Source organism: Phocoena phocoena, chromosome 15 (assembly GCF_963924675.1).
Source record: "Phocoena phocoena chromosome 15, mPhoPho1.1, whole genome shotgun sequence".
NCBI lineage: Eukaryota > Metazoa > Chordata > Mammalia > Artiodactyla > Phocoenidae > Phocoena > Phocoena phocoena.
This window is the reverse complement of record NC_089233.1, coordinates 56,276,026-56,420,204: the sequence shown is the minus strand read 5'-3', so window position 1 is coordinate 56,420,204 and position 144,179 is coordinate 56,276,026. Positions and strand designations below refer to the sequence as shown.

General features: G+C 43.9%; 3 protein-coding genes across 4 annotated transcripts; 2 read left to right on the top strand and 1 right to left on the bottom strand.

The window, feature by feature from the left end:
• The first annotated feature begins 12,622 nt into the window (after positions 1 to 12,622).
• On the top strand, positions 12,623 to 27,804 carry PRNP (prion protein (Kanno blood group)). Of its 2 annotated transcripts, XM_065893698.1 has the most exons (3): positions 12,623 to 12,633; positions 15,430 to 15,434; positions 26,966 to 27,804. In XM_065893698.1, the coding sequence occupies exon 3, from the start codon at positions 27,007 to 27,009 to the stop codon at positions 27,718 to 27,720; it is 714 nt and encodes a 237-aa protein (XP_065749770.1). In that variant the 5' UTR covers positions 12,623 to 12,633; positions 15,430 to 15,434; positions 26,966 to 27,006; the 3' UTR covers positions 27,721 to 27,804. The 2 variants fall into 2 exon arrangements, with proteins under 2 accessions (XP_065749770.1, XP_065749769.1); XM_065893697.1 differs by lacking the exons at positions 12,623 to 12,633; positions 15,430 to 15,434 and adding an exon at positions 20,039 to 20,104 and having other exon boundaries at positions 26,937 to 27,804.
• Positions 27,805 to 45,287: 17,483 nt separating this feature from the next.
• Positions 45,288 to 45,824, top strand: PRND (prion like protein doppel). Its single transcript, XM_065891873.1, has one exon. The coding sequence runs from the start codon at positions 45,288 to 45,290 to the stop codon at positions 45,822 to 45,824; it is 537 nt and encodes a 178-aa protein (XP_065747945.1).
• Positions 45,825 to 90,127: 44,303 nt separating this feature from the next.
• RASSF2 (Ras association domain family member 2) lies at positions 90,128 to 135,572 on the bottom strand. The gene is made up of 11 exons (XM_065892405.1): positions 135,293 to 135,572; positions 114,657 to 114,746; positions 112,355 to 112,430; positions 109,617 to 109,768; positions 106,442 to 106,530; positions 96,785 to 96,945; positions 95,432 to 95,533; positions 93,905 to 93,956; positions 93,298 to 93,419; positions 91,991 to 92,088; positions 90,128 to 90,599 (listed from the first exon to the last, which is right to left on the bottom strand). The coding sequence occupies exons 2-11, from the start codon at positions 114,713 to 114,715 to the stop codon at positions 90,530 to 90,532; spliced, it is 981 nt and encodes a 326-aa protein (XP_065748477.1). The 5' UTR covers positions 114,716 to 114,746; positions 135,293 to 135,572; the 3' UTR covers positions 90,128 to 90,529.
• Positions 135,573 to 144,179: the final 8,607 nt, after the last annotated feature.

Sequence of the window (144,179 nt, the reverse complement as noted above, 5' to 3'; positions counted from 1 at the left end):
TAAGGTGATGAGGGGGGAGCCACAGGGTGAAGGGAATTATACTGCACGGGAATAAATGGAATAGATATAAAACAAGATTTAACCCAACTTAAAATGTATTTGTTGCAAGAGGAAAGTCATTGGAAAACCACACATTTATTTTTATTCTTTTCCCAATTTATCTGTTTCCCTATACCTGCCTTCCTCTCTTCATTGAAATATGAAGTGAGCCACCTCCAATCCCATCTCTAGCCTTTCTTAGGTTCTAGCTCTAAGTGTGGGGGTCACCATAGATACCAGAGTTACCAACAATAGAAAATACAGTGTCCATGACAACAAGAAAACCCAAGGCAGTGGCTGATTTTAACCATTTGGTTGTAAGCTTGTTTTTCCTCTTTTCCTTAAAGGCTTACTGCTTCATACTGAGAGCAGGCACACTGCCTCACAGATAGGAGAATATCCATGTTGTCTGCTGGAAAAGGTGAGACAAGTTTATGGGTGTGACAGATGCTGTATGAACAGTTCAGAGGAGAGGGGACAACTTCCTGCTAAAGAAATCAGAAAAGTTTCTTGGAGTCGTCATTTGAACTCAGGATGGCATGTGAGTTTTACTGGGGGAAGGCACACAGGTAGGCATTCCAGGGAGAATATCACCAGCGTGCTAATGTGTTACTGAACGCAAGTCCTGTGCTTGACGCACAGTGAGGCCAAACAATACCAAAACATCGGAATTCGAAACAGAGAAAGGTTTATTGAAGGGCCATGCAAAAGATGGGTGATTCATGCCTTAAAAATGCCAAACTCGGGCTTCCCTGGGGGCGCAGTGGTTGAGAGTCCCCCTGCCGATGCAGCGGACATGGGTTCGTGCCCCAGTCTGGGAAGATCCCACATGCCGCGCAGTGGCTGGGCCCGTGAGCCATGGCCGCTAAGCCTGTGCATCCGGAGTCTGTGCTCCACAACGAGAGGAGCCACAACAGTGAGAGGCCCGCGTACTGGAAAATAAAAGAAAATAAATAAATTAAAAAAAAATCCAAACTCCCTGAAATATTTCAGCAAAGCCCTTTTATAGGAATGGTGAGGGAGGGGCGAGGTTAGTTGTTGCATAATTCTTGGTGTCAGATTCTTTGTTCTTGAGGTCAGGTCACAGTCAGGTAATGATGTTCCTGTTAAATCCCCACCAAACAAATGTTATTCTCTGTTCTGACAAGATACGGCAAGGTCCCAAGGCACAAGTTTCACCCTCCAAGGTCCAGGTCCTGGCTAAGAGGAGGGGGTCCCTGTGGGGGTCAGTTACCCTGCCCAGGAGCATTCATCCGGCACCCAGTCTGGTTCCTCCTGCCAGTGCCCAGGCCCAGCTGAAGAAGCAGATCTCAGCTGGTGATGCCCTCAGGGTCAGGTCCCCAGACCCTGACCAGCCATCATCACTGAGGGAACCAGGTACCCAGGACCCAACTGGCCCTTAGGCTCCTCCAGTTGCCCAAACAGCAGGGGCCAGGTCCCGCAGACTGCGTCCCATGAGTCACGGAGTCAGGGATGGGGGAGAGGTTCACTGCTGCCTCAAGGCTTGGGCCCGGCCAGTGGACAGCCTTGGCAAGGGCTCTGGAGCCCTACAGGACACAGCCCCCAGCCTGTTCCCTGGGCCCCCCAGTTCACCCACCAGTCCAAGGCCGGAGGGCCTGGAGAGCCCTGGGGAGAAGGCCAGGATCTGCCTCATACCTCACTCTCTGCCGGACAACCACGACCGGCCTGAACTTTGGCCAGATGGAACCTCCGACCGCTGGGCTAGCAGTCTTGCTCTAACAGTCTCCAGGTAACAGTTGCCTGGTAATGGTAGTGGTAATGGCCGCCTGCCAAAGGCTACCCAGACACTAATGGAGAAATGCAAATCCTCCTGCTTGGGCACTGGCAGGAGGAACCAGACGGGGTGCCTGTCCCTATTACAAAGGTGCAGAGGAGGAAGAAAGGGAAAGCAAGTTCAAGGAATAATGATGGACTCACACTAGAATTGTTCAGGGAAGTGGGGGTGATAAAACCAAAAAATGGCTTATCATCCCATTGTGGAGACTTTTGAATGGTCAACTGAAGAGTCTAGACTCATTCTCAAATCAATTCTCCTTGAGTTACATGTCTACTTCCCCTGGATGGCACACATATATTTTTTGTGCCACATCAACTAACACAGTGCTCTGCCTAGTGATGGTCCCAAAATAGTTGTTCATTTCAATTGAAATTATTAAATAAAGAAGTCATTAATAAGTTCTGAGAAAAGAAATAACTACATAAGTGAAACCAGGACCTACAACAGGTTCTATTGCTTTTTCACCAACCCTCACTCTCCTACTTACTTACCAAGCATGGATTTTATGATTTACCATTACACTTGCTCCCTTGCATACACCATCAACTCTCTGCCCCTCTCTCACACGGCAAAACCTCAGCCCTGGTTTAATCCAACTCTCACCTTACATGAGAGAAGGAAGAAGATAGAATCCGTGGCTGAACAAACTGGGGTTAAGGCTTGAATTTTAACTCACACCCACTGGGGTTTCAGTCTGAGAAGCATACACACAAAGTTCTTATAGTAAGCAATTAGTCCCTGTTCAAGCAACTTTAAGAAACAAACAAACAAACACCAAGCTCCAACCTGTAAAGAGCCTAGAAATCATCAAACCCATCTATACAGGAAAAAGCTGGACAAAGGGAACATAACTGACTCTTCTTGGAACCATCAGATAACTGAGGTCACATGACAAGCCACTATACTGAACTTTGGAGAGAGAGATGCATCCCAAGATTTGCTTTCCGGGAGTAAAAGCCATTAGAATCAGTGAGCTGGTAGAAGCACTTAAATCATCAGTTTGATGAACTAGAGTAATCTGAGTGCAGACTTGTGTGAGAGTGAGACACTCTGCTGGCCCCCTCAGCCATGGGCAGGGAACGTGTGGACCATGATTATATGGACTGTCACTCCAGGCACCTCACCAGGTTCCCACAGGGATAATCTGAGGAAGATCCTTGTCTAGCCTGGATGGGAGAAGAAAAGAGTAGGCATCTTCAAACCTATCCAGACTCTTATTATCCCTAACAGTAGCATAGTCTCCAGGGGAAAGGAACACCTCACTATACAACAAAGATTAGAGCAGACTTCTCATCAGAAACCATACAAGCAAAAAGAAATTAAGACTGAAACATTCAAAGTGTTGAAAGAAATTGTCAATATATAATTTTATGTTCAGAGAAATCATCCTTCAAAAGTGAAGGAGAAATAAATATTTCCTCAGACAAACAAAAACTGAGGAAATTTGGGAAAGCAGTGAAGATGGTGGAGTAGAAAGACTCTGAGCTCACAGGGACACCAAAATCACAACTATCTGCAGAACAATCATTGATGAAAATGACTAGAACCTACCAGAAAAATCTTCTGCAACTACAGACATAAAGAAGGAACCACAATGAGACAGGCAGGAGGGGCAGAACTGTGATAAAATCACATATCCCTGAGTGCGTGACCCACAAATGGGAGAATAATTATATTGCAGAGGTTCTTCCACAGGAGTGAGAGTTTTGAGACCCATGTCAGTCTCCCCAGCCTCGTGGTCCAGCACCATGAAGAAAAGCCCCAAAACATTTTGTTTTGAAGGCCAGTGAGGCTAAATTGCAGGAGCCCCACAGGACTGTGGGAAATAGAGACTTCATTCTTTTTTTTTTTTCCTTTCTTTAATAGATCTTTATTGGAGTATAATTGCTTCAAAATAGTGTGTTAGTTTCTGTTGCGCAACAAAGTGAATCAGCCATATGCATACACATGTCCCCATATCCCCTCCCTCTTGAGACTCCCTCCCACCCTCCCTATCTCACCCCTCTAGGTCACTGCAAGGCACCGAGCTGATCTCCCTGTGCTGTGCTGCTGCTTCCCACAAGCCAACTATTTTACATTTGGTAGTGTATATATGTCGATGCTACTCTCCCTTCACCCCAGCTACTCCCTCCCACCTCATGTCCTCAAGTCTATTTTCTATGTCTACCTCTTTATTCTTGCCCTGCAACTAGGTTCATCAGTACTATTTTTTTTTCAGAATCCATATATATGCATTAGCATACGGTATTTGTTTTTCTCTTTCTGACTTACTTCACTCTGTATGACAGACTCCAGGTCCATCCACCTCATTACAAATAACTCAATTTCATTTCTTTTTATGGCTGAGTAATATTCCATTGTATATATGTGCCACATCTTCTTTATCCATTTGTCTGTCAATGGACATTTAGGTTGGTTCTATGTCCTGGCTATTGTAAATAGTGCTGCAAAGAACACTGTGGTACATGTCTCTTTTTGAATTATGGTTTTCTCAGGGTATATGTCCAGTAGTGGGATTGCTGGGTCATATGGTAGTTCTATTTTTAGTTTTTTAAGGAAACTCCATACTGTTTTCCATAGTGGTTATATCAATTTACATTCCCACCAACAGTGCAGGAGGGTTCATTTTTCACCACACCCTTTCCAGCATTTATTGTTTCTAGATTTTTTGATAATGGCCATTCTGACCAGCGTGAGGTGATACCTCATTGTAGTTTTGATTTGCATTTCTCCATTAGTGATGTTGAGCATCTTTTCATGTGTCTCTTGGCCATCTGTATGTCTTCCTTGGTGGAATGTCTATTTAGGTCTTCCACCCATTTTTTAACTGGATCGTTTGTTTTGTTTTTGATATTGAGCTCCATGAGCTGTTTGTATATTTTGGAGATTAAACCCTTGTCTGTTGTTTCATTTGCAAATATTTTCTTCCATTCTGAGGGTTGTCTTTTTGTCTTGTTTATGGTTTCCTTTGCTGTGCAAAAGCATTTACGTATAACTAAGTCTCATTTTCTTATGTTTCTTTTTATTTCTGTTACTCTAGGAGGTAGGTCAAAAAAGATCTTGCTGTGGTTTATGTTCAAAGGGTGCTTTCCCTATGTTTTCCTCTAAGAGTTTTATAGTGTCTGTTCTTCCATGTAAGTCTTTAATCCATTTGGAGTTTACTTCTGTGTATGGTGTTAGGGAATGTTCTAATTTCATTCTTTTACATACAGCTGTCCAGTTTTCCCAGCACCACATATTGAAGAGGGTGTCTTTTCTCCATTGTATGTTCTTGCCTCCTTTGTCATAAATTAGGTGCCCATATGTGCATGGGTTTATCTCTGGGCATTCTATCCTGTACCATGGATCTATATTTCTGTTTTTGTGCCAGTACTATACTGTCTTGATTACTGTAACTTTTTGGTATAGTTTGAAGTTGAAGAGCCTGTTTCCTCCAGCTCCATTTTTCTTTCTCAAGATTACTTTGGCTATTCAGGGTCTTTTGTGTTTCCATACAAATTGTAAAAATTTTTGTTCTAATTCTGTGAAGAATGCCATTGGTAGTTTGATAGGGATTGCATTGAATCTGTAGATTGTTTTGGGTAGTATAGTCATTCTCACAATATTGTTTCTTCCAATCCAAGAACATGATATATTTCTCTATCTGTTTATGTCATCTTTGATTTCTTTCATCAGTGTTTTATAGTTTTCTGAGTACAAGTCTTTCGCCTCCTTAGGCAGGTTTATTCCTAGGTATTTTATTCTTTTTGTTGCAATGGTAAATGGAAGTGTTTCCTTAATTTCTCTTTTTGACTTTTCGTTGTTGGTGTATAGGAATGCCAGAAATTTCTGTGCATTAATTTTGTATCCTGCAACCTTACCAAATTCACTGATTAGTTCTAGTAGTTTTCTGGTGGCATCATATCATCTGCAAACAGTGACAGTTTTACTTCTTCTTTTCCAATTTGGATTCCTTTCACTTGTTTTTCTTCTCTGATTGCTGTGGCTAGGACTTCCAAAACTATGTTGAATAAGAGTGGTAAGAGTGGACATTCTTGTCTTCTTCCCGATCTTAGTGGAAATGCTTTCAGTTTTTCATCACTGAGTATGATGCTTGCTGTGGGTTTGTCATATATGACCTTTATTATGTTGAGGTAGGTTCCCTCTGTGCCCATTTTCTGGAGAGTTTTTATCATAAATGCGTAAAGCTTTTGAATTCATAAAGCTTTTGAATTTTGTCAAAAGCTTTTTCTGCATCTATTGAGATGATCATATGGCTTTTATTCCTCAATTTGTTAGTGTGGTATATCACATTGATTTGTGTGTATTGAAGAATCCTTGCATCCCTGGGATAAATCCCACTTGATCATGGTGTATGATCCTTTAAATGAGACATCATTCTTAAAGGCTGCACACAAAGCCCCATGCACACCAGTACCCAGGTCAAAAAAGGTAATCTCATAGGAGCCTGGGCCAGACCTATCTGCTGGTCTTGGAGAGTCTCCGGGAGAGGCAGGGGGCAACTGTAGCTTACCCTGGGGACATAGACACTGGTGTCAGACATATTAGGGAACATCCAAATCTGTGAACAATGCTGCAGATGGCTGCCATCTTGGCTCATTAGCACCAAGACCTGGCCCCACCCAATGCCTGTAGGCACCAGTGCTAGGATGCCTCAGGCCAAACAACTAACTGGTTGGGGACACAGTCCCACCCATCAGCAGATAGTCTGCCTAAAGACTTCCTGAGACCACAGCTACCTCCAGACACACACTTAGACATGACCGTGCCCACCAGAGGGCCAGGACCCAGCTCCACCCACTAGTGGCAGGAACCAGCCCTTCTTGCCAGGAAATATGCACTGGCCTCTAGACCAGCTTCACCCACCAGGGGCCAGAAAGCTACAATCACACAGCCTGTGGTCCAAGCCCAACAACAGCAAGCCAGACCCTACCCCTGGGACCAGCTGGGCCCTGACCCTGACCAGTAGCAAGCCAACGCAACCTTTAGAACATTCCGGGACCCATATCCAACTGTCCCAGGAGCCGGCCCTCCTGCAATGATCTGAAATGAGCTTTGGGATCCCTAGGCCCTGCAGCCAGATTCCAGGAACCAGCTCTGCCTGCCAGTAAGCTGGCACTGGCCAGGACCTGGCTTCATCTGCCAGTGAGTGGGCAATAGCCCCATAGTCTTTGGGATCATGACTCCACCCACCAGTGAGCCGGCAGTAGCTCTGGGCCCCCCTAGGGTTCTGCAACGAGTGGCCTTGTGGCCAGGCCCCACTAAATAGCAGCCAGCAGTATCCAAGCAACCAACTGGACTAGAGGCCAACCAAACCTACCAGACCACCCACATAGTCAGCCCAACACAACAGAAGGACCCACACTGTCCTCTTGGGGGAACCCCTAGAACATATAGCTTAGGTGAAAAGAGGGGAGTGCACTGCTGAGCCGCATACGATATATTCCACAGAAGGTCACTTCTACAAGGTCAAGAAACATAACTAACCTACCACATACATAAAAAAACAAAAAGTAACTTAGACAGAAATGAGGCAGCAGAGACAAAGGAACAAAATAAAACCCCAGAAGAAGAACTAAGTGGAGATAAGCAATCTATCCAAGAAAGTGTTCAGAGTAATGATCATAAAGATAAACAAAGAACTCAGAAGGAGAATGGATGCACAGAGCAAGAAGTTAGAAGTTTTTAAAAAAGAGTTAGAAAATATAAAGAACAACCAAACAAAGATAAAGAATACAATGACTGGAATGAAAAATACACTACAAGGAATCAATAGTAGACTAAACGATACAGAAGAATGGATCAGTGAGCTGGAAGACAGATGGTGGAAATCACTGTTGCTGAACAGAAAAAAGAATGAAAAGAAATGAGGACAGTTTAAGAGACCTTTGAGACAACACTAAATGCACCAACATTTGCGTTATAGGGGTACCAGAAGGAGAAGAGAGAGAGAAAGGGTATGAGAAAATATTTGAAGAGATAATGGCTGAAAAATTCCCTTACATGGGAAGGAAACAGTCACCCAAGTCCAGGAAGCACAGAGAGCCCCATACAGGATTAACCCAAAGAGGAACACACTAAGATACATGGTAATCAAAATGACAAAAATTAAAGATAAATAGAGAATAATAAAAGCAGCAAGGGAAAAGCAACAAATAACACACAAGGGAACTTCTATAAGGCTATAAGCTGATTTTTCAGCAGAAACTCTGCAGGTCAGAAGGGAATGGCACAATATATTTAAAGTGATGAAAAGGAAAAACCTACAACCAAGAATACCCAGCAAGGCTCTCATTCAAATTTGACAGAGAAATCAAAAGCTTTACAGACAAGCAAAAGCTAAAAGAATTCAGCACCACCAAACCAGCTTTACAACAAATGCTAAAGGAACTTCTCTAGGTGAAAAAGAAAAGGCCACAACTAAAAACAAGAGAACTATGAAATGAAAAGTTCACCAGTAAAGGCAAACATACATTAAAGATAGGAAATCACCCACACACAAAGTTAGTAGGAAGATTAAAAGACAAAAGTAGTAAAATCATCTGTATCCACAATAAGCAAATAACACAAAACAACTAGATGTAAAATATGATATTAAAAACGGCAACTGTGAGGTGAGGAGAGTACAAATGCAGGGGTTTTTTTGTTTTAGTTTTATTCTGCTCTTATCTTTTTGTCATTTCTACCCTGAATTTTAAAAATTATTTTTATTTAATTTTGGCTGTGTTGGGTCTTCATCGCTGCATGTGGGCTTTTTCTCTAGTTGTGGCAGCGGGGGCTACTCTTCATTGCAGTGCATGGGCTTCTCATTGCAGTGGTTTCTCTTGTTGTGGAACACGGACTCTAGGTGTGCAGGCTTCAGTAGCTGTGGCACACAGGCTCAGTAGTTGTGCCTTGCGGGCTCTAGAGCATAGGCTCAGTAGTTGCAGTTCATGGGCTTAGTTGTTCCATGGCATGTGGGATCTTCCTGGACCAGGGATCAAACTCGTGTCCCCTGCATTGGCAGGCAGATTCCTAACCACTGTGCCACCAGGGAAGTCCAAATGCAGGGTTTTAAAAATGCATTTGAAATTAAGAGATCAGCAACTCAAAACAACTTATATAAAAACCTCATGGTAACTGCAAAACAAAAATCTACAATACATATACATACAAAAAGAAAAAGGAATCCAAACATAACACTAAAGATAGTCATCAAATCACAGGAGAAGAGAAAAAAAGAAGAAAGGGAAGAAAAACCTACGAAAACCAATTTAAAAATTAACAAAATGGCAATAAGAACACACATATGGATAATTACCTTAAATGTAAATGGAATAAGTGCTCCAGCCAAGACAGATTGGCTGAATGGATACAAAAACAAGAACCATTAAAGAAGCAAGAACAATTAGACTAGAACCAATGATCAAAAACATAATTAGGGAAAGCTGTCTCAAGTCAGAAAAAAAAAATAAAGGTGAATATTTAGATTAAAAGAACTCTACATCACAGGGAACGTCAGTGAAAAAGGAACTCCATACCTAGGACATCCTGGAAGAATTTTATTTACTTTATTAAAGAGAAAATTAAATTTTCCATTATGAAAAGAATAAAGAATATACAAATATATTCTTGAAACATACAGATTAGCAAAAGGAAGAGAATAAAAATCATCTATTGTACCACTACCCAAAACTGTTAATATTTTGGTATATTTCTTTACAGTGTTATTAATGTACATACTACTTTTTACATACATGTGATTTATATAGTATATACAAACATATTTTCTATCCTTTTAAAACACTTTTATAACTAATAAATTAATACATATTAATGGTAGTAAAGTTGAAAATTGGAGGGAAATTATGAAGAAGTTGCCCAGAATCTACTTTCCCATAATTAATCACAATTAATATTGGGATGCATGTCCCCATAGGCTTTTTATTTTTTTTGCGGTACACAGGCCTCTCACTGTTGTGGCCTCTCCCATTGCAGAGCACAGGCTCCGGACGCGCAGGCTCAGCGGCCATGGCTCACGGGCCTAGCCGCTCTGCGGCATGTGGGATGTTCCCGGACTGGGGCATGAACCTGTGTCCCCTGCATCGGCAGGCAGACTCTCAACCACTGTGCCACCAGGGAAGCCCCCCTGTAGGCTTTTTATCTATGCTTTTTTTACATAGTTGTACTCTGTACAATTCTTTTTTTTAAAGTTCCAGGTGTACAGCTAATGCTGTAATTCAACATCTGTATACAATACAAAGTGATCCACCACCACAAGGCTAGTTACCATCCATCATCACAGATTGACTGCCTATACCAATTTCACCCACCTCCCAACCCCCTTCCCCCATGGTAACCACTAATCTGATCTCCGTATCTATGAGTTTGTTTTTGTTTTAGTTTGTCTGTTCATTTGCTTTGTTTTTTCACCTTCCACATATGACTGAAATCATATAGTATTTGTCTTTCTCCATCTGACTTATTTTACATAGCATAATACCTTCAAGTTCCCTCCACGTTGTCACAAATGATGGGATTTCATTCTTTTTTTTACGGATGAATAGTATTCCATTATGTATGTGTACCACATCTTCTTTATGCATTCATTCATTGATGGACATTTTGGTTGTTTCCATATCTTAGCTTTTTGTAAATAATGCTGCAACGAACACAGGGGTGCATATATCTTTTCAAATTAATGTTTTTGTATTCTTTAGATAAATACCCAGAAGTGGAATAGTTTGGTCATATGGTAGTTCTAATCTTAAAATTTTGAGGACAATCTAATTCTTTTTTTTTTTTTTAACATCTTTATTGGGGTATGATTGCTTTATAATGGTGTGTTAGTTTCTGCTTTATAACAAAGTGAATCAGTTATACATATACATATGTTCCCATATCTCTTCCCTCTTGTGTCTCCCTCCCTCCCACCCTCCCTATCCCACCCCTCTAGGTGGTCACAAAGCACCGAGCTGATATCCCTGTGCTATGCAGCTGCTTCCCACTAGCTATCTACCTTACGTTTGGTAGTGTATATATGTCCATGCCTCTCTCTCGCTTTGTCACAGCTCACCCTTCCCCCTCCCCATATCCTCAAGTAGGTCTGTGTCTTTATTCCTGTCTTACCCCTAGGTTCTTCATGACATTTTTTTTCATAAATTCCATATATATGTGTTAGCATATGGTATTTGTCTCTCTCTTTCTGACTAACTTCACTCTGTATGACAGACTCTAGGTCTATCCACCTCATTACAAATAGCTCAATTTCGTTTCTCTTTATGGCTGAGTAATATTCCATTGTATATATCTAATTCTTAAATATAGTTAACACAGAACACTTCAGAGATTCCAGATGGCAGATGGTATAGAAGGCTTATAGATGGGATAAAATTTAAGCCACAGAGCGATTCTGTAGTCTTTCCTAACCAATAAAACCCAAATATTCAGATCATTCAGGATGAGTTTTAAAAATGCAAAAGGCCATAAGAAAAATATAGTAACTCTTCTATTAGTCCCTGAGGTTTAAATAGTTTGGTCACTGAAAGCAACACCGGAATACAACAGCACATCCTAGTGTTTTGAGTTCTGTGGAGTAGCAGAACTTGTGTGGCAAAAACATTTTCTGGCTCTGGGAAAGCCACAGAAATAGAAAAGGAAGAAACTGGAGCATTTCTGGTTGGGTCAGACCTGGCCAGCATCACAAATGCCTGGAAGAGACTGAGGGAGGGAAAAAGAGGAGGGGAGGTGGAGAAGGAGGATTCAGGGATTAGGAGCGAGGAGCCCTCCTGCACCACAGAAAAATAACCAGGAGTGGGAATGCTGGATCTTTGAAAATTTCCAGAGACTTGGTGAAGAAAAACTATCAGAAAGACTATAGCACTATTGTACTGATTTGATGTAGCCCAAGATTAAGAGATGTTATTGGGGGTCAAGGACAAGACTGGAGTGTAGAAGGACCTGAGCTCACCTTACCTCACGAAAACCCCAAAATCACAACTAACTGCTGAACAACCACTGACAAAAAAGGACTGGAACCTGCCAAAAAAGATATTTTACTTCCAAAGACAAAGAAGATGCCACAACGAGATGGCAGGAAGGGTGCATTCATGATACAATCAAATTCCATATCTGCCAGGTGGGCAACCCATAAACTGAAAAATAATTATATCACAGATGGACTTCTCTTGTGGCACAGTGGTTAAGAATCCGCCTGCCAAGGCAGGGGACATGGGTTTGAGCCCTGGTCTGGGAAGATCCCACATGCCGCAGAGCAACTAAGCCCGTGCACCACAACTACTGAGCCTGCACTCTTAGAGCCCATGCTCTGCAGAAAAAGCCACCCCAGTGAGTAGCCCACGCACTGCAACAAAGAGTAGTCCCTGCTCTCTGCAGCTAGAGAAAGCTCACACACAGCAACAAAGACCCAATGCAGCCAAAAATAAAATAAATTTATTAAAAAAAAATTATATCACAGATGTTCTCCCACAGATGTGAGAGTTCTGAGTCCCATGTCTGGCTCCTGTCTGGTGGTCTGGCATCAGGAGGAGGAGTCCCCAGAATGTTTGGATTTGAAGGCCAGCGGGGCTTAATCACAGGAAATCCACAGGATGGGGGGAAACAGAAACACTACTCTTGGAGGGTGCACACAAGGTCTCGTGCACACTGGAACCCAGGGGAAAAAGCAGTGACTTCATAGGAACCTGGGACAGACCTACCTGCTGGTCTTGGAGGGTCTCCTGGGGAAGTGGGGGGCAGCTGTGGCTCACTGCAAGGACAAGCACACTCGTGGTGGAGGTACCAGGGAATAATGATTGGTGTAAGCTGTCCAGGAGGCCACCATTTTGACACCAAGACCTGGCCCCACCCAACACCCTGTAGGCTCCAGTGCTGGGATGCCTTAGGCCAAACAGCTAACAGGGCAGGAACACAGTCCTACCCATAAGCAGACAGGCTGCTTAAGGTCTTCCTGAACCCACAGCCACCTCTAAACACACCCTTTGACATGGCCCTGCCCACCAGATGGACAAGACCCAGCTCCACCCACCAGTGGGCAGGCATCAGTCCCTCCCATCAGTTAGCCTGCACAAGCCTCTTAGATCAGCCTCACCCACCAGGGGGCAGCCACCAGAAGCAAGGGGAACTACAATCAAGGGGAACTACAATCCTGCAGTCCATGGGACCGCAAACACAGAAAGTTAGACAAAATGAGATGGCAGAGGAATATGTTCTAGACGAAGGAACAAGATAAAACCCCAGAAGAACAACTAAATGAAATGGAGATAGGCAAAGTACCTGAAAAAGAATTCAGAGTAATGATAGTAGAGATGATACAAGATCTCAGAAAAATAATGGAGGCACAGACAGAGAAGATACAAGAAATATTTAACAAAGAGCTAGAAGATTTAAGGAACAAACAACAGAGTTGAACAATAAAATAACTGAAGTGAAAAATACACTAGAAGGAATCGATAGCAGAATAAATGATACAGAAGAACAGACAAGTGAGCTAGAAGACAGGATGGTGGAAATCACTGCCATGGAACAGAATAAAGAAAAAAGAATGAAAAGAAATGAGGACGGTTTAAGAGACCTCTGGGTCAACACTAAAGGTGCCAACATTTTCATTATAGGGGTACCAGAAGGAGAAGAGAGAGAGAAAGGGTATGAGAAAATATTTGAAGAGATAATGGCTGAAAAATTCCCTTACATGGGAGAGGAAACAGTCACCCAAGTCCAGGAAGCACAGAGTCCCATACAGGATTAACCCAAAGAGGAACACACAAAGACACATGGTAATCAAAATGACGAACAGTAAAGATAAAGAGAGAATAATAAAAGCAGCAAGGAAAAAGCAACAAATCACCTACAAGGGAATCCTCATAAGGTTATCAGCTGATTTTTCAGCAGAAACTCTGCAGGCCAGAAGGGAGCGGCATGATATATTAAAGTGATGAAAAGGAAAAACCTACAACCAAGAATACTCTATCCACAGGCTCTCATTCAGATTTGCTGGAGAAATCAAAAGCTTTACAGACAAACAAAAGCTAAAAGAATTCAGCACCACCAAACCAGCTTTAGAACAAATGCTAAAGGAACTTCTCTAGGTGGAAAAGAAAAAGCCACAACTAGAAACAAGAAAATTATGAATGGGAAAGCTCATTGGTAAAGGCAAACATACCGTAAAGGTAGGAAATCATCCACACACAAATATGATATCAAAACAAACAATTGTGTGAAGAGGAGAGCACAAATGCTGGATATTGGAAATGCACTTGAAATTAAGAGATCAGCAACTTAAAACAATTCTATATATATATAGACTGCTGTATCAAAACCTCATGGTAACCACAAACCAAAAATCTACAATAGATATACACACAAAAAATAAAAAGGAATCCAAACACAACACTAAACATAGTCATCAAATCACAAGAGAAGAGAACAAAAGAGGAAGGGAAGAAAACAAACCCAAAACAATTAACAAAATGGCAGTAAGAACATACATATCAGTGCTTCCCTGGTGGTGCAGTGGTTAAGAATGTGCCTGCCAATACAGGGGACACGGGTTTGAGTTCTGGTCCGGGAAGATCCCACATGTCGTGAAGCAACTAAGCCCATGTGCACAACTACTGAAGCCCTTGTGCCTAGAGCCCATGCTCCACAACAAAAGAAGCCACCCCAATGAGAAGCCCACACACTGTAACGAAGAATAGCCCTCGCTCGCCACAAATAGAAAAAGCCCACGTGCAGCCACGAAGACACAGTGCAGCCAAAAATAAATAAATTAAAATTTTTAAAAATACATATCAGTAATTACCTCAAATGTAAATGGATTAAATGCTCCAACCAAAAGACGTAGACTGGCTAAATGGATACAAAAGCAAAACCCCTATATATGCTGTCTATAAGAGACTCACTTCTGATCTAGTGACACAGACTGACAGTGAAGGAATGAAAAAAGTTATTCCATGCAAATGGAAATCAAAAAAAAGCTGGAGTAACAATACTCATATCAGACAAAATAGACTTTATTTATTTTTATTTTTGGCTGTGTTGGGTCTTCGTTGCTGCACACAGGCTTTCTCTAGTTGTGGCGAGTGGGGGCTGCTCTTTGTTGCAGTGTGCGGGCTTCTCATTGCGGTGGCTTCTCTTGTTGTGGAGCAGGGGCTCTAAGTGCACGGACTTCAGTAGTTGTAGCACGCAGGATCTAGAGCACAGGCTCAGTAGTTGTGGAGCACGGGCTTAGTTGCTCTGCAGCATGTGGGATCTTCCCAGATCAGGACTTGAACCTGGACTTGAAACCGTGTCCCTGCATTGGCAGGAAGGTCCCTAACCACTGCGCCACCAGGGAAGCCCCAAAATAGACTTTAAAATAAAGACTGTTACAAGAGACAAAGAAGGACACTACATAATGATCAATCCAAGAAGAAGATATAACAATTGTAGATATATATGCATCCAACATAGGAGTACCTCAATATATAAGGCAAATGCTAACAGCCACAAAAGGAGAAATCGACAGTAACACAATAACAGTGGGGGACTTTAACACCCCACTTACATCAATGGACAGATCATCCAGACAGAAAATCAATAAGGAAACACAATAGAAAAGGTCAATGAAACTAAAAACCTTTTGTTTTGAAAGATAAACAAAACTGATAAACCTTTAGCCAGACTCATCAATCAGTACACCTGATTTTCAAGTCCTCCCAGCCCAGATGCCAGCCATGCAAGTGACAGAGCCTTCAACTGATTCCAACCCCCAGCTATCAAGCCAGTCTCAGACATTGAGTCTTCCCAACTGCAGCCTCAGACATCCCCACTGTGCCCGTCCAACTCTCTGGCCTACACAATCCATTGGCATAATAAAACGGTGATTGCTTTAAACCTCTAAGCTTTGGAGTAGTTGCTACATAGCAATAATGGCCAGAATAGGTCATAAGGCAATCTCATTCGGTTCCCTCAAACCCCCAAGAAGTATTCTGCCTTTTGAGCATTTTTCTGGTTGGGGGGAGGGAGGAAAGCATTCAGCCAGTAGACATAGGATTCTTTTGAGAAAAAAGCTGAGTTTTGGCATCTTCTAACCAAGCTTTACTGGGCCCCTCCTGGCAGGGGAAAGTCAGCCCCTTGCCCAGTCTGATCTGGTCAGCCACTCCCAGCCCCACCCCAGCTCAAGACTCAAAGAGATGCTTCACTGCCCCCAATTCACCTCACAATAAGCCATCTCTGAGGAAAGAAGGTAAGGCTCTAAAAGCAGTGTCAACCTAATCATTATGTAAGACTGATTGGACAGAAAACTGCCCTGGCACTGCTGCCTAACACTCATTTCTAACTGGCCACAATCCAGTTCTGTTACTGAATCATCTCCATCCCATGGTCATGTTTTACCTCTCATTTCCCCTTCCCAAGCAGACCTTTCAGACCCACATTCATATAAACATCACCAGGACTGTTTCTACCACATTCATATGAACATCACCCCAGTGCTGTTTCACATCGCTCCACTCTACACAATCCTCCGGGCTTCTCCCCTCCCTCACTTGTCCCCTCCCACTTGAGTGAGCTGCCCTGGGATACAAGTATTTAAACCAAATCCTGTTTCCAATGGGTGTCTCAATATTTTTAAACCTCTTTCTTTACAAGCTTAGTGGAGCCTCTTGCCCATAACAAGGGAACTAGATGTCTCATTTTTCCCAGGTTTATGCCTATTGACCCGGCTTAATTAATATTGGTACTCTCAAAAGCGCCCCAATTTGGGTAATAATGTATATGATCCCCCTAACCCTAACGCCTGTCTTCTATCATTTGCCATCCTTCACATGAGACAAACCCCTACCTAATTTCTTGGCAGGAATAATGATCAAGAATACACAATGTTTTATACAAGAAACCTCAGGTAATGTCCAGAGTGGACTTGTTATATGGAGGGCATTTTCCTCATTTGTGAATATCATAATCTAAATCATCTCTTTTGCATATAGTGAGCAGGAACTCTCGAGTAAATGAAGGAACAGGTGATGGCTAATGTCCTTTCTAGGCCTCAAATTTTAAGGATATATGTGTAAATTCACAAACTGGGCTCAATCCAGTGTAGCAGAATTTTCTTCCTCTTTAGAAATTTCTGGTTACCAAAGTTCCAGAAATTGCTTTCTCATTCCCTAATCTTTCAATTTCTCGTGTTCTCCATTACGTAACGTGGAGCTGGGGCTTTGGGCCGAATTTTCCTTTAAAGATGATTTTTATAGTCAATAAGCAACTTCAAGAAGTGACGAAGCCAGCCGGGGAGGCGATATTAGTTGACGCAAGCGTCTAAGCGAATCCCAACTCGTTTTTCCCAGGGACTCACATTCCCGGGTTTGCTTGGCAGGGCTGAGCCTTTGCGCGTAAACCCCGGGCGCGGGCAGCCGCCTCCGGGCCCCGCCCCCGCATCTCCTCCTCTGCCCCGCGCTGACGGCGGCCCTCGCCGCCAGTCGTTGACAGCCGCCGAGCTGCGAGCTTCTTCTCTCCCGCAGAGGTAGGTAAACAGCCGCATCGCCCTTTAACCTCCCAGCTGGGGCCGTGGGCGCAGAGGCCGGCAGTCAGAACCCCTGCCTTGGGGCCGAGGCGCGACAGCGCACGGCCGGGTCCGGGCGGGAGGCCCACCTTGACAGTGAGGAGGGCGGGGAGCTTCCGGAGGGCGCGCAACGCGTCTGGCCTACTCAGCGAGCTCGATGGTTTTCGGACGCCGTGGCTTGGTTTTGCCCTCCTGGTTAGGCGAGCTCCCTTTACTCGGAATAGGGGCGGGGGCCGCGGCTGGCCGGGGCCCCTCTGGAGGGTTGTGGGTAGTGTCGAGGAGTCTGGCCCCCTCCCAGGCAAGTCCACAGCGGGAGTGGGATGGGCGAGTAGCGCCGGCAAGGGGGCCACAGGTCCGGGGAATGGGCGCGCGGAACCCAACGAAGGCCGCAAAGGGGCTCCGCTGGGACGCTCAGCGAGGAGGACCAGGGAGAGGCGCGGGTCCGCGCCCTCCCGATTCCCAGAGGGGACGCGGCCGACCACCCGGGTCCAGGACCTCGGCAGGGAGGAGTCCCGGGGCGTCTGGGGGCCGCCCCCAGCCGCCGCCGCCGACCTCCTCCCCAGAGGAGGCCCCGCCTGCCATCATGCGGCCGGGCGGTGCCTGGGACGCAGCAGCGGGCGGGTCTCTGGCACCCCCGGGGACCGGCACAGGCTGGCGTGAGCTGGGCTTCCGGCCTCGGCGGGCGGAGTCTTGGGGCGACCCCGCCCTCACTCCCGGGCCTGAGACGTCCAGGTGCCGGCGGCAGAGTGTCTCTTGCGAGGTCATGTGTGGTGGACTCACAGGCTTTGCTTTTCGCCGTCTCGACTGTCCCTGTGGAAGGAGAGAACTCGGCCGTCAGGGGGACTCCGAGAGCAGGGATCAGGGCCGGGCAGCGCCCCTCGGAGAACCACATTTCTCCGCTAGTATGGGTGGCACCTTCACGTTTGATTATTGAACAACGGGGAGAAGTCCATTTTCGTTTTTGTCCTTTTCTATTTGTATCAGCAATAGCAAATAGATTTTTTGAAATCATAAGCCCACCACCATCACATCCACCCTCACCATCTCAAAGCCACTGCCTTCTGTTTTTCAGTTTCCTCTTCTACAGTTCGTACACAACACAATGCAGTTTCACCTCGCTGATCATGATTATCCTCATCTCATGGCCGAGTTATTTTCCTGTACTTAGAGCAATCACGGTTTAATAAGCAGTTCCCAGCATGCTGAACATTTGAAGTGTTTCTCTTTTCCTTGCATAAAAAATCCAGGTAGAATAGAATTAAAGATTTTCACAAATCAAATTATCAGAAAAAATAGGAACAGAAAATTGAATAAAAATGTCAGATCTCTGGAAAAATCAACAGCTCTCTCAGATTTGAAGAAGAAAAAAAATATCACCAATGAAAAGGAACAATTTTACCTACCCAAACACTGAGGAGCTCTTACAATGAAAAAGAACTAAACAGAAAGGGAAAGAAAGCAGAGCTAGGATGTGATTTGTATATGGTTTTTATCTGACACAAATTTTTCATACTTGTGAAAGGAGAATATCGAGATTATAAAAGCTAAATGGTGAAATGATGAATCGTTTATAGAATACAATGCAAATTAAAGTAAGTCTGGATTATCATTTTGTAGCTATTAGCAAAAACAACAGTAACAGCAACCACTGCTGGAAGGTTGCCTAGAAATTTGCATATTCAGTTATCCTGGGAGGTGACAGGGCTTTGGGGTTAGAAAGATGGCTCTGCAACTAATCATTTCACAGCTTGGGACCAGTTACCTAATTTCCTCATCCTCCTTTTGTCCATTCATACGCTAGAGGAAATTATACCTATTTCAGGAGTTTGCCAAGGTTAACTCTTTGTGTAAAACTGACCTTTGGTATGTATACCTTTATTCTTTTCCTAGTCACACTGCACTGGGGACATAGTGAATCTGTGTGAAATTTGTGAAAAGCAGTCTGGTGATGCATTTAAGCCAAGACCCAGAAACCCCACTCCTGGGAATTTACTTGCAATGGAAGAAGCAACAGGAAAGGGGAAAAAAAAGCCATATGCACACACATTCAGAATGATATAAAATTAAACCCAACAGAGAAGCAACCTAAGTGTATAACAGCAGGGCAGCAGCTAAGAAAATCATGACACATTAACTGAAAGGAACATTGTGTAACCATCAAGTCATGATTTTGGAGCCTGTCTGCGATATATTGGAAAAAACTGACAAGTCAAAGTACAGATTACTAAACTGCATCTACTTACTCAGATGCAGTTTATTAATGTATATGTGAAAAATCTGAATAAAAATGAAGTTTTAATAGAAATACAGGTTATTTTAATTTTCTTGTTGATATATTGCTTTTCAAAATAACATCTTTAAAATAGTTCATAGTTAATTTTTTTAAGGAAATGGACCCACAGCTTTCTGTGTGTGGGAGAGGGAGAGCTCAATGTCATGTTTGCTGCTGCTTTTTTGAGCTGACCTCATTTCTTTTTTTCAAATATTATCTTGTTCTTTTCCTTGAGTAGATATATAAGTGATTTAGTAATTTATATATTGGGTTTTTCATTTAAAGAATCAGTTCTTAGATTTATTTATCATTCTAGTTTTTTCTTTTCTGTTTTTTTTTTTTTTTTTTTTTTTTTTAGGGACTCCTGAATATATTTGAAAACTGAACAGTTTCAGCCAAGCCGAAGCATTCTGTCTTCCCAGGGACACAAATCCAACTTAGCTGAGCCAAAGCAGATGTACGTATCCTGTGGAATCCCTTTGGTCTTGTGTTGGTTGAAAGTTCCCAACTGTCACAGAAGATAAGGTCCTCGAAAGGCTGTGATCACAAATCCTTGCTCTGGAGGCAACTTGGATCTATATATGTAACCCACACCTATTATATCATCCTTTCTTGTAAAATCATCTTGATTTTGCAGGGAAAGGGCTTTCTCTAGAATCATTCTGAGTTATGTAAGGAAGCAACCATTTTAAAAATAGTATAATAAAAGCAGTAACATTACAAACATTTCTGCACCAAATTAATACTGACAAAAGGTTTTATGAGGTGACAGTTTTTCCAAGCTGTAGTTTTAATTTATCTATTCCAGTCTCTCTTTTCGGATCATATTTCCTCTTCCAAGGCAGCCAGTTTTATCAGTTGTGAACTGCTGCATGTGAAACATTCAAAACACGCCTGTATCTAAAGCTGTGATGGCTGCAGCAAAATAATCCTTGAGTGAATAGCATGTGTAGTAATTCTTACATTTGGGAGAATTTTTTCTGTTTGTTCATCCTTTTTCTTCTAACCATATTCTCCTGGGGTATGGGGTAGGCTCTAGCAATGTTGCTTTTTTATCAAGCTGTTCACATAATTCTGAGGATGGATCAGGTTCAGGCCCTTTGCCCTATTCAGTCCAGGGCTAGGCCTCAGTGCCAGTGAAAAACCCCCACCCCAGAGCGGTTTGTAAAATTTTGAGTAGCTTGCATTAGGCTCTTTAAGGGGCAATGACCTCAAAAGATAAAAATATGACACATGAGTTCCACTTAGCTCAGGAAAGACAGGAAATTTTTCCAGGGCAGTCGGGGGTAGGGGGACTATTTGGTGTGCCAGTTCCCAATTTAACCAATTAAGTGTCAAGGGTGTAACATGTTTTAAGTATCAGAAGTTTGGCCCCTGGCACATGACCACTGGACAAGTTCCTCCTGGCTCTGATTCTCAGTCCCATGTATTCCCCATGGGAATAGGATGAATGGCATAATATATGGATCTTTTTTTTGTTCCTTCTCTCTAGTTCCATCACTCTGCCATTCTGCTCATGCACTAATGCCACATGATCTTATTTATTTTAGTTTTGCAGTGCATTCTGGTACCTGGCAGGCCAAGTATACCCTAGATTTTCTTCCTGTTAAATAATTTCTTTAGTCTTCTTAATTTTGAGTATCATTTCATCATATTCCTTAAAATTCTCTTTAAATTAAGACTGAAATTGCGTTGACTTTATGATTATTTGGAGGTGAATTGGTATCTTTCAGTCTTGATTTTCCCAACCAAAAACATTATCTGTCTTCCTCTTTTTTTCCAGTCTTCCAGCTTTCTTCCTAAAAGGTCTATTTATTTTTAGGTTAAATCTTAGATATTTTGAATATTTTGTTGCCACTATGAGTGGGATTTTTTTTTTTCACACTAAATCTTCTAAATAATTACAACTGATTTGAGTATTCACTCTTTTCTATATGTTGATTTCAAAAACTGCCACCTTAATAAGCTCACTTATTTATTCTAGGACACAATTTTGGATGATTTTCCTGGATTTTCCAGATAGAAAATCATACCTGGGACTTCCCTGGTGGTGCAATGGTTAAGAATCTGCCTGCCAGTGCAGGGGACATGGGTTCGAGCCCTGGTCCAGGAAGCTCCCACGTGCCGCGGAGCAACTAAGCCCGTGCGCCACAACTACTGAGCCTGAGCTCTAGAACCTGCAAGCCACAACTACTGAAGCCCGTGTGCCACAGCTACTGAAGCCTGCACACCTAGAGCCCGTGCTCCGCAGCAAGAGAAGCCACCGCAATGAGAAGCCCACGCACCGCAACGAAGAATAGCCCCTGCTTGCCACAACTAGAGAAAGCCGGCACATAGCAACGAAGACGCAACGCAACCAAAAATAAAATAAATAAATTAAAAAAAAAAAAAAGGGGCTTCCCTGGTGGCGCAGTGGTTGAGAGTCCGCCTGCCGATGCAGGGGACACGGGATCGTGCCCCGGTCTGGGAAGATCCCACATGCCGCGGAGCGGCTGGGCCCGTGAGCCATGGCCGCAGAGCCTGCGCCCCCGTCCGGAGCCTGTGCTCCGCAACAGGAGAGGCCACAACAGTGAGAGGCCCGCGTACGGCAAAAAAAAAAAAAAAAGAAAATCATACCTGGCTAGAACCTTCATAACAGTCTAAAATAGCAGCAATTGCTTGCATTCTTGTCTTGTTCATTATATTAAGGAGAATGCCTTTCCTCTTTCAGTTAAGGTAGGGTGTGGGCTGTGTGTCTGTGATAGCTGTTCTTGATGATGGAAAGGGGTTACTTTCTAGTTCTATGGAAATTTTTTCAACAGCTTAACCTTAAAAAATCAGGATGTATGTAGATTTTAATTGAAAACTTTCAACATCAGAGAATCTTTGAGTTTTTTTCTCCTTAACCTACTAATAGGTTACTTGATTTTGTGATTTTAAGCCATCCTTGTATTCCTAAATAATCCTTATTGGTCACAGTGTATTCTTCTTTTACTAAACTGTCAAAATCAGCTTGGTGGTATTTTCTTTTGGTTTTTGGCACCCATGTTGCTGGAGGTTGGATAGCTAAGAGTGTGAGCCCTTCACTCAGAATACTGGAGTTTGAATCTTGATCCTTTATTCCCTTGGCTGTTAACAGCACTTCTCAGGTGAAGCTGCCCAAGTGTTTATCTCTGCTGAGTTCCAGATTCTTATAACAATTGCCTGAATTGATACTCCCACTTGAATGGCTCATAGACGTAGCAAAGTTAGTATGTCCAAACTAAAACTTTATTTTCTCTCACAAGCATGGCCCTCCATCAGTTTCCTCTATTTCAATAGATGGCATCACCACCATCTGCCTGGCTATGAAAGCCACAAACCTGATCAACTCTCACTCCTCCATCCACTCTATCTGCTTAATTGGTTCTTTCTGCAAAATACATCCCATTTTTTCACAGCTCCTCAACTGCATTGGCACAGTCCCAGGCCACACCACCATCTTCCTTCAATTGTTTTATAAGTGGTCTCACCATTTCCTTTCTTGCCCCCAAAATTTTCTACTTACACAACAGGGTGAACTTTGTTAAAAAAAAGAAAAAGATCCTGTGATGTTATTCTCCTAAGACCCTTTAATGGCTTCCCACTGTCTTTCAGGTTCCAGATACCTATCTTCCTTAGTGCTTGAACCCACAAACTAAACATCTTACCACTGTGTCCTCAGCCACAGCACAATGCTAGACCCTTAGAAGACAACAAATATTTGTTAAACTAATCAATGGCTATTGTACTGTAACTTTTTTCTCCATTTCTCCTATGGTTTATTGTCAAGTTTTCTATTTCTTTAAAAACTGGCACGTACTAGCTGTTCCATAAATATTTGCTTAATGCATTGATTCTAACGTCTGTTTTTATAATTTAATAGGAAGGCAATCCATCCCACAAAGATTTTTAATTCATAAAACTTTTACTTTTCACAGTTAGGTCTCTAGAGTCTGCTTTTGCATGTGGTGTTAGGATCCTAGTTTTATTTTCCTCCAGTTTCCTAGAAGCATCTGCTAAACAAACGTTTCTTTCTTCATTGATTTGTGGTGTCCGATTTATCATTTATCAGGTTTGTACTAAAGAATATATACATGGGTTTATATCTGAACTTGCTATTCTCCTTCCTTTGATCTGTAGGTCTGTTTCTAGACTGTTACCATATTTATTACATATTTATTACTATGACTTTGTAATAGGATTTAATGTCTGATAACAGTAGATGCTCTCCTTTTTTCAGGTTGAGTTTGCTACCTGTGGACATTTCTTACCTCTTGTGCGTTTATTGAATTCCTCAAAAAATCCAGGTGGAATTTTGATTGTCATTTTATTATTATAAGTTCATTTGGGGGTGATTAACATCTTTATAGTACTAAGTTCTTCCAACCAAAACCTTTCCATGTTTACAGATCATCTTCTTTGTTCTTTACTAATGTTCAATTTTTTTTTCCCCAGTCTTAAGTCAATCCTAGATACTTTATAGTTTGGGTTGAAATTATTACTATCTTATTAATTTTTTTCTAGTTGATTATTGCTGGTGTAGAGAAATGCTGATTTTCGTAGGCCAATCTTGTATCCCACAGCCTATCCCTCTAGTTGTCTCTTGTTACCTCTGTTGAGTCTGTTGAATTTTCTATGTTTATGATAACATTAATTCCACATAATGTCAGCTGGAGCTCTTTCCTTGGAGTTCTTGCACCAGTTACTTCTTTGTCTTTGTATATGGCATTGGAAGGACTTCCAGTCCTGTGGCAGTGTACATCCTTGTCTTGTTTCTGATCTTAAAGGGACTACATTCAAAACTTATTGTGTTTGCTGTTTTAGTTATATAATCTTCATTAAGTTAAGGAAGTTACCTCCTATTCCTAGTCTACTAAGAGTATTTTTCTTAGTGATAAATAGGTATTGACTGTTGTCAAATACTTAGTGTCTTGAAATGTGCCAGAGTGTTAGGCCACAACCTGACCGTTCTCTGAGAGCATCTTATATGAAGTGTCGTAGCACAGCCAGACATTCAGAAACCTGGTCTCTATTCCTAGCAATTTCACTAATTAACACTGTAATCACAGATATGTCACTTGACTTTTCTGAATCTTGGTGGCCTAATTTGTAGAGTGAGAAGTTTGGATTAAATAATATAAGATCTTCCTTATTTTATCACAAACAGAAAGATTCTCCAAGGTCTCATTAAGTTTTGAGTCCTTATCCTTAGAAATGATTCTCTGCTTCAAAATGTAGTTGTTAATTTTTATGCTTTTTATAATTAAATGTTGCTATTGTTGTTCTCAACTGATTTTAAAATGATCTTGTCTTAATATAGTTTATGATCATCCAACTTTAATATTCAGTTTTAAAGTACTGATCAGCAACATATGCCCATGGCCCTTATGCCCTATTACCTGTATCTCCAGTCCATGGTCATTCTTCAGCTCCAGACTCACCAAGCTAACTGCCTACTGGTATCTCTTGTCCCAGTAGGCAGCTTGATAATGGCATTGTAGCTTGATAATGGCATTGCCAAAGCCACACACCACATTTGTCTCCCTCCAGACTTGCTCCATCTTCCGTGTTCTGTCCACACAATTGCCCAATCCAGAAATCTGGGTGCCACCTCGATTCTTCCAGTCTTTCATCTTCCACGTCAAACACCAAGCTTTCCAGAATTCCCTGAGGTGTTTGAGCAGAATTGTGAGCAGCCTGGAAGCCAAGAGCTGAGCCCCATTAGCAAATGGAAAATAGATCAGGGAAGCAGACCTGCAGAAGACTGAGTGCCAGGAGATGTGGATGCGAGATTGAGGCCAGTCAGCATATCCCAGGACCCTGTCCCTCTGACCTTACACAAAAGAGCCTCCAAAAATCCTAATTGGCATATTCTGAGCAGTTTAGCTGGGCTTATAACTTTCAAATATATTTTTATTTACACCAAGACATTTCAATAGTGATAGTAGAAACAAACATGATGTTAATTCATTTATTTGTTTAATCAGTCTTCCTCTGAATATTATCCAATTTAGTCTTTAGTTCTGAAGGTTATGAAAAATAATTTTATAATATTAGATGCCATTTTTATTTGAAGGTGTCCCAGTGCTGGGGATAAGACTACTATCAGCATTACAACGTGTGCCATTTTTGGTTTTGTGGCACATGGTATTTTGGAGCATATGGTTTGACATGGGGTACAGTAGAAACTAATGATCATTCTACTATATGTCTTTAATCTCTGCTCTTGGAACCAAGCACCCAGGGTAAATGAGGTCTTCAATCTGAAAGGAGGTTTTTAATTGATGAATGTACATTCTGCAAAGGTTCATAAATTATCATGCAGGATACTTTGTTTATTCCTAAGCCATGCTAGCCCTTTCATATAAGATATGTGTCTTTTCTACCAAAAATTAGGAGAAAATAAGTCACTCACAAACCATTAAATGCTGAACTAAGACTCATTCAGTGAGTGAAAGACTGCAAAGCTTGTGAACACAGCCTTCCTTACCCCATTTTGAACAGCCCCATTTGTTTCTGTCTATAGAGAGAAAAATGAATTTATAGGTGGGCTTGCAGAATCTTGCACATTTCCTGTTTCCAAAAATTTATTGTATTGAGAATTTCTTTGAGGAAATTCTTGTTGGCATTTATATGTTCAGAGGATATTAATTCCTTCACTTAACAGGTATCTATTGTGTATATGCTCTGTGCCAGGCCCCGAGGAGACAGCAGTGAACAAAAGAGACATTTCCAGCTTACATTCCTGTGGGAGGAAAGAGGACATGAGCCAGCTATTTAGAAAATGATTTAATGATTTCAGCACCTACCTGGGGGTGTTCCTAACTGGACATTAGAATCACTTCCATAGGGGCCATGCCAGGGTCTCGGGAGGTTCCAGGAGCTCATATCCCTCATAACAGCCCAAATCACTACTTCAGAGAAGCTCAAAGCTATGGCAAACCCACCAGGTGTTTATAGTTTCTTCCAGTTTAGATACAATGTATCAATCAGAGGTTATTTTTATCATAAGCAATGTTGCTGGCATTCCACCTTTATCAAGTTTCTAGGAAACAGAGCCAGAAATTACCTTAAGGTCAAATTTGTCCTGAGAGAAGGAGAAAGAGCTGTGTTAACCCTTTACCTACAATTACTTTTGCTGTAAGGGTTGCAAAACAGACATGGAATGTGAAGAACGTATATGACCAAGAACATTTATAACTGATGCCACTGCTATGCAGTCATTATGCTGCAGACGTTAAGTGTTTTCAACATAAACACACAATGCTGACACCCTCTTTATTTTGCAGATAAGTCATCATGGTGAAAAGCCACATAGCCAATTGGATCCTCGTTCTCTTTGTGGCCACGTGGAGTGACATGGGCTTCTGCAAGAAGCGACCAAAGCCTGGAGGAGGATGGAACACTGGGGGGAGCCGATACCCAGGACAGGGCAGTCCTGGAGGCAACCGCTATCCACCCCAGGGAGGGGGAGGCTGGGGTCAGCCCCATGGTGGTGGCTGGGGACAGCCCCACGGTGGTGGCTGGGGTCAACCCCACGGTGGTGGCTGGGGACAGCCCCATGGTGGTGGAGGCTGGGGTCAAGGTGGTGGTACCCATAATCAGTGGAAGCCCAGTAAGCCAAAAACCAACATGAAGCATGTGGCAGGAGCTGCTGCAGCTGGGGCGGTGGTAGGGGGCCTTGGCGGCTACATGCTGGGGAGTGCCATGAGCAGGCCCCTTATACATTTTGGCAGTGACTATGAGGACCGTTACTATCGTGAAAACATGTACCGTTACCCCAACCAGGTATACTACAGACCAGTGGATCAGTATAACAACCAGAACAGCTTCGTGCATGACTGTGTCAATATCACGGTCAAGCAGCACACGGTCACTACCACCACCACCAAGGGGGAAAACTTCACTGAGACGGACATCAAGATGATGGAGCGTGTGGTGGAGCAGATGTGCATCACCCAGTACCAGAGAGAATACCAGGCTTATTACCAAAGAGGGGCAAGTGTGATCCTTTTCTCCTCCCCTCCTGTGATCCTCCTCATCTCTTTCCTCATTTTCCTCATAGTGGGATGAGGAAGGCCTTCCTGTTTTCATCATCTTAATCTTCACCAGGTTGGGGGAGGGGGTATCTACCTGCAGCCCTTTAGTGGTGGTGTCTCATTCTTGCTTCTCTGTTCGTCACCTGTAGGTTAATACCCTTAGCACTTACAGCACTGGGAAATGGAAAGTAGATCTGAAATGCTATTTATTCAAGCCCCATTTGATTTAATCCTTCATAGGCCAACGCTAGTGCTGAGCTGGTAAAAGTGTAACAGCAAATAATCATTGGTTGATCTAGGCTTATTTTTTGTCTAGTGCAACAGATTGAGGCTAAAACAATTCTCAAAGCAGTCTTCAAATACCTTTGCCTAAATACCTCCAGCTCCTTCTCCAGCTAGAGCTCAGTACACTAATGCCCCATCTTAGCAGTGATTTTATAGCAATTTCCTCATTTGTTTTAAGAAAACCTGACTGCATTTCCCTGTTCAGACAGCATTTCTGCCAAATCTGGAAGAAGGCTGCATAATATTCATTCAAAAAATAAAACTAGAAATCCTTAGCTTGTGGGCCCAGGCTCAACCCGGTGGAAAGCATGTGTCCTATGTCTGCAGAGAACTGTAAGGATGTTTTGCATTTTGCAGTACAGGTTACACAGCAGCTATTGCATCAAGAATGGATATTCGTGCAACACTAGACTTCAGGGCAGAGGACGTTTTTACAGGGAATGAACATAACTAACATAATATGAAAGGCTTCTGAGACTAAAAATTTCCAACATATGGAAGAGGTGCCCTCGGAGACAGCCTCCCATTTCGGATGTTTAAAGCACCTTTATGTGGTATTCTTTTCTTTAGTAATATAAACTATAGATAATGCAGGTACTTTAATTAAACTACCTTCTGGACACTGAGAGCAAATCTCTTTTGTTTGTTTACCTGGAAAGCAGAATGATTTTAACATTGTTTGGATGAAGCCAGGAGATTTTAACATAGAGGAAACAGCAGCTATAAAAAACACGGTATTCAGGTCCTTAGTTTCTGGAATTGGCTTTTGAATCAAAGAATAGGGAGGCATTCCAAAAAAAAAATAGGTTAGAGATGGTAGGAATATGATCCATTCAAAGTGGAAAAAGAAATTCTGTTACCATTATTTAAGTAAGGTAAAATTATTCCCTGGGTTGTTCAATATTGTCACCTAGCAGATTTACATTACTATTCTGCACTGTTATTACTGGCTTGCACTTTGTGGGTATCCTATGTGTAAAAAAAAATAATTTATATATATATATATATATATATATACATATATATATATATATTGCATATGACAAAATTAGAAATTTTGGTTAGAGCGATTAACATCTGAACTATCTAATGCATTACCTGTTTTTGTAAGGTACTAAATACTTAATAACACTTAAAGGAAACCCTTTTGTGTGGTCCTTAGGCTTACAATGTGCACTGAATAGTTTTGTATAAGAATACAGAGTGGTATTTGAAATATGCATGTGCTTTATATTTTCTATATTTGTAACTTTGCATGTACTTGCTTTGTTGTATTAAAAGTTTATAAGTGTTTAATATCTGACTAATATTAAACAGGAGCTAAAAGGAGCATCTTCCTTGAAGTTTGCAGTTGTGCTTCACCATTGTGCACCCCATGTTGGCAGCTTCATTTTGGGGGTTAATCTGAGCAAAGTGGCGCATTCACTGCTTGTGGTGGCCAATGTTTCACACACCCACTCCTGATCCTCCCTCAGCCTTACTCCCAGTCACATGCCAGCTATTCTCTGCTGCCTTTTCATTTTTGTCCACAAGTACCTGGTGAAGTCACTTCTGTAGCAGAGGAAAACAGTCCTTGAATTCTGGAAGCTTTTTTCTGTTCTGGATTTTGAAATAGAGGATTTTCTTGATTAAGATAAGATTTAACAAACTAAATTATCTACTTGATGCCCATCCCTGCCCTCAACACCAACTCAGGTTATAAACTGTGAGACCTGGTAACAATCACTCTTTGGATTGAAATACAACACCGTAAGGTCAATAGGCCACTTTCCTTTGTCACAGGGTTTCAACTCATTTTTCATGTTTTCTTCTTCACAAGTGTGAAGTACCAGCTCTCAGTTTTCCTTCACAGAGGCTTTCTTCTGCATCTGTAATTTACCAACAGCAGGAAATAATCATAGAAAATGACAGTGGTTGAAATCATAATATTTATTAATACCTTAGCAAATGCCAGTATCCTTCAATATCTAAACAGAGGATCAACTTTGCATTAAAAATGAAAAGATAAAAACATCTTGAAACCCCATCATTCACAAAACTATTAAAACAAATGACATATACAAAGACTCAAAAGCATTACTCAAAGTTAATCATTAACATAAAAATTTCTAGGACTATTTTCATTCAGCCCTTTTGACCATATTTCTAATTATTTAAAAATAAACTATTCATTATCTGCCAATCATACTTTCTCAAAAATAGCCCACTGAGAAGGCTTCAATCATTAAAAGCATAGGTATTTGGAGGGCCAAAGTGAATGATACACATCTGTATCTTTCTCATCCACCATGTTTTCTTCCTGTTACTTCCAACTACTATGAGTTGTGCTAAAGGAATTGTTACTAAAAAAAAATTTTAAATCAATTTTAAATAACTGAGTCTAACCCTCACAGAGGGGTCTTCCAGAGAAGTGTCAGGTGTCAACCTTTGTTTCCCTTCCTTTCTCTCTGGGGTTAAAGCCAAATAAGTGTCACCTGCCTTTGGAAGGGATTTGGGGTCTGTACTGCTTCCCACCCTAGTGGGAGCCTTAATCTGGCAAGAACCTGAGCTTCCCCAGGCTCAGGCCCTGACCTTGCATTGGTCTAAGCATGACTGACCTACACAGTTCATTTCCACCTGAGAAAGGTCAATTCCTCTCTGGCTCTTCAAAACTGGAGGATTCAGCTCCTCCTGCATTAAGCTTACATTTCCATCCTTTGCCCCACTCCTGTGAGGCCTACCCCTGTTCTCCAGGAAGCCACGCCTTCCACTGTGTACACCCAGTCTACAAGATTCACGTCTGCCTTGGTACATCTGTCCTTTCCTCCAGAGCCGGTGCTCTGTTCTTGCCCTGGAGCAATGCTCCTCAAATTTGAATGTGCTCACCAATCTGCAAGTCCCGACTGGGGCCCAAGATTATGCATTTCTCACAAGTTCCTAGATGGTGCCATGCTGGTTCTGTGAAACCTCACTGACACAAGGCCCTCAGGGTTCTCACACTATATCCTGCATTGGCACCTCCTGGAGGCTTGTTCAGCACAGGTTGCTGGGCCCCACTGCCGAGTTTCTGATTCTGGAGTGCAGGGTAGGACCTGAGAATGTACATTTCTAACAAACTGCCTGGCAATGCTGCTGTCGATGTGGAGATTGCACATGGAGCTCCACTGCTCTACAGGAAGATGTGAAGGAAATAGAAGGTGGCCTGGCCCTGAAGTACAGAGCTGTTAGGGAGACTAAAAACCTGACTGGAACTCTCCCTGGGGAGGAGAAAGATGGGCGCTCTAAGGATGAAAGGCCATGGAGGTGTAAGGAGGTGGTTAACACCTGCTACCTGAAAAGCTGGAAGCACAGGTGAGTCCTGAGGCCCACCACTAGTGAGAGACAGCTAAACCTGGAATGGTATCCACCCTGCAAAGGTAGCACTCCTCAAACTCTGATGGGCATGCACATCACCTGAGAACCTTGTCAAAATGCAGTTCTGAGGCCACAAGTTTGATGTGGGCTCGGAGATTTGGTGTTTCTACAAGCTCCCAGGTGATGTGATGCTGCTGGTCCCAGGACCACACCGAGAAACAAGGGCCTAGAGGCCCAAGTCATCTCTTCTAACCCTGGCCAAGACTTTGGAGAAGCACTGAAGGCTCAGGGGGAGTGGGGAGTGGCCAGCAGGGAGTCTACCTTCTCTTGATTTAGCCCTTAGTGCTGCCTCTCCTGCTTTCACAGCACAATCCTCCTGCCTGGCCTGAGTTAAAAGAATCAACCACCTGCAGGCAGCAGTGAAGTCAGCTTCTATCTTATCTCAGAGCCAAACAGAGCTAGTTAACTGCTCCTGCGGGAAGTCTCAGACCCAGAGACATTCTGTCACTTGTCCAAGGTCACACAAATAGTATATTCACAAAAGTACATTGTGGAAACTCTTTGCCTTTGGTTTGTGATGATATTTAAGGGTTTGGCTCAAAGGTGCCAGGCCTCGGGCACTGTGTACAACCCGTGGCCTCTGTGAAGGGTGCCCCCTGGTCTTCTGCAGGGCTCCAGCTTGAGGGGACTCAGTTGACTCCAAGGGGAATCTGAAGGAAGGGTCAGAAATCCTAAAAGCAATCTCAGCCTAAAATGCCTCCTTCCCTAGACAGACCCTCCATCACTGCCATACATGCCTCCCTTGTATTATTTCAGAGGTGACCTGCAGCCAGGACCCACTGGTTGGTGGCCCTCTCTAACCAAACCATGGTCCCCTAAGCCCTAGAGCACGAGTCACCTCCTGCTGGAGCCCCCAAGCTGTAGGCCACCAGGGTGATTGGGGCTGGGAGCTTTTTTCTCTGTAACTGTTCTGGCAAATCTACATCTTTCCTCCCTCCTTCTCTAAAAACAAACAATAAACAAACAAAAGCAAGGTCATAATCTTTATATTGGGTAAAGATAACAGTTTTCAGTAACTCCATCCTTTAACACCCTTACTCAACCCAATCATTTCAGAAAACTTTACAGGACCTTGTTTCATTGCCTTTCTTGTTGAATATACCATCTTGATTAGTTTGCTAGGGCTGCCATAAAAAAATACCACAGGGCTTCCCTGGTGGCGCAGTGGTTGAGAGTCCGCCTGCCGATGCAGGGGACACGGGTTCGTGCCCCGGTCTGGGAAGATCCCACATGCCGCGGAGCGGCTGGGCCCGTGAGCCATGGCCGCTGAGCCTGCGCGTCCGGAGCCTGTCCTCCGCAACGGGAGAGGCCACAACAGTGAGAGGCCCGCGTAACGCATAAAAAAAAAAAAAAAAAAAAAATACCACAAACTGAGGGGCTTAAACAACAGAAATTTATTTTCTCACTGTTCTGGAGGCTGGAAGTCTGAGGTTAAGGTGTCATCAGGGTTGGTTTCTTCTGAGGCCTCTCTCCTTGGCTTGTAGACGGACATCTTCTCCCTGTGTCTTCGCACCGTCTTCCCTGTGTGTGTCTCTGTGTCCTAATCTCTTTTTATAAGGACACCACTCATCAAATGTGATTAGGGCCCACCCTAACGGCGTCATTTTTCCTTTTTTAAAAAATTTTAACATCTTTATTGGAGTATAATTGCTTTACAAAACGGCTTCATTTTAATTTAACTTTAAATTAACTCTTTAAAGGCCCTAACTCCAAATACAGTAATTTTTCGGTATTGGGGACTAGGACTTCAACACCTATCAAGAAATGTCATAGCAGTATGTCAGTGTCACTCTAAATACAGCTCAAAGGCAGTCCCAGGACTAAGAGGGCCTTTTGGGTGCCCCACATTCACACACTACACCATTATCTGGATCACTCTATGCCTTCAAAAGACAGGGCCACTGCCCACCGATCCACTTAGGATTGCCAAGGGTGCTTACCTCCTACTGCCCATTGCAAACAGAAATGCTTCCATTCTGGATACAGCCCCTGAAATCCAGCCACCATGCCCCCATGGCTCACACAAAGTGAAGAGTTTCATAATCAAAGTTGTTTAGTTTGGCTCATACTAATGAAGATCTAAGACTCTAAGCCAGATAATGTTCCTCCCACACACAAATACACTGCAAACACACCTGGCTTAGAGTTATACTGATTATGAGTTAATTAACATAAGATGGAGTGTTAGCTATAATTCAGGGGGTACTACAGAAAGTTGGCAAGATGATATCCCCGCAATGCTGCCAAGTTCTGAATGCTAGGCTTGCCCGTCACCCTGCTCACGGTAGCTGTCCACACATGGAACGGGCCCACTCAGGTTTCTTTATGGCTCCAGCTCATCTTCCCAAGGCCCCAACTCCAAAGTGCAGGGAGAACCCCACAGATTCCAGGCCCACCAGGTGATCTTGCCATTGGCTAGACTCACAGACCAGGAACTCAATGAGAAAGGAGACCATGTTTTCTTTGTCCAGCTTATTTCCCCCATTCCCTTGTATGTCTCTGAATCGCCTTTTTTTTTTTTTTTTTTTTTGCGGTAAGTGGGCCTCTCACTATTGCGGCCTCTCCTGTTGCGGAGCACAGGCTCAGCAGCCATGGCTCATGGGCCCAGCCACTCCACGGCATGCGGGATCTTCCCAGACCAGGGCACGAACCCGTGTCCCCTGCATCGGCAGGTGGACTCTCAACCACTGCGCCACCAGGGAAGCCCTCTGAATCTCCTTTTATTCCAGCCCTCCAAGGAGGCCTTTTCTCTCCAACCACTCTTTTCTCTGTACTGCCTTCCAGGAGGTGATGAGACATCATGGGTTTGTTATTTCCATGGCATCATGCAAATACCAAGGCTATTTTTGTGGACCAGACTAGCCCAGAAGAAGGGTTTCTCACCTCCAGTTAAGGCCATCAGACAGGGCTAATGTTTCCTCAAGAAACATCTCTGGACCTTTGATGAATGATGATATGCTCAGTCAAGCCCAGATTCCCCCTGTAAATATGTCAGAGACCATTCTTAGCTTTGAGAATTTTAGGAGAATGATTTTTCACTGCCACCCATGGAGGAGGCCCACTGTGGCTCTGCTGCTCATTTGATTCCCACAGCTGGGGTGGCCGCATTCCTCAGAACGTGCCAGGAGATGAACTCAATAAATAAACCAGGTTGGGCTGTTTGGCTCTGTCCAGCCAGCTTATGGAAAATGCACGGTGAAAGCCACGACTTGCTTTTGACAAAATCACCTGAAGAGTACTTGAACAACAGAAACATTGTTTTATTCAGCGTCCCCTAGTTTGCAATAGTCAAACCACAATATCAAATGGAAGAGCACTTGTGTTCTCCAGGGTAATGGGTGTAAACCATAAAAAGGCTGATGAACTTCTGATGTATGCTACAATGTAAATGGACTTTGAAAACATGATGCTAAGTGAAATAAGACAGACACAAAAGTATAAATATTGTGTGATTCCATTTATATGAAATATCCAGAATAGGCAAATCCATAGAGACAGAAAGTAGATTATTCGTTGCCAGCAATTGAAGAGAGGGGGTAATGAGAAGTGACTGCAATTGAACGTGGGGTTTCCTTCTGGTGTGATACAAATATTATGGAATAAGATAGTGACAATGAACAACTTTGTGAATGGACAAAATATCACTGAATTGTACAATGTGAAATGATGAATTCCATAGTATTTGAATTATATCTCAATGAAACTTTTTTTAAGCATAGAATTACCTACCTAAGAATATAAGTGATGAGAGGGTAGAGGGAGGCTCGGGCACTTGTTTGAAATGTAATTGTTATAAGAACATTTCAGCCCACTTGTTATTCTCCTAATAGCCTTGGGTCCAAAGCCTTTTCTGGCCACAGAATCAAAGCCTAATCAATGAAAGCTGAAAGATGTAATACAATGTTCTTGGCCTTTAAAAAGGTGAGCACCACAACAGTTAACCACAGAGTGATTGAACCTGCTTGCCTCTCCTGCAATATGTTATTATAGAGGACCTGCCGGTGTCAAGAGTTGAAAGAATTGTTACCAGGTGAAATAAATCTGTTACCTGTGTGTGGAGAAAATTCGACCCCCCTTACTCAGCATTAAATACTAAAATTTCCTCAAGAAAAAGCTATGGTCTTTGAAAAATGAATGAAGGACCTGGAAGTTGTTTCGTGCACCAGTTTTTGTGATGATTGCCTTTTCTACTACATTACAAGTTACTCCTCCTACAAATTGTTTCAACAACTTTCATCCACCTGGTGGAAACTTTACCCTTTTCTCCAAAGATGGCATTCCTCTTGACTTCTCAATCTGCCCAGCAGATGTAGCCCCAGCTGTTTCCTCTCCACCTAGTAGGGAAGTTACACAGATGAATAAGGACACACCCTCTTATGCTATGAGCTAAGTCTTTGGCAAGACTGGGTGGTGTGAATACCAGGCCTTGAGAAATGGAGGCCTTCATATGAGCCTTAGCTTCTGAGCTGCCCACATTACATCCCTGTTTTACTCACCTTGACCTGCTTGCCCTGTTCAGGGGCCTTGCTATATCACTCAAGAACCCATCTGAATAATGCATGTGATATTTTGGCTTTCCCTCCATTGGTTCTCCTTCTATTTGGTTTTGCCTCCCAAGTTTATACCTGATCCTCCTTTCCTGTGTGTCATTTCATACCTATATGTCACTTCCACTTGAGGTCAGGAGATCAGAAAATATAAGAGGAGTATTTGTTCATGTCCAGTTGGAAAATTCTAAATGTTTCCATATGGCAACTAAAGTGAAGGGGTGAGAGGACCTGGTCAACTCTTGGAGTCAAGACATCTGTTGTAGAGCTGGATATGGAGTGTGAACTGCTAGTAGAGACATATCTGTGCTGGGCAGATTGTTCCCCTGGCAGTGACCATCATCCAGGGCTAGAAAAGAGAATGCATTGCTCAGTGCTAGCCCTTCCTACAGACCATAAAGCTGAGTCAGATGAAAAAAATTTGCAGGGCAGAAACAGTTGTGAAAGAAATCCAGAAGAACATCAAAGACATCAACTGTCCCTCTCTGTGTCTTCCTCCCTACAGCCCTCTCAGTGGCAATCTGGTCCTCCATTGGCACACCTGAAATAAGACACTACCCCCTGCCCATCCTCACTTCCCTCCAAAAACTAGTCTCATTGTCTTCCTTCCAGACAGTTTTATCTGCAGACTTCCACTGCAATGATCACCACTTCCTCTGCACTCTGATAACCCTTGCGTGGTACCTATCGTCATACACACTGAACGAAGGGGCTGTTTCATACTGGCAATCACAGCTTACCACCATCACTACCCCAAGAATAATTTTTAAACGTATATTCAAACACATCATGAAGTCTTACCTTATTGTGCCTTAGAGGCACTCTCAAGATGCCTCCATTCCTTTTCTCATGCTGTTCCCTCCACCTGAAATGTCCTCCTTGCCCCCCTCCACCTGACAAACTCCTGTTTATACATCAAGACCCAGCTGAAATGTCTATCCCTGCCAGACCATTTTGTGAGTCTGATGAAGCATACGGACCCTACTCAGAATAATGGCTTTAAATGCATAAAATACAGAGGTTACATAGGAAACCAATTATGCTGAAATAGAGTTATCAAAACATTTTTACACTGATTAAATGTAAATATCTAAAACTCACTAAATAAGATCTACTAGTGGGCCGAATGACTTCACAGTGATAAGTGTAAGGGATATTTTGAGATTTGCTAAACCTGGAATTGGGGTGACCAACTTGTCTTGATTTGCCCCATACTTCCCATTTTAGCACTGAAATTCCCATGTCCTGGGAGCCCCCTCAATCCCTGGTAAACTGAGACAGTTGGCCACCCTACCTGTAATGTGACCTGAAAACATCTGTGATTCTAGTGGGTTATGGTCACAAGTACAATAATGCTACTATGTCTGCTACCTACATTTTTCATGGAGGAAAGCCTACATTTCAGGTAGAGGTTAGTGGAAATAAAGATGTGATAGTTTTTCCTAAGTTCATGTATCTTCCAAATTCTATCCATGGACAGCCCCCTTCCAGGTTAAGAACCCCTGCAACTAGCAGGACGAAGTTAGGCCTAATCTCCCCTAATCTTTATGCCTTGTTCTAAGCTCTACTATAACTTACCAAACTGTTGTTACCGTTTATTTAAACAACACAACAAAATTTCTCCATTGAGCACCTTTCCTACAATGGTGCAAAGAATTAAAAGAAGTCTCCTGTACAGAGGGGCCGGCATGCAGCAGATGCAAGAGGAACCTCGGAGACCTCTTATGCAGATGCATCTAAATTGGTTGAACAACTTTGGCAAATTGCTTGGCAGCTTCTACTAAAACTGAAAAGACACTTATTCGATGACCCAGCCTCTCTGTCACTGAGGATTTGCCCAACAAGAATGAGAGCTATGTTCACCAAGAGATGTACATAAGAATATTCAAAGCAACTGAATTCATAATAGCTCCAAGTGAGGAGCAACCCAAATATCCATCAAGAGGTGAAGAGATAAATAAATTGTGGCCTACTTATATAGCCATATATCATACAGGAATGAGAATTGAAAAATAACACTTCTAGGCAACAACACTGATGAATGTCACAAACATAATGATGAGCAAAAATAAGCAGCAACAAAAGAGCACGTATTGCATGATTCCATTTGTATAAAATACAAAAGCAGGCGAAACTAGCTTGGGCATTGGAAGTCAGAACAGTGGGTACCATTTGGGTGGGTGGTGGGGGTGGGCATAAGGGCTTAGAATGTTCTGCTGGTTACAAAAGTTTGTTCAGTTTGTGAAGATGTTTTGAATCCTGCACTTATGAATGTACATTTTTCTGTACTCATATTATACTTCAGTAAATACTTTTCTTTACAGTGTTGGGTCCCTCATTCCCATCTGCTGGTGAATCTGGTCCCTACAGCCATTAATATCAAGAAGTGACCTCTTCCTGCATTGTCCAGTTTGATAAGCTCTGCAGCTTGACCACTAATTTCCCCACCAAATGTGAACTGTCTTGATAGTGCTTTGATTTTCTCCTGGCTGAAAGCCATCACAGACCCAGCCTTTGGAACCAACCTCTTCAGCCTTTGTTAGTTGCCTTCATAGCAGTAAATCCTTCATTAGTATTTCTAGCAGGCCAATAATTAACACATGCCCATGCACTCAAAGCAGCTCTTAGACCTTAGCTTACTTCCCTTTATAATATTTCAGGCAAAAGATTTATATTGAATTCTGTGATTCCAACAGTGCCAAGCAGTGTCTGATAAGCCCTAGTTGGGGATGGGGGTGGGGTGGTACAGAGTGATACCTCTTGCACAGATGTGAAAACTGATTCTCAGTGTGAACTTCCACCTGCCCCAAAGATGCCATTTGTTTTCTGAGACAAAGTGCTGCTTACATGACAGAGAAGGCTAAGGCCTCCTCTGACAGATGATAACTGAAGCCACCAGAGGCAGAGAATGGCAGCATGGGAATGAGAACCTGGGTCTCGAGTTCACACTCGCTCTCTTTGCAGCATCCCCAGGGTCCCTCCTGAGAATGAAGGGCACTGTGGATAATGAAGGTGTCATTGCCCTGACACAGTACATGGCCCCTCTCACCTGCTCCAGGTAACCTCACTCTGGGGAAGGCCTTTCTCCTTTTGGACATTTTCCTGCATATTAGGGAGAGAAGACAAACCACAGATCAAATTATGCTTTAATTATTATGCTTTACAAAAACATTAGAAAAGTGGTGGGAGGCTGAATGAGGAACTTCAACATGGTGGCTTAGTCTGGCATCCTCTGACTTTCTTAGAATCTTTGGGTGGAAGTTTCAGCCCTTTCCCAGCCCAGTCCTTTCTGGATCAACTTAAAACAAAGCCTTCATGCTGTTACCCCTGCTCTAAATCTTCAGTGGTTCTCTATCTTCTTACTTATGAGCATCCTATTCCACAAACATTTAGTGATGCCCAAGATGAGTAATTGCCTTCAGTGATCCCTGATGTGCCACGAAGGAATTCCTCACTTCTCAACCCTCACTCACTCCCTCCCACTCCTCCCACCTCCCTGCCCTGAATCAATCCCCCACAGCCCAGCTCCGAACACCAGCTGTGGCCTGAGCAGGGAAGGGCAGAGACTGCAGAGGAAATGACCTTTTGATTAGTGCAGCCTATGCTCTGCAAGTGTTTGCTCACCCTGTGCCTCATACTGCTCTTCTAGACAGCTGTCTGCCATGGAGTTTCAACTACCACCATGACAGGTCTTCACCATGCTGCCCTTGATTTTCTTTTTTTTTAAATTATAAAACTGTTGCATTTATCCTTGTTAAATTTCCTCTTGCTGCCTTTATATATCCGGACCTGCTGCAATTTGGAGTGTTGAGCCTGCCCTCTGGTGCACAGCCCACCTTGGCAGCTTTGATCTATGTGCAGCTCTGACAACCGTGTCCTCAACCAGGCCACTGATAAGGAAGAGATAAAGGGAATCTAGATGCATCTGGATTCTAGGCATTGTGCTAGATGTGGGGCAAAGAGGTGCGGATGAAACACAGTCCTTCAACTTCTGTGTGCTCAGCTGAACATATGAACAGCAAGGGAATGCTCCAAATGACTAGCTGGCTATGTGCCAAGTGCTATGAGAACCCACGTGAAGACCCCTAACTGTGCTTGGGAAGAGTGAGCAAGCCATAGAGGAAGGTGATATTTAAGGTTTGCACAAGGCAATAATAGAAATTCTAAGAATATAAAAGCTGATCGTAGGCATATGCTATGACCCAGCAAGTCTACCTATCAGAGTATACATCCAACAGAGAAGTGATCACAGGTCCACCAAAAGACATGTGCAAGAATGTTCATGGCAGTGCTCTTCATGCCAAAACCACCCAAACGCCCACCAACAGGGGAATGGAGAAGTCTCACAATGAAATGAACAAGCTACAACTACACCCAATGTGGGTGAATCTCACATGTAATTTGAGCAAGACAGATGCAAAAGATTGTATTTTATGTAATTCTAGTTATATGAAGTACAAAAGCAGGCAAAACTAATCTGTGGTGTAAGGAGTCAGGACAGTGGTCAGTATAGGGGAGGGGCAGTGACCTGATGGAGAGATAGGAGGCTTTGAGCTTTGTCATGTTCATCTTGTTAATCTTGGTGTGTGTTACATGGGTGTATTCAATTTGTAAAACTACATAATGCTGTATACTTAGAATATGTTCAGCTTTGTGTGTGTATAGTAGACTTCAATAAAAAGAAAATATTGAGTATGGCTGTTTAGACAGCTACACAGCTATCTAGTAAGTATTTTATTCCAAAACACATTTCAATTCTTTCTCTACCACTAGGCCATGAGCTACGTTACCTGCCTTATTCATCTCTATGCTCTCCCACATAACAGACACTTGATAAATCTTCAAGAAGCCAAGATATGGTGGGTGATCTTCCCACACACTAACCTTTCTGGATACAGTTGTTTTGCCATGGCATCTCCTATCTTAACGATCAATTTATTTATTTCTAAATGTTTTCAGAAAGGTCCAAGATCTAATCAAACAAGGATTTGCTATAATAATGATCCATTCATGCATTCTAGAACTCAGTCTTTCCCTGTTGCTTTTTTTTTAATCCACATAATTTTCTATTATTCATGTTGGAGAGAAATATGTCACAGTCCTTTGCGTCATGGAGCACCAAACACTGGAATCAGTCTCATTCTCCCAGTTTTCTCAAAGACCATCTACATTCAGTTATTTTCCTACTATAATTATCGATGCCAGAAGACACAAGTTACTCAGCTCTGGCCTCTCAGCTCATTTGAAGAAACTAATGTTCTCTCACTATTTCCTTGGCTGTTTGTTCATCTTTACAGGTGAGAGCCAGGTGCCAGGCAGGGTTGGAGCAGTTCTGTACTCTCTGCATCTGGTTAACAGTTTTCTTGCTTGTTTGCAGCTTCCAGAGCTCCTCCCATCTTCTCAAACATTTCACAGCCCTCTACACTCTTCTGTGCCTCTGAGAACAGTCTTGTGTTCACTAACAGGAGGAAACTGCAGCCTCATCAGCTCTAAACCAACCTCCCACTACACTGTGGGCAAAGTCCTCCTCTGGAAGGGCATAGAAAGAAGGGGAATGAAGAGGGCCTGAAGGGGAGGGGGCATAAAGGTGATTGCACCAGATGGGGACAGGCAGGGTGGACAGTACACAGAGTACAGAACAGGGCAATGGATCTGCAGGGGCAGCACAGCCTCCTGGCTGTGTGACCTTGGGCCTATCTGGGCCCCATGCCCTTATAGTGTGAAGGAGCTGCACTAGAGGATTCTGAGTCCTTTCCAGCTCTAAACATCCCAAACCTAATTATTACCCTAAGCATCTATTATGTTGAACAAACGTGTACTGATCCTTGTCTCTGGGGGTAGCAAAATATTGAGAGTCTTTTTCTTCCTCTCTTCTGCATTTTGCACATGGTTTCTACTAAGTTTCTACTACTAATAGTGTGTGTATGTGTATGTTCACAAAACCAAAATGTCTATGATTCTAGAAGGAAAATGAAAAAAAAAATTTTTTTTTAAGAGAGGAAAATCAGATAAAATTTAAAAGTAGAGGCAGGGGATAAAGAAAGGCCCATGTGGAGGCCAAAAATCCACCTAGAGCAGAGGAAGCCCTGCAGGGACAGCATTCGATTTGAGGTTTCCCTCCTCCAGGGTGAAAAGTTTTTGTAAACTCTTCTGGCGTCATCTGCTGGTCATCCCAGAAGCAACAACTTAATGTGGTTTAAAAGAGGGCTTTGAAGTGAATTTGAAAACTATCGATAGGGTCATATTCAGGGTAAAGATCATATTCTATTTACAGGTAAATCTCACTCCAATCTCACCTCCAGAATTCACTTTTGATTTGGTGTTGCAGTAATGATTGTAACACGGACACCTTAGTCCCTTCTGTGCATTCACCCGATAACTATGCACAGCTCCTCGTTCCAAGAAAGGCAGATCCTCTGGCTCCCTCCCAGCTAGGCTTGGGCACCACTAGAGAGGGAGGCACTCTGAGGAAATCTGCTCTAAGCCCGCACCATCTTTGAATGGTGTGGGTTTCGTCTTCTTCTGTCTCTGTCCCCTGGGTTTCCATAAATCTTCAACTCGGCCTTTTGAATAATTCATTGTTTCAAGCATTTCTTCATGACCCCAGCAATTCAAAGTCCTGGCGAGTCCTCTCATTTATCTTCCACCCAACATTAGCCCTGCTTTTCCATGGAAGCTCCTCCAAGAAAACTGGTCCCTCACTCCCTGTGGTTCTGGGCTGTGGGTCATGTGGTCCAGCTAGTTTCTCACCCTCTTCCCAGCATGACCCTTCCCACAGAGGCTGCCCAGCAAAGGCGCCTTGGCTTCTGAAACTGGTCTTTAGGTGCAGGATAGTATCCAGAAAGATTTGTTAAAATACCCTCTTGTAGATATTGAAGGAAAAACATTTTCCTTCTAACACTTTTCATTTCATTCTAAAAGACACCTCTCCAAATATCAGTCTTAAAAATAGCCCTAACCAGACTCTTTGGACAGATGCAGCCATTCATCTGTACAGCTGTGACACTGTGATATAATAAGAAATATATATTTGATCTTCATCCCCAGTTCCTGGCACAGAGCTGCTAAAACTTTGTCATTTCCTGAGTGATAGGAGTGAGAGGAGCATTTTTTATTATATTTGGTTTGTTCCCAGTTTCTGGCATGGGGTTCAAAGAGCTTCCAGGTTGGTGAATGCACTCACATTCAGGGAGAGTGTGTACCCCAAATCCATGAGAACTCCTGTACTTGGAATCCTTCCAGATCTGCCCTATGTACCTCTTCATCTGGCTGTTCATTTATATCCTTTATAATCAACCAGAAATAGTAAGTATAAAATATTTTTAATAAATAACTTAGATAAATAAAAGATACCTCTCAAGTCTTTCTGGACTTCATCAAGTTCTTCACATGGTGTTTATTAATAAAGAGTAATGAAAGGGTCCGTCTGTCTCCAGGCAAAGAAGCACTCGGGAACCCCTGATTGGTCATGGCAGGGAGGGAAGGGCTCCCATATTTGGAAAGCAACAGGAATGCACCTCCCCCTGCAGCTCCTACACAGCCGGGCAGGCCCAGGAGTGTGTGCAGGAGGTGTGCAAGACGACAGTGCACCCGTGGCTCCAGAGGTGCACTGCACTCCCAGAGAGATCCCAAGGTATGTGGGGGGCAGAGTTTGCGTGTGCATTCCATTTTTGTGGCCAAGGTTGTTTATTTTTAATCAGACTGTAAACCATGCAGTGATTTCTTTACTCTTGCCTCCTGGGATGGGTCCCACATCTGGGGACACTTGTGAGAATGTTCAGACATCACTGGTGTTCTTGCCTATGTTTTGGTCCTACAATAAAATGCTAGTTTAGGTTTGGCTGGTTGGCATTTTCTTTTGCTTTTAAGTCCTTGCCTCTGAAGACTAATTTCTTTCTCAAGATCTCTATGCTTTTATTTTTTAATTTGATGCACCCATAATTTATATTATTACTGTTAGGTAAGATTTCTCCTACCAAGGGGTATGGGCTGATGACATGGGTGTAGCCCCTGTTTAGGAGATTAATGAATGTTTGCTTCACGCTTGGATCTCTTTGGAAAAAGTTCCTCTGAGCTCACTGTGAATGGCGGAAAGTGAGGGGTGGATGCTGGAAGCCTGGGTGCTCAGGCTGCTGCCTGGCACACTTGTACCCACCCTGGGGCAGTGCCTGCAAGTAAAGAGAAGTCAGCAGAGGTCTCTGCAGGGAGTCCAGAGGAGCCTGGGTGTGCATTTAGGTTGCATTTTGCCTCTTTTTCTGCATAAGAACCAGTGTCACACTAGAGTTGAACATTTTAACAGAGAAGTACTAATCACTTTTAGGAATACTGCAGGGAGGATGTGTTAGGGCCTAAGTAAGCTAACTTTTCAACCTCCACCAGCTCTGGTACTCATGGACACAGTAAATCTTCTAGAAGATAGCCTAAGCGTGCTCTGCTGTAGTAACTCTTCCTGTATCCCTGATCCACATGGACAAAGGTCCAGGTGCTGGAGTGCCTTGAACAGTTGACCTTGAGAGGTGGATTTCCACAATAACTATTGTAAGTTCAGGAACCAGATGTGATGAACTACCAGATTGGGGGGCTTAAGGGGGAGGGATATTTCCTGAGGTCATCAGCAGCCTTTCAGATGCCCTGGGGCCACCTTGACTCTCAGTGTTTCCCCAAGCCCTCTTGTCTTCCCTGTCATCTCATTTCCTCTGAAATTCCTCACAGGCCCTGCTATTCACTTAGCTTAGGGGCTATGGGAGCTGCCCTTCATGCCCAGTGAGTCAAAAGCACAAAATTCGAGCACCATCCCCTCCAGCAGCCCAGAAGGGCAGTGGGGCATGGCAAGTGGGCACATGGGAACAGCATCAGACAGAGCTGGATTCAAATCTGCCACCCACTATTGTGTGGCCTTGGGCAAATTACTTAACTTCTCTGAATCCCAGTACAACTTTTATAAAGTGGGGGTAATAATGTACCTACCCTATGTGAGAATTACGTTAGGCAATGTCAGTGGCTGGCACGTAGTAAGTGCAATAAGAAACTAGTTGAGGGGGGAGGGTGGGGTCACACTGTCCCCAGGGTAAGACTGGAAAGGATATCTATGAATAATCAAGTTGCCTGTTGCAGCTTCTGATCTGTCTGAGAAAACCAAGATCACTGTCCTGAATGGATGTAATTTCAGGCAAAAGCAAGAAACTTGGTATTGAATTGACTTAACCCTGTGCAGCCCAAGCCTGGGAAAACAATTATGTTTCCAGAAAAATGTAAAGGGCGCAAGAATGCCATTCCTCTCATAGAATCTCCTACATGTCGGAGGGCGCAGGGGAGACTGGGAACCCCCCTGGGGAAGTTAACTGCTCCAGCCTTTTCTGTTGCAGATTCTGACACAATGAGGAAGCATCTGGGTGGATGCTGGTTGGCCATTGTCTGCATCCTGCTCTTCAGCCAGCTGTCCTCAGTCAGGGCGAGAGGCATAAAGCACAGAATCAAGTGGAACCGGAAGGCCTTGCCAATTACCTCCCAGGTCACAGAGGCCCACACTGCAGAGATCCGCCCAGGGGCCTTCATCAAGCAAGGCCGAAAGCTGGATATCAACTTCGGAGCTGAGGGCAATAGGTACTATGAGGCCAACTATTGGCAGTTCCCTGATGGGATCCATTACAGTGGCTGCTCTGAGGCCAACGTCACCAAGGAGAAGTTTGTCACCAGCTGCATCAATGCCACCCAGGCGGTGAACCAGGAGGAACTGTCCCGCGAGAAACAAGACAACAATCTTTACCAGCGGGTCCTGTGGCAGCTGATCAGGGAGCTCTGCTCCAACAAACAGTGTGATTTTTGGTTGGAAAGGGGAGCAGGACTTCGGGTCACTCTGGACCAGCCCATGATGCTCTGCCTGCTGGTTTTCATCTGGTTTATTGTGAAGTAAGTTTGCAAGCAGGCTGGTAGCCACAGAGATGAGTGTGGGTGAGCAAACCATGAGGGAGTTATCTCAGTTCTTCTCCCCAAGCCCCAAACCCCCACATGTTCTGAAGGTACCAAAGAGCAGTGATTGATTCTTCAGCACTTCAAATAACATTCCCAAGTATTCACTCAGGTTCTTGTTTGTATTTGATAAATGTGTGGGCATCAATTCTCTCCAGGCTCTACCTTAGGGTGGCTTGTTCATCACTGCATTCTCAGCTCCGGTGGAGCGTCTGGCACACCGTATCATGCAATAAATGTTTGGTAAGCAGATAAAAGAATGCACCAGGGACTGTGCCAAGCACTCCACAATACTTCCCAACAACTCTTAGAGGTAGGTGTTATTCCCTACCTCTAAGGGAATAGATGAGGAAACTGAAACTCCAAGACGTAAAGTAGTAAAGTAGCTAGAAAATGTCATAGCCATAATTCAACCCTGGCTTGTCTAACCCCAGATTTGCTGCTCTGTACAGTCCCACTTTTGGAAATATGAAAAGACTGATGCTGTTGGCCATGTATTTGATACCTTATTACATGGAAGTTGATTAATTAGTTTAATTAAAGTAAGATATAATAAAGGAATTAAACTAAAATAGAAATAAAAGCTAGACAAAAGCCCATATTTCCTTGTAAGCCCATATTTCCTTTCCTTGAAGTACTGCCAAGCTGATTCTGAGTAGACTAGATCTACTTGCAGGATGTGCCTATGGCACAAAGATGTTCTTTCTCAAGAAGGATAAGTATTTTCTATTCCCATCTCTGAAATAGTCCATGTGTTTAAGAAACTATTTCTAAATAACATGTTTGCTTTCTAATGTTCCCCCAACCCTGTGTGCATGTTTTAAGGTACATGCATATGAGCATCTTTAAATATACTCCCTTTATACAGGTACTCGATAAAATCTCTAGCCGTTCTTTTACTGCCACTTTGGCAAGGAGCCATCGTTTCTGTGAATCACTTACAGCTTCAAAAAAAACAATGCCTTGACAGAAAGGTTAAAAAGAAACTATGTCTTTCGGAAGAACAAGAATTCATGCATGCCACAATCAAGAGCAGATACACCTCTACTTATCATTAGTTAAACTATGTATATATGACAAAATATGAATACAGTTTAAATAAGAATAATGAATCTAATGCTCTAACAGATACCCCACAGGCCCTCTGGGATTATGCTCAGAGACCACCCCCAAGAGTTGTTGAACCGTATTTGGAGATAAAAGTTGCTGAATATTATCAATTGTCTGTAAGGGTGAAAAAATGTGCCTTGTCAGACAATCTATCCTAAGTATTTTAAAACGTGAGTGTTGATAATGGTACCTCATGTTCTGAACCTCCACTGCTAATCAGTGCTCTTTGCAAGGATACATTTGGAAGGTTTTAACATAGAAAGTGGGTGGAAGACTTGGGAGCCAGGCAGCCCAGTGGAGCACCTTCCCCAGGGTGTGCAGGGACCTGTCGCACACCCCTGACAGCACATGAGGAATGCCCACCTCCGTGGCTCTCGTGTTGCTAGCACGGTGCCCATCTTCCACAATCCTGGTGAGTTCTAGACCAGAGACCAAGACTAAAGTCCAGAACACATACAGGTTATTTCCTACATGTCAATTTTTTAATAATAACAATAGCAATAAAAACAGAAAGAACAAGTACTTATAGGCTAATGTTGATATTTCAAGTTCCAGCTCTTCTGAGTTTAATTACAAGGGCACACACAGCCTCATAAGCAAAATGGCTTCATTACTTATGTGAAAACACTCAGGCCATGATGTAGTACATTTTCTATAATTCCTGTCTTTTCTCATTTCATTAATAGTTCCAGAAACCAGATTTAAGTGGGCATGTAGTGAATTGGTATATAGTGATTCAAATGCAAAATTTATTTAAGGAACTTTTAATTGACTCCGTATGTGTTTGAACATCCTTGTTCATGTTGATGAATTATGAGATCAAGTCAAAGCTTTGTGAGTCTAGTTTTCACTTTAGCAAAGGGTTGTCTGGTGCCTACTATGGACAAGACTACGAAGGATTTCTGAATTATTCTTGACAGAGTCATTTTAAATGTGAAAAATTTCACCAACCATTGATTTCTTGTCCTTTCTGAGCATTCATTATTTTAATGTAAGTTTATTGTAAAAGTGACACTAAAATTACAGCAGAAATCCGAAACATTGCCCACAGTCCCAGCATCTGATTGTCAGGGTTCTCATTTTGCCCTATAACCTCCTAGTCCTTACCATTGGCATATACAAATGTACATATTTGCAATAATAATGTAAGTGAGCTTGTATATTCTAAATGTTTGCTCAACTTTATTCTATGCTTTTTTCATTTTCTATGATTTGGGGTTTCTTCCCTCCCCCTCTGCCTTCCCCAACCCACCCTCCTTCCTGCCTGAGATGTAGCCTCCACACTTTTCTTGTGCTCAGATATGTAGGACAGAGTTTTTTGTTTGATTACTCCTTTTAAAAATACTGTAATCATACATCTCACATTTAATCCTCTGCAATTTGCCTCTCCAACGCTGAGTCATGACCCTTGCTCCAGTGCAACAGCTATCTAGTTAGTTAACCTGTCCTTTTAGAATGCTGCATAATGTTCCGTCCCATGGAATAGACCAGGATTGATTTAATCATTTCCTTGTTGACGGACCTTCAGGTTGTTTCCAGTTTTTCACCACTGCAAACAATAAACATCCTTGTACAGACAACTTTGCAGTCTGTTACTTTTATTTCCGTGGAATAGATTTACATGTGAAAGTTTCTGGAACAAAGCTGTGTGTAATTTAAATTTTTCTAGACATGACTAGATTATGTTCCTACATAGCTGGAGCATTTCGCATTCCCCCTGCCATGTATGGTGCTAACATGTAAGACTTTCATTTAAGTAAGAGCAACTGCCTTTTCCACAAATGGTGCTTGAGCATCTTCTCTACTTTGCACACGACACATCTAAACCTTCTCAACTAATTTCTGACCATAAAGACCATTTGAAAATTCTAAAGCTGTTAGCAATTTCCATCCTACACCTGGTCCTCGGCCCAAAACATCTGGAAAGCAGGCGGAACGTGTGCAGGCTTCCGGCTCAGAGAGTGGTATGCTTGCACAACTCCACACTCCCCAACAGTCAGGGGAGGCATAGTGTGATGTTTGGTCATGGCCTTTTTATTAATTTGCAGTAAAATAAGAAATGCAAGTATCTGCATTCCAGCAAGAATGCTCTCTAGGTCATAAAAATCAGAAGAAGCAGGAATCGAGCACACAGTGTAAATAGTTCACACTACTCCTTTCCTCTGAGTTGTCTGGGCAGACAATCAGCATCCCCTGGAGCCCCTCACACCCCACCTGGCTTAGGATGTGACTGGCAATCTTCAGAAACCCCACCCTCTGGTCCTAACGAGGTGCGTCCCAGGTAGTGCCATGAGTTTGTCTTGAGCTGCCCACACCCTCTACCTCAAGCTTTCTGATAACAAGTGACTGGCTTTGGGCAGTGGCCCAAAGTGGACCCTTGGCCTTACTTTGCACCTTCGGTTTGGTCACACCTTTCATCTCTACCTTTTCTTCATGTGCTGTATATGGCTGGACAGGGATGCCGTAAGATGCCGATGTGTTGCTCTGTGGCACATTCTGGAGTCTGCCAGGGTCTCACCTGAAATGCTGACAGTGGGGCCTACGTGCCCACATGCAGGCAGTGGTAACACATGAGCAGACCACACATGCCAGGTGAGTAATCAAGAAGGCTTACACAAATGTGGCATCATGACAAGTTTCAGTTTCCCCAGTTGAAAGCTCAGGTGCTGCTCAGTTGAAGAGCAGACCTCTGACAAGCCCAGCTCAGGACAGCACCTGTGTGTTCACATTTTCTGCCCCAAGCCCATGCAGTCAGACACAGCACAGGGCTCGTTCTTCTCTTATCCTCACTGCTGGTAGGAGAGCCTGTTTCAGTTGGGCACCCAGCTTTCCTGGAGGAAGAGAAGGGAGCCAAACTTCCCTGCTACTGGGAACAACAGACACCTGCAAAATGGAAATAAGGTGCTATGTTTCTGAGACATCTCTTAGCCCATCCCATCAAAAGCCTGCTCCAGAAAAACAGACTCAACTGTTTCCCTTGGCAAATGGAAGCCTTCCCCTGGGCCCATGAGAGGCCTCAGACTGACCACCCCACTTCCAAAAGGACCTTCCTGGCAGCTGCACCCAGGCCAGAGCTGACCCCCCAGAAAAGCTCATCCTCCAATACCTAAGTGTCACTGCATCCCCAAGATGCTTCCCTCTATCTGGTCTGAATTTCTTATCTCCATTCATCCACCCTCTCCCTGGTCTTCCCTTGGAATTCCCAAATCTTTCTGTGGGAAAGCACTGCCGTCTTAAACAATACAAATTGTTTTAACTCCAATAGGCTTGGCCTTAAATTATACAAGGAAGTTGGCAGAAGGCCAGAAAGGAACTCAAGGAAGCTGGAAACAGGTCAGGGCCAGAGGACCTAACACAGCTGGTCTCCCTGGATAGATGGAGGTGGGTGAGGGTGAGAGGTTTGGGGGGTTGGGGAGACTGCTAGGAGAAGACCATTGCCAACTAAATATTGTCACTTACTATGTGCCTCTACAAGGATTAAATCACTAGCCACTGCAGTTGCTGACCTTCAACACACCCTGAGGGGAGTTCAGGGTGGAGATCAGGAATGAGGCACTCTGTGCTCTGGGAGAAACTGGCAGAATGGGCCTTCAGATAGTTAGATATCTTCAGGAGAAGATTTTATGAGCCCAAATTCTTCCATCTCCTCATATCTAGAAAAGAACTAAAATCGCTAAAGTGACATCTGCTTCTCGTGACTAACAGCAAACTTCTGCCAAAATGTGTGCTTGATTGCCAAAATCACATGTATACTGACCTCCCTCACTACCTCTTTGGAGCAGTTCCTCAGAGCTCTCTGAGATGCTGTCTCCTGGGCTATAGTCCTCATTTTGTCCCAAATAAAACTTAACTCACAGCTCTCACATTGTACCTTTTTTTTCAGTCGACACCATCTATGGGAAGAATTACTCACTCAGGCTCATCAGAGGTGTCATCAGCATCCAACAGGGCTTTGGGCTCAAGAAACAAGGTTCAACACCAAGGAGAGAGATGTTCAAGGACTAAGCAGAGGGAAGGGTCCAGGGTAAGGTCCTGGTTAGGCAGGACCCATATCAGTCGTGTTCTCCTTGAACACTTGAATTTCTCCTTGAATCTCCAAATCCATAATTCAGGTTTCTAATTTTTTTAACTGGCTCTTTTGACTCTAGTTTACTTAGCAATCAAGAACAAAATGAAGGACCTTATAGCATCTGTAATATTGTGGTTTATAAGAAATATATTGTTAAAAGATAAACTGAGGTATGTTAAAATTTTTGAGTTTATTTGAGCAAAAATTAATTTGAATCAGGCAGCATCCAATCTAGCAGATAGAGAGGAGCTCCAAAGATCTGTACAAAATGGAAGACGTTTATTTACAGAAGGGGGTGGGAAAAGGAAGTTACTAGCAAAGAGTGGATTGTTTGTGGCAAGGTCACCTTCCTTTAGGGGACAGCAGGGGTCTAACAGGCAGATTACCTTACTAGTACTGACCAGGTAATTCCAGACTGACTGGCTTAAGAGTCCACTCCTAGGAGAGGTTGAAATTGTAATTAATTTAGGTACTAAGTCTCAATTTGGTGACATGGGCTTAGTACAGGTGACTCCATTTGGGGCCTGCTGCCTCTTTTGTATCAGTATATTTGGTCATATTCTGGTCATTCAGATGACCAAATCCATTTCTCATATATATTTGGTCTTCATCCATGGTTCCTGGTTCACCAAACCATTGGAATTGCCTAAGGAATTAGAACAATAGGATTAGAACAATTTTGTCATAATACTAGTTCTCTTTCCTCAGTTCCTGAAATCACTTCAAAGCCATAAAGGTGAAATGGGTGTCTTGTTATTAATGACAAGCCCCTTTCCACAACTACTGGATTTATGTTAATGTAGTGACTTTTGGAAAGCACCTAAGAATGGGGGCTGGTTGCCAGGGGAACGAACTTTGAATTGAGGTTTGGAACTTTCAGTCCCAGCCCCTAACTTCTGGGGAAGGGAGAGGCCTGGAGGTTGAATCAATTACCAAATGCCAGTGATTTAATCAACCTTCCCTATGTAATGAATTCTCCATAAAAAGCCCAAAGGATGGGTTTGGAGCTTCCTTGTTGGTGAACATGTGGAGATTTAAGGAGCGTGGTGCACTCAGAGAGGGCATGAAAGCTCTGCACTCTTTCCCCATCCCTTGCCTTGCCCTCTCTTCCGTCTAGATGTCCTTGAGTCATATTGTTTTGTAATAAACTGGTAATCTAGTAAGTAAAATGTTTCTCCAAGCTCTGTGATCCACTTAGGTAAATTAATCGAGCCCAAGGGGGGGGGTGGTTGGAACATCAGATCTATTGTCTCAGGTCTTAGAAGCATAGATGACAGCATGGACTTCAGATTGGTATCTGAGATGAGGGTGGGGAGCAGGCAGTCTTGTAGGACTGAACCCTTAACTTGTGGGATCTGACTCTATCTCCAGGCAGATACTGTCAGAATTGAGTTGAATTATGTATGACACCCAGCTGGTGTCAGAGAATTGCTTGGATGTGCGGGGAAATCTGCCCACCCACAAAAACCCACACTGGAATTGGTTCCAGAACCTTTTTAGAATCTCATAAAAGTCATTTATCCCTCCTCATGCCTAAGCCAAACAACATCATCACCTGTCCTCCTGGAGAAAAAAGTGAAGGCGAGCAGGAGGCAAAGGGTTGGTGGATTTCCCTCAGATTTTGGCCCACATAGCATAGCCAAAGTGGAGAGGGCCCCCAACCACCCAAAGTTAAAGGGCTTTTCTGGGCTTATTGTCACAAGAGCAGATTCTAAAAAGTTCCTTTGGGGATTTCAAACGTAGTGTGGTCTGCGAAACTGCCCCTTCTCAGCTAAGAGGAGACTGACCTGTGCAGATGGAAGTTTCCATAAGTCCAGCTGCCAGACTCTCAGGGTAGGACCTGAGCCTGTCTGTGGGGTCCCCACATTTATATTTCAAGGCCACTGGCCCTCTGCCTTAGCAGATGGCTTTTACTTAGAGTTACAGATAATTTTCCTCTGGGCAATAGCTCAGCTCCTAACTTATGTTCAACAGTGTAGCTAATGTCCTTCTTTGCTTTATCTTGGACATTTTGTGGTTTCATCCATGCCTTCATTCCACAAACATCTGTTGAGTTCCTACTATGTGTCAGTCTACTCTGTGCTGGAGTTATAATGGTTAACAAGTAAGGCAATATCCCTGCTTTTGGGGGTCTTTACTTTCTGGTGGCATAAACACATACACATATAACCACAGGTAAACTGCTACATCAGCTCTCTGGGAGTTGGGGGGAGCACTGGTTTGCACCATTTACCAATAGTGACCTCGTGTTCTGTGCCCAGGTCTTAATTTATAAAAGTGATGAGTGACGGCATGGAAAGGTCAATGTCATGGATCACATTTTCCCTAGAAATGAGAGGCATGGTTTGTCACCACCACAGGGTCACAGAATGAATGCCAGACTTTGGTCAGGAAGCAGAAGCAGGAGAGAAGGGAGAGCCTAGGTCAGAAGCTCTTACTGGGGTTTCCTTGGGAAGGGCAAGGCAGGGTAAACAGTTTAGGACTGGCTAGCTTGAATAATTTCAGTGGACTTTGGGCTATAGTTGAGCTCTCTAGTTTTTTCATACCCAGCCCTTTGAAGCACAGAACTGATAGAGATCAGCTTCCACTGCTCTCAGCTGAGCCTTTTGCTATCTCTAACAACTGGCTGGCCCTGGGAGGGCAGTCTCTCTCCAGCCAGAGAAGTATTTTTATGATGTCAGAACATCACAATATAGAGAAATTTTTAAAAACATGATTAATACACCGAGCTAGTCTCAAGTTAACAGCTAGCTGACTGCAGAGCTGGAAGAGATGTGCACAGTCCCGTGTGACTGGTTCCAGCACAGCTAATTTAACTGTTTACTTTGTAACCTTTACACATGTTAATTCACTCCATATGCCATTTTATAGCCCTCTAAAATCAGGGCTGAAGTCATCTCAAGTTGAGGGCTGTAGATGATTGAAGATTGCCCTCTAGATCTCTCTCCCCACATGCAGATTGACACCCAGTGGTGCGTGGGCTTGGGAAGAGCCAGGCCAGAGCAGAAGAGAGATGGCACATGGGCCTCCACTGGAGTTCAGGATCAGTTAGAAATAAATCTCTATTGACTCTCCATCACATGCCTGACCATCCCTGGGGCTCTGCAGATACCACAATGAATGAATCACCACTGCTGCCTTCCAGGTTTCAGTCTGATGGGGAAGTGGATAATGACTGAGCAGTGTGGGAAAGTGGTATGCTATGCATGGGCACTAGCAAGAAATGTTTCCAGAGAGGGCAAGTCTGAAAAGATGAATGAGAGTACCGAGGTGAAGAAGATAGGAAAGAGGCAGTATTATTGCAAAAACCAAAACCAAAAACACCATGGTACATACAAGGAGCTACAAGTCGTTCAGTCCAGCAGGGATGGTGGGGGCATATGGTGGAGAGTGATGCCATGAGGCTAGAAACCAAGAAGGGCAAGACCAACAAAGTTCCTTTATTCTGCTGGTCCTACAGGGCAGCACTTCTTAAGCTTTACTGGGGATCTTGGTTAAATGCAGACTCTGCTTCAGCAGGTTTGGGGTGGGTGAGCTCAAGATTCTGCAGCTCTATCAGCTCCCAGTGATGCAACACCATGGGTTCATGGACTACGCTTTGAGGAGAGTATAGGTAAGGGGGAGCACTGAAGGGTGTTAGGAATACTGTATCAGGCTTGCATTTAGAAAGATGGCTCTAGGGACTTCCCTGGTAATCCAGTGGTTAAAAATCCATTTTGCAATGAAAGGGACGCCGGTTCAATCCCTGGTTGGGGAACTTAAATCCCAGTTGCCGCGGGGCAACTAAGCCCGCACCACAACTAGACAGAAGCCTGCGCACTGCAATGAAGAGCCCAAATGCTGCAATGAAAGATTCCACATACCACAACTAAGATCTGACACAGCCAAATAAATAAATAAATATTTTAAAAAAAAAAAAGAAAGAAAGAAAGATGGAAAGATGGCTCTAGTTGCTGGGTAGGGAATGGGCTTCAGGCAGCCAGGGCTGCAAAAGGAAGAAGGTTAAGCCTGGCACATGGTGAGTTTGAGGTGTTCCATTTGGATCCTGCCTGTCCTCCCTTGTCTGACTCCCTTGTCCTCACCGCCTTCCTCACATGTTTCTCCTCCCAAGGGGGATGCTGGAGCCCTCAGAAATGCTCTCCGGGACATCTTCTCATGTCTGGGATGCCAGTCTGAACAGATCACTCAACTTTACAGATTCAGACAAATGTGTGCTTAATGTCACTTGGTCCTATTATACAACAGAGTCAGTTCATTTAGGGGCAGAATTTATTTCACTACCTTTATAAATGGCTGTCCCCAGAGTACATATTCAAGACCTAAAGTGTGGTCATTTATGCTTTCTAATTAAACTTTACTGAATTTTATGGGGGAAACATGTGCTATAATGAGATTCCCCAAAATCTTAGGATATATTGCTTTGGAATGTTCACAGTCATATTGGTGGGGAAATATCGTAGGCTCAAAGGGGCCAGGGAGTCTGCTATGGGGCTTAAAGGAGAGCAAATTATCTGCTCCTGGGGACATTAGAAATGAGATTTAGGTAGAGTCCATTAGAAAGTAAGAGAATGGAGCACAGAGGGTGCTCCTCTAAGAAATAATATGTCCAAGGGCTTAAAGGTCTAGAAAGAGGTGACAAGTGTGAACACTACAGACAGCCCGGTATAACTCTAAAATACACTGTGATTGGGGAGAAATGAAACAGGATGATCACCAGAGAACAGAACACAACGAACCTTGTGTGCCAACCAAAAGGAGGGCAGCTAAGCTGCCAAATCACTAAACTCCACCCACTGGCCAACCTGTTAGGAAACAAATATTTACTGAGCTGCTCTTGTGTGCTGGGCATCTGTGCCAGGCCTTGGGGATACAGTGATGGAGACCACAGTTAAGGAGCTTAGAGCAGGTCAATATTGGAGACAGACTTAAACAATGAATATGATTAATTAATTTCACATGTGATGACTGTCATGCATGAGTAAAGGGGACTTGAGTATTAAAACTAAGGGTTGATGTTTGTGCTGAGACCTGCAGAATTACGTGAGTGAGGCACATCAAAACCCATTCCTAGCTTTCTTACCCTGCTGGTGGGAGTGAAAAATGGTTCAACCACTTTGAAAAACTGTTTGGCAGTTTCTAATAGTTCAACATATGGCCCAGCAGGCCCACTCCTAGTATACCTAGGAGAAATGAAAACATATGTTCATAAAAAAGCTTGCGTATTTCAAATGTCCATAGCAGCTCTCTTCAGAATAGCCCAAACCTGGAGAAAACTTAAATGTCCATCAACAAGTGAGTGGATAATCACATAAAAACTAGGGCAAATGTTTGGAGGGAAAGATGTTCTTGTTTAGCAAAAGAATATACATCTAAGCTTTGAATATACATCATCTACTCATATGATGAGTAGCTTCAACTTCTAATTATAGAGATCTTTCAGGAAAGAGGTGCTTTATCAGATCATCTTGAGTGAGTATTAAAGGTAATAAAGACACAGCTATTAGCTCCAGAGTCTTCTGTCTCATACAGCCCAAATTTGCAAGGCTCAAGTGCCTGGAGGTGGAGAGTGAGATGTGCTATAGACTGAATGCTTGTGTCCCCCACAAAATTCATATGTCAAAATCCTAACCCCTCAATGTGATAATATTAGGAAGTGGGGCCTTTGAGAGGTGATTAGGTCATAAGGGCTTCACCCTTATAAAAGAGACCCCTGAGAACTCCCTCCTATCCTCTGCCGTGTGAGGACACAGAGAGAAGACAGCTATCTAGGAACCAGGCATTGACTCTGACACCACCAGACACCAAATCTGCCAGTGCCTTTATCCTGGATTTCTCAGACTCCAGAACTCTGAGAAGTAAATTTCTATTGTTTATAAACCACCCAGTCTGTGGTACTTTGTTTTAGCAGCCCAAACTGACTAAGACAAGACGCAACAGAATTTCTGGGCTTGTGGGTGAGTGTTGGTCTGCTACGCAATTTCTATGCCAGCAAAGATTCTCTGTCTATGGTCTCAGAGTTACTAGATTTGGAGTGCTTATCCTGAATGGCTTCCTACATGAGATCATCCATCTGTACTTGACCCTACCTCAGGCATGGAATTTTCCCCAGTTGCACTCCACACATTTGTGTCTATCACTTCAAAACTAGCAACACTGTGAATCCACAAAGATCTCCTGTATCCCATTGAAATGTCCTTAACACCTCTCTACAGATCAGACCTCACTGTCTTAGTTTGCTGACATTGCCTTCTTCTTCCATGTATTCTCAAGCTGAATATGGATTTCTCAGGGATAAGAACTGGAATTTCTGCTTCTTTTGTATCCCACACAGCACCTAGAACAGAGCTGAGTGCATCAGCTGAATAAATGAATGAATGAATGAATCATGCTGTCTTGCCTGTGGAAGCCCAGTTTCCTCCTTCCTACCATTCCCACACCCACTTAGGAGATTCTATCATGTCTTAAAAGAACTCCATATATGTCTGTCAGTATCATAGCAACAATATATAAGTGGCTCAAAATTATCAGGGATGAATTTCTTTGCCTTCCCACTCACACAAAAAGCCCAAGTACTCAAGAGTTTACAGGCACACGAAAAAGACAAAGTATAAGATTGTTGAAAAGAGATATGGCAGGTTTTTGAGAATATCCTTCAGATGTATCAGAAACAATCCAGGTTGTAAACACTTCAGATTCTTCAAGGAAAGCAGAATGAAGTGATCTCTACAGTCTGTTTTGGATCTACTGTTCTTCGTTTTTGAGAGTCCTTCAGATCTATTCATATCCTTTTGAGGGCATTCTGCCTTGCACAGAAGAAGGTCATGGCACCTCAACAAAGTGCACAAGGTCCTTCATAACCCCGTCCTGCCTTGTTCTCTAAGCTCCCCTTCCATAACCCAAACACGTGCTTTACAATCCAACCATATTGCCCAGCCCTCAGAAGCCCTCCCTTACCCTCTGTAGAATTCCTACTCACATCTCAGAACAGTCTCAGATAAGACCTCCAGAAGACCTGTCCTCAGATTCTGGGTAAGATAACTAATCTCCTTGTCACTTTGTGATGTAATTATTTATTTACATGTGTATCTCTCATAGTGGCCTGTGAGTGCCTCCAAACCCAATCATTAGTTTTCATCACCTTGCGTTCCTCTACACAGCTGCTACCCCAATCTTGTCAGACTATCTGCAGGGACTAGAACCCTCACAATGTGGTCCTCAATGCCTCTCTACCTGTCTGATTCCTGAATTCCACTGCCCTGAATCTCTTTCCTTCCACTAAGATCTATCTGTTTGTATTGAAAGCACCAGAACTTTGACATGCTCTAAAAACCATAACATGCCCATGTTCCTCTGCTGCTGTTCAAACCCACCTCCCAAGCCAGGCTCCCCCTGATGGAAGGGTCTCAGCCAGATCCAGCTGCCTCTAGCCCAACACTTGGTTTGAGGAGCCCCCTGCCTCCCAAGAGCCACAATATGGCATTCTGTTAGGTCTTCCTAGAGCCATAGGAGGAGACAATGTTCCAGCATCAGCCAGCAGGGGGCAGTGCGGAAACACACAAACAAGGCCCTTCCCTGAGAGTTTCTCTCTGACTCTGAAGATGGCTTGAGCCATTCCTCAGTTGCCATGTCCAGATGGATTCTTCTCTTACCAATTATTCCTATTAAATTAGAAAATCCTGATTCACTTCCTGGATTGTTCGGAAAGGCAGTAAACTCTGCCAGTCAGTTCTGGAACCAAATGAGGGCCAGAAATTACAGAACTTTTTCTCAGTGTTACCAGATCTGAGTCAGCAAGATCTTTTTTTTTTTTTTGCCTGTCACATGCAAAAGTTTTTATCCGGCTTGCTTGAGGTATAATTGACATATAAAATTGTAAGCTATTTAAAGGGTACATAGTGGTGACCTTTTTAAAAAATATATTTATTTATTTATTTTTGGCTGTGCTGGGTCTTCGTTGCTGCGTGCGGGCTTTCTCTAGTTGCGGCGAGAGGGGGCTATTCTTCGTTGCGGTGCACGGGCTTCTCATTGTGATGGCTACTCTTTGTTGTGGAGCATGGGCTCTAGGCACGCAGGCTCAGTAGTTGTGGCTCACGGGCTTAGTTGCTCTACAGCATGTGGAATCCTCCCAGACCAGGGCTCGAATCCATGTCCCTGAATTGGCAGGCGGACTCAACCACTGCACCACCAGGGAAGTCCCCATAGTGGTGACTTGATATAAGAATTCATTGTGAAAGGATTCTCCCCATCTAATTAATTAATGCAACCATCACCTCATGTATTTATCTCTTTTTTTTTGGCGAGAACTTAAAATGTTCTACTCTCTTAGCAAATTTCAATTGTATAATACAGTGTTATCAACTATACCCACCATGTTTTATATTAGATCCTTAGACCTTATTCATAATATAACTGAAAATTTGTGCACTTTTACCAACCTCTCCCTAGTTCCCCCACTCCTCAGCCCCAGAAACAAAAGGGTTTCTAATCCTCTCTGATACCTTGAGTTCTAGAAAGTAGTTCTTCATATTCTATTAGAGCATTTGGACTTGTCTTTTAAATATGCTTTTAAATGTACCATAGATTTCTTTCTCTAATGAATAAAAAGAATTGTCTAATGTTGGGAAAGGGTCAAATTCTCCACGTTTAACCATTTGCACCACAGTGCAGTTTTCTTAAGAAATCCTGTTATACGTGGATGGATCTAGAGATTATCATACTAAGTGAAGTAAGTCAGACAGAGAAAGACAAATATCGTATGATATCACTTATATGTAAAATCTAAAAAAATGATACAAATGAACTTATCTTCAAAACAGAAACAGACTCACAGACTTAGAAAACAAACTTACGGTTACCAAAGAGGAAAGTGTGGGGAGAGGGGGGAATAAATTAGGAGTTTGGGAATAACATATACACACTAATATATATAAAATAGATAATCAACAAGGACATAATGTATAGCACAGAGAACTCTACTCAATACTCCGTAATAACCTATATGGGAAAAGAATCTGAAAAAGAATATATATATATATGTATAATTTAATAGCTTTGCTGTATACCTGAAGCTAACACAACATTGTAAATCAATATAAAATAAAAATTAAAAAAAATCCTGTCATCACATCCACAGAATTTAAAATCATATTATTTTGGCTCTAAAGTCATAACTTCAAACTATTTTGACTGCTGAATGTGTTGCTGAGATCATGCAAGCAAGCCACTCCAAAACATATAACATGATCTTTATTGCATTATCAGTACCATAAAGAAATGTTTCTATCTCATCCTTCATTTCAAAACATATATGAGCATTTTCTTCCTGATACGTGTGCCATACCTTGGTCTTAGGGACCACGGCACAAGTCTACTGAGGGGCCTTTTATACCTACTGGTCACATAGCTAAAATCAGGCTAGTTAAACATGTAAACCAAATGCAAACCATCAATCGCTACATTTCAAAGAAATAATGTGGACATGCTGGTACAAGATGAGTCCAGGGGAGTTTTGGACTTTAAAAAGCATTTTGTAGATCACCAACAAGAATAAATCCATATCTGGACTTCCCTAGTGGTCCAGTGGTAAAGAACCCGCCTTCCAATGCAGGGGATGCGGGTTCAATCCCTGGTCAGGGAACTAAGATCCCACAAGCCACGGGGCAACTAAGCCCACATGCCACAACTCTTGAGCTTGCGCATCTCAACGAGAGAGCCTGTGTGCTGCAAACTACAGAGACCACACGCTCTGGAGCCCGCGTGCCACAACTACAGAGCCCACATGCTCTGGAGCCTGCACGCCACAACTAGAGAGAGAAAACCCACATGCCATAACTAGAGAGAAGCCCTAGCACTGCAACGAAGATCCCGCATGCCGCACCTAAGACCCGACACAGCCAAAAAAAGAATATATTCGTATCTTGCCCAATGTTGCTCCAGATAACCCTGGAGTTAAGCACAGAACCTCCACAGACAAATCCAAGTTAACCCCATCCTTACTTAGTTATCAAGGCTTTCTCCACAATATGTGTTGTGTGTGAAACCTGAAAAACATTACCTCACCCAAGTGATCACAGTCAATGTGAACATTGATAAATCATGTTGATAGTATGTACTACTGATACGATGTGAAGAAAATGACACTTTACCTCTGTGGTCTTCCTCCCCAAAATTCATAATAACTCCAGTCTAATCATGAGAAAAACACCAAAACAAACTCAATAGAGGGACATTCTACAAAATATCTGACCGGTACTCTTCAAAACTGTCAAGATCATCAAAAAAGAGGAAAAGTCTGAGAAACTGTCACAGCGAAGAGAAGTCTAAAAAAACAAGACATCTAAATAATGCCTCAATATTGCTTCATTAATTGTAATTAAAGTACCATACTAATAATGTAAGATGTTAATAATAGAGGACATTGGGTATGGGGTATTGGGAACTCTCTGTACTATCTTCTCAATTTTTCTGTAAATCTAAAACTGTTCTAGACAATCAAGTCTTGAAAAATACAAGCAACAGAAAAAGAGAAAGCATTTGCAATATATAATACAACAGATTTTTACATGGAATGTAGAAATAACTTCCATAATCAATGAGGATAAACAATCCAATAGAAAAATTGACAAAGGATATGAAAAGGCACACAGGAGAAATACAGTGGCCAATAAACATAAGAAAAAGTGCTTAATCTCACTAACAATCACAGAAATGCACATTACATTAAACTATCAATAAGACTGTTTTTCCCTCAACAGCTTAAAGGACTGATGATAGGCAGTCTTAGCAAGGATGTGAGGAAACAATGAAAATGTATTCATATAAAACTTGTGTAATTAAATATGAATTAACACGAGTGAATTTTTAAGAAAACTCAGAGAAAAAAAGGCATTTTCCCTTTGCCAGACTCTAAAGAAAAATATGACTCAAAAATGATGAGTGAAAAAAAAAGTGATGGGTGGATATCCAATGGCCAACAACCACATAGGAAGGTGTTCCGTCTCATTCATCATCAGGGAAATGCAAATTAAAACTACGATGGGGGCTTCCCTGTTGGCGCAGTGGTTGAGAGTCCGCCTGCCGAGGCAGGGGACACGGGTTCGTGCCCGGTCCGAGAAGATCCCACATGCCGCGGAGCGGCTGGGCGCGTGAGCCATGGCCGCTGAGCCTGCGCGTCCGAATCCTGTGCTCCGCAACGGGAGAAGCCACAGCAGTGAGAGGCCCGTGTACCGCAAAAAAAAAAAAAAAACAAAAAACAAAACTACAATGAGATACTATCACATACTAGAATGACTGACCTTACTGAATGTTGATGAAGATGTAGAGCAACTAGACTGTCAGTGGAACTGGCACAACCCACTTTGGAAAACTCTTGGACTGTATCTATTCAAGCTAAACACGCACCTGTTTTAAGGCCCAGCAATTCCACTTCTTGGTAAACACACAACAGAAGTGAGGGCTATGGTCACCAAATGACAAAAATGTTCATGGAAGTTACATGGAAGTAACAGTAGTTACAAATTGGAAACAACCCAAATGCCCATGGATAGCAGAATAGCTAGATGGTACAGCAACCAAAAAGAACTATTGCCACATACAATGTAAATGAATCTCACTGACTTACTGCTGAGAAAAAGAAGTCAGATGCAAAAAAAAAAACCATATTGTATGGATCCACTTCTATGAAGTTCAAGGATAGGCAAAATTAATCTAAAATGATAGAAATTGGCATAGTGACTGTGCGGGTGGGGGATGTCCCCGGGAGGAGGCTTGAGACAGCCTGATGGGAGGAAAAGATGCTCTATATCTGCATCTGGGTGGTGGTTATTCAGGTATAGACACAGGTAAAAACTAATCAAGTGCACACTTAAGCTGTGTGCGCTTTACTTGTAAGTTATAAAGGAGGAAATATGTGAGTCTTTGAATATGGGATAATTACTACAAAATGAGTCATCTGACTGTACTCACTGTATCATGTGGAGATCACATTTCAAAAGGAAACATTAAAACAAAGGAATAATACATAAAATGTGGTCTATGGAATATTACTTAGCCATAAAAGTGAATGGAGGGCTTCCTCGGTGGTGCAGTGGTTAAGAATCCACCTGTCAATGCAGGGGACACGGGTTCAAGCCCTGGTCCAGGAAGATCCCACATGCCTCAGAGCAACTAAGCCCATGTGCCACAACTACTGAGCCTGAGCTCTAGAGCCTGCGAGCCACAACTACTGAGCCCGCCTGCCACAACTGCTGAAGCCTGCACACCTAGAGCCTATGCTCCGCAACAACAGAAGCCACTGCAACAAGAAGCCCGTGCAACATAACGAAGAGTAGCCCCTGCTCGCCACAACTAGAGAACAACTAGCCCCTGCCATGCGCAGCAACAAAGATCCAACACAGCCAAACAAAAATAACACTATAAAAAAAAAAAGAAAGGGTGGGGGGAATGAAAAATGGATGAATCTTGAAAATATTATGCTAAGTGAAAGAAACCAGACACAAAAGTCCACATACCTGTATGATTCCATTTATATGAAATGTCCAGAATATGCAAAGGCACAGAGACAGAAAGGAGATTAGTGATTTCCAAGGGCTGGGGGAGGGAGGAATAAGGAGTGACTGTTGGCAGGCATGGGGTTTCTTTCAAAGGTGATGAAAATGTTCTGGAATTAGATAGTGGTGATGGTTGCATAGCTTCACAAATATACTATAAACCACTGAACTTTATGTAGGATGAATTTTAAACTATGTGGATTATATCTCCAAGAAAAAACAAAAACAGAGAAATAGCTTCAGAAATCCCAGGAAAATGGAATAAGCAGGGCACACCTCTGTCATCAGGGTCAGCTTCATGGGCATGTGGACTGTGCAGCCATCAGAAGGCCCTGTGCTTGGTTCAATGCTCTGCTGTTACTGCCTTGAAATTCTTTTTTTTTTTAATTTGAGATGTAATTGACATATAATACATGTGAATAATAAATGTCAATTATGTTGGTTTCAGGAGTACACCATAATGATTTGATATTTGTACCTATTGCAAAATGATCACCATAAGGAGTCTAGTTAACACCCATCACCACACATAGTTACATTTTTTTCTTCTGATGAGAACTTCTAAGATCTGCACGTTTAGTAGTCATCCATAAAAACGAGTTAAAGCTTGCCATTTGAGACAACATGGATGGACCTTGAGGACATTATGCTAAGTGAAATAAGGCAGACAGAGAAAGACAAATACCTTATGATTTCACTTACATGTGGAATTAAAAAATAAAAAACAAGCTCGCGGATCAGAGAACAGATTGGTGGTTGCCAGAAGGGGAAGGGGGGGTGTAAAATGGGTGAAGGGAATCAAAAGGTACAAAGTTCCAGTTATAAAATAAATAAATCGTGGTAGGGAGGTGTGAATCTACTTCCTTAGCAACTTCCAAATATACAGTATTGTTAGCTATAGTCACTGTGCTGTACATTACATTCCTAGGACTTATTCATTTTATAATTGGAAGTGTGTACATTTGAATTTTTCAATAATTTTTAACAGGGGCCCATATCATAATTTTGCACTGGGCCCTGAGAAGTAAGTGGCTGGTCCTGTGTGTCAGGAAGATTTCATCCTTAAGTGGCTGAGGCTGGTGCCTGCTTTCGGAAGTGGGGGCTGGGGAGGGGGAAGACACACAGGGAAAGCGTGGGACCGCTTTTCCTTCCTGTTTGGGCCTGAAAACTTGGATCCCTGGACACTGGATCCAAGGGCTGCCTTTCCATTCCCCGGGCAGCCTGAGGATAAGACTGAGGATCCAGAGGAGCTGCCTGGGTCCCTGTGCTGACCCAGAGGGCACAGCTTGCATCTGCTGGGGATGGGGAGAGGTTGCATCGGGTGGCAGAGAAGGGGCTCCAATGCAGGGGGAGGGCCAGGACAGTGGCGAGGAGTCATCCCCAAACATGCTCCCATCGCAGAGCATCCCATCTCCCTCAGGGTGCTATGGAGGGGGTTCCTGCAGTAGTGAGCAGGGAGCCCACCAGATGAGCCCCAAGTCCTTCCAACTGCAGATTCTATGAGGATGGAAGTACTGAGGGGCCAAGACTGAGGCATTGATTGATTTCTTCTAGTGAGTTTAAAGCTAGCAACCCAACACTGAGGAGGCTACCGAGAGAGAGGACCTGAAAGGCTCCAGGCAGCTCCTCAGCAATTAGTGTCTCTTTGTTGGGTGATGCTGCTGATGCTGATGAGGGTAAGGCCCTGGGATGGAGAAGAAGGGATAGCCCCAAAAGAACCCTGCACTGGGAATTCCCTGGTGGTCCAGTGGTTAGGACTCCTTGCTTTCACTGCTGAGAGCCTGGGTTCAATCCCTGGTTGGAGAACTAAGATCCCAAGAGGTGCAGCCAAAAAAACCTGCTGTTTCTTGAGGGCAAACACAGGGCCTGGGCACATGGCTACTGCCTTCTGCACTTGGCAGCTTAAGGAGCAGATATATGGAAAACTGCTTTTTTTGTTTGTTTTAGATTTTAATTAAATTACACAGTCTCTTTTGTATCCACCCTTCCTCTTATGCACTTTACTTGTTTCTACTAATCCATGACAATTTTAATAAAAAGTTTATGAAGACATACAAATCAAGTTATTTAATAACTAGAGATGCTAATTATTTTCAAGGTTTCAAAAAGGCATTTATTGAGTGGTTAGTATGAGCCAAGCTCTATTCCTGTGGCTTAACTCTCACAGCCTTATCAGTCAGTCAATATAATTACCCTGTTTCACAGAAGGGGAGATGGAGGCTTAGGGACTAGGTGTGATTGGTAGTGAGCAAGGGACTTAGTCCATCAGTCTGGGTTCAAAGGTCACACTTTAACTTCCACATCTCGTTGCCTCCTTTTAATAAATTTTAGTATTTTAAAAATTTTCATCAACAAGGTTGGAGGATCATCTCTTGCTGCTGGAGTCTCCAAGTGGAGGTCATGGCCCTGGTGTGGGGGCAGGGAGGAGCAGGAGAATCCACCCAGCTCTGCATTGACACACTCTCCACCCAAAGCAGGACCAGGTGCAGATGGCATTCCTGGTCCCAGGTGCCCTGCCAAGAGGTTTGGAAAGCCTGGGGTCTACAATCATGCTTTCAGCTTATGGGTCACAGAACCAGTCTCTGTCACCACTCCCTGCTCAGTTCCCTGGTTTCCTCTCCATTTCCATTTATCACATCCTCTCAGAAAAGAGAACGATGTCTAGGGCACCTTCTTCCCTAATTTAGGCATTTCCAGTTCACATGAGTCCTCGACCAGGCCTGGATGAGGGATGGGCTGGGCTGTCTCACTGAGAAGGGCTTGCAGCTGCTTGGAAGGACACTCCCACCTCCTTGAGGCATCTTCCTCAGGCACTGAATGAACAGGTGGGGCTGGAGCTGCTGGGAGTCCAGGAGGATCAGCTCATCCACATTTGTATCCAATACTTCTCCCACTGCCCACTACAGAATGGCTAATCTATCCTGAGAATACTGCAGACTTTAATTTACCAGCCTTCAAAGACAGGGTGTCAGTGCTAGTCTAGATATAGACCTAAGAGAAAAGAGTTTTTCACCATGTAGGGGACATTCCTCAGATCCAAACGAGGAATCTCTGAAAGCCTTACGAAGGTAAACTCCAACACCATTTTTCTGGGGTCTTCCCTTGGAGTATGGCCAAGAGAGAGATTGTGCCAAACCCCAAATCACTCTGCTCCTCTTATCAGCTATGTGTGCCCTTGAACACCTCACTGATCCTCATGGTGTCTCTGTCTCATCTGTAAGGTGGAGATAAAGAACAGCCTCGGGGTTGGTGTGAGAATGTCAAGAGCTTAGGGAAGTACCTAGAAAATAGGAAATGCTCAACAAATATTAGTTACTACACTGCTGCTGTTACTTCTACACTCTCATTCAAATGCCATGGACATACCCATCATCTACCTTCCTTTCTCTCCTCTGGATTTCCAGAAACAGTTTTCTGGGGGTAAGGAATTTGTAGCTGATAGTAGTTCTCCATCATACCCTAAACCAGAAAACTTGGTCCTATGAAGTTTACTCTAAAATGCATTATTAATCCACTCACTTCTCAGCACTGCCACTGTCACCACCTGGCCCAGGCTCTGCCATTATCTCACCTGGATATCTGCAACAGCCTCCCAACTGGCACACCTGCTTCTATTCACACAAGAACAAAGATGGTCTATTACAAATATAAAATCAATTCTCTCTCCTCTCCTCTCCTCTCTTCTCTTCTCCCCTCCCCTCCTCCTCTTCTTCTTCTCTTTCTTCTTCCCCTTCCCCTCTCCTTCTTCTTTCTTTCTTTCTCTCTCTCTCTCTCCCTTAAGACCTTTTTAAAGCTTCCCATTGTACTGAGAATAAAATTCAAACTCTTTGGCCCCAAAAGCTCTGTATCTCTTTCTAGCTTCACTTGCCCCTTTTCCCTAACTCTGTTTCAGCCACCCAGGTCTTCCGTCAGCTCCTAAAGCTCACAAGTTCTTTCTAGCCTCAGGACCTTGTCTCTTCTTACTCCTCTCCCATTATCATGGGAGAGCTCCTTCTCAACCTTCAGGTCTCAGCCTAAGTGTTAGCTCCTTTCCAGACCTTTCCAGACCATCCTGCCTAAGTGTGTTCCTTCAGGTGCATCTTTATCTCAGCTTCTTTTACCCTTCAGAGCACCTGTAACAGTCAGCTATTGCTGTGTAACAAACCATCTCAAACTCTATGGCTTAAAACCACAATCCTGTATTACCACTCATATCTGCAGGTTGGCTGGGCTCAGCTTGGCACAGCTGTGTTCCTCAGGGGAGGACTGTGGGTTGCCTGGGGGGACATTTCTGCTCCACACGTCTGTCATCCTCCTGCTGGGACCAGACTGGTATGTTTTTCTCACTGCAGTAGCAGAGGAACAATAGAGTAAACAGAAATGTGTGAGATCTCTTAAGATCTAGGCTCAAAACTGACACACTGTCACTTTTGTTGGAAAGATGAGATACTGAGTAGTATCCTGTGAACCAAGAAGGAACTCTGAGAGGGAAAAACAAGCAGGTAACTTCATAAAGTGAAATTATGAAGTTTACCACGTGTAACTTACCTACAGGCAGGATTAGGCAGAGGATGATCCAGAGGCATTCAGAGCTGCAATTTGCTCTACCAAAAGGGGTACAGGGGGATTTAAAGAGGCTAAAGCTAAAAATAGAATCTGACTACCAAGGGAGAAGCATGTCTGCACTGACAGGAACCAGGAGTTTTCCCTCCCCCTGGGGGGGGTCTCATGACCATTAACCATTTGTATCAGCAAAAGTCATTCTTCCAGTTTTCATATCAGATGAAGGGAAGGGTAAAAGTTGATAGGAAACTTATCTGGCTAGGGCACATTCCTTGAGAGTAGCTGAAGCTCAGTCACAGAGAAAGGGGAGGGGGTAGAACTGCTGGCCTAAATGGAGCTGACAAAATGGAGTCTGTGTGGTTCAGCCACACCCACATTCCACTGTCCAAAGCAAGTTTTATGCTCAAGCCCAAAGTCACATTTTTGTTCCTCCCTTCTCCACTAGAATGTAAGCTCTGAGCAAGCAAGACACTTGTCGGTTTTATGTATCTTTACCTAGAACAGTGTCAGGCATGTGACAGATGGTTTTTTTTGTTGTTTTGTTTGTTTGTTTTTTGCGTTACGCGGGCCTCTCACTGTTGTGGCCTCTCCCGTTGCAGAGCACAGGCTCCGGGCGTGCAGGCTCAGCGGCCATGGCTCACGGGCCCAGCCACTCCGCGGCATGTGGGATTTTCCTGGACCGGGGCACGAACCCGTGTCCCCTGCATTGGCAGGCGGACTCCCAACCACTGCGCCACCAGGGAAGCCCCGGTGACAGATGTTTTTAACCAGTCCCTTATACATTTTAAAACTTCTGAACCAGAAGTCTATGCTGAAATTCAAACAATTGTCCTATAAAACCAACATGACAGTTGACTTTTCAGAAATACCTCTTGCTGGAGATGGACTTGACACAAACTTTTGCCTAAATGGAGTTCTTTATTAATCATGTGCAACTACATACTACTTGTCAGCAACTGCTTTGGATATGGTCTACGAATTACAAGAGCCACTTCAAGGTCCAGAATGGCAGAGAAAGCCCATGAAAGTGGCCCTGACCAGAACAAAGACCATGTAAGGTATTTTCCACCCTGGACATGGCAGAACCAATAAAGTTCAGAGCAGAGCCCAGCCCCAAACTCTCCTGGTCTCAAACCTGATTATCCTTTAGAGGAGGGAGTGGGAGTGGGCAGAGGCAGCTACAGGGTGAGTTGCAAATGTTGATGGGCCTCCCCTTGCACCTCTGAGGAGAATGGGGTCCACAAGAGGTTAACAGTCATGGAGAGCATCTAGGAGGGTGTGAAAACCAGCAGTCTTTGGAGTGAAGAGGCCCAGCTAAGCTAGTGACCACACCATGCAATTTTGGATAAGGCTGCTGACCTCTCTGTGCTTCAGTGTCCCCACATGAAACATGACACTAAAGCCCTTGCCAACCCAAAGGACAAATCAAGAGAGATGTGCTGGGTGAAGCCAACCCTTCCACTGGAATCACGCGTCCCCATCCAGGCTCAGAACCAGTGATTCCAAAACTTTTCAGATTAGACACCCGCTCAGTGACATTCTTAATATATGCTAATATTTGTTTATAAATTATATACATGTACTTTTAAATATTAATGTTAGTGGCCACTTGCATTATTCATATTATCTTTGATCTATGTTTTTTGCAGTGATTTTTTTAAGCCTTTTAGGTTTTTTGTGAGGGCTTCAGCAAAACTAAAAATAATAGTTGCTACCACTTATATCGTCCTTACCAAGGCAGTTTTCTAAATATTTTAAAGGAATTTAATCCCTGTAGCATCATCATGAGATGGGTCTTAATATTATTCCCATTAAAATGATGAAGAAAGTGGACAGAGAGTAACCCAGGGCTCATAATAGCAGAATGAGGATTCGAACCGGAACAGTCTGGCTCAGAAAGCATCAAAACACACCAGGGATGTGTCAAAAGCTTTATGTCCCGAACACTGAGCCCAGGGAAGGTGTCACCAGCAGCCTCTCCACTGTGTGAGGCTCTCTTGCACTCCCAGCATGTGTCTTTTCCTTCACTTTGTGCAACAGGATATGGGGCTGACACACAAACCAAATAAGGACACAAAGATCAAAGTGTCACTATTTTAAGAATTTTAAAAATTCAATTATTTCAATTGAAATGGAGGTTATAGTCCTGTCTTTTCCTGCCCCACTTTGGAAGCCACTGTTCAGAAGAGGTGGGGGAGTGGGCATAACACAGCGTCGGGACCACCAGAGGGCGCCCTAAACCACCGGCCCTAAAGGGCAAGGGCCGAACCTGTCTGCAGCACTCACGACCTGAACGCCTGTAACGAGGCCATCTGCCGAGTTTGCTTTTCGCATTCTCATTAGCTACCAGGCTCACCCAGAATGAAAGATGGGCCTGTCTTTCTTAGCTCCAAATCCTTCTCGGGGCTGGGCCTGGGATAGGGAGCCTGGTTGTTACTCTCTGCTAATAGCTGGGTAGGGCAATGACAACGAAATCCTCAGGGAGTCACAGAGCTAGGAGGTACCATCAGGGAGCATTGCCTTCACCTGCTGCCTCCACATCTACCACCTCCTGGAGATAGGTTTTTTTTTTTTTTTTTTTTTTTTTTTTTTTTTTTTTTTTTGTGCGGTACGCGGGCCCCTCACCACTGTGGCCTCTACCATTGCGGAGCACAGGCTCCGGACGCCCAGGCTCAGCGGCCATGGCTCACGGGCCCAGCCGCTCTGCGGCATGTGGGACCTTCCCGGACCGGGGCACGAATCCGCGTCCCCTGCATCGGCAGGCGGACTCTCAACCACTGCGCCACCAGGGAACCCCCTGGAGATAGGTTTTTAAACACCTTTTTTTTTCTTGAATTTAATTTAATTTATTTTTTTTGTACAGCAGGTTCTTATTAGTTATCCATTTTATACATATTAGTGTATACATGTCAATCCCAATCTCCCAATTCATCCCAACCAACCCCCACCCCACGCCACTTTCCCCCCTTGGTGTCCATACGTTTGTTCTCTACATCTGTGTCTCAATTTCTGCCCTGCAAACCGGTTCCTCTGTACCATTTTTCTAGGTTGCACATATATGCGTTAATATACAATATTTGTTTTTCTCTTTCTGACTTACTTCGCTCTGTATGATAGTCTCTAGATCCATCCATGTTTCTACAAATAACCCAGTTTCATTCCTTTCTATGGCTGAGTAATATTCCATTGTTTATACGTACCACGACTTCTTCATCCATTTGTCTGTCAATGGGCATTTAGGTTGCTTCCATGTCCTGGCTATTGTAAATAGTGCTGCAATGAACACTGGGGTGCATGTGTCTTTTTGAGTTACGGTTTTCTCTGGGTATATGCCCAGTAGTGGGATTGCTGGATCATATGGTAATTCTATTTTTAGTTTTTTAAGGAACCTCCATACTGTTCTCCATAGTGGCTGTATCAATTTACATTCCCACCAACAGTGCAGGAGGGTATCCTTTTCTCCACACCCACTCCAGCATTTGTTGTTTGTAGATTTTCTGATGATGCCCATTCTAACTGGTGTGAGGTGATATACCTCATTGTAGTTTTGATTTGCTTTTCTCTAATAATTAGTGATGTTGAGCAGCTTTTCATGTGCTTCCTGGCCATCTGTATGTCTTCTTTGGAGAAATGTCCATTTAGGTCTTCTGCCCATTTTTGGATGGGTTGTTTGTTTTTTTTAAATATTGAGCTGCATGAGCTGTTTATATATTTTGGAGATTAATCCTTTGTCTGTTGATTCGTTTGCAAATATTTTCTCCCATTCTGAGGGTTGTCTTTTGGTCTTGTTTGTGGTTTCCTTAGCTGTGCAAAAACTTTTAAGTTTCATTAGGTCCCATTTGTTTATTTTTGTTTTTATTTCCATTACTCTAGGAAGTGGATCAAAAAAGATCTTGCTGTGATTTATGTCAAAGAGTGTTCTTCCATGTTTTCATTGAAGAGTTTTATAGTGTCCAGTCTTATATTTAGGTCTCTAAACCATTTTGAGTTTATTTTTGTGTATGGTGTTAGGGAGTGTTCTAATTTCATTCTTTTAGATGTAGCTTTCCAGTTTTCCCAGCACCACTTATTGAAGAGACTGTCTTTTCTCCATTGTATATCCTTGCCTCCTTTGTCATATATTAGTTGACCATAGGTGTGTGGGTTTATCTCTGGGCTTTCTATCCTGTTCCATTGAGCTATCTTCTGTTTTTGTGCCAGTACCATACTGACTTGATTACTGTAGCTTTGTAGTATAGTCTGAAGTCAGGGAGCCTGATTCCTCCAGCTCTGTTTTTCCCCTCAAGATCACTTTGGCTATTTGGGGTCTTTGGTGTCTCCATACAAATTTTAAGATTTTTTGTTCTAGTTCTGTAAAAAATGCCATTGCTAGTTTGAGAGGAATTGCATTGAATCTGTACTGCTTGGGGTAGTATAGTCATTTTCACAATGGTGATTCTTCCAATCCAAGAACATGATATATCTTTCCATCTCTTGGTAACATCTTTAATTTCTTTCATCAGTGTCTTATAGTTTTCTGCATACAGGTCTTTTATCTCCCTAGGTAGGTTTATTCCTAGGTATTTTATTCTTTTTGTTGCAATGGTAAATGGAAGTGTTTCCTTAATTTCTCTTTCAGATATTTCATCATTAGTGTATAGGGATGCAAGAGATCTCTGTGCATTAATTTTGTATCTTGCAACTTTACCAGATTCATTGATTAGCTCTAGTAGTTTTCTGGTGGCATCTTTAGGATACTCTATGTATAGTATCATGTCATCTGCAAACACTGACAGTCTTACTTCTTCTTTTCCAATTTGTATTCCTTTTTTTTCTTTTTCTTCTCTGATTGCTATGGCTAGGACTTCCAACACTATGTTGAATAATAGTGGTGAGAGTGGACCTCCTTGTCTTGTTCCTGATCTTAGAGGAAATGCTTTCAGTTTTTCACCATTGAGAATGATGTTTGCTGTGGGTTTGTCATATATGGCCTTTATTATGTTGAGGTAGGTTCTCGCTATGCCCACTTTCTGGAGAGTTTTTATCATAAATGGGTGAAAAGCTTTTGAATTTTGTCAAAAGCTTTTCCTGCATCCATTGAGGTGATCATATGGTTTTTCTTCTTCAGTTTGTTAATGTGGTGTATCACATTGAATGATTTGCTTATATTGAAGAATCCTTGCATCCGTGGGGTAAATCCCACTTGATCATGGTGTATGATCCTTTTAATGTGTTGTTGGATTCTGTTTGCTAATTTTTTTTTTTTTTTTTTTTTTTTTGCGGTACGCGGGCCTCTCACTATCGGGGCCTCTCCCGTCGCAGAGTACAGGCTCCGGACGCGCAGGCTCAGCGGCCATGGCTCACGGGTCCAGCTGCTCCACGGCATGTGGGATCTTCCCATCTGGAACACGTGTTCCCTGCATCGGCAGGTGGACCCTCAACCACTGCGCCACCAGGGAAGCCCCGCTAATATTTTTTTGAGGATTTTTGCATCTATATTCATCAGTGATATTGGTCTGTAATTTTCTTTTTTAGTAGTCTCTTTGTCCGCTTTTGGTATCAGGGTGCTGGTGGCCTTGTAGAATGAGTTTGGGAGTGTTACTTCCTCTGAAATTTTTTGGAAGAGTTTGAGAAGGATTGGTGTTAGCTCTTCTCTAAATGTTTGATAGAATTCACCTGTGAAGCCATCTGATCCTGGACTTTTGTTTGTTGGAATATTTTTAATCACAGTTTCAATTTCACTACTTGTGAATGGTCTGTTCATATTTTCTATTTCCTCCTGGTTCAGTCTTGGAAGGTTATACCTTTCTAAGAATTTGTCCATTTCTTCCAGGTTGTCCATTTTATTGGCATAGACTTGCTTGTAGTTGTCTCTTAATGCTTTGTATTTCTGCAGTGTCTGTTGTAACTTCTCCTTTTTCATTTCTAATTTTATTGATTTGAGTCCTCTCCCTCTTTTTCTTGATGAGTCTAGCTAATCGTTTATCAATTTTGTTTATCTTCTCAAAGAATCAGCTTTTAGTTTGATTGATCTTTGCTACTGTTTTGTTTCTATTTCATTTATTTCTACTCTGATCTTTATGATTTCTTTCCTTCTACTAACTTTGGATTTTGTTTGTTGTTCTTTCTCTACTTCCTTTAGGTGTAAGGTTAGATTGTTAATTTGAGATGTTTATTGTTTCTTGAGGTAGGAAACAACAAATGACAATAAAAACATGATGATCTCAGGCTTCCCTGGTGGCGCAGTGGTTGAGAGTCCGCCTGCTGATGCAGGGGACACGGGTTTGTGCCCCGTTCCGGGAGGGTCCCACATGCTGTGGATCAGCTGGGCCCATGAGCCATGGCCGCTGAGCCTGCGTGTCCAGAGCCTGCACGTCCGGAGCCTGTGCTCCGCAATGGGAGAGGCCACAACACTGAGAGGCCCGCATACCGCAAAAACAAAAACAAAAACAAACAAACAAAAAAACATGATGATCCAAAACCTATAGGATGCACCAAAAGCAGTTCTAAGTTCCCTCTTAGAACTGCTTTTGGTGCATCCTATAGGTTTTGGATCATCGTGTTTTTATTGTCATTTGTTTCTAGGTATTTTTTGATTTCCTCTTTGATTTCTTCAGTGATCTCTTGGTTATTTAATAATGTATTGTTTAGCCCTCATGTGTGTGTGTCTTTTACGTTTTTTTCCCTGTAATTGATTTCTAATCTCATAGCGTTGTGGTCAGAAAAGATGCTTGATATGATTTCAGTTTTATTAAATTTACTGAGGCTTGATTTGTGACCCAAGATGTGATGTATCCTGGAGAATGTTCCATGCGCACTTGAGAAGAAAGTGTAATCTGCTGTTTTTGGATGGAATGTCCTATAAATATTAATTAAATCTATCTGGTCTATTGTGTCATTTAAAGCTTGTGTTTCCTTATTAATTTTCTGTTTGGATGATCTGTCCATTGGTGGAAGTGAGGTGTTAAAATTCCCCACTATTACTGTGGTTACTGTTGATTTCCTCTTTTATAGCTGTTAGCAGTTGCTTTATGTATTGAGGTGCTCCTATGTGGGTGCGTATAAATTTATAATTGTTGTATCTTCTTCTTGAATTGATCCCTTGATCATTATGTAGTGTCCTTCCTTGTCTCTTGTAACATTCTATTTTAAACTCTATTTTATCTGGTATGAGTATTGCTACTCCAGCTTTCTTTTGATTTCCATTTGCATGGAATATCTTTTTCCATCCCTTCAACTTCAGTCTGTATGTGTCCCTAGGTCTGAATTGGGTCTCTTGTAGACAGCATATATATGGGTCTTGTTTTGATATCTGTTCAGCGAGCCTGTGTCTTTTGGTTGGAGCATTTAATCCATTCAGGTTTAAGGTAATTATTGATTTATATGTTCCTGTTACCATTTTCTTAATTGTTTTGGGTTTGTTTTTGTAGGTCCTTTTCTTCTCTTGTTTTTCCCACTTAGAGAAGTTCCTTTAGCATTTGCTGTAGAGCTGGTTTGGTGGTGCTGAATTCCCTTAGCTTTTGCTTGTCTGTAAAGCTTTTGATTTCTCCATCGAAGCTGAATGAGATCTTTGCCAGGTAGAGTAATCTTGTTTGTAGGTTCTTCCCTTTCATCACTTTAAATATGTCATGCCACTCCCCTCTGGCTTGTAGAGTTTCTGCTGAGAAATCAGCTGTTAACCTTATGGGAGTTCCCTTGTATGTTATTTGTTGCTTTTGCCTTGCTGCTTTCAATAATTTTTCTTTGTCTTAATTTTTGCCCATTTGATTACTATGCTCCTTGGTGTGTTTCTCCTGGGGTTTACCCTGTATGGGACTCTCTGTGCTTCCTGGACTTAGGTGGCTATTTCCTTTCCTGTGTTAGGGAAGTTTTCGACTATAATCTCTTCAAATATTTTCTTGGGTCCTTTCTGTCTCTCTTTTCCTTCTGGGACCACTGTAATGTGAATGCTGTTGTGTTTAATGTTGTCCCAGAGGTCTCTTAGGCTGTCTTCATTTCTTTTCATCCTTTTTCCTTTATTCTGTTCCACAGCAGTGAATTCCACCATTCTCTCTTCCAGGTCACTTATCCATTCTTCTGCCACAGTTATTCTGCTATTGATTCCTTCTAGTGTATTTTTCATTTCAGTTATTGTATTGTTCATCTCTGTGTGTTTATTCTTTAATTCTTCTAGATCTTTGTTAAATATTTCTTGCATCTTCTCAATCTTTGCCTCCATTCTTTCTCCGAGACCCTGGATCATCTTCACTATCAGTATTCTGAATTCTTTTTCTGGAAGGTTGCCTATCTCCACTTCATTTAGTTGTTTTTCTGGGGTTTTATCTTGTTCCTTCATCTGGTACGTAGCCTTCTGCCTTTTCATCTTGTCTATCTTTCTGTGAATGTGGTTTTTGTTCCACAGGCTGCAGGATTGTAGTTCTTCGTGCTTCTGCTGTCTGTTCTCTGGTGGATGAGGCTATCTATAAAGACCTTCTTTAATGATTTCAGGGTGAAGCATCTGTCAGTACATTCTACTTAAAAAAAAACTCTAACCCACACACTCACACGTCATCCAAACCTCTGAGGTTAGTGTGAACGACTTTTTGCTTTGGGACTGCGTTTAATCACCCTAACCTTGACTCTCCAAGGTGTCCTCTCAGGCTGAGCGGATGCAGAATGTGGAAGCAGTGAGGCAGAGTGTGAGGTAGAGCAGGGGGCTAGCAAGCAAAGCTTCATCTGCTGCTCCCCATCGCTCGCATTACTGCAGGAACCAGTGCTTTCATTACTGCCGGAACCATATATCCCCTCCCACCTCCCCCCCCTACACACACAGACCCCTAACCCGGGAAAAATTGTCCTCCAGGAAACTGGTCCCTGGGGACTGCTGAGGAAAGAGCTCTGACAGGTTCACTCCCCCTAGGCCCAGGGACTAAGAGTGTTAGTAACCTCAGCGTTACCTGCATCATCTTGTATTCCTTTCCACCAAGGGGAGGGCAATGTCAAATCCCAGAAAATACCCTGGGTGAGTTTGCAGCATTAGAAGTCAGGGTTTTATGCTCATGCAAATAGAAAAGACGATTCATTAATTCATTCAGTGCAACAGAGAAGGATGTCTTGACCATGAGGAATAACAGAAGTGAAGGAGACTGAAGAGAGCTCTGTTTTCTGGGAGCTTCCATTTTAGAGGGGGAGACAGACAACATACAAATAAACAAGAAATGTTCTACAGAGCTGAGTGAAGTTGATGAAACAGATAGCAAGGTCCTGAGGAAAGGTTGTATCTTGATTTGGGATATTGCTACATGGATGTATACATTTGTCAAAACTCTCTAAGCTGTACATTTAAGATAGGTACATTTCATTGTATGCAGATTTTATCTTAATAAAAAAAACTTTCTTAAATAATGAAAAGAGTGACTGGAGAAGGAAGACATTACTAGGGTGATCAGGATGGCCTCTTTGCAAGGAGACATCTGAGCTGAGACTTGAAAAATGAGAATGAGCTAGTTAGCTATGGTAACTGTGCAGCCAAGACACTTCAGGAAGAGAAACCCATGTGTTCAAATGGCCCAAGTTGAGAATGTGTTGGTGGCATGAGAAGGAAAGCGTGAGCAAGGGGAGAAGGAGGGCAGGTGTGTGAGATGAGCTTAAGGAGGTAGCCAAGGGCTGGTGATGAGGGCCTTGAAGACTGTGTAGGAGTTCATTGTAAGTGCAGTTGGAAGCCAGTGGGGGATAGGTTAGAGGAAAGAGAGCTCCCAAGCCTGATGGGCCCCAGGGCCATCTCCAGGCAAAGTCTACGGAAGAGGGAGGAGGAAGCAGCCAAGACGAAAAGCTACCTGAGAACTAATGAATGGTAGGAGTGGCCTGGACAGCAGGTAGGCAACTGGGATCCAAGTTGTCCAGGGTGGGCATTGTGGCCACAGGTGGAAAATACAGCAGGGAATATGCAGGACCTAGACAAGTCAGAAAGATCCAGGTTCACTTGGAGGGCTCTGAAGCCTGGAGTGTTCTACAAGTGGGCACCAATGTATGACCCCTGAAATGAGCCCCAGGAACAATTGAAAAAAGAGTCAGAAGAAAAAGGACAAGGCTGAATGTCACAGCAGGAAGGGCACTGCCCAACCACTGGCCTGAGCTCCCTATATACCCCCTCCTAGGAGTCCACAAGCCATCTTGTGGACACAGCCTAGGAAGTCCAGTGTTCCAGGAAACAAGCCTGGTTGGTCCCTCTGGTGCATAAATTAGTCCCCGAGTCTGCAGAGCAAAGGGTTTCTCTAATGTGGTCAGGTGACAGAAAACTCAGCACTGTGTCCCCAAAATGCCTGCAGTCATTATTTCTGTCTGGCAGATACCTTTGGGTTGTCAGCTGTGTTCTCTGAGGAGAATGAAGGAAGTCACCTCAAAGTTGCCCCCCAAAACCTAAATGACCTGGACTACTTAGAGAAAGAAAACCTAAGCTGAATATCTGAGATGGGGCCATCTGTTGTAATCTGAGAATGGAGGCAACCTCACCAAGGTGAAACAAGTTGGAGCTAACTGCTTGGGCTGGAGCAAGAAAATAGAGGGGCAATTTCAGCATTTCATTCAGGCTTGCAAAGAGAAGGCCTCCTGCCCTGGGACACACTGTCTTTCCAGAGATGAAAACACCCTCTTTCTCATCTCTCTGTGTCTGGGGTCTTAATTGATTCTAGTGTTAAATGAATGACAGAGGAAAAGAACAAAAGCTTCCTCAGTTCACTAATTGCTTTGGGAATTACCCATAATTTTTTGGTGGCCTTGAGATGGCTTAGAAGTAGGGAATGAGCTTTGAGACGTGTGGGTGCTGGGAGCTGGGGGTCTGGGGTCAGCCTTGCCTTGGTCTTGTTTCTCTTATCTTTGTTTTTCATGGCTGGGCAGTGTTCCAGGCTTCAAAGTTATGCATTTTCTTGTCTGCTAAACAGGGTCATACAACCGACTGTGGGCATCATTTTTTTCTAACTTCACTTTTTCCAAAGTAGTCCAGGCTTTCCATAGTGTAGTAGGTTGAAAATTCCCCCCAAAATATAAGGTCCTGATCCCTGGAACCTATAAATGTTATCTTATATGGAAAAAAGATCTTTGCAAATGTGATTAAGTTAAGGATTTTGAAAGGGGGAAATTATGGTGAAATATTTATGTGGGCCCTAGATAAATTCCTGGAATGGAGGAGAAATAGATGCCCTTTCTATTTAGGGCATCCAGGAAATTGCAAGATGAAGAAATGCAGAAACAAGTTTACAAAAGTGTGGAATAGCTTAAATATTTACATCTAACAAATTGTCACTTTTTTCTTACCTTGAGAATAGGAAGCATGTATTTCTTTTTTTATTGGAGTATAATTGCTTTACAACGTTGTGTTAGTTTCTACTGTACAGTGAACTGAATCAGCTATATGTATACATATATCCCTACAACAACTTCATGTAGCAGACATTGTTCGTATCGCCTGCTATTTCTGTGTACATACACCTGACCACTAACAGCCAGCATCTGTGTCCCTTGGCCACCAGAGTCTGTTCTGCCTGTGTACACTGCAAGCCAGATATGCTGGGGAATTAATGGATCCCTCCTCTCCCAAGAGCAGCCCCCTACCAATGCCTGATGAAAGTTGGTGTATAAATACCCCAGCTCTCTCACCCTTCAGTGGGAGAACTCTGAGGTGTGCTCTACCCTGGCTCCCAGAGGTCTGCTGTGGGATTGAGCTGTAGTTGCCCATAGTGGTAACTTAACTGATAATGCACCCTATATTGGCTTCCTTCCCTTCCCCACTCCACTTCCAGTCTTTCTTGGAATCACTTCCCGAATAAACTTCTAGTCCTCAAATCCAGGACTTAGAGTCGCCTTCTGGAGGAACCCAAACTAAGACACTATTGTATATCATCTAGTGATAGTGTTAAAAGCATATATTTAAGGCCCTGCATTAATTTGAGCATGAGCCAAATGGCCCTGCTGGTCCTGGTGGAAGCTCCAGATAGTAGGTAGAGCATTAACTCTGGGTATGATAGGTCAAAGCAGACCCAAGCCATTGGTTTGAAGATGCTAGAATGTGTAACCAGTATGGAAAGAGTCACTGGTGTGAAAAGGACCACATGGGCCTCTGGTCAGTCATGTAGCCAGATGCCTACAAGCATCTCTCTACAGATGCCTCTTGTAGAGAAGAGGCACTCCCCTGCTCAGGCCTCAGGAGAGAATGATGTTCTGCTTCCTCCCCACCTTCCAGGGCCCTGGGGCACCCAGGTGCCTAGCTGAGCGGGATGGGTTGTATCCTATTGGATAAGGGCTTGCACTTCAGCCACCACAGCTGGAATGGTGGAGATGCAGGTGCAATGATAGTAGCAATGGGATGAATCATAACTTTATTCCAGGGAGGAGGTGAGTCATTGGGACTGGGGTAATCAGAGTCTGGAGAGGCCATCCATAAAGTGTCTGTTCCATTGCCTGTTAGGGTTTAGGATTGCTGACTCATTAATGTCAAGTTTATTAGAGTTGTTAGCATTAATGTCACTGAGACTGGGAAAGTCAGGCTCAATAGATCTAGGCTCCATTGAAACTGTTTCAGGTTAATTTGGGTTTGGGATAATTTTGGATCAATTAGAATTGTTTAGGGAATCTGGAATTTAAGTATACTTAGGATTTCTTGGGTTTTTTATGGTCTTTTGGACTGAAAGGGTTTAGAGTCATTTAAAGCAAATTTGGATTTTAAAGGTGCTATACAGAGGTGTAAGGTTTAAAATCTTTTACAGTCTATTGTGATCCTTAGGGTCATGTAGAGCTGTTTGAGTTAGTTTAGGGTCACATGGGATAATTTGGGGCTTAGGATTTTAAGCATCATTTAAGAAACCTGAGGATGTTTAGTGCTGCTTAGGATTTAGGGTCTAGTTTTGTTTCGGATCTTTGAGGACATTTTAGAATGTAGGGTTGTTTTAGTTTTCTTAGGATCCTTTGGGGCCATCCAGGTTTATGTGACTTCTATCCTTGTTGTTCAGAGTGTGATTTGTGAACCAGCAACAATGGCATCCCCTGAGAGTTTGATAGTAAGACAGGGTCTCAAGCCCCACCTCAGATCTACAGAATCAACATCTTAACAAGATTCCCCCAAGAAGGCCTGTCTTCTAGCATAGTGCAGGGTCATGTGGGACCATTTCCAGTCATTAGAGCTTTAGGGTTTTTAGACACATTAACCATTGGGTCATTGAAATTATTGGATTCTTTAAAGTCCTTAGAATTAGGGTCATTTTCATCATTCAGCGTATTTTATGTATTTAGAGTTAGGATTATTTAGGAGTCAAAATATTGAAGGTCTTCTAGATATTTCCAGTGTTTAACTTCTACTTGGATTGCTTAGAGTTTTTGAAGGATGTTTTATATCATTTGGCATCATTTAAAGCCACTGACATTCACTTAGGGCTTAAGTCATTTTGAGTAATTTACTTCTCTTCAGGATCTTCACGATTATTTGAAGTCTTAGGCCATTTCAGGTATTTAGGATCACCAAGGGTTTAGGATCATTTGCAGTAATTTATGGTCCATTTGCAGTGATTCGTGGCCCATCGGATAGTTTGGGATGATCCAAAGTCATTTTAGGGAGTTCCCTAGTGGCCTAGTGCTTAGAATTCCAGGCTTTCACTGCCATGGCCATGAGGCACAGCCAAAAGCAAAGCAAAGCAAAGTCATTTTAAGAGGGATTATAGTGATTGTGATAAAGAATTTGGGTCAAGACCTTGAGGTTGTTAGCCTTGGTGGTCTTCGCATTTTGAGGTCTTTGTGTTTGGGGTACATCTGGATATTCATTTGTTCATTGCACAAATATTATCAAGGTGCCTACCAAGAGTCATGTCCTACTCTGGGTGTTGAGGTTACCCTCATAGAGTGTGGGTTCTAGTGGAGAAAATAAATAAATCAATGATGCCACCTGAAGTTCAAAACCACTGGCGTGGAATTTACAAGGATCTTCAGGATCCTCGAGTTTTTCTAGGGTGGGGAGATTCTAAGGGCATTTTAGGATCACTTGGGATCATTTGAGTTATTTTAGTATTATTTATTGTTGGAAGAGTGTGCATATGTTTTTAGGGTGCTGGTAGATACCTGATTAAATTTATCAATTTATTTGATAATTATCTGAGTCACTCCAGGAAGAGTCTTCAATGCCACTATCCCCAGACATTATCTTCCCTAAAGCCCTTGGGAAAAGTACTTTGTGGGAATGTAGATCAAACCTCCTGGCTCAGACCTCCAGGTGCATGAGACAGGATTGGGAAATAGGGAGTGTCCTGTGTGCTAGAGTGGGGTGAAGCATACATTTATCCAGAATCTACCATAAAAGGCTTTGATTAGCCAAGCAGGCCTTGCTTCTGGTACCCAATTCTTAATAAAGAGAACTTCAGAATGTGAGAAACTGAAAGCAGAGCAATCTGATGGTATATTCTGGCGAATCTCAGGTTTCCAGAATTCATGATAGGCATTTTTTTTCTCCTTTTGAAAGCTTTTGCTTGTCCAGTTCCTGAAAGGAGCATTGAGAGTACAATTAGAAAGTAAGTTTGGTGTCCAGTGTGACTGAGACTAAACACAGGGAGCTCCTGAGTTTCTCACAAGGAGACTCCATCCTTCAGCACAGTCAAGACATCAGAGTGGCTGGTTTTCTCAAAGACCTTAGAACTATGGATGTGATCTTTCCATTCTGGTGTCTGTATGTGTGTGTGTGTGTGGTGCGTGTACATTGCACACACACACACATATGGTTTTGGCATATAGAGACTGTATTTCAGTTGCACGATGGGCCTCATGTTACAACGGGATTTTGAAGTCTTGTGCTTAGAGAAAACTGACACTGGCAGGGAGATGAGAGCCTAGCTGGCTTTAATCCTCTGGCCATTGTTTTCATTGTTTTGTGTTTTTACATTTACATGTGCTTTTGGACACACTAAACAGGAAATTTTAATCCAAAAGCCAATGTAGGGAATTCCCTGGCAGTCCAGTGGTTAGGACTCTGAGCTTCCACTACAGCGGGCATGGGTTCCATCCTTGGTTGGGGAACAGAGATCCCCCAAGCCATGCGCCGCCAAAAAAAAAAAGCCAATGTAATAGAAGCATAAAGAAAACATAATCTCACCACTCCAAGGTAACTTTTTCAATAGGCTTTCATATATAGGCCTGCAATCATACTGAACATGCAATTTTATTCACTTTATGTAATGTTTTCCAATGTTTCTAAATAAATGTATAATTATACTTTTAATGGCTGAATAATACCCATGTTTATGGTTTTTATTTTACCTGTAGCATTACCACAGAAGGAAAGAAGAAAGAAAGAAAAAGTCCTACTTGGGGCTTCCCTGGTGGCGCAGTGGTTGAGAGTCCGCCTGCCGATGCAGGGGACACGGGTTCGTGCCCCGGTCTGGGAGGATCCCACATGCCGCGGAGCGGCTGGGCCCGTGAGCCATGGCCGCTGGGCCTGCGCGTCCGGAGCCTGTCCTCCGCAACGGGAAGAGGCCACAACAGTGAGAGGCCCGCGTAACGCATAAAAAAAAAAAAAAAAAAAAAAAAAGAAAAAGTCCTACTTGGCTTTGGCTTTTTTTTGATTGAGGTATACCTACTTGGCTTTTTATTGGGATTAATTAGATCAATTTAAAGAGAGTTGCTATCTTCCCAATTCATAAATGAAGTATACCTTTCCATTTTTAAATTTTATTTTATGATCTTTTATTGCTGATACATAGAAATAAAATTAATTTGTATATAGTCACATTGTTTTAGCAACTTTGTAAAATCAATTTATTGTTTCTAATAACTTCTCTCTAGATTATTACGACCACTTTAAATTCAACTTTTATTTGTTGGTTTCTTTTAATGGGTCATGGATGTTGTAGTTTGCTGTTTTTGCTTAGTTAACTTAAGGGTTTTGGCCAAACTACTTATATTAATTTTTGTGACAACTCATGTTATTGCCAAAATTTGGTGAAGGAACTTTTTAAGTTAAACAATACATTACATTTCTGTAAGTATGTCCCTTGCCTTTAAAAATCTTTCTTTGGGGTCATTTTGGATTCCAGGCTTTTTATGGCCCCAGACATTCAATATTGGCTATGTGTGGGAGTTCTCATCAGCATTTTGTTCCTGAAATTACACTCCAGACATCTCTGAGACATAATTATTCCCATTAGTAAGACAGCCCACGCTGTCCTGTTCCTTCTGATCCAAGCTTTGGCACAAGCTACCCTCCGGGAGCCCAGGTTTCTCTCAGTGGAGGATATTTTAAGAGACCCAAATGTGGGTGCTGCTGATCCCTTAGATGGTTCTGCAGACACGGGTAGTGTGGCATTCAAAGTCACAAGTTAGTGCTAATGTATCCAGTTTTAAAACTCCAAAAGAAAAATGGATTTTGCTCTAATGCAAGTACATTTAAATCAGCATTATCAAAACAGTGATATATAAAATATCCATATTATATTCTGCTTTCCACCGAAACATGGGTTTAGATTTCAGTTCTAGCCTAAAGCTTAAACTTAACATTTAAATTCCAAATTACAGCTTTTCTTAAAAATCTCACATATTAAAATTGTGATAAGCTGCTTTTTGGCCAATGCATAGAGTGACCATATATATCATCCACAATGGGACATTTTGAGAGCAAAAGGGGGTGCTATTAATAATTACACTAGAGCAACAGACATAAATTGGAATTGTCCTGAGCAAACCAGGACTTACAGCCCCTACCAATGAGGCCTTAGTTTTAAAACTTCTAAACTTATGTACTTATAAAGTATATATTTATAAGGTATTATTTCTATAAAGTTAATTTACATAGTCATTGTTATATAATTACATACTTAAATAAAAGTAATCATTTTTATTTTGTTTGGTTGGGTTTTTTTCTCCCCTGCATTCCCCCCACCTCCTATTTTTCTTGGTTTTAAATGAAAAGAGCAATGTCAATTTTATCCAAGTTCAATTTTCAGTGGGTTTGCTTGCATCTAAAGCATTCCAGCAAAACCTACTCAAATGTATTCAGAACTTTAAAGTCTGGTGCTCACAGCAAACTCCATTCAGTAAGAGCTTCATTACCTAAAATGGATACCAATAAATTATTTCATAAAATCTGTTTTCATAAGGCAAGACAAAAACTGCCGACTCCTTTGGCAGCGGCTATTAGTATTTGTTGGGTGACTTCAGGCACTCTTAAATTCTATAAAGTTTACTGCCTGATTTGGGGTCTTGGTGGGGCCCCAAACAGACCATTTATCTTTTGTTTATGTTGCCTACATCCACATACTGTACAGTACAAAAACCTCACTGCCTTGGAAGTGTTACCTGTCTCCTCATCTATTTCACTTAGTTTAGTTAATTCAGCACCTAAAAAGCTACTGCTTGAAAAAAAAAAAAAAAAAAGCTACTGCTTGGAGTGAAAACTCTAAATGTAAGAAATCAAAACAACAATTAAAGGGGAACCACCATTATCCAAACTTTTCTCTCTTTTTAAGTACCTATAAGCATTGTTCGGCAGCATTGATAAAAATCTTGTCTTGGTTGCTACCTTTTTCTAGAGGCCAAATTATGTTGGTCACTCTTTATGCTCCATGGCCAGATTTCCTAGAAAGACAACTGTCAATCACATATTTAAATGTTATGAACCAGCCACACAACCTCTCTCTGTGTTAGAGTTCTCCAGAGAAACAGAACCAATAGGATGGAGAGAGACGATAGATAGATAGATGATAGGGATCTACTTTAAGGAATTGGTTCATGCAATTGTGAGAGCTGGGAAGTCCAAAATCTGAAGGGTAGGCTGGCAATCTGGAGGCCCAGAGAAGAGCCAATGTTGCAGCTGAAGTCCAAAGGCAGACTGGAGGCAGAATTCCCTTTCCCTCAGGTGAGTCAGTGTTTTTCTGTTACAGCCTTCAATTGATTGGATGAGGCCCACCCACATTATGGAGGGTAATTTGCTTTACTCAAAGTCTATTGACTTAAATGTTACTCTCATCTAAAAATACCATCACAGCAACACCCAGACTAGTGTTTGACCAAATATCTGGGTACCATGACCTAGCCAAGTTGCACATAAAATTAACCATCACACTTGTCTCACACCATAGCATGGAATTTGGGCCCTAGTCTAAAGGTCTTAGGCTTGGCAACCCCTGGGGGGCTGTGCCTCCAACAGAGGCAAGCCCAGGTCCCCAAACCCTGACAGTGGCTTGGTCATTTTACAGATGAGGAAACCAAGTCCTAGAAAAAGGTTCAGTGAATTGGCCCCAACAAGCCAAGTGTAGAGTTAGGACAAAAATCCAGCCTCACTGAATAGCTGTCCCCAGCTGTTTCTACAATTCTTGGCTCCACCAGGGTCTGAACTCAAGATTCATAGGGAATATTCTCATTTCACTTCCTTTTTGGAACATTAGAACCACGTCAGAGTGCCAGTCAAACCATAAACTCTGAAAAGAAAATCAAAGCGTCTCCTGGATGCACCTTCACTTTCCCATCCCCAACCCTCCTGTAATGCAGCGGACACGCACACACCTGTCCACCGGGGACTTCTCTTTGAAAGTGCTTTATTCAACAAGATCTAAGTCAGGTGCTTTAAAACATATCAAAATGTTACAGAAATTCACAGCTCCCTACTGAGGACTTGCCAAGTTACATTAAGATACCTAAACACATCAGTTTATAACTTCAGAACCAAACATTGAACGAGGTCATGTACCATTGCTCGAAAAGCAAGTTATGATTAAGAAGAAAGATACTTCACAAAGCTAAATCAAGTGAGGAAACCCTTAAGAAACACTAGCAGTAACACACCAGGAACCATCAGCCTGGGAAACAGGTCTGCGATTGCCGGGGAGACTCCACAGGAAAACTGAGGCTCTCCTTTCACAGCTTGTCCATGTCTGGTGCCTGGCTATAACACAGGGGGCGCTGTGACCTCCCATGACAGGGTAAACACTGTCAATTCCCTCTGAAAGAAGGGGTGCCACATTTGTCTTTATTTTTACCTCTCTAGGAGATCATTCTTCATCTCATCTGCCTCCAACAAGACTTTGTGTAAAACAATTTTCAGAGGCTTGACTCGAGAATCTGTACTGCTGCAACAGGTGTTCAAGGAGATCTCTGCCTCCTACCTTGGCCCTCACATCATGGTTTTGTCACTATGAGGCACTGGAATTCCTTTGTTCATATAGGAATTTCTCTTGGAGATGTATCTATGGCATCATGTTCTCTGTGCTACAGAGCTTTGAAATAGTTCTATTTTTTAAAGTGAGCTTCTCTTTCCTTAAGAGAGCTTCCTGCTTTTCTCTGGTCCATTTCTCCTTCCAACCTCCTAACACTGAAATAACAGCCCAACTCCAAAGAAAAGAATTCTTGCCAAGACATGTTTGCATCGGAGAACAGAGTTTGTTTCTTGAGTGTTTTTGTTTGTTTTGGTCTTTATATCCTAAAGTCTTATCTACAGAGATAAAATGTCTTTATTGGGAGGTCCCTAGGAGAGAGTATTGTTTTCTTTCTGGTAGAGAGGAGGGAAGGGTGAAAATATTTCTCCTTGAAGTCTCAGACCAAAACCTCAACCTCAGGGCTCAGCATTTGTCACAGGGGTAGGTGGCTAATCTGAGATCCTCCCACCTCAACCTCAACTCACAAAGTCCACAAGTCTGGAGACCAGTGTACACATTCCTCACCAGTTTGCACAGGCAAACCTATTGTTTGTGCTTTTCAATCCCTCCCCAAGGTAACCACTCCCCCCCACCACAAAATTTAACTCCTCACCTTCCCACTAATGTGATGACTAAGAATGTGACCTTGTGCTTAATTCCATCATCACCAGGGGGACCGGATCCCCTTCCCAACGATAAACTCAGGTTTTTCCTTCATTTGATCACCTTGTAACATAAGCCCCTGGAAAAAGACTCAGATGTGGCTATGCTGCTTTTCACAAGTGAGGAAAAACCCTGTAAATTGGCCTTTTTGTTCTTCGCACGATTTCAGGTTCATTGCACACAATTACATAAATCCACACAAATCAGTCCAGGAGTTCAAAGCTGCAAGGCCATGTGATACCAGTGAGAAAATCCAGCTCCACATCACAGCAGAGGGTCTCTATTTCAGTTGCTGCTATTTCAAAGAACCTTTCCAAAATTCCTGACTGGGTCATTAGTACATGAGAAATGATTTCTAAACAGGGTGAGCCAAAATGGAAAAGTGCAGCCTGCATTAAGTGGAATGTATCATGTAAGATGCGATTTCCCCTCAATTCCATCCCAACCCCCCATCTTTAAAAAGCCAAGTCTACCTCAGTATCACTTTCTGAGAAAGTGATCTGGCAAATCTGACATTTTGCAACACTCCCATATTTACCACTATCATATTGCTAGTGCAAATTAAAGATAACTTTGATAAACCAAAAATGGCTGTCCAATAAAAGTTAGCCATTAGTAATTTGCTTTGTGGAAAATTTTTTCCCTAGCCACTCAAGGAAGATTACTGGGGCCAACAAAGGCTTTGAACATTCAAAATAAAAATAACCGGAAGAAAAGTTTTCTAAGTCATTTCTCAAATGCAAAACTCAGGAAGTATGTTTGCATTCACAAAACTGCTCTTTCCCATCTGTAACAAAGGAAGCCTCTCCCCGGGCCCCCATTTTTTTCTGTGCATTTTGCAGAAGCCCACTGAGGTGTATGATTGAGGCTAAGGCCCTCCAGATTTCCAGTCCATCCCCCACAGGGCTGGTGGCACTCCCCACAGAGAAGGTAAGCTTGCTAAGAGACCCTCAGCAAAATGCCAGGTAGCAGCATGCCATCCTTTTGAAAGTTAACAGTGAGACTACATGGAAGCCACAGGGGCAGGTAGGGGGCAAGGGTGCCTGGGCAGGAACAGCTCTGCTGCAAAGGTCCACTGTCCTTGCAGGCACGGATCAGTGGCTCTTCTTTCCTCAACTGCCCAGCTCTCCAAACCTTCTTTGGAGAAGAGGTGGAGAACAGATGGGGAGCTTCCCTACCATAACAAGGCTCAGTGTTAGGAGCTTCTGGCCTTGCTTGGTTGACCTCCACAGCCAGGCACCTGCTCCAAGCATCTATCTGTCGCTCTTCAAACAGTATCCGTTGTACTGGAGCTGAGCTACTTGGCGATCTTACCAATGGGGGCCCAGAAGGACAGACTCTTCCTGCCCTTCCCCCTCCACTGGAATCTCTCTAAAGATCACCCAGGTGGCTGCTCAGAGAAGCTGAGAGAGAAGCTCCATCCTATCTACACACTCTCACGGGGCAGCCCAAGAAGTATCCCTTAACCCCACACTTGGTCAGTAGCAGGACAAGTCTTCATTCTTAGAGTCCATCTCCACACACAACGTGAGGGCAACTTGCAAAAATCCAGTGGTTGTAAAGTATTAAGCCTTGACTTTGCAAACGCAGGGCCTCAGCTCCAAGTGCAAGAAGACCACTGGATATGAAAATGGGCTGGGTTTACAGGCACCTGTCATTCTGCAAGGAGCCTCCACATTTCTCTAATGAGGGAAACTTCCCAGCCATACAAGACCAGGCGCCATGTACAAACCAGTGAGGCCTGTTTCATAAGATACTTCTTTCAACTCAGGGAGGCCCCAAAGAGTTGGGGTCATCAGCTTGGCATGCTGAGACAAACATCAGGCTCCCCTATCTCCTAGAGGTAGCCAGGGAGGTGGGGGCGGAGGCAGAATCCATTCTTTACTGGCATCCACATAGACCATCACATATGTCCTTGTTATTTAAAACAATTGAATTTTCCAGTGTAAAAACCTGTGGGCTTATTGCATCTACCCCACTGATGGTTTATCTTTTTCTTTCCATCAGAACTGCCCCAAGGGCATGGTTTGTTAATTAATTTGTTAACTGCCAAGGATCTCACACTTGCAGATCCTTCCTAGGGATACAGGGAGAGTATCTATTAACATAAAAATACCCCAAATGGTGAGTTTGCTGGGCCCATTTCCCCTTCTAAACACAAGCAGACATGTATGGCTGCTCCCTGGCACTTGAGGGGAGAAATCTTTTCTTCAACCTAAAACCCCTCAGATCGGTGACTCCTCTGATTTTCCTGCCCACAAGCAGAACATCTGCCAGCCTCATAGCACCTGTGCTGGCTGCTTGGAATTGAATTGCATGTGAATATATCATGTAGGCATGTGGATGTGTACCATGTGCACACACACGTGCACACACACATTTTGGGTTCTTCTTATAATAAAAATGGAAAGTCCTCATGAGTAAAGGAAAGGAGCAGGGAAAAAAAGGTCAGGGAGTTAGTTGTCTGCTGGCTTCTCCATGGTGGTTTGGGAGCTGGAAAGGTTTGCATTTAAACGTTTCCATGGAAGGCGCCCAGCTTCCTGTGAGTCTTCTCAGGTCAACAATGCCCTCCACGGCATCTGGATCCCCTCCCTGTGGCTCAGATTGTTGCTGGGGTCTCGGCTATCTCCTCCAGCCTCTGCCGAATCATTAGCCGGAGCACGGTGTACCTGGGGACAGAACAGCTTCGGTGGAGAGCAGAAAGCAACACACTCCTTCTCATGACCCTCCCCCATCACTTGGGTCACAGTGTGGGCCAAGTGTCCCAACCCTTTGCTTCTCTCACTGGCCCACTCTTGAACTACTTCGTTACTTGTGTTCATTTCCACAACAGGATGAAAGGGACTGAAGAGGCTCACTCCAAGCTAATTATTTTATTATGATTAAAAAGTCTGGAGAAGAAGAATGAGAAAGTGAAATAACAAGAACAGTAATAGGGATTCCCTTTGTTGAGTGCTTACTATGCTCAAGGCACTATGCATAGAGTATCATATAATCCTCACCTAGGCTGGACCATATGAAATTGCCATTACTTTTACCATTTTGGGGGAGCCTACAAAAATGACAACTTCATATGGTTCAATCTAATATCAGTATCTGCATTTTGCCAAAGACACTATAGCAACTACCAGGCATGGAGGTCCATGGCTTAGTGGTGAGTATGGTTTTTTCATCCCTTCCCTGAATTATGGTAATTCAGATACTGGAGTGGGCACTGTTATGCAGGGCTAACGTGGTTTTGCACTGCACAGCAAAACTATTTTTAAAGTTTGGCACACAGTAAGTGTTCAATAAATGTTAACTGCTATCATATTATTATCATCAACACAGAAAATGTAGCATTGACTTTAGCGGCAAAAAAATCAATTTTTCTGCCAATATCTATGAAACGCAGCTCTACTTTATGACTAAACATGATCAAAAAATAACAAAATCCTCCCCAGAACAAAGTTTTAGTACTGGACTTTTCAACCCAAATGCAATTTCCAGAAGAGAAATGTTAAAAAGGGAGAAAGGATGTGAGGAAGGGATTTTAGGGTTACTCTGCTCAAATTTCCACTGCCGAGACAACCTTCCTGAAATCCTTGGAACAATTTTATGTCCCACATCAAAATGAGAAGTTGAGGGCTTCCCTGGTGGCGCAGTGGTTGAGAGTCCGCCTGCCGATGCAGGGGACGCGGGTTCGTGCCCCGGTCCGGGAGGATCCCACGTGCCGCGGAGCGGCTGGGCCAGTGAGCTGTGGCCGCTGAGCCTGCGCGTCCGGAGCCTGTGCTCCGCAACGGGAGAGGCCACAACAGTGAGAGGCCCGCGTACCGCAAAAAAAAAAAAAAAAAAAAAAAAAAAAATGAGAAGTTGAACGAGAAGCAGAACGACCAACACACTGATGTTTCAAGTCCCCACCTGAGATCTGAGATCTGGCATTGTCAATGGGAAGCCCCCTGAACACAGTCCCAGGCCCAGGCGGCAGCTCCTCACAGCCCCTGCAAAGTTCCTGAACAGAGACTCTTCTCACTGAGGCCTCAGGAGAAACCCAACCAGCCACCCCAGGGGTTATGCTTACTTGCGCATCAGCTTCTTTACTTCCCGATCTTCTTCCTCTTGGAGCTTCTGAATGAAGCTTTTAAGGACAGGCATCTCAAACTTTATATACTGAGCCACCTGGGGAGGAGAAAGTAAGTCTGGGGTGCAAGACCCCTCCCAGCACTATTCTAATTTTTTTTGGCATCTCTCTCATATAAGGCACAAAGCCTTGGGAAATCTATTTCTGCACTAATCCGGGATTTCCTTAAAGGCAGGAGCCAAGCCTCATTCTTCTCAAGGCTGGTATAGAGTCTATGATGAAGATCACTTCATTTACATGATAACTTCATCTCATAACTTCTCATTTTTCATCTCATGTATCCAATCCATGAGAGGTGATGTCAAACATAGAAAAGCACTTTCTCTTGTCAGGCATGCAGAGAAGACTGGAACACATAATATTCAATAAAGCTCTCTGCTCTCCCCTAAGAGAAATTAAGGAACCACGGCTCAGAATGATGATTTGTGCCTCAAGGCTCAAACAGGCATCCAAATGTGAACTGCCTCCTGAGAGGCTATAAGCCTGGGTGTGGCTCCCAGGTGAGCTGAAGTTAAGCAGCCACTCTTCCTCCCTCCCCAGAACCCTCACTCTGTTCTACCAACTCTTCTCTGTGGGAGAAGTATGTTTCTCCATGCTGTTAATGGTGGGCTCAGCTATGTGACTTGCTTTGGCCAATGGAAAGGGTGTGTGGATGTGATATACATAAAATCCAGGTGGGGGCTTCAAAGGAGCTTACATGGTTTCTTGCATTTCAGCCATCTGCCATGAGAAGCATACCTAGGTAGCCACTGCCTCTTACCCTCGGTCTCTGAATAAGACATGCAATGTCTACCTGAACTGAACCCACAATCTAAAGCAGAACCGCTGCTACCAGACTACAGAATCCGGAGCAAGAAAGTAAATGTTTACTGTTGTAAGTGACTAAGACTTGGGGAAGTTTGTTGCTACAGCAAAAGCTATAAAGTCACTGCTAACTTCTTGAAGTTGCTTGGAAAAGGTTTGCAGAAACTTTTCAGCCCTCTTAAGTACCCCAGAAAGCCTCAAGAAATTTATTCCTTCTATGAAAATCATTTTGTGCCTGAGCTTTCTTCCAGTTAACTCCCACAGGGCACACCCTCAACCTAGCTTCTGCATTCATTACTGTTTCAAGAAGACCTGGTGTTGAGAAATAGCAACAAAACAGGGCCTGGTCATTGGTCAAAAAGCCAAGCTATACCCCAGCTGTAGTTTACCCAACCAAATCCCCCACCCTCCGGGGACAGACATCTGACTGAAAAGGGACTCACATCATAGGTGACTTCCTCCACCTGGTCCTTCTCCATAAGGAACACTTTGGATACTTGCTCACATGGGCCCTGGAGGATCCGGGCAATCAGGGGGTAATCAGTGTTCTTCAGCTTCTGTTTCTCTGGAACCACACACAGCCAGAAGCAGCCCTGAGTTGCCTGAGGCCTTTCTCACCTTAAGTGGTTGTCAACTCAAGGGCCCAAATGGACCAGGCACCTCAGGAGATGTAGCCATACAAGTCAGGAGACTGATTTGTAAATGAACAATTCAACAGTTCAAAGCAACTGTTACTGCTCCCCTACCCCTCAACAATACTTCCATGCCTCAAGCCCTTTGGAAGATGCTGCATTGGAGAATCTGGTTTTCTCTGTGCTTTGAGAAAATCCAGTTCTTTTTTAAATAGGCAGTTATGTTTTAGGGTTAGTTTACTGACCATATATGGCATTCCCTGGTGGACTCATCCAGCAAGCTCAACAGCCTTGGAGGCAAACAACATTTGGAAGTTTCCAAAACCCAAGCAACAAGCAAATGAGGCAGAGATTTTTTTTTAACTTGCTATTTTGAGTTAATTAAAAGTTTTAAGTATACTGTGTTCTTTATACTTACCACCACTGGTATGGACCACATACAAAGCAAACTCTTCCGCTGAGTTCTCAATCTGAATCAGGAAGGAGCAAAAGATACTTGCTGAAAGCATATATTTACATATCCTAACTGTGGCCATTTCTTCTTCTTGAACACTGCAAAGCTAAATAAATGATAGGCTCTTTTGAGGGGAGGGCTATTTATCTACAGCATTTAAAAGAGGTGAGGAAATGGGGTGGTAACGTTATCAATAATAATAGGTAATAAGAGCTAACATTTATTGCACCATGCCAGGCACAGTTCTAACAAACTCTACATGTTTTAACTCATCTAACATGACAACCCAGTGAGAAATAAAATATTGCTTGCCATATCAGTAAACAAAGGATGTCACAGTCATCAGCAATTGCAGCCACCTCCGATGGTGAGCTGGTGAGCCCTGAGACGACTCAGGAAAGAAACAAAGAATACCTGCCATCTTGCAGCCATCAGACTGCAGCCACTCCCAATGGTGAGCCCTGAGGAAACTCAGGGTGAGAAAACAGGGTACTGGCCCCCAATAGCTAAGGTGTGTATCAAAGGAATGATTTCAGTGAGCCCAGACTCTTGCATCTTTCCATATGTAGGAAAACGCTAAATTCCTTAACTTGAGATATCTGATTTTCTTTAATTAACAATAATCTTTTGACATTCAGACTACCTGCCCTTTGTGACAAAACTCCTATGTATCCTAGCTTCCCCTTCACCTCCTTGGAGCAGTTCTCTCAGGGTTACTTGAGATGCTGCCTTCTGGGTTTGAAGTCCTAAGAATATTTGCTGAATAAAACATAACTCTCAACTTTTAGGTTGTGCAATTTTTTTTCAGTTGATACCAGTAATGGGGTCCTGTTAACCTTATTTTACAGATGGTGAGACAGAAGCACAGGGAGCTTAAGTCACTTGTGCAACTCCTCCAACCAGCAGGTGATAGATAGAGATTCAAACCCAGAGCCTATGCTTTAAACCACTAGGACACACCGGCTTCTGTTAGAAATAAGAATACCTGGTTTCCAAAAGACTTAGAAGGGTATTGTGGAAAACATACAGAGCAACAGGACTTCAAAAACACTCATGCACTATAATTTTCACATCTATTGTAGGCTCATCAAAGTAGGTTCCCCAAATGCACAGAAGTCGATATGTGCACGGAGCCCTGAACCAGTCATCAGGTCCAGGGTCCTTCTCTGGAGGCCCATAAAGCACCTGAGGGCTAGTGCTTCTCAGGTTTCAGTGGCACTAGAATCCCTGTAAGCCTTGTGGAACGGGTTCCCTGGTCTCATCTCCGAGTTTCCACTTCAGTGGGTCTGATCTGGGGGAGAGGGAGGCCTGAGAACCTACTTTTCTAACAAGCTCCCAGGTGATGCTGATGTCGTGGGGTCTAAAGAACCTAAACCCTCTCTGCCCTGTGCCCCCCTTACCACACACTCTCCATAGCCCCCACCTCTACACTTCTGGGGGCCCCAAGGCACACATGCCACTGTCTGAAGCCAGCCAGCAGAGGGAACTTGCCTTAAATTTGTTGAGCAGCAACTTCAGGACCTGTGGAGTGGTCATGGTGCTGTTGATGCGCACATTGGTGATGGAGCCATAGGCCGGCGTGAACACCGACGTCTGTCAATAGAGGGGTCCAGCTCAGAGTGGGTGTACAGACAAGGATGGGGCACTAAAACCCAGGTGTCCTGGCCCTGTTACCTGGGGTAAAGGGACAGGGACAATGGCACTCAACCTGTGCTCCCTGAGAGTCCTCTGTCCCTTACAACGTAGAAGCATTAGGCTTTGATGTCAATAAAGAGCCCTGGGCTTTGCCTAGCTCAGGAGCTCACGCCCACCCCACCGCAGGAGGCTTGAGGGATCTGAGCTTGCCAAACGGCAGCGCTGAGGAGGGAAAGAGGACCAGATAAGGGAGGCACTCCCTCCAAATAAAACATGCACAAAGCCCCTTCTACTACGACTTCAACATGAGGAGGTCTGTGACCACTCTTCCATGATGCACTTGTTTCTGGGGCCAGATTCAAACCAAGCAGCAGGAAGGAAGAAGAGTCAGCTAGCTTGGGGTGGGGTAGGTGATCTGAGCTCTGCAGCTCTGTTTCAGGGCAGCCCTTAACTCACAGAGAAGTCAGGCCACATAGCAGCTGGAGGCACATGGTGCAGAAAGAGAGTAACATGTGGATGGGGGGGTTTCTGATGAGGGCTGTTTGTGGGGTCATCTCGCATCTCACCCACTGAGCCAGGAAGAAAGGGGGCAGGGCACAACCATTAAAAGAATGACACAGCCATTAAGAACAGGATACCACAAAAACTGGTTAGAACCTACTAGGCCCAAGATGGCAGAAGATTTGACTTCCAGTTGACCTTCACCTCATTATACACTCATTGTAATACATTAGCATCTAAATGACACACCCACTGGTGCCATGACAGTTCCGAGGTCGACCATAAAAAGCCAAAAAGTGGGTGGTGGCCCAATTCATGGAAATCCCCACCCCTTCTCCAAGATAGAATACTCCTCCCACTTATTAGCCTATGAAATTACCCAGCCCATAAAAACTAATCACCCCCACAGCCCAGGGCTGCTCTCATATTCCCGAATGGCCCATTGCCTTGGGGCCACCGGACTCACCTGAGACCTAGGACATGACCATCCTCTTGCACCCCATTTTTTCCTACAACACCATCATTTAGGAGGACTCCTGATCAGGAGGCCCTTATCTCTCTCAGAGCCAGCAGAGCCTGCAGCCCACTCACGACCCAAAGACTGAGTGGCTTCCCAGGAGTCTGCAGCCCTGAGGTGGCAGCTGCCCAGGAAGGGGTTTTGCCCCCACTGGAGCTGGCGCTTGCCCCCTGCCACCCTATCGCCTCTACCTTGTGGTTGTAGAAATGGCCGTTGATGGAGAAGCGGTGGCGTCTGATTCGCCGCTGGTCACTGGGTGTCCTCACATTGCCACGACGACGTACCCCAACATCACTGCGTGTGCGCATCAGTTGTGGGGTGTCTTCCTGCAGGGACTTCAGACCCCTGGAGTCTGAGAAGGAAGGGGAAGATGAGCTCTGTCTGCCTGGACCTGGGATGTGGCAGTGTGCACAGAGTACCCTCTTCCGGACCAATGCTACAGCACCTACAGCTTCCTCAAAAATATATATTATAAAAACAGTATTTACTGCTGGGGGAAAAACATGATGCATAATTTACCAAGAAGCAGTACAGTGACAAAGTTCAGAGCACAGACTCCTAGGTTCAAACCCCAGCTCCACCACTGTCATTGTAGGGGAGCAAAACTTGCTACCCGCAAATGTCTCTGGCATGCTGAAAACAATCAAGCCCCAAAAGACTGATAAATGAAATATAGCCTGCTATATCAGTAAACAAAGGATATCACAGTCATCAGAGATTGCAGCCACAGGCGATGGTGAGCTGGTTAGCTCTAAGGGGACTCAGGACGGAAAAGAATACCTGCCATCTAGCAGCCATTACACTGCAGCCACTCCCCACGGTGACCCCTGAGGAAACTAAGGAGGTGAAAACACAGGATACTGGCCCCAGATAGCTGAGGTTCCTATCAAAGTAATGATTTCAATGAGCCCAGACTCTTGCATCTTCCCATACACAGAAAAGAACTAAATTCCTTAACTTGGGATATCTGGTTTTCTTTAATTAACAATAATCTTTTGACATTCAAACTACCTGTCCTTTGTTGCAAAACTCCTATGTATCCTAGCTCCCCCTTTGCCTCCTCAGAGCAGTTCTCTCAGGGTTACTTGAGATCCTACCTTCCAGGCTTGAAGTCCTAAGAATATTCGCCGAATAAAACGTAACTCTAAACTTTTAGGTTGTGAACAATTTTTCAGTCTAACAGACTCAGGAAGAAACTCTGCCTTTTCCCCTAACTGCCTAAAGAATTTAGATAGCGGGCTTATTACTGGACTAGAGTTATCACCAGAGACATCTGCAAAGAATATGGGCTAAATGTGGTGAGCGAAACTCTTAGAGATCAGAGTCCACCCTGTGTCACACTGTCTTTGCAGGCCCAGCAAACATTTGTTTACCAAACGTTTGTTTTCCATCTCCATGTGAATTGCCTTCCTCCCCTGAAGTCCCAAACCACTACCCCCAACATCCTCTTTTGTCTTTAGCTGAAGATGGTAGTTAAGGTGCGGGCATCAGCAATCGGGAAGATGGCGGAAGTGTAAGACACGGAGATCACCTTCCTCCCCACAGATACACCAGAAATACATCTACACGTGGAAAAACTCCTACAGAACACCTACTGAACGCTGGCAGAAGACCTCAGACTTCCCAAAAGGCAAGAAATTCCCCACGTACCTGGGTAGGGCAAAAGAAAAAAGAATAAACAGAGACAAAAGAATAGGGACGGGTCCTGCACCAGCGGGAGGGAGCTGTGAAGGAGGAAAAGTTTCCACACGCTAGGAAGCCCCTTCGCGGGCGGAGACTGCAGGTGGCGGAGGGGGAAACCTTCGGAGCCACGGAGGAGAGCACAGCAACAGGGGTGCAGAAGGCAAAGCGGAGAGATTCCCGTACAGAGGATTGGTGCCGACTGGCACTCACCAGCCCAAGAGGCTTGTCTGCTCACCCGCCGGGGCGGGCGGGGCTGGGAGCTGAGGCTCGGACTTCGGTCGGAGCACAGGGAGAGGACAGGGGTTGGAGGTGTGAACACAGCCTGCAGGGGGTTAGTGCACCATGGATAGCCGGGAGGGAGTCTGGGGAAAAGTCTGGACCTGCCGAAGAGGAAAGAGACTTTTTCTTACCTCTTTGTTTCCTGGTGCGCGAGGAGAGGGGATTAAGAGTGCTGCTTAAAGGAGCTCCAGAGACTGGCACGAGCTGCGGCTAAAAGCGCGGACCCCAGAGACGGGCATAAGACGCTAAGGCTGCTGCTGCCGCCACCAAGAAGCCTGTGTGCGAGCACAGGTCACTCCCCACACCTCCCTTCCGGGAAGCCTGTGCAGCACGCCACTGCCTGGATCCCAGGATCCAGGGACAACTTCCCTGGGAGAACGCACTGTGCACCTCAGGCTGGTGCAACGTCCCGCCAGCCTCTGCCGCCGCAGGCTCGTCCCGCATCTGCACCCCTCCCTCCCCCCGGCCTGAGTGAGACGGAGCCCCCGAAGCAGCTGCTCCTTTAACCCCATCCTGTCTGAGCGAAGAACAGACGCCCTCAAGGGCCTACACGCAGAGGCGGGGCCAAATCCAAAGCTGAACCCCAGGAGCTGTGCGAACAAAGAAGAGAAAGGGAAATCTCTCCCAGCAGCCTCAGAAGCATCAGATTAAAGCTCCACAGTCAACTTGATGTACCCTGCATCTGTGGAATACCTGAATAGACAATGAATCATCCCAAATTGAGGAGGTGGACTTTGAGAGCAAGATTTATTATTTTTTCTCCTTTTCCTCTTTTTGTGAGTGTGTATGTGTATGCTTCTGTGTGAGATTTTGTCTGTATAGCTTTGCTGACACCATTTGTCCTAGGGTTCTATCCGTCCGTTTTTTTTTTGTTTGTTTCTTTGTGTGTTTTTTCTTTAAAAAAACATTTTTTAAATAATTATTTATTTTAATAACTTTATTTTGTTTTATCTTACTTTATTTTATTTTATCCTCTTTCTTGCTTTTCTTCCTCCCTTCCTTCCTTATTTCCTTTCTTCCTTCTTTCCTTCTTTCTTTCTTTCTACTTTTTCTCCCTTTTATTCTGAGCCATGTGGATGAAAGGCTCTTGGTGCTGCAGCCAGGAGTCAGTGCTGTGCCTCTGAGGTGGGAGAGCCAACTTCAGGACACTGGTCGAGACCTCCCAGCTCCACATAATATCAAATGGCGAAAATCTCCCAGAGATCTCCATCTCAACACCAGCACCCAGCTTCACTCAACAACCAGCAAGCTACAGTACTGGACACCCTATGCCAAACAACTAGCAAGACAGAAACATAACCCCACCCATTAGCACAGAGGCTGCCTAAAATCATAATAAGTCCACAGACACCCCAAAACACACCACCAGACGTGGACCTGCCCACCAGAAAGACAAGATCCAGCTTCATCCACCAGAACACAGGCACTAGTCCCCTCCACCAGGAAGCCTACACAACCCACTGAACCAACTTTAGCCACTGGGGACAGACACCAAAAACAACGGGAACTACGAACCTGCAGCCTGCAAAAAGGAGACCCCAAACACAGTAAGATAAGCAAAATGAGAAGACAGAAGAACACACAGCAGATGAAGGAGCAAGATAAAAACCCACCAGACCTAACAAGTGAAGAGGAAATAGGCAGTCTACCTGAAAAAGAATTCAGAGTAATGATAGTAAAGATGATCCAAAATCTTGGAAATAGAATAGAGAAAATGCAAGAAACATATAACAAGGACCTAGAAGAACTAAAGATGAAACAAGCAACAATGAACAACACAATAAATGAAATTAAAAATACTCTAGATGGGATCAATAGCAGAATAACTGAGGCAGAAGACCGGATAAGTGACCTGGAAGATAAAATAGTGGAAATAACTACTGCAGAGCAGACTAAAGAAAAAAGAATGAAAAGAACTGAGGATAGTCTCAGAGACCTCTGGGACAACATTAAATGCGCCAACACTCAAGTTATAGGGGTTCCAGAAGAAGAAGAGAAAAAGAAAGGAACTGAGAAAATATTTAAATAGATTATAGTTGAAAACTTCCCTAATATGGGAAAGGAAATAGTTAATCAAGTCCAGGAAGCATAGAGAGTCCCATACAGGATAAATACAAGGAGAAACATGCTAAGACACATATTAATCAAGCTGTCAAAAATTAAATACAGGGCTTCCCTGGTGGGGCAGTGGTTGAGGGTCCGCCTGCTGATGCAGGGGACACGGGTTCGTGCCCTGGTCCGGGAGGATCCCAAATGCCGTGGAGCGGCTGGGCCTGTGGGCCGTGGCCACTGGGCCTGTGCGTCTGGAGCCTGTGCTCCCCAGTGGGAGAGGCCGCAGCAGTGAGACGCCCACGTAGCGCAAAAAAAAAAAAAAAAAAAAATTAAATACAAAGAAAACATATTAAAAGCAGCAAGCGAAAAACAACAAATAACACACAAGGGAATCCCCATAAGGTTAACAGCTGATCTTTCAGCAGCAACTCTGTAAGCCAGAAGGGACTGGCAGGACATATTTAAAGTGATGAAGGAGAAAAAGCTACAACCAAGATTACTCTACCCAGCAAGGATCTCATTCAGATTTGATGGAGAAATTAAAACCTTTACGGACAAGCAAAAGCTGAGAGAGTTCAGCACCACCAAACCAGCTTTACAACAAGTGCTACAGGAACTTCTCTAGGCAAGAAACACAAGAGAAGGAAAAGACCTACACTAACAAACCCAAAACAATTAAGAAAATGGGAATAGGAACATACATATCGATAATTACATTAAATATAAATGGATTAAATGCTCCCACCAAAAGACACAGGCTGGCTGAATGGATACAAAAACAAGACCCATATATATGCTGTCTACAAGAGACCCACTTCAGACCTAGAGACACATACAGACTGAAAGTGAGGGGATGGAAAAAGATATTCCATGGAAATGGAAACCAAAAGAAAGCTGGAGTAGCAATTCTCATATCAGACAGAATAGACTTTAAAATAAAGATTATTAGAAGAGACAAAGAAGGACACTACATAATGATCAAGGGATCGATCCAAGAAGGAAAAATAACGATTGTAAATATTTATGCACCCAACAAAGGAGCACCTCAATACATAAGGCAAATACTAACAGCCATAAAAGGGGAAATCGACAGTAACATATTCATAGTAGGGGACTTTAACACCCCACTTTCACCAATGGACAGATCATCCAAAATGAAAAAAATAAGGAAACACAAGCTTTAAGTGATACATTAAATAGATGGATTTAATTGATATTTACAGGACATTCTATCCAAAAACAACAGAATACACTATTTTCTCAAGTGCTCATGGAATATTCTCCAGGATAGATCATATCTTGGGTCATAAATCAAGCCTTGGTAAATTTAAGAAAATTGAAATTGTTTCAAGTACTTTTTCCGACCACAACGCTATGAGACTAGATATCAATTACAGGAAAAGATCTGTAAAAAATACAAACTATGGAGGCTAAACAATACACTACTTAATAACGAAGTGATCACTGAAGAAATCAAAGAGAAAATAAAAAAATACCTGGAAACAAATGACAATGGAGACACGACGACCCAAAACCTATGGGATGCAGCAAAAGCAGTTTAAGAGGGAAGTTTATAGCAATACAATCCTACCTTAAAAAGCAGGAAACATCTCGAATGAACAACCTAACCTTGCACCTAAAGCAATTAGAGAAAGAAGAACAAAAAACCGCCAAAGTTAGCAGAAGGAAAGAAATCATAAAGATCAGATAAGAAATAAATGGAAAAGAAATGAAGGAAATGATAGCAAAGATCAATAAAACTAAAAGCTGGTTCTTTGAGAAGATAAACAAAATTGATAAACCATTAGCCAGACTCATCAAAAAAAAAAGGGAGAAGACTCATATTAATAGAATTAGAAATGAAAAAGAAGTAACAAATGACACTGCAGAAATACAAAAGATCATGAGAGATTACTACAAGCAACTCTGCCAATAAAATGGACAACCTGGAAGAAATGGACAAATTCTTAGAAATGCACAACCTGCCAAGACTGAATCAGGAAGAAATAGAAAATATGAACAGACCAATCACAAGCACTGAAATTGAAACTGTGATTAAAAATCTTCCATAAAAAAAAGCTCAGGACCAGATGGCTTCACAGGCAAATTCTATCAGACATTGAGAGAAGAGCTAACACCCATCCTTCTCAAACTCTTCCAAAATATAGTAGAGGGAGGAATACTCCCAAACTCATTCTACGAGGCCATCATTACCCTAACACCAAAACCAGACAAAGATGTCACAAAGAAAACTACAGGCCAATATTACTTATGAATATAGATGCAAAAATCCTCAACAAAATACTAGCAAACAGAATCCAACAGCACATTAAAAGGATCATACACCATGATCAAGTGGAGTTTATTCCAGGAATGCAAGGATTCTTCATTATATGGAAATCAATAAATGTGATACACCATATTAACAAATTGAAGGAGAAAAACCATATGATCATTTCAATAGATGCAGAGAAAGCTTTTGACAAAATTCAACACCGATTTATGATAAAAACCCTGCAGAAAGTAGGCATAGAGGGAACTTTCCTCAACATAATAATGGCCATATATGACAAACCCACAGCCAATATAATCCTCAATGGTGAAAAACTGAAAGCATTTCCACTAAGATCAGGAATAAGACAAGGTTGCCCACTCTCACCACTCTTATTCAACATAGTTTTGGAAGTTTTAGCCACAGCAATCAGAGAAGAAAAAGAAATAAAAGAATCCAAATCGGAAAAGAGAAGTAAAGCTGTCACTGTTTGCAGATGACATGATACTGTACATAGAGAATCCTAAAGATGCTACCAGAAAACTACTAGAGCTAATCAATGAATTTGGTAAAATAGCAGGATACAAAATTAATGCACAGAAATTTCTTGCATTCCTATACACTAATGATGAAAAATCTGAAAGTGAAATCAAGAAAACACTCTCATTTACCATTGCAACAAAAAGAATAAAATATCTGGAAATAAACCTACCTAAGGAGACAAAAGACCTGTATGCAGAAAATTATAAGACACTGATGAAAGAAATTAAAGATGATACAAATAGATGGAGAGATATACCATATTCATGGATTGGAAGAATCAACACTGTGAAAATGACTCTACTACTCAAAGCAATCTACAGATTCAGTGCAATCCCTATCAAACTACCACTGGCATGTTTCACAGAACCAGAACAAAAAATTTCACAATTTGTATGGAAACACAAAAGACCCCGAATAGCCAAAGCAATATTGAGAATGAAAAATGGAGCTGGAGGAATCAGGCTCCCTGACTTCAGACTATACTACAGTAATCAAGACGGTATGGTACTGGCACAAAAACAGAAATATAGATCAATGGAACAGGATAGAAAGCCCAGAGATAAACCCACACACATATGGTCACCTTGTCTTTGATAAAGGAGGGAGTAATATACAGTCGAGAAAGGACAGCCTCTTCAATAAGTGGTGCTGGGAAAACTGGACAGGTACATATAAAAGTATGAGATTAGATCACTCCCTAACACCATACACAAAAATAAGCTCAAAATGGATTAAAGACCTAAATGTAAGGCTAGATACTATCAAACTCTAAGAGGAAAACATAGGCAGAACACTCTATGACATAAATCACAGCAAGATCCTTTTTGACCCACCTCCCAGAGAAATGGAAATAAAAAAAAATTAAACAAATGGGACCTAATGAAACTTCAAAGCTTTTGCACAGCCAAGGAAACCATAAACAAGACCAAAAGGCAACCCTCAGAATGGGAGAAAATATTTGCAAATGAAGCAACTGACAAAGGATTCATCTCCAAAATTTACAAGCAGCTCATGCAGCTCAATAAGAAAAAAACAAACAACCCAATCCAAAAATGGGCAGGAGACCTAAATAGACATTTCTCCAAAGAAGATATACAGACTGCCAATAAACACATGAAAGAATGCTCAACGTCATTAATCATTAGAGAAATGCAAATCAAAACTACAATGAGATATCATCTCACACCAGTCAGAATGGCCATCATCAAAAAATCTACAAACAATAACTGCTGGAGAGGGTGTGGAGAAAAGGGAACACTCTTGCACTGCTGGTGGGAATGTGAATTGGTACAGCCACTATGGAGAACAGTATGGAGGTCCCTTAAAAAACTACAAATAGAACTACCATGTGATCCAGCAATCTCACTACTGGGCATATACCCTGAGAAAACCATAATTCAAAAAGAGTCATGTACCAAAATGTTCATTGCGGCTCTATTTACAATAGCCAGGAGATGGAAACAACCTAAGTGTCCATCATTGGATGAATGGGTAAAGAAGATGTGGCACATATATACAATGGAATATTACTCAGCCATAAAAAGAAACGAAACTGAGTTATTTGTAGTGAGGTGGATGGACCTAGAGTCTGTCATACAGAGTGAAGTAAGTCAGAAAGAGAAAGACAAATACTGTATGCTAGCACATATACATGGAATCTAAGAAAAAAAAAATGTCATGAAGAACCTAGGGGTAAGTCGAGAATAAAGACACAGACCTACTAGAGAATGGACTTGAGGATATGGCGAGGGGGAAGGGTAAGCTGTGACAAAGTGAGAGAGTGGCATGGACATATATACACTACCAAACGTAAGGTAGATAGCGAGTGGGAAGCAGCCGCATAGCACAGGGAGATCAGCTCAGTGCTTTGTGACCACCTGGATTGGTGGGATAGGGAGAGTGGGAGGGAGGGAGATGCAAGAGGGAGGAGATATGGCAACATATGTATATGTATAACTGATTCACTTTGTTATAAAGCAGAAACTAACACACCATTGTAAAGCAATTATACTCCAATAAAGATGTAAAAAAATTTAAAAATAAAGAAAATTTCAAACACATACACAAAAATAGGTGAGGGCATCAGCCATTTTGGTGAGTTACTCAGTTTTTCTGTGTCTCTCCCATGTTTACATGTTATTAAACTTTTGTTTGATTTTCTCCTGTTAATCTGTCTCATGTCAATTTAATTCTTAGACCAGCCAGAAGAACCCAGAAGGTAGAGAAAACTGTCTTCCTTCCCAACACCATATATCACTAACTCTCTGTGCCTCAGTTTCTTCATCCATACAATGGGGATAACAATAACACCCACCTCATGAGATTGTTGTGAGGGTTTAAATAAGTTAATTCATTTAAAGCACTTAGAACAATGTCTGCACAGGCTAAGCACGATATAAGGACTTGCAAGATAATGTCGAACTGACAATATCTATCAAAATTGTAAATGCACATAGCCTCAGATCCAGAAATTCGATTTCAAAGAATCCTACAGACACTGACAAATGTGTGAAATGAGACATGTATAAGGACACTCTACACTTTTGTTTGTCTAAAAGACTAAAGATGACTTAAATGTTTATCAATAGGGAGCAATTAAATTATCATTTTTTTCATACAATGTAATACAGCAGAGCTGTAAAGAATGCAGAAGTTCTCCATGGGTTTGTATGGAACAATCCTCAAGACAAACTAATAGAAACGGGATGTGCAAAATGCAGCCACTTACATAAAAATGGGAAGAAAAGAAATGACATCCAACCATTAAGCTTTGTTGGTGTGTATTTCCTTGTGCTTGCAAAGAGTATCTTGGGAAGAATGCCTTCAGTTTGCTTCTAGGGAGGGAAACTCAGTGGGTGGATGAGATGGGAAACTTTCAATTCTTTTTTTTTAAATAAGTTTTGAATATTGAACCATGTGAATTTTGTTTTCAAAACATAAGTAACAGTGTACAACATTCATCACATCAGTCTTCACACAGTCGGCCCCAAACTAGAGGATCCTCCCACCATGCATGTACCTGTGGGACTTGATGTCTGATCATTCTCAGGCAGGGCATCCACCTCTGAGATTGGAATGTTGGGCATGGTGAGGGGCTTCAGGATAGTGCTGGTGAGCAGAAAACAGACAAAAGGTTCAGCCCCTGCAGAAGAACGCCCCCAGTCCCACCCCACCCCACTTGTACAAAGGGAGCACTTGGCCTGTGCAAGGCTGGGTACCAGCACACAGAAGGTGACAAAGGACATGGTAGGCTGTGCTGAGTGTCTCACGAGGCTGGTCCAGTTCCTGGGCTAAGCACTTGGCAGGGAAGGGGAGTTCTGGAGGGAGAAAATGCTTGTTCCCAGTATTTGCAGCAACATGAAGTCCAGGACAGAGAACAACAAAGAACACCTGTGTGGTGCCTGTGCTGAGTTTCTAAGCATGTACAAATTCTATAGCTTATTTAGAAAACCCTAATAATGGTCATTTACTTCTAGGGACAAGATTCTATTTCAGACCCACTTCTGTTGGAGGAATAACTCAGAAATTGCTTCTGCCATCTAACAGGAATGGAAAGTAATAGGTTGGCTGCTACAAGAGTCAGGGCAGCTTTGGAAGTGGCCCTGATGGCAGTGTTTTCAGGGTTGCTGGAGAAAGGGTCACAAGCAGGCAATCTGAGTTGAGACCTGGTATTGCTATGATAGCTGGAAAATACTCCTCAAAGCCTAAAAGTACAGTGGCAGTTCAGAGAAACACATCGAAAATCAACAGAGGATTTGGCCAGAAAGGAGAATAATATTTAACCAATTCGGACCATCCCATGTTGAGAATGCAGGTGCCCTGGTGAAACAAAGCAGGACCCTGTGGGGGCTTCCCAGGAACAGACCCCTGTATCCTGCTCCTCTTGTTTGTAAAAAAGCTTTAGCCTCCTAGGTCTTCCCTGAGTTCCAAAGAACAAATTTAATCAGAGAAGTGAGAAAATGCAGAAACTAAGGAAAACAGTCAAGCAAGACAAAATATTGATAATAACCGTTTAGCCAAAATCAAAGTCAACAACCTTTAGTTCCTCCTCAAGGGCTATAGATAATAGTATCCCGAGCCATGTCCATGAGTTGCTTTGCAAATATTAAAAGTATCTTCTTACACCAGGTGTAAGAAGTTAACTGCATTCTGACCACAAGCAGGTAAACCCCAAACCCCTTGGAACCAGATGATGTTGACTCCTGAAATACCACCCAATTACCTCACCAGCAATTAATCAGAAGAGCATCTACCACCCTGCAACCCTCTCCCCTCACCTTGCCTTTAAAAACTCTCCGTTGAAAGCCATCGGAGAGTTCAGGTTTTTTGAGCATTAACTGCCTGGACTCCTTGCTTGGACCTGCAATAAACGCAGCACTTTCCTTCACCACAACCTCGTGTCAGTAAATTGGCTTTACTGCATGTAGATGAGCAGACCCAAGTGTGGTTTGGTAACACTGGGACTCAGCAGAGATAGGATAATTTTTTTTTTTTTTGGTCACATCATGTGGCTTGTGGGATCTTAGTTCTGAGACCAGGGATTGAACCTGGGCCCTCTGCAATGAGAATGCAGAGTCCTAATCACTGGACATCAGGGAAATCCCAAGGGATGCTAATTTTAAGCGAAGACAATTTAAAATTGAAAATCTGAAAGAACTGCCTATTGTATTATAACCAGTGGGCTTCTGAGCCCCAGAATGAAACTGAGCAGAGCCTCTCAGGAATGGTGAACTTTTGGCACCCATAGCAGCCACTTCCCACTCCCTTGTCCAAAGCACTCTTTATTGCCAAAGCAGAAACTGGTCTCAGCATGCTTCTTAACACAGTGGTTCAGGCATTCACTTTATTATAGCAGGCACTGGGACAACATTATTTACCATTCCTGAAAACTCTCTCAAAGAATTTGCAGGTTTCAAGAACCAACCAAGACCAGCTTGATGCCATAGGGAATGGAAAAGAAATAAGTGTACAGCGTGAAAGACCCCTTAGTAGGCCAGCCAAAGGCCACATGGTCAAGTGGAATTTTAAAAATCATTTCACTTAGGAAACGGAATGTAACACCCCAGGGCCTGGGCTGGCGCTGTGGAAAGGGTTTGGCCCACTTGAAACCAAATACAGTGAAAGTGCTGAAAACAAAGCAGAGTATATAAAACCGGCAAAGTTAGATGAAACCAGAGAACCTTGAGTGGACACCCTGGCGCTGATGGGACAGGCAAAGATTTTCCTCCTTAAATTCCCTTGGAAAGAAACCAGATCAGTAACAGGCTTTGGCCACATTGTAGGTTTCTCTCAACTTTAGCAAAGAATAGATTTGGCTGTGGAGTTTAACAAAATGTTCAATGGGGTCAACAGAAAGGGCTTGGTTCTTATTTAAAACAGAAAAAACATCACTGTGGTTTGGCTGAACGGTTGGCGCACTCCACCCACGCTCTGGCCCCAAGGCATTCAGTATCAGCAAATTTTAGGATGGAACAAGGGATAGTCACTTGATCCTAAAAACTGAAGCCCCAGAAAGACAGTAAAGAGGGTGTGCCTTACTAGATGCATTGAACTACTCATTTGGCTACAGGGAGGAACAGGCTTAGTCTTCACAGACCTTCCAGTGGGAACCAAGGAGAGGGGACCTCTCAAGACCATCACGCCACCACCCAACTCCAGGTGTGGCCTGAAGCAGACCTTGCTTGGCTGGCTTGGACAGGACCTGACATTCTTTTTCCTCTTCCAGGTTCCCCTCAGACACAGAGACCTTTGGACAGAAGTTTTGAGCCCTAAATGTCTCTGGGGTGGGGTCGTTCTATAAGGAGTGGTCCCAGTAGGGAGGATGCTGGGGCATCAAGTGTCCTTTCAGAAATCTGCAGACTGGGCCTGGCTGGCCACTACGATACCCCTCAGAGACTAGGGGTCTCCACGCTGGGGAAGGCATGCTGTTCACCCAGGCCTTAGTGCTTCTCCTCTCTGACTCAGCATCTCCCCTCCTCACTCTGACTCTCACTCAGTGATTGTGGTGACAGGTATGGAAGCCCAATAACACCAACATACACCCCTTTCTCCTCATCCCAAGTCGAAGGCAGGGGGCAGTGGGAATAGGAGATGGGATCAAGGCTTGCTGGAAGAAGGTGGAATTTACCTGCTTGAGAATAGATGGAACCCCCAGATACCCCTGGTCACCCCCAGTCCCATCTCTCTTCACTCACCCCTGAGCTCCTAAGTTACAGCCGGAGTGCCAAGAGGAAGAGGATGGAGGAGGGCGAATGCGTTCATTGTCATCCTGCATTTGTAGACGAATGGGCCGGCGCAGCCCCCAGGAGATGTTCAGCAGTCCCTCCACGATGAACTCATCTTCTTCCTGCCACAAAACAATTGGCAGGGTGAGCCCAGAAAAGCCTCAAGGAAGCCAGCACCATGTTGTTGGGGGTAACTGACAGCATCCTTGATGTGTCCAGCTGGGTGCACCCAAGTTACAGTCACACCCCAGCTCCAAGACACTCTCTCCACTTGTAAACTACCCCTGAGGCTCTGAAGCTGACCTCAGAGGTCAGGGCAAAGTTGCCTCAAAATTCATAGACATGTGCAAATTATAACAATGTTTTTTTGTTGTTTTTATACTAATGACTTTAAAGAAAGTTAACTACATTTTTTTTTCTTTTTTAATTTATTTTTAACTGCGTTGGGTCTTCGTTCCTGTGTGCGGGCTTTCTCTAGTTGCGGCGAGTGGGGGCTACTCTTCATTATGATGCATGGGCTTTTCATTGCGGTGGCTTCTCTTGTTGTGGAGCATGGGCTCTAGGCTTTAGTAGATGTGGCACACAGGCTCAGTAGTTGTGGCTCGCGGGCTCTAGAGCGCAGGATCAGTAGTTGTGGCGCATGGACTTAGCTGCTCTGCAGCATGTGGGATCTTCCCAGACCAGGGCTTGAACCCGTGTCCCCTGCATTGGCAGGCAGATTCTGAACCACTGTGCCACCAGGGAAGTCCAATTACATTTCTTAAAGTATGTGAGACTAACCCTGCTAACAGAAGCAAGAGCTAAAGCCTTAAACTAGCTACTTTCCCCTCCCCTACTATGGAAAGTGATGTGTCTTTAGCTATAACATGTTGTATGTTAATCTGACCCACTGGTTGAAGGAGATTTAAAGTAACATTTCCTCAAGTTTGTTCAACAGAATACTAGCTCCTCTACCAGATCAATTGTTACCTTAAAAAGAGTATCGTGTGATCATGAGTTGGGAGATGATGTGTTAATCAGATTTCTTAACAGCAGAACTTCCCAGGCCAATAATTAGCTAATGTGCTACATAACAACTCTCCAAGAGGTGAATAAATCCTGTAAGAATTCCAACTTTATACTCAAGGGTTGTTGACTGATAAGAATTTAAATGTGAAACTCTTCTAAAAACATTTCCATGTTTTATCCCAAAGAAGTGGATCTCACTAATCACCATAAAACCTTTTAATCACCTATAGGACACATCTCAGAAAAGCTGTTTAACGACCAAAATCTTGCTAATGGTCCAGCCACTAATTAGTAGAGGGTTTGAGGACAATGCCTAAAGGGTCAGGTTTTCTTTCTAGAGTTTCAGAAAAACCTTTCTGAACCCATGTTTTTTTGTTTTTGTTTATTTATTTATTTATTTATTTATGGCTGTGTTGGGTCTTTGTTTCTGTGTGAGGGCTTTCTCTAGTTGCAGCAAGCGGGGGCCACTCTTCATTGCGGTGCACAGGCCTCTCTTGTTATGGAGCACAGGCTCCAGACGCACAGGCTCAGTAATTGTGGCTCACGGGCCCAGTTGCTCCATGGCATGTGGGATCTTCCCAGACCAGGGCTCGAACCCGTGTCCGCTGCATGAACCCATGTTTTATAAGCAGGGCCAAGACCTGATATCTGGGCTATGGCCACATCTTCAGGACAAGCCACATGAATGAAGATGATACTTGTTCACTGAACAACTAACCTGGGCCCCAGGATCATCCTTAGAGAGGGAGGGGGTAATAAAGAAGGCAGGAGAAGAGTGCAGCAACTTTAGGTCATTTGGGGATCTTAGGGAGAAAAGCTTTATTTAAGCACAGGTCATATATGGCCTTCTAGCTGGTCAAGGTTGGCATCATTACTTTGTATCACATGATTGTAGGGCAGAATTTAACCCAAAGTAGGACTTTGCCTATGTGGTGTGGTTTGAGGAACATACAAAAAGCCACTACATAGTATTCCCAACCGGCCTGCCTTAGTAGCTGAAATTCTGCCATCTGGATATCCGTTTGTTTCTATGAATTAAATCCCCATGGCTTGACAACCTGAAAATGTGTTTAGAAGGGTATTACACACACCTTCTTATCGGTCAAGGACATTTGAGTATATATTACTCCACCATCTATCTGAAACAGGCTTTACAGAAATGGATACAGTATGAATAAGCTTAGATTCAGGATGGGGGCTGGGGAAAGACAGATGGATAACAAAGAACACTCCAAGAAGGCACTCGAGGAAGGCTGCTGCAGTTGTGGGGAAGGGCCAAGAGTTACCACCCAGAGCTTATGTAACTTGTCCAGGTTGCTTCAGCAATAGGACATGGGTCCAGATGTGTCAACGTAGAGGACTGTGTGAAGTTCCTGAATTGCCCCAAAGGAGGAAGGCTGCTTGAGAGTTAGCTGAAAGTCATTTCATGAAAGGGAGGGTTCTTTTTTTGAGGCTGGCGCTAGCCCAGCCACACAGCTGCAGCAATGTCTCCAGAACAGAAAACTCATCCTTTTTAGAACAAATTTGGGCCTGGGGTCTCCTTCTGAAGAACTCTAGGGACTCCCAATAACATCGCTAGCATCGAGAGGCTCCTCACTGTGGCAGGAGAGGCAGGGACTCTCAGACCAGGAGACATGGAGACAAAGACTGGGCTGGCCACCAGGGAAGGAGCCTCACAGATCTTCCTTGGGACTCCTTACCTCACGATGTCGGAGCTGCAAATTCTGGCCTTCATAGTACAAGTTGTAGGTCTTCAGATGCAGAAGAAGTTCGTTCCTTAAGGGAAAAATACAAGAGGTGTCACAATCTCAGGTGAAGCCACTTATAATGCAGTTATTCCCTCTTTTTCTCACCTCTAAGCTGGCCTTCAGTCATTCCAGTCTGGGTGTTTGTCTACATGTGTACATATACACATACACACACCCAGAGTTCAAGGTCAAGGTCAAGAGTAAATACTACCTAGAACAGACTGGATGTAAAGAGCAACTCCAGAAAACCAACGCAGGTCTGGTCTGCTGACAAAGGTTGGCATCTCTCACAACACTCCCCAAACCCAAGCTAAATATGCAGGCCTTAATAAATCACAGATTCATAGAGGCAAACACACTTCAAAAGCCCATAGACAGGATTTCTCCAGCCTCTCCACAGCCTTTCCTCCCTCACACATGCTGTGAGTGAGGAGGGGATAATCACTACAAACCTTCACAAGACTCAGAAACTCCTAGAATTTCAGAAAGTTAAAAGGGACAGGCCTGGGTCCCACTGACTTATGCTTCATTGACATGACCTTATCATGTGTTTAAAAATTTACTGACTCCCATCAAGAGTGGAACAGATGAATAAAGGCAGCTATGGTCACACAATGGAGCAGCAATGAGAATATGAATGAACTACACATAACACGGACGAATCTCAAAGATATTACGCTGAGTGAAAGAAGCCAGACACAAAAGAGCACATATTGTATGATTCCATTTATATGAATTCAGAATTCAGACAGTGGTTCTCCTTTGGGAGTGGTGACTAGAAGTGGGCATGAGGGGGCTTCTGAAGCCTAGCAATGTACCCTTCTAGGTGCTTTTATCTTTTTAATCTATTCTAGGTGCTTTTAGTTTATAAAAATATTTTTTAAAAACCTTACAAGGCCTCTAAATACTGGTTTCCAAGTGGCCCCCCTGGGAGCACAGTTCTACTAAATGTGAGAGAGCATGTCACACCCTTTGTGATCAGAGTGAGAGCTGTCAAACCTGAAAATGCTGTGATCAAGTTTTATCTGAAAGTGAATGAGGGGAGGCCTGGGAAGGGCTTGAGGAGGCTGAGGTGTGTTCTTTTGCCTATACTCAGGCAAGAGGCAAGGGAGTTCAGTCCCTCTAAGTCCAGCCATTCAATGGAGAGATTTGGGGCCACACAGGAGGTCAAAACTGGCTGGAAACTCCAAGAAGTTCCAGACAAGTTAAACCTAGATAAGCTGGAGTGAATTAGCAAAAAATGTGACACCAAATAACCTAAAACAAAAGCTGTTTGATACTTTTGAACACAAAGATCTGAAACTAGGATTTAAAAGTACTGGTCAGTAGAAGCCCTGGGGGAAATCCATCAGTGAAGAGATAAGTATGATCCATAGCTCACACAACTGTGTGTCTGTGTATGGCCAAGTCTGTCTAAAGGAATTCAAACAATTTGGTCTCAAATAAATTAAACATTTCATTAAGATAGAGAACAATAAATATGTACAAATCCCTGTGCTGAATGTAAAAATATATCTGCAAACTTATAATTTAAGAAAGTCTATTTTGGCTTAGGCCCTGCCATATCAGCAAAAATCTGAGTTCAGAAGATTTTAGTGCATATAAAGCAATGAAACTGTCTCCTGCTATTCAGGGGGCACCTGTGCCCATTTTAGCCAGAACCCCAGCAGCACAGGGACACAACCCAGCCAGGACTTCCCTGGGGTATACCACAGACAAGACAGTGAGCAGCCAGCACCAACTCCTCCTCCTGGAAGCCCTCCAGGACATCATCTCTTTTGAACCCCTAAGGGTGCCATGTCCTAAAGACCTCCTTAACTTCACTCTCTATGGCCAGGCTCTGGGGGCATGTTTTTTTTGTTTTTTGTGTTTTTTTTGTGGTACGCGGGTCTCTCACTGCTGTGGTCTCTCCCGTTACGGAGCACAGGCTCCAGACGCTCAGGCTCAGCAGCCATAGCTCACGGGCCCAGCCACTCCGCGGCATGTGGGATCCTCCCGGACCGGGGCACGAAGCCGTGTCCCCTGCATCGGCAGGCGGACTCTCAACCACTGCGCCACCAGGGAAGCCCCATGGGGGCATGTTTTTTATCTATAGCAGCAACCTTGCTGATGTTCTCACTAGTCCACACTCAGTTGCTTTCTCCTTCTCACACACATGAGATCCTCTCATGCACAGAGGAGGCTCCTCTGCCACTGGCTTCCATTGACATGGGACTGGCCACTGCAAACACAATACCATAGCAAAAAATCTTACTTGGAAATGTATTTATCTTGTCCACATGGGACTAGGGAAGTTTGGTGACTGTAGTCCATTCTTCCTTTCTCTTTTCATCAGACGAGAGGCCTATATTTGAAAGGTGAAGACAGAGGTTAAAGTCAGGTTGTGTCCTTAGGAACTCAGCAGACCATGTACCAGGGGCGGGGAGCACATGGCTCTCTGTCCCTGCCCCAGATCCACAGCTCGAGCAGCCCAACACTGACCCAGGGCCAGGGAAATGCCACACTGCTGGCTGCTGCCACTGCTTGCCACAGCCTCTGAGAAAAATCCCACTTGATCATGGTGTATGATCCTTTTAATGCACTGTTGAAATTCAGTTTGCCAGTATTTTGTTGAGAAATTTTATATTTTCTTTCATCTAGTATTTCAGCCTGCAGTGTTTTTTTTGGTTATGTTTTGTTTTGTTTTTAATTGTAATGTCCTTATCTGGCTTTGGGATCTGGCATTGTAAAATGAGTTTGGGACTGTTCCATCTTTTTCAATTTTTTGGTAAGAGTTTGAGAAGGATCAGTATTAACTCTTCTTTAGATGTTTGGTAGAATTCACCAATGAAACCATCTGGTCTTGGGGCTTTTCTTTGTTGGGAGGCTTTAGATTGCAGATGTTCAATATCACTAATCATCAGGGAAACGTAAGTCTTGCAAACTATTATATACAGGATGGATAAACAACAACGTCCTACTGTATAGCACTGAGAACTATATTCAACATCGTGTGATGAACCATAATGGAAAAAATATGAAAAAGAATACATATGTGTATAACTGAGTCACTTTGCTGTACAGTAGAAATTAAATACATTATAAATCAACTATACTTCAATAAAATTTTTTGAAAAAACCACAATGAGATATCACCTCACATTTTGATGAATGGCTATCATCAAAAAGACATGAGACAACAAGTGCTGGTGAGGGTGCAGAGAAACTGAAACACTTGTGCACTATTGGTGGGAATTTGTAAAATGGTGCAGCGCTGTGGAAATCAGTATGGCAGTTTCTCAAAAACTTAAAAATAGAACTGCCATATGATCCAGCAATTCTACTTCTGGGTACATACCCAAAAGAACTGAAAGTAGGACCTTGAAGAGATATCTGTACACCCATGTTCTTCACAGAATTAATCACAACAGCCAAAAGGTGAAAGCCACTCAAATATCCATCAGTGGATGAATGGATTAACAATGTGGGGTGTATATATATATATATATATATATATATATATATATATATATATAAAATGTAATATTATTCAGCCTTAAAAAGGAAGGAAACCCTGTCACACATTACAACATGGATGAACCATGAGGACATTATGCCAAGTGAAGTAATCTAGTCACCAAAGGACAAGTACTGTATGATTTTACTTACATGAGGTACCTAGGTCAAATCCATAGAGACAAGAAAGTAGAATGGTGGTTGCCAGGGGCTAGGGAAGGTGGAATGGCAAGTTACTATTTAATGGGTATAGAGTTTCAGTTTTGCAAGATGAAAACAGTTCTGTGGCTGGATGACAGTGATGGCTGGACAACAATGTGAATGTACTTAATGCCATTGAACTGTACACTTAAAATGGTTATGATGGTAAATTTTATGTGTGTTTTGCCACAAATTTTTTAAATGGAAAAAGCAGGCAGAAAATCAGTGTTATAGTGACACAATGTGAAAAGGATTCAACCCACTGTTGATGGCTTTGAAGTTGGGGGAATCGGGTGCGAGCCAAGGAATGTGGGTGACCTCTGGAAGCTGGAAAGGACAAGGAAATGAATTCTCCCCTAGATCCTCTAGAAAAGAACACAGGCCCTGCCAAAACCTTGATTCTAGTCCAGGAAGACCCATGTCAGACGTCTGACCTACAGAACCAGAAGATAATAAATTTGTATTGTTTTAAGCCACTAAGTTTTGGTAATTTGTTACAAGAACAACAGGAAACTAATGCAAAGGCTCCCTAAGGAAGGGGTATAAGTGGGAGGAGGGGAGTGGAGGGCAGAGTTCCATTCAGAAAATTCATACCCCACCTGTATACCCAAAAGTGGTACCCCAAGAACACAACTGGTCTCTCTAAATTTTAATTTTTCAATTCTTCAAAAAAGGAAAAAAAATCATAAAATTTGGAGTATATATGTACTGCAAAAAAAGGAAAAGGAAAGAAAGTCAGACTACTGAGAAAGTTTTTCTTTTTTTCTTAAGTGACAATTACCATAACTAGTGAGTACCCATTTTTTTTAAAGCACCTCTTCTATGCATATGTAAATGTATACGTTCATTTATTGTGTGCCTAAGATGTGTCAAAGCTTTGCGTTTACTGATGGCAGTTCAACAGCAAGTAAACTGGCACAGCCCTGCCTTCAAGTGTACATAGTCCAGAAGGGGATATGAGGGGAAAGACAATTCTATCGAGGAGGGCAGGTGCCACAGCAGCACACAGGAAAGACACCTGATCTGGACTTGGGTGGGGTCCCAGGAGCTTTCTGGAGGAAGTGAACTCTAAACTGAGACCTCAGTGATGAGACAGAGCTGGCAAAGGTGAGGGGCAGAGTGGTCCAGGCAGGAGCATGCACCAAGATGGGGTGGTGTGTGTGCTGGACCTTGACCATATGGAGGAGTTTGGACTTTGCAGTACAATGGGGGGTGTGGTAGGCTGAATAATGGACTCCAAAGATATCCAGGTCCTAATCCCTGGAACCTGTCAATGTCACCTTATATGGTGACAGGGACTTTGCAGATGTGATTAAATTAAGGATCTTGAAATGGGAAGACTAACCTAGATTACCTGGGTGGACCCTAAATGTAATCACAAGTGCCCTAATAAGAAAGGCAGAGGGAGATTCTACAGACAACCTCAGCAGAGAAAGATATTTGAAGATGCTACGCTGTGGATGAAAGGTGGAGAAAGGGACCATGAGCCAAGGAACACAGCCAGAAAAGGCAAGCAAATGAAATTCCCCCCACAGCCTCTAGAGGGAGCGCAGCCCTACTGACACCTTAGTTTTGGTCCACTGAAACCAATGTCAGACTTCTGGCCTCCAGAATGTGAGTATATTTTTGTTGTTTCAAACCACCAAGTCTGTGATAATTTTTTTATAGTGGCAATAGGAAAACAAGGGAAGTTATAAGGGAAGGGTGTGATCTGAGTTGAAGTTTGGAATGATTATCACACTCTGCTGTCTACTTTGAGAAAGGATTGGGGAAGAAAACAGAGGTAGGGGGACCAATTGAGAGGCCTGTCCCAGGGAAGCAGGCAGTGGGGATGGAGTAACAGAGTCTAAAGAGTTTAAAGAGGTAGAGAAAAAGTCATGATCCATCAATAAAAAGATTTGGAAAGGGCCAGATTCGACATAGGGGTAAAGGCAGAGTCCAGCACTATGTCTGGCTACTGGTGAGGATAGCGATGAAGGTGGCCATGCACAGTCACAAGCACTGGTGTGAGGAACACGGGCTGAGTCTGAGGCAGGGCCATGGAACCCCGTGATGCAGATGACAAGAAGCACAGCCAGGCCTGCGGCCCAGGAGAGTGACAGTGTGGAGCTCCCAGGGAGGGGAATCCTGGCTTGGCTGAAGGAAGGGAGGTCAGGAGAGTGGAAAGATTACCAGGGAGAGAGCAGGGAGGGCTGCAGGGGCAGGGCCAAGGGTAGGGATTCAAAGGACCCAGTAGGTCAGGGATGGGCAGAGAAAAGATGAGTCCCTATAAGGGGAGGGAAAACAGGAGACGCAGTATCCTGGAAGCCAAGAGAACAGGGGGCCCCGAGAAGAAGGCCAAGATCAGCAGAGCCAGGAGCTGGTGGTGGGAGCCCAAGGGAAACCCAGAGGGGCCTCTGATTTACCACACAGAATCATGGGGGACCTCGGCCAGAGCCAATGCCAAAGCTTGGATGGAGTAGAGATCAGATTAGTAGTGCCTGGCCGTTGACAGACCTCATCCTGAACATTCAGGTCTTTCTCCAGCCAGGGAAATATCCTATACTTGCTTTGATTCCTGCTTCTCTTCCTTCCATTCTTGTTTTTTCTTCTGCAATGTCTCTATCCCCTCTCTCCAGCACTATACATACATACATACTTACATACATCCCTGCAGTTATCCTCCAAGTCTCGTATAATTTTTACTCACAGTCTCCACCTCCTTATTTTCCCCAGAATTCTACAGATAATTTTCTAACTCACTGATTGGATTTTCTGCAGGACTCTCATTCACTGCCTCCATAATAACCTATAATTTGGTAATTTTGTTTTGGATCTGAAAGCAATCTGTCCTGCTCCCAAGACAAATCCCTTTTGACACTACATCCTCTTAAATCTACTGAAAATACCAATTAGAGAAATTAAGTCTTCTCTGCAGTTACTAAAACTATTTGGTACTTGAGGAAAACAGGCAGATTAATGAAACAATATCACATACAGAAATAGACCCAAACATATTTGGGAACATAGAATGTATGCTACCTTTCTAAATAGCAGGGAAAAGATAGATTAATAAAACAAAATGTTGCCGGAGAATTGACTGGCCTTTGGAAAGGGGGAGATGCGGAATCTAAATCCCTACCTTACTCTTCCACCAAAAGGAATCATAAATGAATTAAAAACTTAAACATTAAAAACATAAAATGCTAGAAGGAAATGTAGGGAAATTTGAACTGGGGAAAACTTTCTTGACCCAAAATCCAGAAGGCATGATGAAAAAAGAAAACCGGATACCAATTTGTAAAAATTTTAAGCTTCTGTTGAGAAAAAAAGTTTACCCTATCCTGAGTCAAAAGGCAAATGACAAATTGGGGGAAAATATTTACAATACATATTATGAAAGGTTAATCTCCTTAATATGTAAAAGTCTTTAATAATTCAATAAGAAAAAGACTACACTCAATAGAAAATTTGTCAAAGCACATGAACAGATAGTTCACAGAAAAATAAATACAAATAGTTAATAAAGATGTTCAATCTCCCTTATCACTATTTTTTACTTACCAGGTTGATATAAATCATCAAGTAGTCTGATGGCCCAAATGTGGGAATTCTCTAAAGCTCTGTCTACATATTGAGTGACTTCACCAAGGCCATTGTTATAAATCTGACCTATAGACTCACTTGGTCTAATCTTTGTCTTCAGCCTGACTTCTCCCCACCTTTTTTCTTACTTTTACGTTTCTTGGGTTAGGAATGTTAGGAAAATACTTACACAGCCGACCACATTGTTGAATTGAAATTACAGGTAGCTGATTCTAGGACCCAACCCCTCCTTTGTCTATCTCAAGGACAACAACTGCATCTGTCTTCATAAACTTTCCAACCATCACCACAAATCACTGGCTACCTCCAGCCAGCTGGAGAGGGAAAAAAAAGCCAACTACATTTACATACACTTTAAGGCAAACACAGTAGCAGAGCAAACAAAAGGCCGGAAATTTACAGTTCAGTCCAATATTGCTTAAGCAGAGTATTGTTCTCACACAAGGAAGAGTCAGAGGAAGATGGTTGATGGGGCTGGGATCCACATTCAATTGGACACTTCTGCCAAGGGTGCCTGCCAATATCTACAGTCTCGAAGAGAGGGATTTGCTCAGCTAGCTGGCTGCAATTCTTCTGCCTTCTCTGTTATTATCAAGAATTTATGAAGCCCTCCTGGACTCCACAATGCCTTGTAAGGATCATTTCCAAGCATCGCTTCCACATTGCCTTGAGAATATAGAACCAATCTTCACCATGTCTTTGAAGAGGGGAAAGCAAGACAGAGAGGAAGGAGGATGCTTCCCACATCAGCCAGCATCTCAGGCACAGAACGGAGACAGCTCACTGCTTCCCATACAGAGAAAGGAGGAGAGAGACAGAATGGGACAGGAATGAAAGCGCAGATTTGACACAAATAATCTTTGATGTGGAGTCACTCTTTAGAAGTCTAAAACATATCTAAACCTACTGAACCCCCCGTGAACGTGGCCATTTAGCCCTCAAGATTTCTAGATCAGTACAACTTCTCTTTAGAAAAACTTTAAAAGATAAAATGTGTATTGAATGTCTACTAACTACAAAGCATGTCTGCTAACATGTCTGGAGATGTGAATACCGTTGGGCTTACCAAGTCAGGACATGAGCCTCCTAGTCAACTAGTTACAGTGGAGACTTGTTGAGGCCACTAACCAGTCAGTCCTCTCTTCTGGCACCACTTCATGCCCTGGCATGTTCTGGGTTCTCCTCAGCTCCATTAAATGCCTGGGCAATGCCATGCAGCCTGTCAGCAGAACCTAGCACTTCCCATGTGAAGACCCATCCACTACTTCCTGCCTGTTCCCAGGACAATTTGAGGGCACAACCATCCCTAAGATCCAAGAGAATGTCTTGACAAAGGGAAGGTTCCTAAGCTATTGAAGATCACGACATCCCAGCTACAAAGAACTTTCTACGCCTGTTTTTCATGCTCTGTGAGTGTGCCCATGCTTTTCAGACCCAAACAAACTCACATGTTCCCTAGACCTGGATCCAAAACTTACCTCCTCCTACAAACTGTTCTCGCTGTCCCTGGGCAGTGTTGGGGGGATAGGCACCCACACCTCAGCCTGTCCTTCATCACAGCACTTACCACCACACAGAAACCATTCATTTGGTGTTTCTTTCCTCTCCTAGGCCTACAGTTTTCTCTCTTTGGACCCCCAGCTCTCACACTGTGCCTCTCTCCTGCAAATATTCCCATTCTCATTATTAATTCTTCAGCGGAGACAGTGGATTCAACAGTCAGCCCAAAGAAAGCTAACCTGCTGTCTTAGGTTAGGGAATTCCTAGAGGCAGAGGTCAAAATGAGGATTCTTGTGCACATGAGTTATTAAGGAATTGATTTCAGGAGAAACCTGTAAGGGAGTGAGGGAAGAAGGACTGGGCTGGGGAAGGAACTGGAGCCCAGCCACAGCCTGATCCCATGGGAGCTCTAGGGCGTGAACAACTCCACTGAACTGTCCCACCCTAAGACAGGCAGGCCAGGCCTTTGTACCCCACGCTAGTCAGTCACTGGTTGAGAGCCACCTCTGGGAGGAGGGGGTGAGCACCCAGGCATTATCCTGTAAGAGAAATTCTCAAGACTAGGGAGCAACTGAGACCTGTCGGCAGTCCACACCCATAACATGCAGTAGATAAAGGGGGGGCTTCCCTGGTGGCGCAATGGTTAAGAATCCGCCTGCTAATGCAGGGGACACAGGTTCAATCTCTAGCCTGGGAAGATCCCACATGCCACGGAAGCCCGTGTGCCACAACTACTGAGCCTGAAGTCTAGAGCCCACAAGCCACAGCTACTGAAGCCCGTGTGCCTAGAGCCTGTGCTCTGCAACAAGAGTAGCCACAACAAGAGAAGCCCATGCACTGCAACGAAGAGTAGCCCCCACCTGCCGCAACTAGAGAAAGCCTGCACACAGCAACAAAGACCCAACGCAGCCAAAAATAGAAACAAATAAATAAATAAGTTTATTAAAAAAAAAAAAGAATCCACCTGCTAATGCAGGGGACATGGGTTCGAGCCCTGGTCCGGGAAGATCCCACATGCCACAGAGCAGCTAGGCCCGTGAGCCACAACTACTGAGCCTGTGCTCTAGAGCCCGCAAATCACAACTACTGAAACCTGCATGCCTAGAGCCCGTGCTCCACAACAAGAGAAGCCTGCGCACGTAACGAAGCGCAGCCCCCACTTGCCACAACTAGAGAAAGCCCGCATGCAGCAACGAAAACCCAATGCAGCCAAAAACAAATAAATTTATTTTTTAAAAATTAGATAAAGGGGATCTGGGTGGGTACCAGTAGCGGCCACGACACCTGCTCCACGTTAGGGCTTGAAGCTCCTGGCTCCATCACCTTCCTCTACCCACTCTCAAGCTGGGACAAAACAGCTGCCTGCACAGGATCTCCAGGTCCGGTCGGTACAAGGCTGAGCTGCAGGAATGGGGACAGACTTGCCCAAGTTCTGGACCAGTCAAAATCCTGTAGCTACCCTGTAGCTGTTGCACAAAGGATCCTTTCCTCTTTCTTTTCACAGAACCGCCCCCCCGCCCCCCGCCCCCCCCCACCCCGGCACTCACAGGTGTTTCCAGCCTCCCCAAGAATAAATGAGAGGCCAGCCAGGCTCTTGAAATTAACCAGCTCAGTTTCCTGTGATGAGGGCAAGCTTTAAGTCCTCAGGAAGCTTGAGGAGGTGGGAAAGGCATCAAAGCTCTGTTCAAAGAGAGCAGAAGCTCCTCTGTTCTTAGCTCTTGGTTCCTCCAGACTCCTGTGCCCTCACTCGCTTTCTGTCAGGGAGCCCAGAGAACACACTGAAGTTAATCTGGTCGCAGAGCATCCCCAGGAGGCTAGCTAATCCCTACACAGTTTCTGTTCCAGCCTAGAGACCAAGTGTCTCTCATCTTATTGATCAACTGGGAAGTCCCCAGCAGGCAAATACAGAACAGAAAGGGGGGCCACCCCTGGCTGGAAAGTCCAGCGTGAGATGAAGAACCCCTGTGGTGTTTTGTTTGTTTTCTGTTTCCTAAAGGGTCTTTCTGATTGCATAACAGGAGCCAGGCCCCACCCCACTCCCACCTCAGCTCCAGGGTAGGATGGCGGGTGCTGGAGCAACAGTGAATTTATAGGACCCAGGCAGTCCCAGTCTCTAAGAAAATATAACTAGGAGAGAGAGACAGGCTGGGAAAGGGGAGGGCTTATTCCATGAAGCATTCCCAGTGGGGCAAACCCCACAGAGCCACCCCCTAACCAGCGAGAAGGACATGCACTTGGCAAGCCTCAGCTGAAACCAAAGTGGGAAGGAGTAACAGCTGAACTCAGGACACACAACATCTCAGAGGTTCTAATTCTGGGTGCTCATTAGACTCTCTTGGAGGGGGAATGGGGTAGGGGGTTAATTTGAAATTCCTGATGTCAGGGCTGCAACTCAGACCAATTCCATCAGACCCTCCGGGAGGAGGTCCAGCCACAAGCATTTTTAAAACCTCCCCAGGTCATGACAATGTACAACCAGGGCTGAGAACCACTATGAAATCTGATGAGGATAGAGCTGTGTAAACTGAGGACACCCCCAAATGCATCTCAACGAAGCCTTTCAAGAATGGAAGGAACAGAATTTTCTAAAAGCAAACTGAGTTGAGTCTTCAGTGCCCCCCTTCCCATTACTAATATTTCAAAGGGGAGAGGGGACAGTGCAGAGCATCCCCGAGGATCAGTGTGTACAGGCACAGAGCTGATGCAAGGGGCCCCATCACCAAACCAGGGCACCACACCCCAGAAGCCAGGGAGCCAGCTGCAGGCCCCAGATGCAAAGGAAACACTAGCTGGGGGCCTGCAGCTTCCCCTTTTGGGGCCTCTCCCCACCTCTTCTCTGAACCCTGGTCGGCCCTGCCCTCTGGGGACGATCTGGAGCTCTAGGGTTGGAGAAGAAAGTTATCTGACACGGTGCTTCATAATATCCATGGCTTCATACTATCCGAGGCAGTATCGAAGACTGCCTCATCAGGTCTCCTGAGGGCCTGCTTTGTAACCAAGCAGTGGGAGAGGAGATAGTGCTGACCCCTCCGCACTTCAGCCTCCTCGTATGGGGGCAGGAAGAAGTGTTGATGGCAAACAGGAAACCCCAGCCCTACTGCGCCACACAAGGAAGGAGACTTGAGCTGTGACCTGGGGCGCTGCCAAGATCTAGAGATTACAAGAGATTCCACCTGAGCCTGTCCTAAACATGGGCAAAATTCGTGCTGCCTAGGAAGGAAACAGCATACTTTGCCTTCCATCTACATGGTTTCTTCAATAAAAGGCCCACTTACTTGTCAAACCCATGTGCCTCCTCCATCCTTTTCCCACCCCATGTCCAGGCCCCCAGGGGACCACCCACATGGTTCTCAGTCACTCTGCTCAGGAAAAGAACATCAAACAGCACCAAAGGGAGAGATAAGGTCAAGTGTACTGGGTATATGTACTCTACTTCCTCAGCTTTATTGTGAATGTGAATACAAAGCTTTGCCCCTCCACACCCCAAAAGGACGTTAGAGGTTAGGGAAAAGGGAGGCGAAGGTATTTGGGAAGAGGTTGGCTTGTCCTGCCTGAGGAGGGAGGGCACTTAACGTGGAGGCAGGTAGCAAAGAGGACTAACAGAAGACTAGTCAAAGGAGGCCCTGGTCTCCTGTTTCCCTCACAAATAGGGAACAGAACAATCACAACAGTATTACTATGTTAATAATAAAACAACAAGTGTGAATAATAGACAACTACCAGAAATGCAAGCTTACTACAAGCTAGATATTACCTGCTTCGACTCATTTAATCCCCATAACAACCCCATGAAGAAAGAAACAATAATATTCCCATTTTGTAGATGAAGCAACTGAGGCACAAAGAAGTGAAGTAACTTGTCCAAAGACACACAGCCAGGAAGAGGCAGAGCTAGAGTTCAAACCCAGGACTGTCTGATGCAAAGCAGAACCCTTATTTAGTACAGCTTCTCTTGAGGTGAATGGGAAGAAAGAGTTTTCAGCTAAAAGTCACCTGACCTGGCCATATTCTAGAGAAGTGTATATCAGAATCCCCCAGAGGGCTCATTGAATACAGATTCCTGTCCCCCTCCTCCCAATTTCTGATTCAGTACCTCTAGAGTGGGGCCTGAGAATGTGCATTCTTAGCAAGCTCCCAAGTGATGCTGGTGCTGCTGGTGACAAGACTCTAGAAGCCTTCTCCTATTCCTTACAAGAACCCACAGGGAAGGCTTTATTTTTATCACTTTAAAGTTGAGGAAACAGAAGGTCCCGGAGGTCAGGTGAATTGTCCCAGGTCACAGAGCTGACATGATGAGGCCAGTGCTCCTTCTGTGGTGCCCTGGCTGGACATGAGTGTCTCCGAGTAGGACAGGCAGCTGGAGGCTGGCTTCAGCTGCTGGCCACAGCCCTGGGGAAGGCAGGTGAGTCAGTGACTGGCCTGGCAGACAAACTGAAGGGAAAGCAGACCTTGCAGGAGCCTGGGATGGAGATCCCATCCAGGGACCCAGGTATTTGCAATGTTACAGAGCCACGAATCCCCAGACACAACTCACCCTCTGTCTAAAGAACAAGCTACCCCCTACACTCATGGGCCCCAAAAACAGCCTGCCCCCCTCCTTCTGGAAAAAACCTGGGTGCCTGACTGACAACAGGTACGAGACCCCTGCTGACAGGCAACCTCACTTCTATCTCAGGAGGCAGTCTCTGTCTGGTCTACCTGCCAGATGAGGACCTGAGATTCAGCAGGACAGGTGGCCAAGCTGGGCGCCCTCCTGCCAGCAGCAAGGTCTGCAAAGCCCCAGCTCCTTCCACTGACAGCTGGGTCCTTGACCCTTCTTGCTTAGGCCTTCCTCACACAGGTGTGAGTCCCTCAGTGTGGCTGGGGAAGATCTGAGGGAATGGTCTCGGGATGCCTGCCGGGAAGGCCTGCCTCCTACTCTCACGCCAGCGGGCAGGTGGCCAGGCGAGTGACCCCAAGAGTCACAACAGTCACCCCCCGCCAAACGATCATTTCGCGGGCCCAGATGAGCAACTACTTGTTTATAGGGAAGTCCCGTCAACATCCACAAGCTTTTGACTTCAGGACGGATATTTAGAAGGAAACCTTAGCCTCATAGGGGATGAGCAGGGTGTTGGAATGGGGCCAAAAAAGGCATAAAGGAAGCAAAAACTCCAGACAGAAGAAGCGGTATGTGTGTGAATGTGTAGGTGTGGATGTGAGTAAATGTATAGATGTAGACATGTAAGGGAGAGTGTGTGTGTAAATGTGTCCGTATGGGTGTGAGAGAGCATGCAAGTGCACATATGAATGTGTGAGGGAGTGTGTGTGTGTGCAAAGAACTTAGACTCCAGCTCAGAGACCCCAAAGACCCAGAAAGCGAACCCTCCAGTATTTACAGGCCCCAGGGAAGGTCCTGGCCACTTCTGCCTCCCTGATGGAAGGGAAGCAGCACCTCCGTCATCTTCAGCCAGAGGGACCCTGCCCAGATGGCCCCTCACAGGATAAAACTCAACAAAGTGCAAATCTCCATGTAACTGACTTGGCATGAGGAAAGAGTGGGAAGTTAGTGGAGGCATACAAGACACATAAGACTAAGCATTCCTTCACCTGCATTTCTCAAAACCGAGGGCTATTTTATGGGGTATTTAAAGTCCTGCCTTCAGAAGGGCAAATTAAGCTTTCCTCCAGCCCAATAATTGCAAGGTTTAAGTGGAGCCCTGTCCCACAGGGAGGGCCCAAGGTCTGTGTCACTCTTCATGCTCTGAGCCCCCACTCGCCGTCAGCTCCAGGCACTGCTGGCTTATCCTGGCAGGTGAGGAGGCCGTCTCCAGTTCCGCACTTCCTACAAGCACAGGTTTCTTTCTGGCCACGCTTCCTGTTTACTAAGTGCTTCTCTGAAACTCATCTCTGACCTCACATCCCCTTCCTAAGGGAACCCCAGCAGTTCTTCCCTTTTTTGGTGTTATAGGCTGAGACTATGAGCTTTGCGTGCAGAGATCTTAGGGTTTCCTCTCCTTGCTACCCAGGGCCAGGATTGGAAACCCAAAAGCCCAAAGCACTGGCCTCCTCCACCGCCAGAGACAGGCAGTTTCCTCGCCCTTGAAAGCTGTAAGGAAGGTGCCTGTCCTGCAACTAGCTGACTAACCCTAAAGAAAAATCAGCACCACGAAAAACCAAACTTCTCAAAATGGCCTTCAAAGACTGTTTCCGTAACATCTTTATACTTCCCCCACTGTCTGGGATTAAAAGAGCAGCCTTCTGCTGGGCAGAAAGAAAACAGGCAGAGCCAGGTGAAGAAATTTCCAGAGAACACAGTAGGCACATCTGTCCTCCCAGACCTACATTCTTTCACCAGCTCACTGGAGGGTTGGGGCAGGCTCTTCTGGGAGATTGCTTAATGAGAAACTTAAAAACATTTCCCACAGAACAAGACATCCCAGAGTAAAGCCGCTTGACCCACTCCCATGACCCCTGAATAGAGCCACACAACCTAGTATCCAGTTTCTGGGTACCAAAGCTTCCTGACCTCCTCTCACCTCAGGCCAGACTGAAACACACATACACACCCCCTCCCCTGCCCCCACCCCTCTGCACCATGTTCCTAATTATCCTGTCATATACACAACCCACCACATGCACAAGAGATCAATCCTTGCCCCAGATATCTGTATAATCAACTGTAAGAGCCTATGTGGAGCCTTAGGAAGAGGGCACTGATTATCTGAGGCCACTACCCATCTCCCCAGAGTTCTTAGGATCTCATGGATTCCACCAGTTAAAGTCCTCCCTGCATCCCTGGCAGGCTGACTCTGCCTGTGGACAAAGGATTCAGCAGCCATACCCACAGCTGCCATTGGTGGGTATTTAGTAGGTTGAGTTGAGCCACAGGGTCAGAAATACACAAAGAATGCTTAAAATAGAAAGGCTGAGGCTCTCCTTCTCAATCTTTAAGAAAGATGGTCTCAGCAACATGACTTCCACCTGGTTTGGACCTCACTCACTGCATGACAGCTGTTAGGTTTGAGGCACAGTGAACCCCAAGCACACCCTTTCAATCCCACCACCACACACAGAAAACCCTGGGATAAGATGATTTGCCAGCAACCAGCAAGCCCCAAATGTGATTAGTTCTGAGGCCCACTGGTCATCCACCTTTGTCCTGCCAGGCTGAGATGGAGGTCAGACGCTGACCCCCACCCCAGGTAATGGCGGCAGAGGCAGCAAGGATGGCCAGGACCTTGTGGCCCAGCCTGAAATGACAATACCAGAGACCAAGCACCACAATTCTCTCCCAGGTCTTTCTTGTTCCTTTCCTTTTTATTACACAAGTAAAACAGACTTTTTTAATTTTAAAAATATAGATAAGCAAAAAGATTAGGATCCACAAAAGGACAAGTACTGTGCAATTGCACTTTTATAAGAAACCTAGAATAGGGAAATTCATGAAGACAGTAAGTATAATAGAGGTTACCAGGGGCTGGGGTGCGGGGAGGGAATGGGGAGTTAATGTTCAACAGGTACAGTCTCTGTTTGGGATGATGGAAAAGTTCTGGAAATTAATAACGGTAATGGTCATACAGCACTGTGAATGCACTTAATGCCACTGCTATGGTCTGAATATCTGTATCCTCCCCGAATTCATATGTTGAAATCCTATGATGGTATTAGGAGGTGGGGCCTTTGGGAGGTAATTAGGTCATAAGGGTGGAGCCACGAATGGGATTAAAGGAGACCCTTCCAAGCCCCTTCTGCCATGTGAGGATATAATGAGAAGTCTGCATTCTGGAAGAGGACCCTCACCTGACCACGCTCACACCCTGACGACTCCCAGACTCCATAACTGTGAGAAATAAATTTCTGTTGTTTGTAAGTCATTCAATCTGTGGGGTTTGTTATATAGTATAGCTCAAACAGACTAAGACAGACGCCGAACTGTATACTTAAAAATGGTTAAAAAGGTAAATTTTATATTGTGTATATTTTACCATAATAAAAAATCGAAAATATTTAATGTAAAAAATTTAAGATCAAAATCTTCCAAAATTCCACCACTCAGAGACAACCACTATTAACATTTTTCTATATATCATTCCAGAGGCAAATAAGTGGATGATATGATATATCTTACAAAAATAGCACATTGTTTGGTAACCTACTTTTTAGAAATGTATCCTATTTTCCCATGTTAACAGATACACATCTGTATCCTAAATTTTTTGTAGTCACATGGTATTTTAATGTATAAATACACCATGATTAACAATTTTACTATTTGGGGGCATTTAGTCTCCGTTTTTGTTGTTGTTATTATTATAAAAAACGCTGCATGGGACATCCCTTATGCACATATTTTTCTTCATGTGTCCAATTATATCCTTAGGATAAGAATTCCTATGGGTGGAATTGCTGAGTCAGGGACTCCCTCAGGAGGATTATCAATGGAGCATTGTGAGTAAAACCCAACTAGGAATGCTGAATTCTGTCATATAGAAGTCTCTTCTTCCACATGGACTTTTCTTGGTTTCCACTTGGGTGTCTACAGCATTGCATAGTGGTTCAGGAAAGTAGGGCATATCCTTTCCATATCCTCCTTACCCACTCCTCAGGCCTCCTCTGGGGACACACCATGCCTACGTCATTAAGTGAAACTGGTACACAAGGAAGGCAAACATTTTACTGGGATAATTCTACTGAAATCCCTTGTGCCAGCAGAAAAGACTAAAACTTTAGGATGGCCCAGTGCTGGGTGCCCCATGGTGGGCAACCTAATTGTAGACATATGAAAGGTTTTCTTTTGTTAAATGCTGTTTTGTATTGACAGAAGGAGAATGCAATAGACTCTTCCTGAGGAGACCAAGGGCCAGAAGGGACCTGTGGAATCATCTAAGCCCTGGCTTTGGAGATGGGGAAACCAAGGCCCCCAAAGACTCAGAGCACTCACTTCAATAATCTTTAACTGAACCTCAGAAGTGTCTCATACACAGTGATTCAGCCAGTTCAGGGCACAGCTGAACATACCTTAAATTTTGACACCTAGTACAATTGGCTGCACAGCACGGCTTGTGAGATCTTAGTTCCCTGACCAGGAATCGAACCCGTGCCCCCTGCAGTGGAAGCACTGGAAGCCTGTAGTCTTAACCACTGGACCGCCAGGGAAGCCCCCACACCTAGTACAATTCGTATCCTCCTCACCCTGTGTACAAACTCGGAAATTAAGATCACTGATCACATCCCAGCCCAGTCAAGGCCAGGTGTGTGCTAGAGCTGGCTCCTACTGGCTCTCAAGCCTCTCTCTCCAAAGTATTATAATTCTCTATGGTCCACCAAAACACCCATTCCCAAATCCATCATAGCCCCGTCTGTACTACTCAAAGAGCCAGCAAATGTTTGCCTGAATGCTTGCTGTGTGCCAGGTCCCTGTCTGATCACGTATCACAGTGAGATAGTTATCATTTCCATCATACAGCTGGGGAAACTGAGACTCAGAGACTTTATTTTTTTTCTTCTCATTTTTTATTCAGTCAACAATATTTAAGAGGAATCCAAGATATAAAAATTTCGCAGGATGCTACCAAGGTGAGTCAGTCAAGGACTCTGCTCTCAAATTTCACAAGGTGAGAGATAGAGAACAATGAAACAAGAAGGAAAGGGATGGGCAAAATGTGGGATGAGAAGGCAAAAGATGGGGCTGTACTCCCATGGGGCATAGTCAGGGAACAATTCCTGGACGCAGTGACATTGGAAGTAGCTGGAAATGTGGCCCCAAGCTTTTCAGCCCTGAGTAGGTCCTGCTGGGTGGTAGGAGTATTCTACTTTATCAGAACCAGGGTTTATCTTTTTTTTTCCATTATGGTATATTACAGAATATGGAATATAGTTCCCTGTGCTGTACAATAGGACCTTGTTGTTTATCCATTCTATGTACAATAGTTTGCATCTGCTAGTCCCAAACTCCCAATCCAACCCTCCCCCTTGACAAGGTCTATTCTCTATGGAGACTCAAAGACTTAAAATGACTTTTTAACTACAGACTAAAGCCTTAGGTTGGTTTCCCCCAGAAGTTGACCATAAGACAAGGATTTGAGGACTTCCCTGGTGGCACAGTGGTTAAGAATCTGCCTGCCAATGCAGGGGACACAGGTTCAATCCCTGGTCTGGGAAGATCCCACATGCTACAGAGCAACTAAGCCCATGTGCTACAACTACTGAGCCTGCGCTCTAGAGCCCGTGAGCCAGAACACTATACTGAGCCTGTGTGCCACAACTACTGAAGCCCGTGTGCCTAGAGCCCGTGCTCTGCAACCAGAGAAGCCACTGCAATGAGAAGCCCACACACCACAACGAACAGCCATCCCTGCTCACCACACCTAGAGAAAGCATGCATGCAGCAATGAAGACCCAATGCAGCCAAAAATAAATATAAAATAATAAATAAATTTATTTTAAAAACATAAGAGAAAAGTATTAAAAAAAAAAAGACAAGGATTAGAGTGCAAGTTGAAAGGGAGTGGGAAAGTGAAAGAGGGAAAGGAAGGCAGCCAATGAAGGGAGACAGTTATTACTGTTAGCAACTGGGATATGGTTCTACAAGGCAACTCTGAAAGACAGCATGGAATATGCCTCAAAGTTACCCCAACAGAGAGGTGAGGGAGTTGGAGTATTTATACACTTTCTCCCATCACTCACTGGTTGAGGTCAAGGGAACACAGGAAGGATGTTGACAGCATCTATTACATTGCCCAATATCATGCTGCTAGAAATTCTGAATGCCATTCAAACTCCAAATCCAACAGTTCTTTCATTTCTCTATAGAAAGGAGCAGTTAATCAAACTAACACTATGGATAAAGTGTTATGCTGGTAAAAGTAAACCTATTTGCCAAATCACTTCGGATTAACATGTCCAAGGAAATATAAGGTATCTTTTTGCTAATTTTTATCAATATAAGGAATAGAAAAAGCCATTCTAAGTCACTTTGCTCATCTCACGGGAATTAACCAAATGCCCTTCCCTGCCCGCTTCTTCAGTGAGAGGTTGCCTTCTCTAGTTCAGTCACAGCTGCCTTGGGCAGGAGTTCTACAGCCTCAAGCTGTCATCCCGGAGCAGCTGCATCAACCTCTGATTACAGGCTCCAGAGTCTACCATCCAAGGGATGATTAAAAAATGACCCTCTGGCCACCTAGCCAATGGAGTCTGGAAGATGTTCCTGTTTACTGTGCCCTGCTCCCCCACTGCCTCCTGCCCCATCCCCTCCCCCACCACATCCTCCATGGGAATCCACAAATAGCCAAATAAATGAAGCCTTCAGTCATGGGCCTGTGGTAGCTTATGCAGCCTCAAAGATTTATTTACAATTCTTCTGGAGAGGCAGGGAGGTGTTTAAATAGCACAGTGTGTCATTGGGATAAATAAAGACCAAATTGTGAAGAGTGGTGGGAGGGGCGGGGAAGTGTAGAAGGAGACCACTGCCCTAGTTTTACAAACCCAGCTGTAGCAGCTCTCCGCAACTATAGCTTGAAGACAGAGACTGTACATCTTCTTCCATTCTAAGAACACTACTGAGACCTGCCCAGTTTCTCACTCTGGGCAGAGGAAAATGAATGTGGACAAATTCTGAGACTGCTCTTGGGATCATCCAGTCTCTCAAGTTCTCCAAGGGATTCTCTGACAATCTGGTCCCCCCTCCACACCTCACCTCCCAGTGAGGACACTTCCTGCCAAAAGTATCCTAGAGAAGACTGAAGGAAATAATTAGGCCAAGGTCCCTTTGTACTTTGGTGACAGGACCCCCTTCTGGCAAGGCCCGCAGTCCAGCTCTTGGCACTCTAGCATAGGTGCCAGAATACTTGGTCCTGGACACCTCTCCAGCCAACTCTCTTGGCCATTCCTAAGGCGCTCATGCACAGAAGGCAGACAAAAAGCTTGGCTCCAGGAAACAGACCAAGAAATCAAAGCAAAACTCGGTAACTGAGTGGTCCCAGGTAGGCCAGTGCATCCAAGAGTGACGAGGAGAACTGAGGGGCTGAAAACAAGGTGTAGGGTTGTCAACCATCCTGGACCAACTCCTAGGATAACACAAACTGGAGAGAGGGCCTGAACCCAGAACAGAAGCCATGCAGAGATGCAGAGAAGTGGACTCTGGGGCAGAGTGAGACCACCCTCAGGAAGGTGGGGGTGCTGCCAGCCGGAGGTACAGCAGGGGCAAAATACTGCACAGGCCCTGGCCCACTCAGCCAGGTGCAAAGGGCATATCTTCTACCTTCCCCTGGAAGAGGGTATGACTAGGGGCCCAAATCCCCTGGCCTTCTCTCAGCCAAGCTCCCCAAAAGTATCCCTCATCATTCTAACCAGATTTCACCAGCATAAAAAACTAGGACAGAGGAACATAGAATATGCCTAGGTTGCACTCCAAAGATTATCCTATCCCCCCTGCACTCCACCTCTGCTCTCCCTTCTCCTGAAGGAGGAGCAGGATTCACCTTCCAGCCTTCTCAGCACAGGGAATCCTGAATCGAACCAGCCCAGACTCCCAGGTGCCTGGGCAGGTTGCATGCTCTATCTCCACCTCCTTGTCCCAAGGCAAGAGCTACCCTCTTTCCAAAGCTACTGTCCTCTCCGAGCACAGGCATCATTTGAGGTCCTCTTCTGTCCCCCTGAGGCCCACCCGACTGCAGCAGCTCCCAGGCATCAGGCTGACCTGTTCAGAGGAGAAAGCACAGCTGGTGCCCACACTCATGGCCATACTCCAGGGTCTCTGATCCCAAATGGGCACCTCACAGGCAGACTCCACATTCTCTGAGACACTGCATTTGGACACAAGTTTGAAAACAAAAAAACAAAACTCCTCAAACTACCCAATATAGCCACTGAGAAGTTTCTTTAATTCTTCAGACCACCTGCAGAAAAATTTCCCAGTAAGGAAATGTGGATTGGTGAATAGAATAAATCCAACCCCAGATTCCTCAACCAGATGCTTGGGAAAGAAGGCCCCTGGCTCTGTCTCACAGCTGTTTAAAAGAATCATTGTTTCTAATTCTTTCCTCCCATTGTACCAAGATCAACTGTGGCAGGAATTGTTATTTGTCAGCTCATTGGTTCATACTTCATTCATCACATGTAAAGTACTTACTATAAATTTGGCCAGTTCTAGACATGGCCTCTGTTCTCTGGGAGAACAAGTTTTAGGGATCCAGATTCCACACACCTAGAAATAAAGTGCATCGCAGCGTTCAGAAGCCTGGCGCTCAGCTCCTCCTGTCACTGAGGCGCAGAGGTGCGGTGGACAACCCAGGACCCACGGAGCGCCCCAGGGTAAGATGGAACCTTATATCTCCCTGTCAGGCCACCGTGCCTCTCTGCTGTCCCCAGGGATCTCCCAGCTTAGGAACTGAGTGCAGTGCAGGCACTCGAAATGCAGAAGTGGCCGGGGTCGGCCCAAGGCACTTGCCTCTCTGGCGAGAGAGGATGCAAAGCCGAGAACCAGCGACCTCCGGTATCAGCTCCGGAGACGGGCCGCGAGCCGGCAAAGGGGAAGTACAACGAGGACCCAGGGCCCCCGCGCATCCGGCGCCCTTCTGAAGGCCAAGGGAGTCTCGGGCGCCGGAGGTTGGAACCCGCCTCCAGGGAATCGTCGGTTGAGCCGGGAAGAACAGGACCAGATTAGGATCGGACACCCCCCAGGACACCCCCCGATAAGGGTCGGGGCCTGCCATCCCTGCACCTGCCCGCCCGGCACCTTCTAGCCAGGGAATCCCGGGGACCCCGGGGATAGGGTGGGGGCGCCTTCCTGCAGCCGCCCTCGGCGTGGAGAGAAGGAAGGACGCCCCAGGAATCGGAGGGGGAGGACGAGCCTAGAGCCACAACTTTCTCCCGCGGAAGGCGGGCAGGTTGGGGTTCCGCACCTGCGCGGCCCCTGCGGAGTCCACACGCCCGGGAACCCCCAGTGTCTGGGGAAGAAGGGAGAAGAACAGGAGCAGACGAGGACTGAGGGGCTGACTTGGACGGGGCAGGGGACACTGCAGGAAAACTTTCGGCAAGGGGAGAGAGGACCGCCCAGTGCACCACACCTTGCGCCCCGCAAATCGGGCCCGGAGCCTCGCTCCCCGCGGCCCGCGGCCCGCGCCTTGCCTGCGTCCGGAGCCGGCTGCACCTCTCGCGCGCTGCGGGGACCTTGGAGTTGGAAAGTGGGGGTGTTGCGGCCGGGGACGGCTCCAGCCAGCGTCTCGGTCAGCGGTCGGCGGGCCCAGCTCCCTTACAGCCCTGCTGAGCTTGCGGCAGCAGCGCGATTGGGGGTCGGGCGCCCAGTCCCCCTTCGCCCCTCCTCGCCCTCTCTCCCGCCCCTCTGCCTTTATCTGCCCCAATCGGATCTGACCGCCCTCCCTCCCCCTCTTTCTTTAGCGCTCCATCTCTCCCTCCACCCCTCTTCCCTGGCCTTTCTTCTTCCCCCTCCTCTCCCGCCCTCCCTCTCCCCCGGGGGGGCGGGGCTTCTCCCCTCCCTCCCAGACAAAGCTGTAGCTGCTCATCCCCTGCGAGTCCGGGCTCAGGCTGCCAGCGCCTCTTCCGGCCTGGGGTGGAGGGGTAGAAGTGAGGGGGTGGGGAGGATGAGCTGGCTCACTCACCCCATTCTCCGCGGCCTTCTCCAAAAGGGATATAGTCTTGGCCCGAGCCCCTTGGTTTGCTCCGGGCGGTGACAGTCACTCCCAGAGAACAGTCACGCTGCCCCGCGGAGCCCACGTCGAGCGCCCTGGATTCCCCAGGCAGAGGATACGGGAATTTTTGATATGGGATTTTTTTCTAACACCTGCTTATTCCAAAAAGGGTTTGAGCTGAGCAAGGCCCCTTGGACTTCGCGGGCTGGCAGACGTGACAGAAATGTGAAGGAGGCCAAGTTTCTTTGTCCTCCTCTCACCTCCCCCTCTTAGCCATCCCTGGACCTCCAGGGCCTCTCAGTATACACGGAGCCCTAGAGCACCCCAGATTTGGGGCGCCCTATTTGTTCCCTCGCTCTTATCACAACTGTCCCCCAACATACATACTCCAACCCTGCAGGGTCGGTCCCCATGCCTTTCAGCGTGGAAGGGGGACTAAGGATTAATGGGTAGACAACCCTCAGGGTACAGCTGGGTCAGCTCATCCCTCCTGGAAGCGAAACATTCTTTACAAATTCATTGTTTGGATGGTGGAATGTGTTTCCCTTAGAAACAATGTTGTAAATGGTGATCTGCTTCCCAGACTGGCCACAGAAGTTTTTTGAACCCAAAATGCAGCTGAAGGTTGGTGGTGAAAACTGTGTCAGCTACCCCAGAACAAGGAGACCACTGATCAACTATAGAAAAAAAAAAATTATCTTCTGGTTCTTTCTGGAGCTATAAACAGAAAGGTCAATTATTAATTCCCCCTCCCCCACCCCAAATTTTGGAGTTACTACTCTGTATTAGTAAGCTTCTTTGCTTTGCAGGTAATAAGAGCACACTCGGGAACGTATTATGAGGACACCCTACAACCTCAGGGTCAGAACTGCAGGGAGAGCTTGGTAAGAAGCAAACTTAGAACTTGAAGGGCTTCCAGTAACCCAGAAAGTCTTCTCTGAGGAGCCAACTTTTCTCTTTCACCATAGACTGGCGTTCGCTGCACCCCAGACACACGGCAAAGGGTGGCCATCACTTCCATCACTGGAGCTTAGAGCTCCCTGTTGAAGAAGGCAGCCAGGTGGAACTAGAATCCCTTAGTCTCTACTCCAGTTTCCCAGGACAGCAACTCATTGGCCCAGTTTAGGTCAGGTGACCATCCATTGTCCAAATGAGGCTGCCAGGAACACTGACCTGTTTAAAACAAAATCCATTCCTCTCCACTTAGAGTCTCCATCTTGGTGAATAATTTGATTGATTAGTTCAAGACACCAGAAAACATCTTTCTTTTCATCAATTTCCCCATACAGAAAGCACAAGAGAGAAAGGAATATGCCTTTATCCTTCAAGGCAGTGTAGGGCCAATACTTCTGTAACAGGGGTAATATATTGCAAACATTAAACTGCTATATTAAAGCCTCCTTAAACCATGTTTTCTTGTAGACTTCCACCCCCATGGACTAAACCAGGAGGCACATGGCCCCAAAGAAGCAGCAGAAAAGTATTTCTAGAGCCATCCTCTAGTAGAAATACAATGCATGCCACAGTTGCAATTTAAAACTTTCTAGCCACATTAAAAATAATTTTAAAAAGTGAAATTAATTTTAATAATATATTTTATTTAACCCAACATAACCAAAATATTACCATTTCAATGTGTAGACAATATAAAAAAATATTCATGAAGTATTTTACATTCTATTTTTGTACTAAGGCTATAATCAGGTGTGTATTTACACTTCAAAACATCTCAATTTGGACGTTAAATTTTGAAATAAAATTTCAAAAATTTAAAAATACTTGATCTGTATTTAGGTTTTATAAAATCTTCACTTGAAAACGTATATTCACATACCCAAGTTGTTCCAACATGCTTAAAAGTTTCCCAATAACTGAATTATCAGTTTTTAAATTTAAGTTTTAATTAATTAAGTTTACATAAACTTAATACTCAGTTCCACTAATCACATTTCAAGTGCATAAGAGCGACATGTGGCTAGTAGCCACCATATTGGGACAGCACAAGTTTAAGAGCAAAGAGGTCACTGATGAACTTGAGTCTCAAAGCCAACTTCCCAAAGTTCCCTGGTGGTCCAGTGGTTAAGACTCTGTGCTTCCAGTCCAGGGGGTGCCAGTCGGGGAACAAAGATCCCACATGCCACGTGGTGCAGCCAAAGAAAAAAAAAAGCCAACTTCCCTTTTCTCTTTAGCAAAACAGTGACAGAAATATCAAGCATGGTCAGAGAAAATGATTTTCCACATTCTTTTATGTCCCCCTATAACATCTCAAGAGGCAGACTTTGCCTACCTAGATCAGAGTTCGACTTTATGCCTGGGAGGAAGCAGGAGATGCAGAGAAGTGGGGAGGCCCAAAGCCTACCCTTAAGTACCCAGGGGATTCTAGGAGAAGGGAGGAAGAAGTGGGGGACATAGTAGGAAATGCACCTTCTTCATTTGTGACTTCGACCAGAGTGAGAAGATATGTTGATGGGCTGAAGGGAGTTCTGGGGATAAAATAGAGGAGATTGCCACACTGGCTGCCTACCTCTTTCTCCCCAGTTCTCAGACACTCACCTGGGGGTGGAGGGCAGCCTCATTAAGGTCAACTTAGTGGATCGCTTATGTTACATAAAGGGAGGGCCTGGGTTTTTCTTCTGGGGTCACCCACAGTTCCTGCATGGCCTAGACCCGATGCAGAGTTCCCCCCTGCTCCCAAGGACCAGAGGCCTCAGAAGGAAGCTAAATTGTGAGCCAAAGCCCTTCTATAGGGCCTTAGTTTGAGCTCCCTCAAAAGCAGAACATGAGACAAGAACTTGGGTGCAGGTCGTTTACTTAGGAGTTGATCCCAGAAAGCAAGAGAAGACAGGGAAGGAGGAGAAGCTAATAAAGGATATACAACTGGCACTCCATTCCTCTGGGGACCCTCTAAGCACCTGTGTAAAATGCCCCTCAGAATTGTTCGCTCTGAATGTCAGAGAGCTGGGGATTTATCAGCTGACTCTCATTCCCCACTAATTGAGGATTATTCCCAGGAGAGTTTACCTCTTCTTACTTCCTGGTTGTGTGGGTATCTTTGGCTTCAAGGAAACATCTGAGGCAGAAAAGCTGGAGCCACTGCCATTGGCACTTGAGGTGGGACGAGTTACTATGCATGGAGCTGCCCACCACAGCTAAGCCAGGGTGAGAATTGGGCTGAGGGGAGGCGACACAGGACACACAAATCATCTGCTCTAAGACCCAGCATGAAGAGGGCAAGTTGACCCTGGAGGCTGGCAGGACAACATGATGGGGACTCCGAGGGAGCAACTGGTGAGGGCTGAGTTAAGGTTAGGGAGGACAGGGAACACTACAGGGCTCCGAAGGAGCATGGACCACCCAAACCATGAGGTACACAGGCTGCAGGCATCAGCAGAGTATGCCAGCCAAACGCTCATGAATGGGGCCACCACCCCTCAGCATGCTGCTTTCAAAGGGATGGTACAAAGCAAGCCCTATTCAGGGGAGCCAAGAGAACTGAAGCACCAGTCTCAAATGCCACTGCAAGAGAAGGTAAGACGGAATCTCCCCCAAAGATCTATCTTGGAGAGAACTGGGAAGGGAGGAAGAACTTGAGAGAGTTTTTAACCTAACGAGACCAGCAGGACTTTTAAATTATTGCGTCATACTCCATTTTGTCCCTCTGCTATGTAGGAGGTGAGAACCTGCAAAGGAAGATCCAATGAGTTAATAGAGAAATAAGGAAGCCTAGGTGAGGTCTGTCCCTGGGACCTGAATACACCTGGACATGTCTGGCACCCTAGCATAGTGGTCTAGCTGGAAATATATTTGTTGGAGAGGTGAAAAATGGCCCCCCTTGGAGATAATTTTCATTCTAGAGAAAGAAGAAACCAAGTTCGGCCCAGTAACAAAGCTTTAGTTGAAAGAAGGGAGATGAGAGATTGTCTCTCAGCTCTGGCTCCAACCTGACTCCCTGGACACATACTGAGGGGAGGGGTTGAGAAGATAGAAGAGGCTCTAAGTTATAACTTAGAGGAAAAGACTGTTTCGTGAACTTCAGGGATATTATGGGGCCTAAGCAGCCATGCTTGGTGACCCTGCTGCTAAGTAACATTTAAGGGACCAACACTCCAACACTCAGCTTCTCTACTTCAAGGGCCTGATATGTTGACAACATTACCCAGAAAGTGGTAGATGGATTGCCAGAATGGTTACAATTATCCCCTTCCCTGCATACACTTTGCAGTTCCTCTCATGAAGAGGTGGAGTCTACTTCCCCACCTTGAATCTGGGTTGACATTGCTGCTTGCTTTGGCCAGTACAGTAGAATGCGGCAGAAGTCATACCATGCCTTTTCAGAACCTGGGCCTCAAGAAGCCTTGCATTCTTCTACTCTTTCTATTGGAACATTGCTCTGCCATGTGAATAAGCCTGCGCTAGCTGGCTGGAGGATGGCCCAGAGCCAAGGCAGTCCAGATGTTCCATCCAAGGCCCCAGACATGTGGGAGAGTCCAAACAAGATCAGTAAAGTCCCCTATCCAACCTAGAGTTGACCACTGATGCATGAGGGAGCGCAGCTGAGTCTAGCCCAAATAGCCAACCAATAAAAGCATAAGATAAATAGATGGTTGTTATTTTAAGCCAATAAATTTGGGACAGTTTGTTATATAGCAGTAGCTAACTGTTAAAGAACTTAACAGGATTTTAAAAATAGTAAACATGTGAGGTGATAGATTTGTTAACTAACCTTATTGGCGTAATTCTTTTATAATATATGTGTACATCAAATCATCACCCTTAAACCTACAAAATGTTATATGTCAATTATATCTCAATAAAGCTGGAAAAAAAGAAACACAAAAAATGAAAACCTTTAATGCAAAGAAAAAAAAAAAAAAGAACAGGATGAAGTGTCCATGGCTGACATGACTGGGCTATTGGTCGACACCAGTCTGGAGACCTCTGGATTGTTTATGAGCTTGTGAGAGAGATGCATCTGGGGAACTCTCCTCCCACATACACCCCACCTTCCCAAAGCAATATTTTGGGAAAGCAATACGCTTTCAAAACTGTATTGATAGATATTAACTAGACATCAATGGTATGCAAGGTGCTATGCTAAGCATAATAAAAAATAAGAAAAATAAGAATAATGAAGCTAAGAAAAATATTAGGCAGCATTTAGTTTAATAACATCACTTGGCAGGCTCAGAAATTGAGACTTAGATAAATCAACTCACTACATCATCTGGTTGCAAGAAACAGAAGCCATTTAAGCCAGTCTAAGTAAAGTGAGACTGTTTTTAAAGAACCAAGAGTTTCTTGCAGAACTCATGGGAAGGAAGTGAACCAGGTCCAAGATGAACTAGAATATGACCTACAGGGTTCAATCTGTGTGTGTGTGTGTGTGTGTGTGTGTGTGTGTGTGTCTGTCTGTCTGTCTGTCTGTCTCTCTCCCTGCTTCCTCCCTCTCTTCCTCCTTGTTTCTTGTATTGCTATCTCTCCACATATGTGTTCTAACTTCTGCCCAGATGGCTGCCTTTATCCCAAAGTCTACATGCACTTAGATCCAGCAACCACCATCAACATACTCTCTCTGTGGCCAGCAGCAGGGTAGGGCCAGGATGTGAGATGGGTCAGCGTTCTCAAAATGGGGAGGGCTGGGCAGAGGGGAAAAGTATTTAAAGTCTCTACTGAGTAGTCACATCTTCTGTTCATATCCCACCTGTTGACGCTTACATGTCTGGCAGCCCAGGTTCGTGGCAAGGCTTGAGGGCCCCTCTCCATGAAGGCCCCACTCACCCCATCACTTACTCAGTGCTCTCACTGTACTGTTTCAAAATGCATCTACAAGTACCACTTTCTTGGGTCAACCAGCCCAAGAACCAAGTTGTCTTATTTATCAGTTCATCTCCTTCTCCATCTGCCACAATACATATCTGATGAATGAAAAAAATGAATCCCATCTCCTTGTTTGCCAAGTTACAAGCATTAACTCATTTAATTCTCATCTAACTCTAGGAGGAGGTACAATTTTTATCTTCATTTTATAGATGAGGAAACTGAGGTAACTAACTTTCCTAAGATTACAGTCAGCAGGTGCCAGAGCTGGAATATGAACCTGGGAAACGTATCTCAAGTCCCTCTCTGAATCCTTGTGTTTTCTTCCTCCTCAGCCAAGCCAGTCCAGGCATGGAGGTGACACCCGCTGATCCTCCCCCAGATTGCTAGCCTTGATGGTGTCATAGGAGGTACAAGATTGTCTTCTCACTTTGAATGTTGCTGTGCTGAAGTTTGTAGCCAGCCTGATTTGGGGGGCTGGGAGGATAGGATGACCTTTCTACTGGGTAACCAAAGGAAACTTTATCTTTGAAATATAATAACATTAATAGGATATGTTTGTATTAGTTGGTCTATTCTTTTAGCAATTAACTCATTGAATGTTTACAGGGGGCTCCCAGGTGCCAGACATTATTTTAAACACTGGGGACATAGCAGTAAATAAAAAGGACAAAAATCCCTGTCCTTATACCTCATGGAATTTACATTTTAGTGAAATACTTAAAAGGAAAAAAAAAAAAATCCAAAAAACCCTATATCCATTTCTTCAGAATATAGTACAGCCTTTTAATCTACAAATTTGATTTTTTAATTTAGGAAATTTTTCTTAATTTTTATGTTTGAATGCCAATTAAAACCTGAAACCAGATGGGGAACCTGAGGCTAGCATATGTCGTGGGGTGGGGGTAGAGAGAAGGTTATTGTTTCTTTGCAATCTCTACAGTGATGGGCACTGATAGCCTTGGGAGCATCACCTTGTAGTCCCTGGAGTGAGAGTACTCTATTTCAACTATTAGGATTATGTTTACAAAACAAAACATAAATGTTATAAACCATTATGACGTAAAAACTATAGAACTAGTGAAAGTAAGAATTTAAGTATCCTGATTTGTTCATTTTATATAAAAAGGAAATGAAAAGATGTTTAAAGTAGATAGCCCAAATAATAGAGATGTAAATGAATTAAAATTGTCTGGTACTCACTAGATAGCAATTTGCAGCCAGAGTAGTGTCTGCATCTTTGGTGGTACTCTGAGCTTGAGCAGCACTGATATCAGTTAGTGTGCTGGGATCAAACATAATGAGCAACCTGCCAAGGGCTCAACTGTCTTGCACAAAGAAGATTTGTTTCATATAAACACATTCATTCATCCTGATGGAGAAATTAAGCATTAGAAGTAATACTAGTAATGACCTATCAAAACTGAGGAAAGGAGAGAAAAGAGGTGGAGTAAAGTAGAAGCACACTGATTTCATCATCACTTGTGGAGATTCAGTTGATATTGTCCTAAGGCAGGAAGATTAAATAAATTATATAAAAATTTGAGTACTCTTTTGTACTATTTGAATTATTTGTTCCATATGCATATATTAACTAGTCAAAAAATTAAAAGGAAAGGCAGTTTTATGGGATGCAGGGAGGGGGGAGGGGAGAGAGGGAGTGGGGTGACCTGCTGGTTAAGCAAGTCATTTAGATGCTGGTAGAGATTGCTGAGGTGTCTGAGATGCTGCCTCCTCTCTAGGTTTATATCCAGAAAGATGGAGGTAGACAGTAAGACCCTCAGATTTCAGACCAGTTTGGGATCTGAAAGTGGAGAGGAACTGTGCCACTTTTTATCAGGCACATGGAGTATCCTGGTACCCATGGCACGGTGGCTGCTTAAGCCATCTTCAGGAGTAGACGGACCTAGTCAGATCCAGAAAGCATCTGGGGATTACAGGGAGTGTGGGAGACAGCCAACATTTTCCACACCCCAGAGACGGCTGTGCAAGTCAGATGGGAGAAAACTGAGGGACAGGAGAGTATCTCACAGTTGGGACAAGAGGACCCACAGAAAGACAGTGGTCTGGTCCATGCCAGGGACCCCAAGGGAACTCAGACATCTTGTGGGAGCCAGGATGGAAAGACGCTGCACCCAAAACCAGCAGTATACTCACTTAGGCACAGATGTCACCTCCCACCCCCAGTTGCCAAGATGTTCCATAAGCCCACCACCACAAGCAAAACTGAGATGAAAGCCTACGGAGAAAGAGAGGCATGGAGCAGACAGGAAGGAAATTTTCAGAATTAGCTGAATTTAACCTGAAATGACCAAGTTTATCAGAAATTAACCAACATGTTTTCTGCTATTAGTCAACTAGGGGTTCAAAGTAGAGATTAAGTTATACTTTTTAAAAAGTTTCATGTGTTTGACCAAAAAATCCAGGTGAGAGAATGAGATAAATGTTTTCAATCTTCACCTCTCCAAGTATGGTTCGTGGACCAGCAGCACTAACATCATCTAGGATTTGGGTTAAAAATATAGAACCAGGCCTCAGGCCATGTTCAA

Bases quoted from the DNA above. Each gene is read 5' to 3' on its own strand.
- PRNP (XM_065893697.1), top strand. From the start codon at position 26,947: ATGGTGAAAAGCCACATAGCCAATTGGATCCTCGTTCTCTTTGTGGCC.
- PRND (XM_065891873.1), top strand. From the start codon at position 45,288: ATGAGGAAGCATCTGGGTGGATGCTGGTTGGCCATTGTCTGCATCCTG.
- RASSF2 (XM_065892405.1), bottom strand. From the start codon at position 114,715: ATGGACTACAGTCACCAAACTTCCCTAGTCCCATGTGGACAAGATAAA. The intron at 109,769-112,354 runs GTAAGGAGTCCC...GTTTTGTGGCAG, and splicing joins TGCAGCTCCGACATCGTGAG to GAAGAAGATGAGTTCATCGT. The intron at 93,957-95,431 runs GCAAGTTCCCTC...TTCCTGATTCAG, and splicing joins TGCTGCTCAACAAATTTAAG to ATTGAGAACTCAGCGGAAGA.